Consider the following 144,179-nt stretch of genomic DNA (forward strand, 5'->3'; position numbering starts at 1 on the left):
CATGATTGGGTAGAAAGGATGAGTCACTGAAAAATATAATTATAAAGTTTGTAGGACTGCTACTCCCGTGGATTAAACAACGGATTCAATAAACAGTCTGTTTCCACTAATACCCCAGTTGTAGAACACGTTGCCACAAGCTTGCTTCTATGCGGTCTACAATATGACCAATTTTCAAATGTGATATGAAATTGTTGGAAAATTCTATCACTATCAAAAAATCTATAAGAAGCCTTAGCATCAACGAATGCAGTTCAATGTTGTATATTTATGGCATTGATTTTGGTTGTAATAGAACGGTTGGAGATATTTATGGAAATCGCTCGAGACAAGGCATGAAGCCACTTGATATAAGGAGCTAACAATAACAGAACCTGATTATTTTAAAGACGATCTTTTTCTAAAAAAAAAAAACAATGCTGAAAGTAGAAGGAAAACAGGGAGCCGGAAGAGAGTTTCACAACCTTGCAGTTCTTGGAAAGAAGCTACTGGAATAGGAACCTGTATCACAATGAGGTATAAAGCAGTGAATTAATGGAGACAGCTAGATCAACGAGTAAAACGAGCTGGAACAAAGGAAGCAGAGAATAGCTAAGACAATTTTAAGGAACACAAGCCATAATAGTATTTGTAGAAAAGACTGAGACTAGCAACATCACGTCTGTAAGAGAGGTTGCAGTGAAGAAGAATATGTGTTACCAATAAAATTACGGATACGTGTCTGCTACTAACCAAGAACCTTCAAATGAGACACAGATTCATTATCCCAAATATGACAACAGTACTTCATACATGGTTTAATAGTAGATTTGTAGAGATAGAGAATAGCCTCAGATGTGAGAAAGTGTTTAGAGCGATAGAAAGAACCGATTTTATGCAAAGCAGAAAAAGCAATTGATTTAATATATAGACTCCAAAAAAGATTTGATGAGAAAGAAGCAGCAAAAAAATGTTTTAGTCGATTTTTCATCAAGAGTAGGACTATCCATAAGAACCTAAAGAAGGAAAGGGACACGCCTGTGATTGAAGGACAATAGTTGAATCTTAACAGAATGAAACGAATATGTTGGATACATCATAAACAACAGATCAGTCAGTGTCAAAAAGGGAAGGGTATAAAAAGAACAAACTAGATGTGGAGTGCAGCAAAAACAACTGCAATAAGATAAGAAGAACTTCATGAGATTCAAGACTGAGGACATTTACAGTGGGGAGATCCTTACTAAGAAAAACAGCAAGACTATGCAAATGCGTGGAAGAGTCTAAACATTTCACTCTGATGATGATGATGATGATGATGATGATGATGATGATGATGATGATGATGATGATGATGATGATGATGATGATGATGATGATGATCGGGTCAATTTGGAGTCTATTAAATTTAATTTGGAAAATAATAATTTTTGTCATTTCTATGACTTTAAACACACGCAGATTGTTATAAAAATATGTCGTTATTGTATTTCTGTGCATATAATTTTTAATGAAAGATTGACAAATCAGATGGCCACGTGACGGGGGTTGGTGGGTGGTGTGTAGAAGACTCGTCTTTGTTGTCGTCCTTTCTTTTCGCTGTATGTCTCTTTTTATGTGGCCTAAGATGACGATTTCTGATCGGCCGACTTTCCAATTGGGATTGTTTCGCAAGAATATGATAACTCGCTTAGACGTCAACTCCCGAGCTCTCCTAGACTTGTGACTGACATTTTTGTTTGCCGTCCTTGACCACACAAAGATTCCGCACGTGACCCTTGGTCACGTTTTCTGGCCAAATTTACTGTTTAGCCTCCTACCAGGGGTCTCTTATGACACGGTAACACTCCACATGTAGGTTATTGTTATCGACAGAAGAATCTAAATTTGTCTCAAAAGGAGGAATAATGTGAAGGTATTTGTGTAAAATAAAGAACTGAACATAAAGGAAGTTTGACCTGTGACTTCCGGTGTTACCGTACGAAATAATAACGTGCTTGTGTGGACCTGTAGGAGGCATGATAAAATAGACAAATAAAAAAGAAATAAAGGTAGAATCACTAAGACAAATAAAGTCTGGAAGAGCCCTCACTACCAGCATTCAATCCCCTGCATTCCAAACAGGCTAACTAAAAAGGTAACCCCCTTCAAGAGACTAATAGAGAAGGAAGGGGTTACTAGGCCTTCCGAAAAAAAATCTACACCTAAACGATATGATCAACTATCATATTCATCTGTTATGTTTCATTATATTTGTGAAAAATAAATTCATGTTTAACACATTTGATATTAGAAGAAAGTTTGTGAAGTAAGCTTACACATTTAGAAAGGAAAAAAGAAAGAGAAATAGTTTTCTATGAATTTTATTCAAGAATAAATTGTAATCGTTTTCTGTTGATTTTTCCTCGTAATAAATCGACGATTTTAATCGCAATTCTTTCTGTGTCTGCAAAAGAAAATAAGCAAATTTACAGAATAAAAATGAATCGATAAGAAGAATGAAGTAATTTTACCAATTCTATAATAGTGTAGTGCGTGGTAGATTTTAAGGAAATGATCTTTAGGAACATTATATGAAATTAAAAAAAGCTTTGTTGGGACGAGATCATATAAAATGATCATTACTACATTAAAAGCTAAATATGAAATTGTGTTTAGATTTAAAACGAACAGAAGATTTGCTACAACCTTGAACATAACGGTTGAACTCTATAAAACACATCTAGCGATTATTAATTTACATTAACAAAACAATTGTTGCTTCGTTCGTATTTAATGTTATTCATGGAGGTACATGAAGCAACTCAACAGGAAGTGAACCATACTGCTACATTCAAAATATTCTTTCTCCCTTTGGTTAGATTATTTTCACACTTCCGTTTTTTCAGTTCGCATTTATGTCAATCATAACCCCTTGACCAATAACATACTAAAAAAATTCTATTTCAAACTTCACCGTCTAACGGACGGAGACTTTTGCAACGATTTAATGACGTATCCAATCAGTCCGGTTTCTGGTAACGAATACACCCTTTCCTTTTTAAACCCACTTTTAAACTGGAAACATTATGCTCAACATTTTGAAGTGACATAAATTAATTGACTTACTAAGCGTTCAAAAACAGTTTTAAAAATGTTTCTATTTCTTTGTTATAGACATTTACATATTCTATGGCAAGAGTAATCTCCCTTGAAAAGTAAAATTAAGCACTACTTACAATGCACAGAGGTTGGGACAAATGTATACTGGGTTGAAATGTTCATCACAAAACACATTACAATCCTTGGGAGTTCCACGCAATTCTTTACATAAAATGGCCAACGCTTCACGAACTAAAAGAAAAGTGTTTCAAATATAATTATTACTTTTATTCAATGCATTTTTGTGTATTGAAATTGTGACATTAAAAAATGTGATTGTTTCAGAATGCTAATCTGTCATTTAAAATTGTCAGTTAATGCGAATGTGTACTAAGGCATCTAGTGGATATAAATGTGATGTCCACTCATACCACACTTATCAGTGGACATCACATTTAAATCACAACCCCAAGGTAAGGAGGCATTGCTCAAAACGACAAGGTCCTACCAAAGGGCTGACTTGGAAGCCATCAGAGAACATATCAGTGATACCCCATGGACCAAAATCTTCTCTCTCTCTCTCTCTCTCTCTCTCTCTCTCTCTCTCTCTCTCTCTCTCTCTCTCTCTCTCTCTCTCTCTCTCTCTCTTGTGCAGACATGATGTGAAAATCACTCCTTCTCGTGTCTGCGATATCATAAAAAAAGCTTAGACACCTCCAAAGCGTGTGGGCCTGATCTCATTCCTATTAGACAAATAAAGAAGTGCGCAGCTGAGCTAGCTCCCGTACTTTCCAAGCTCTACAATAAATGCTTGGCTGAATCTTGCTTCCCTAATAGCTGGAATATGGCCTTTGTGTTACCAATGTACAAGAATGCTGGTGAAAGGAGTGACACTCTCAATTATCGCTCTATCAATCTCCTCCACTATTTCGTTAAAATCTTTGAAACCTTAATTAATTAATACAGCCACCACCTCGAAAAAGCTAATCTTTTCTCTGACAAACAGTATGGCTTTAGGCAATCTCGCTCTACTGCAGATATTTTAACAGTCATCACTGAACGCATATACCATGCACTGGATAACGTGGGCGAAGCCAGCACTGTAACCCTTGATATATCCAAGGCCTTTGACAAAGTCTGGCACGAAGGGCTGCTATTGAAAATTAAATAATACGGTATGGACGTATACTAAATATAATTAGTTCCTTCTTAGACAATAGAACAATCCTGGTTGTCATTGATGGACGTACATCCAAACAACATAACATTAATGCAGGAGTGCCTCAGGGGTCGATCGTTGGATCACTATTATTCCTGATATTTATTAACGACCTCCCTGATAATATTGTGTCTGAGATGGGTATATTTGTTGATGATACAACGCTCTAGAATATGTACGAGGGAAGAACAGATGTACATAAATCCAAGACAATGGCAGAATCGTTAGAAAATGACCTCCAGACTGTAGTGGAATGGGGCCGAAAATGGATGGTAACTTTTTATGCTAGTAAGATTAAATTGCTCTTCTTTAACGTTGTTGCGTCTTTGTGCCTGTTTTACAAATATCTTAATGGAATGTGCGTTGATCAACTCGTTGCATTTGTGCCCCCTCGACGTACATATGCCCGACAAGCCCGCTTAGCAACAAAACCACACCTTTTCCTTGTCTACAAATGCCAGAAAGCTTTCTACTCTAATAGTTTTTTCCTTCAAACGGCTAGACTTTGGAATTCCCTTCCTGCTGCCTGCTTCCATGACTGTACTGATATACAGAAGTTTAAATTTAACGTAAACCAACATCTTGTTTATCTTTCTTAGGCATGGTACTAAATAGTAGACCATTATGTCCAATTGGTAATATGCCTTGTTAGGCGTGAACAGAATTAAAAAAAAAAAGATGTTGAAGATCAGTTCCTTTCATTGCGGACAAATTTTGCCAACATGAATTTATATTTCTATATGATCATGCTTTAACCAGCAAGGCGAAATCTGAAAGAAATGGTCCCAGAAGAAGAGAACACTGGTTCTTGATTGGCCAGCCATAGACCAGATCAAAAAATTAAAAAAAAAAAACGTTGGATCATTAACAGAAAAGTAAGAATGTCCATCAATTTTTCATGAATAAAAACAAATCATTATTGAACGATCAGCTTTTGTGACGCAAGAGGATTTTCATTCATTAATTAGTTCGTTACTATATCTAATAAAAGAAATAGTAAGTAAAAAATGTACTACAATTATATATGATGGTTTCAATCAGTGGTTGAAATTATATTCATAAATAAATACTTTGTTTTGATAGCTAGATTTAATAATTATAAAATATCGAGGGAAACTTGTATTCAGTGAAGTACAGAAAAATATATATAATAAAATAAAGTTTAAAGAAATTTAACTTCGAAAAAATGATGAAAATTATAAAAATGGACTAAATTAAAATAATAATACCAAATTGTTACATATCCTTCAAGAACCTACATTTAATTCCTTACTATAAAATCCAAAATATTGTTTTCTCCCGTCGATCTCGACGTATGATGTCTAGCCACAACTAAGTTGCTTGGAAATCCACACAGATGTTTTGTTTATAGTGGTGAAGGCTTTGTGTAGAACCAACCACACTTTTAGGTATTATTGCTAACTTTTGTCAGTGCAGATGACTGCCACAGGACAGAGCATACAGTAGACCACAGGTTTTTGCATCAGAGTTTTCCTTCTCGTAGATGCATGTCTTAACGTCACAATCACGCTGACACACCGGTTCTCGCCAGATCACCTAAGTTAAGTAACGATGAACCTGACTAGTACCATATAGGTGACCATTTGTATGTAGAAATTTCCAAGTTAGTATCTAGGGACGCATTTAATTTAGAGGGGGGGGGAGAATATACACCCACGAATCAAGACGGGAAGCAACGGGAAACTGCCGTTTTTATTTGTTTTCCCAAGACTAACATGGCTCCACAATTTGGAGAGCCGTGGTCGCTGATGCTGTTAAAACAGTAGAATCATTGCATATATTCATTTTTTTTTACATGGAGTTCACCACTTATCAAGGCCCAATGGCCACTCGGGGATAAGGGTTATGGTGTGTACAGTACTCAATGGGATAGTGTAGCAATAGTATTGGAGAAATGATAAGGTGTCATTACTTAGGGGAGCGGTTCATCAGGAATTTGTTTGTGTTGGACATGCGTACTGACCGGTAGTATCGGGCACATTCATTTTAAAATTGCATCATATTTCAACCATATATGATGCTTCATAAAATGTGAATATATGGAGAGGATGCATTAACTATATATATATATATATATATATATATATATATATATATATATATATATATATATATATATATATATATAGGTACGGGCAAAAATGGACGAAAAAAGATAGGGGGACGTACTTTTGAAAGTTTATCATAATTTTTTGAAGGCTTCTGACTACTTTTTGATCAAATTTAAATTGGCGATATGCCTTATTAGGAGTGACGAGGAGTAAAGTCAATTTCCAAAAGGAAAAAAATATTTGTACACGTGAAAAAAAAAGAAGTTATAAAAAATGTATTCACGGCGAACTAATCAATTCAGCTAAATTTTGAAGTTAAATAAATTCATTGTAAAAATCCTTTAAAATATAAATATTAGTTTTCTGGGTCTATTGCAAAGATAATTAGTGAAGTAAAATCCAAAGACATTGAATTAAATACAAAAAATAGTTTAATTAGCCCAAAAAGCGAGCGATTTTGCGAAGAGCAAAATCGTTACAAACGGAATATACGGAAGCCCAAAATTTCAGCCAGTTGAACGACTTTGAAAATGACGTCATGTAATTAAAAGGGAGGAAGGGGTGCGAGTTTTCTTTTTTTCACGTGCACCCGCACATTCCTATCCTGGACGTTTGTATCATTTTTACCATTTTTTAACTTAATTATTTTTCTATGTTCTTGTTTTTAAATTAATTTTTTTTAAATTATTGTTCAAGATTATATAGAAATTATGTTATGCCGAAAGTTTCACATTCATGCAAGCAAGGAAAATATCAAAGTCTTGCATATAAAAATTATGCGAAACCTGTAATTTAAAAAAAAGCGTAGAACTATTTTTTGCTATTATAATTTTTTGTGTGAAAATATTAGATAAAAAGTGCTTAATTCAATGATAATATCAGTAGTTCGAGAAATTAATTTTTCTTCGAGTTATATCGAATCCATTAATACGGACTTTAGGGGCATTTTTCGTAATGTTCCTGTAAAAATTATTTTTTACGATGCTTCATTTCCATAAAAAATGCAAAAATAAATTCATTAACTTTTTTTTTTACTACAGAACACATTAAGGTAATTTTTTAAGCAAAATAATACATTTCTACGAAGATTTAAATAAAAATAATGATTTAAATATATTCCGAGATCATTAGTTGATAAATACTGAAAATTTCATTAAAATTGGTTAATTTCCTAATTTTTGGGGATTTTTTAAGTAAATGGAGGGGCTAAAATGTTTATACATTTTGAGCATCGGCATTCATTTTGCACGTACTCCCCCCCCCACACACACATATATACCTACATACCTACATACATACAGATATATATATATATATATATATATATATATATATATATATATATATATATATATATATATATATATATATATATATATATATATATTGGGCGTGTGTATTTATAAGCGTTTCTTTTTGTAATGTAATTTGAATGTATTTCACCCCCTGTTTATATTGACCATATATTATTATTATTATTATTATTATTATTATTATTATTATTATTATTATTATTATTATTTCTTCTCAAACACGTCATCGTTAGAGATTGCTCATTGACAGCTGGAGTCAGGGTGACAATAAATCTCTCCAGATTTCCATTACTCTTCACCTCCATCTCTGTCGGTAACTTTTGCAAATAAATTTGCATCATCGCAACAGCTGCTTACCATTATCTTCTGACAAGCAATGACCATTTGTCTTCGATGACATTTGGGTGGTAATAAGCCCTCGTAGTCTCTTCGCACTCATTCTGTAGAGGCCTGGTAAGTGTTCTTTCTTTCCTCTGTTTTTCCATCTTATTCGACTATTTGGTATGGTGTCAATCGATGCCAACACTACAATTTTGGCGAGAGGGGGGGGGGTGAAGTATATTTCAATTTTTTTAGTTTTAGTTTTCTTGGTTCTATGTATCCAAAATAATCTGTGAAATATTTTAATCAATGTCTACTGATTTTATTTATAAATTTGAAAGACAAAGTATAAAATATATGAAATATTTTCAACCTTTTATGGTGTTATACAAAACTTTTTATATTCCACGAGCTTTAGACTGACTTAAAGTTATCCTTTTGAGAGATGGTTTAACATTTTTATGAAGTCTAATCAAACACAGAAGCCGAAAATGTAGAGTTGTGAATAAAATTTGATTTTAAGGAGATTTTGTCAGTTATTCAGGTCTAATTAGTTAATACACACGTCTGGAAGTATTGTTTTTATTATATTCATTTGAGGATTCCGAAATCTACATTGCAAATAATTTTCTTATACCTGAAAAATCAGAAAAATCCACAAGATACGTATTCTTAAAAAAGTAAAACTGAAAATATTGAGCAGATGAATAAATTAGAAATTCAAGTGTAAATGATGAAATGTTACTTACGTGAAACAGGAACAGTGGCAGGGTGTGTGTCTGGTGAGGAATAAAGTGCAAAATCTGGTTCTGCTTTGTCGATATTGGCAGCCATTGCCATCGAGAGAAGAGCCGTGAAAACGAAAAGAGATTTCATTGCTGCAAAACCGCAATAAGACATTATCTCTCTCTCTCTCTCTCTATATATATATATATATATATATATATATATATATATATATATATATATATAGAGAGAGAGAGAGAGAGAGAGAGAGAGAAAGACAAAGAGAGAACAAAGAAACAGAAAGTATCACAAATAAAACTAAAGACAAAAGTAAGGTTAGCAAATCTTATACAATAATAATTTACATCTGTTAACTCATTAAACGATTATGGCCATCACTTGACAAGAATTCAGAAATACCTTGATTACCCCAGCAATGCTAGTGTTAATATTATAGTCGCATACGGCTTGCATAGCATTGCAAAGATTATACTCAGTTGAGTTAATATTTTGCCATGTTTCTAAATCTCTCGAAAGCAATAATAAAAAGTTGTCAGAAATTACAAGTTGCATTTTGTCAATTTAAAGAATTTTATCGAAAAAAGTTAACTTATAATTATGAGAGTTTCAATAAATATTATTTATAAAACAATAATCATATTTACTTGTTAATATTCTGCTTTAAATCACAGGAATTGAAATCAATTATTAACATTCTCCATTTTATAGTGAAATTATGCAGAACGATTGGTAAAATATTTTAACCAATGAGATCATCGATTTCAATCTTTAATCTAAAATGATCATTTTCTTCCGCATACAGATTAACAGATGGTTTTCTTCCAGAAACAAAATATTTCCTGGTATGAAAACCTCATTCTTTATCTGTTTTAAGAATTTGCGTTCATATCATTTCAATTATGATTGTTTTATACCCCCTCTCTTTCTCTCTCTCCCTCCCCCTCTCTCTCTCTCTCTCTCTCTCTCTCTCTTTATCTCTCTTTATTCTTTCTTTTCTTATTTTCTTTCTATTTTTTTCATAATTTTCTTCTATTTTTACTTCTTTTTCTTTCTTATGAACAAACAAAACACTGTTGCTCGCATTGTTTTATCTTGTGGTCATCGTTATTTTTTTATTATTTTTTTTTTCAGTAAAAAAACATTTCCTTGTATTCTTTCTTCTTTAAAGCGATATAAAGATAAAAATTAAAGATTCAGTTCGACGATCTGATTGGTTGTAACGTTCAGCCAATCAGTTTCTTAAAGTTTGTTCACGTCGATCTAATTGGCTAAAATTTGACTAATGATGTTGCACTAGATATTATATAATAGAGAGAAAATTGCATTGACATCACTTTGAAATATTATCACATAAATATATTTCAAAATTCACTGTTTGATCAAATATATCAATTGTTTTATTGCAGAAATGAAGTCGCTTTTCGTCTTCGTGGCTTTTCTCTCAATGGCAATGGCTGCCAATCTTGATTCAACAAACAAACATTATGCTGATTATACTTCACCTGACACGCATCCTGCCACCATACCTGTTAACCGTAAGCATATTTTTTTAATGTATAATTTATTAGTTATTTTAATTTTTATCTTTTTTATATATAGTTTATTAATCTAAAAGTTATTAAACAGAAAGAAGTATACTTTTTATGTACTTTATTGGTCTATAACTTGTTTAAAAGAAATCCATGCAAAAATAACTCATCACGTTATAACATCCCACACATTCGGTATCGGGTAGGGTATTAGTGCGGAGTGTGCTGACGTTTGTACTTTGACTTAATGCAAAAACTTATTTGACACTGTAACATTCATAAACACATATGCACACACACATATGTGTGTGTGTCTGTGTGTCTGTGTGTCTGTCTGTCTGTCTGAGCAAGTGTAATTATCAAACTCTTCTGTCAATTTTTGGTCTACACACTTTAAACTTAACATGAAGCAGATTCGGACTTATGGAACAAACTTGATTTGGTTTTTAACCGGTAAAAATAAATGCAAATAGGGTTAAAATTTAAAATTACTGGAACTTAGCAAGCGTAAGTCGACTTAAAGTCTTCTTGTAAGCATACGCTTATAGACATATATACCTTGTACAGTGTTATCTTCTTAGTTTTACTTAACTAATATATATATATACATATATATATATATATATATATATATATATATATATATATATATATATATATATATATATATATTAATAAAAGCATTGATCTTCAGTTTCTTGTAAGAAATTGGAAACATCAGAATGAAATTGTATGCACTTTTCCTTGTAGGATTACGTTTTGGTGAGAGTAAGTTTAGTCGGATTTTATGTAATAATTATTAAAGGCGCGAAGAATCTTTCAGAGAAACATGCTCCAGTAGTAACTATTAGTTGTTAGTAATAAAGTTTTTATAGGAAATGTTTATTAGTGTTTCTATAATATCGGTAGTGATACGGTGAAAATCAGAATCACTTTATTAATATAGTAGGTAGAATATTAAATAGTTAATGCATAAGAATACTAAATGTTTTATTCAATAGAATTTTTTGTCTTTACCTGTGACCTACATTAGTAACAGGAAAGATGCGTGTGAGGAGGCAGACAATCAGCAAAATAAAATACTGGCGATTTAAGTAATGGAGACAGACTTTGATGTCATATATTTAAAAAGATCCACCCTGACCTAAATTCAATGAACTGCTCCTAATTGATAAATGTAAATTAAGTATAAATTCCACCCATCTCTACCTTATTCAAATTGTCTGAAATATTGCTTTCTGGCCTTCTCATATACCCTACCCCACTCGAACTCTCGTCCCTTTTCATTTATATCCCTACTCTCTCTCTCTTTCTCTCTCTCTCTCTTTTCTTTCCTCTTCTCTCCCTAACTAGCTACACGAACCCTCCGCCCTCTCGCTTCTAAAACTTTCCTCTCTCACACTCCCTTTAATATCTATACATTATCTCCACCAACAAATTTTTGTAGAATTTTTTGCTTTTACCTGTGATCTTCATTAATAAAGAGAAAGACGTGTGTGAGGAGGCAGACAGTCAGCAAAATAAAATACTGCCGATTTAAGAGAGTAAAATGTACATGTGACCTGTATGGACTGCATGATTCACACTTTATTATGTAAATATCGAAAAACATTTTTGTGTATACATTTTACGTGAATTTCTAAAGATTCTAATATACTTAGGACTTTTCATTTATTAAATTTGCGTGATTGTTTTGCAGTTCCTCAAGCCTTAGCCATTCTGTGCAATGTCCATCCGTTTGACTGTAGCGGTTATTGTTATCAACACTTTAATCCAACAACTATTTGCTCTGGTCTATGCAATATGTAAGTATTAACCTATTTATAAATCTATGAAAAATGACAAGGTTCAAAAGAGAGTCGCCAACCTGATAGGCCCTGACCTGGCATCTAAGCTTTAGCCTCTGTCCCATCGACGAAACGTTGCATCCCTCTGCCTGTTCTACAAGTATTTTAATGGTGAATGCTCTAACGAACCGCAAGCACTTGTGCCACCACGACGTGAACACCCTCGACAGACCCGATAGGCTGCAAAATCCCACTCCCACACTGTAGAGATCCCTAGATGTAAAAGATCTTTCTACTCCAGTAGTTTCTTCCCCAGAACCGCTAGACTTTGGAATTCCATTCCAGGTCCCTGCTTCCCCAACTGTACTGACGTGCAGAAGTTCAAGTGCAACGTGAACAGACATCTTGCTGCCCAAATCCCTACATAGTGCCCCAGTAGTTGTTGCCCCTGATAGTAGCCCTCTACACCAAAGTGGCAATGTGCCTTGTTTGGGGTGAAAATGTAATTTAAAAAAAATCATCATAAGATTACTCTAATAATTGTGACAAAATTATGAAAGATAATCAACATAAAGTCAATCTAATAATTTCACAAAAGAACGTGTTTGCTTTGATATGATAAAGTATAAATACGATGCTAACGCTTAAATACTTTTTTTTTTACATGGGGGTCACCACTTATCAAGGACCGAAATCCACTCAGGGATAAGGGTTATTGCGTGTACAGTAATCAATGAGATAGTATTGTAGTAATCATTAGTATTGGGTGTTAAGATAGAGTGTCTTACTTAAGGGGGGTGTTTGTCAGGAGTTTGTTTATGTTGGACTTGAAGACGTCCAAGTTGTAGTCAGGTGGGAAACAGGCAAGCGGCAGAGAGTTCCACTGGCGTGAAATTCTAAGAAAGAAGCTTTGCTCATGGAATCTACGTTTGGAATACTTTTTTAAAAGACAATGAAAATCCCACGAAATGTTTCTGTTGAAGTAAACATATAGTTACACAATCTTTAAATTTTTCTGAAATCGTATACGTCGAGTGAGAAGGAGAAATAACATGCGTTTTCAAATATTAGAAAACCTGAATTCAAATACGTTTTCATTTTTAAATTCAAGATTTCTGATATTCCATCAACGGCCACCCATAGAGGAACCGAACAATCGAACATCGCTTTAATAAACTATGCTAGTAGCAGCGTACGAATATAGTTGAATATTCGTTTGTTTGTCGCACCGTTTTCATCTGACATCTGGATTCTTACGTATTAACTAGTATCGCTATCTTGACTTCTGCGTTACTGTTTTATCGCATCGCTTCAGATGAATATGAACAACGTTATATATTCTTTAATTTTTACTAAGGAGTCACCACCTTATCAAGGCCCGGAGGCCACTCGAGGATAAGGGTTAATGGGTATACATTAGTCAATGGGATTATAGCGTAGTAATCATAAGTAGTGGAAATTTTGTAAATTGGATTACTTAAGGAGACAGTTCATCAAGAACTTAAGTAAACACTTCATCAAATCTCCACACTAACGTAATGTACTTGCAATAACCCTTATCCCTGAGTGGCTTCCGGGCCTTGATAAGTGGTGATCACTGTGTAAAAAAAAAAAACTCAATTATTAAATCATTTCTTTCTGATAGATTCATAAGAGTAGTAGTTGAGGGGCAAAAATCAGAAGCTCACAATATTAATGCCGGTGTCCCTCAGGGATCCATCCTGGGCCCAACTCTTTTCCTGATCTACATTAATGATCTTCCAAATCATATCCTTACATCATTTGTAGACATTTATGCTGACGACACTACCATTTATGGTACCACATCTAAGACAGTAAACGAGCAAGTTCTCTCCAATTCTCTCTCCTCTGATCTTGAGCACGTAGTACAATGGGGAAAGGAGTGGCTGGTTACTTTTAATGCATCTAAAACCAAGCTTCTCTCTTTACATCATCAACATTCTAATCCACATTTGTCATCAATTGAAATGAATGGCTCTCGTCTTCAGGAGGCCTCAAGTTTTGACAAGCTTCTGGGCTTGACCATTACTCCTGATCTTAAATGGAACACGTATATCAAATCTGTTGCCAAGGCCGCTGGAAAAATGGTGGGATCTTTCTATCGATCCAGTAGATATCTCACTGCTGATGCTATTCTCTATCTATATAAGAGCCAGGTACGTCCAAGGATGGAATACTGTTGCCACATCTGGGCAGGAGCTGCTAGAAAGAACTTGTCCTGCCTTGATAGAGTTCAAAATAGACTTCGTAGCCTCGTAGGAGATGTCCTTTTCTCCTCCTTGCAACCTCTATCTCACAGAAGAGATGTTGCGAGTTTGTCTCTGATGTATCGTTATTTTCATGGAAAGTGTTCAACTGAGCTTCAATCTATGGTCCCCCCTTGCCAAACTTTCACAAGAAACACTCGTCTAGCTGTAAACACTATCAATAATTTCCCCCACTCTTTATCTGTGCCTAAACCTAAACGTAGATTCCATGAACAAAGCTTCTTTCTTAGAACTGCACGCCTGTGGAATTGTCTTCCGTTTTCCTGCTTTCCGGCTGACTACAATATGGTTTTGTTCAAGTCTAAAGTAAATAAGTTCTTGATGAGCCGTTCCATATAAGTTATTAAATTTACCAAATTTTCATTACTAATGATTACTATATTGACCAACTTCTACTGTACACTCTTTAACCCTTATCCTTGAGTGGCCTCTGGGCCTTGATAATGTGGTGATGCCTTTGTAAAAAAAAAAAAAAAAAAAAAAAAAAACGTTGGACTTGAAGGCAATCAAATTGTAATCAGCTGGAAAGCAGGCAAACGGAAGAGTGTTCCACAGGCATGCAGTTCTAAGAAAGAAGCTTTGTTCATGGAATCTGCATTTAGGTTTAGGTACAGATAAAGAGTGTGGGAAATTATTGATAGTGGTTTTGGCTAGACGGGTGTTTTTCGTGAAAGCTTGGCGGGGGAGGAACCATAGATTGAGGCTCAGACGAGCACTTACCATGAAAATAACGATAAAGCAGAGAGAGGCTCGCAACGTCTCTTCTATGGGAAACAGGTTGTAGGGAAGATAAAAAAGCATCCCCCACCAAGCTACGAAATCTATTTTGGACTCTGTCAAGGTAGGATAAGCTGCTTCTAGTAGCTAATCAATTCATTTAATTCTTAAAAAAAAAAAAAAAAAGACTATCATCTACGATCAGGTCGATTTTTTGCATCATATATTCCAACCAAATTTCAATAATTATTTGCTATCAGGTTGGCAAGAAAGTTCTTGCAGTTTTTAACTTTTAAATTCAGATGAACATATCCCGGATCAAACAAAAAATTTTTGATCTAAATAAGCACCATAAGGATCAAAACACTTTATGCCAATAACGTAAAAATCTTGCGTTCTGGTGGCGATGATGTCGCTGAAGGCGTTTCTGATATTGCTTAGGATTTTAAAGCATTTCTCGCATAGAAAGTTGTCAGGATGCTTGAAAGAGTGGTAGTCGGTAGATGAGAGGTTTGGAGAGTATGGCAGATAAAGCAGAGTTTCGTAGCCCAATTCGTTCAACTTCTGCAGGATTGGTTTAGCAGCGTGCGATCGGGAATCATCTTGGAGGAGTATTGGTCCTTTTCTATTGACTAATGCTGGGTGTTATTGTCGAAGTTTCTGGTGCATTTCATTCATTTGCTGACAGTACTTCTCCATCGCCTGCATTAAAAAAAAAAACTGTAATGCATGAGACCAGTCGCAGACCACCAAACAGTCAGCATGACCTTCTTTTGGTGCAACTCTGGCTTCTGAAGCTGTCGTGAAGCTTCGTCGGTGTATAAACACTGAGCTGAGTGTCGCTGGTTATCATAAAGAACCCACATTTCATCGCCAGTCACAATCCGGTCGAGAAACGGGTTAGGGTTAGAGTTAGGGTTGCGTAAAGGAAAGATAAAATTTCATAACGGCATTTCTTTTGGTTGTTGTTCAATTCTTGAGGCACCCATTAATTAACTTTTTTTTGTGTGTGTCTCTTTTCAATCTTTCTCAAGTGATTAGAAATCGTCGTATACATTACGTCTAATTCAGAAGCAAGTTCTCGAACAGTTGTGTGTAGATTGGCATCGAATAAGACTCTTAATTGATCGTTGTAAACATCCGATGGCCGACCACTACGCTCATCATCTTCAAAGGTTTCGTCGCCACCACGAAATTTCTTAAATCAGCTTCGTTTATATCGCGAGCTGTTTCAGCAACTTTTCAGCTTAGCTTGAATTGAAATAAAAAAATAATGTACGAATTTGCTTTTTTATGTTATATTCAACGTTATGAAATGAAGACATCATTGCTTTAAAACGATTGTAATTTAAACGATTTGATAAAGCGAAAAACACTTTTATAAATGACATGTAAAGTAAAGTTATTATAACGAAAACTTATTTAAAAATACATCATTTGAAATCAAAATTTAAAATTCATAAGAACTTTCTTGTCAAGCTAATATAATGTTATAACATTTTTTTTTTCAACTCGGAAATTGTAAAACTATTCTATTCCATTAAAAATTTAAAAGAAACAGAATAAAACCGATATAAAACCGATATAAAACCGAATAAAACCGATATCAAAATTTAGTTATTATAAACAATACTGAGTGACACTTTCATGTGAAGAAATTATTGTGAAAATGTATTTTAAAATGATGTATTTAAAAATATATAACAGATAAACGGAAAGATTTTTTTTATATTTAATCCATAAAACAATAAATTTTGGTTCGATTTTTACTAATGAGCTCGATATGAAAAAACAAATCAAATCGTTTTCTTAGAGGATGATTAATAAATTGATTGTGAGTTAAGTTACTATTTAACGGATAGCAAAGGATTGAAGGCTGCTTTATGCGGGTTCATGCCTTTCCTGATATTAGACAACATGTGTTTAAATCCACTTTTTAAAATGTAAGATTTATCGATCAAATGAGGTCGATATTAAAACACATAAATAAAAGGAGGAAACACGTGATCTTGATTAATCGACTAGTTTTTCCTATCTCTCAGACAACCTTCATTATCAAGAGTTTCGTTATGGAAATCGCTCCAAATAAGGCGTAAAGCCACAATGAAGGAACTAAAAAGAACGAAAGATGATTATCGCAAAGGCATGAGATGCTTGTTGGCCTTAATCTTTAAAATCAAGGTTAAAAGTAGGAAGGAACCGTCAGCAGGAGTTCCATAAGCTTGAGGTTCTTGGAAAGAAGCTACCGGAATAGGAAGCCCTATTACCATCCATCCAGCGCGGCCATGGCCGAGATTGAATTTACTACACAAGTTTGTAGTGTCATTAAAATCTTGTCGGTAGCTGAATACTTGATGCTTCGCCAAGACTATCAAGGGTATTTTTTATCGTGACATCTTCACTAAACGTGGTGCCTACGACGGCTTAAGAGAGTCCCATCTACCCTCGAGAGAAGGATAGACTGCGCCAGTTTCTCAACCTGGTATTTTACATCGCCTCGCCTTCCCAAATGGTCAACCATCTGGTATTGGCCAGACTCAACGTTTCTTAACTTCGGTAATCTGGCGAGAACCGGTGTGTCAACGTGATTGTGAAGCGCTATTACAATGAGGTATAAAAACATCGAATTGATGGAGACCGACAACTCTAATGAGTTTTTTAGCTTTTTACAAAATAAAAATAGAGTTACACATTTATCCAAGTTGCATCAACATTCTTACATAAGATGCAGCATCACAATCTTCGCAGATTGAATTTGAACTTAATTCTCTGGAACAAATCGAGATGATGAATTTGAAATTGTTCCTCAGTACAATCGGATATAATATTATATTAATCACACTTTAAAGTTAGAAGAAACTCTAATATACAAAGCGAGTCGGTAAACAAAAGAACGTATCATTATTAGAATCTATATATAAAAGTGAGAATGTTTGTGTGAAGAAAATTCTCAACCTACATACTCAACGAAGTTTTGATTGGTTGTTTGGTTTTGTTTTGCGGCATATCAACCGTTTTCATGTTATTTAATGCCGAATCCAGTGATTTAGAAGAAAAATATTTAATAGAATATATTTGTTTTTTTGTTTGTTTTTTTTTGTTTTTTTGTTTTTCGTTTTTGCTTTTTTCAAGTCGGTTTCTATTTAACCCATAGTTGGGACCCTAACAGGTATTACCACTCCGGGTCAGAATGGACCTGGGAGCTATAGCAATTAAGGGGTGGCTCTACACTTCCCAAAGCCCGCAAGCTTGGGCCTCACCATCGGATATAGTTTAAGGTCATATCCAGGACCACAAAGTTTTGAGCTAAAGATTTGATATTGGTATAGAGTATTCAGGCATTTGAAAAAATTTTAATCGGTTTTCATCCGAAAAAATGGCGGCTAAAGGGTTAAAATTGAAAAATTTGTACGTGAGGGTTATCGAATTTTTATCTTTTTTTTCAACTGTTTAACGAATGCGCATGTGTGAAGCGTTCACGTAAAAGATTCCTTATGTTAAGAATAAATAGATTTGAACACACTTTTAAAGGACGTGTCAGGCTGGCCTAATGGTTATCGTATTTGACTCACTGGTTTTAGTTTTTTATTTCGATCTCAGCTCGAGTACTTTTTTTACTTAGAAGAGGTGAAATCTTTAGAAAAAAAACATAATACTTGCATGCACATGTCTCAGTTTCTGTACGAATTAAAATATAATATGTGTGCGTATTTTACGACCGGGAAACGTCGGGTGGCATGCTAGTATTACATAAAACGAAAGAGACTGTAGAGATTTCGTTTTCTTTCCGTCTTTATCAATTTAACTGATATTCAAAATGGTATTTAATTGTGATTTCAATAAATGATTATGTTTCAATGTTTTTTTGTTTTTTGTTTTGTTAGATTTTTGGGGGGGGTCATCTTATAATCATAAGATTCAGCATCACGGTTTTCACAGATTTAAGATTCTTATCTTACCGTTTTGGAACAAATGGATATAATCTATTTTGGAAAAGTTGGTCAGCCCAAATTAAGTCTGATATTTTTTATAATTTAACTCTTATCAAACATGAAGAAAAAACATAATCTTCCAAACTGAGTCAATGTAAAAAGAAACATAAATAATTTTATATTTGATTAAATAAAATAAAAGAAATTGTTCTAGTTTGTGACTTATATTAACTCAAATCATATTCAAAATGGCTGAATGTTTATGTTTAAACGTTGAGTTTTTCATGTTATAACGTTTTTCTTTCTTTCTTTTGCAGATACAGAGAACATTGTGCATAAAATTTCGCACCAAATCCAAGAAGATGAGCGAAAGTTCTTGTAATTAAATTCGAAATAAAAATTTCCATAAATTTTATTAACGCACTTGTTATTTATTTATTTATTTACATTGTATATAAATTTAGTAAATTTGTAGCTTGGTCTTTGGCTTTGGTAGATGGCATCTTTGGACGACGCTAGCATTTTTGTGCTTTGCCAAGAACTACATGAACATTTAAAAGTGGTTATAAATGTTATGTTACAGCGAAGAAATGAAATGAAAGACATATATGGTTGTGCATGCATATTAAAAATAAAGCAAACATTAAGAGAATAGAAGGGTCACCAGATAGTAAGTGCTGGAAAATCTCATCAGTATGCCCTGTATTTAAGAATTCAGGTGATCGCTCATCCCCCTTTCAGTACAGGCCAATAAGTCTCCTGTGCGTCATGAGTAAGTTGCTGGAGTCTGTGTTAAATACAGAAGTAATCAACCATCTCAACAAAAATAACCTTCTTAGTGACACTCAATATAGTTTCCGTTCTGCTAGATCTACAGCAGATGTGCTTACAGTTATATCTCATAGGATTAGCAAATCTCTCGACGGAGGCAACCTTTCAGGGCAATTGCTCTTGATATATCTAAGGCCTTTGATAGGGTATGGCATAAAGGTTTAATTCACAAGATCTCTAGCTATGGTATATCTGGAAATGTCTTCTCGATTATTAAATCATTTCTTTCTGATAGGTTCATAAGAGTAGTAGTTGAGGGGCAAAAATCAGAAGCTCACAGTATTAATGCTGGAGTCACTCAAGGGTCCATCCTGGGCCCAGCTCTTTTACTGATCTACATTAATGATCTTCCAAATCACATCCTTACATCATTTGTAGACATTTATGCTGATGACACTACCATTTATGGTAGCACATCTAAAACAGTAAACGACCAACTTTTCTCCAATTCTCTCTCCTCTGATCTTGAGCACGTGGTACAATGGGAAAAGAGGTGGCTGGTTATTTTTAATGCATCTAAAAACCAAGCTTCTCTCTTTACACCATCAACATTCTGATCTACATCTGGCATCAATTAAAATGAATGGCTCTCGTCTTCAGAAGGCCTCAAGTTTTGACAAGCTTCTGGGCTTGACCTTTACTCCTGATCTTAAATGGAACACGTACATCAAATCTGTTGCCAAGGCCGCTGGAAAAATGGTGGGATCTTTCTATTGATCCAGTAGATATCTCACTGCTTATGCAATTCTCTATCTATATAAGAGCCAGGTACGTCCAAGGATAGAATACTCTTGCCACATCTGGGCAGGAGCTGCTAGAAAGGCCTTGTCCTGTCTTGATAGAGTTCAAAATAGACTTCGTAGCCTCGTAGGAGATGTCTTTTTTCTCTTCCCTGCAACCTCTATCTCACAGAAGAGATGTTGGGAGTTTATCTCTGATGTATCGTTATTTTCATGGAAAGTGTTCGACTGAGCTTCAGTCTATGGTCCCCCTTCGCCAAACTTTCACAAGAAACACTCGTCTAGCTGAAAGCATTATCAATAATTTCCCCCCACTCTTTATCTGTGCCTAAACCTAAACGTAGATTCCATGAACAAAGCTTCTTTCATAGAACTGCACGCCTGTGGAATTGTCTTCCGTTTTCCTGCTTTCCGGCTGACTACAATATGGTTGTCTTCAAGTCTAACGTTCTTGACGAGTCGTTCCATATAAGTTAACAAATTTACCGAATTTTCATTACTAATGATTACTAAATTGTCCCATTTCAACTGTACACTCTTTAACCCTTATCCTCGAGTGGCCTCTTGGCCTTGATAACGTGGTGATGCCTGTGTAAAAAAAAATGAAAAATGAATAAAAACGAGATTTTATAAGAAAACGTTTTATACAAGAGATTAGAATATAAACATTATTTATACAAATGCTTGTTTGGTTAAGAAATTTGGGTTAGAAGTCACAAGTCAAAAATCTTCATAGTGTGAATATATGGGTATCTAAATAAAATATGTATGTGAGTATTTGGCAGCGTGGCATTCTCTATGTGTGTACCATGTTCTTGTTAATATGTGTATAGCTGTGAGTAGTAATTCGTTTCTGTTCGCCTGACTGTTGCTAGTGTGTAATAATGTCTGAACGAAGTGAAGAAAAGCTTGTAATTGAGTCATTAAGTCCTTTCTGCCTCTCTAGGCTCAAAAATGTTTTTGAGTTCTTGTATGCAGGTGCGGTTGGTGATGTTTGGTGAAAACTGATTTTGTTGACCAGATCTTATAAGATTTTCTGATTTCGCATCGATTACCATTTTCACGTGTACTTCTTGCTTATGGGGTTTGAAATCAATTTTATTTAATGGAAAATGTTCTGAGTTCACACGTTCCTGTGAAAACTTACTTGGGATTGAGGAAGAAAGCGAATCCAAACGAAACCAAAAAAAGAAAGCAATTAGAAACATTTGCTTTTTAGATATGATATTTTGGAAAAGAATAAAATCCGTGTCGTGGGTTTCCGTGTACTTGGCCAAGTGAGACTATTGTGTGTGTGTGTGTGTGTGTGTGTGTGTGTGTGTGTGTGTGTGTGTGTGTGTGTGTGTGTGTGTGTGTGTGTGTGTGTGTGTGTGTGTGTGTGTGTGTGTGTGTGTGTGTGTGTGTGTGTTTGTTTTGAGTATCGCCCACACTGGGGATTGGACTCTCAACCTTAAGTAAAGTCTAATTTACAATTGAAGTTCCGAAGTATTTTACCCACTACGTTACTAGTTCTTGTGCAGTGGAAAAAGTACTTGGTAAAATTCAGTTGTAAGTTGCACTCTTCTGGGGGTTGACGTATTACAAATGCATATAACCCTTTAACAAATCAACATGTTATAACCATGTATGTACAACAAACGCAGTAAACATGTATGTATCATACACGCTGCGCAGTTGTCATGTGTGCATATAATTGTCTAACGTTATATAATAATTCGGAATGTTTGCGCGAGTGAGTGGACAGGTGTTTAACTTAAAGGACAGTTCACAGGAACATCAATAAACAGTTCAATAAAATACGGCCATCCGGCAGCAGACTATTAATCTCAATTTGCTGGCAGTTAGTACTTGACTTAAAACTCTGTAATAAAGATACTTCCAACTTCGATGCAATTACCACAAGAAAAATTCTTGTTAACTTTAAATCTCTTTTATTTTCGTTCCATGTCCCCGTGTGACTGGTGTCGCAATGCCAGATTCTTTTTATTATTTTTCTTTTTTACATCTTGGGCTGTAAACGTCCTCTTAGCTTCCAGGACGTATATTGACAATCTGTCACCAGCGAATTTCTCGGTAACTAAAAATAAACTCTTCTTCGATACGGTCGTCAAATATCATAAAATATTTCATTAATAAACAGTTCAATAAAAGATAGTCGTCCGGTAACAGACTACTAATCTCAATTTGTTGGCGGTTGGTACTCGACTTGGAACTCTGTAATAAAGATACTTCGAACCTAATATTATAATTTAAGATTAACTCTTGTTATTGCTATAATAAATGCTTACTTCATTCTTTTCATTTTTGTTTATTCTTTATTACATTTTTGTTTTTTGTTTTCAACACTGGTTTTCTAACATTTTTTCTGTCTAACTATACAACCTGCATATTTAAACTAGCTAATGTATCGGAGGTTACGTCGAATAATAATGAGAATAACACTCAAGATTAGGAAAATAGTTTGAATTATCCAAATAATACGAATTATCAAATCTTATATAAAACACTCCAGTTCCTCGTTATGATATTTTAATTCAAAATTTATACCATCTGTTACATATAAGAATGTGCTGTGATCATCAAGCTTCTCTTGGCCGTATAAACGAAAAGTTATTTCGTGTTAAGATGAATACGAGACACTTTTTATGTTTTCAATACAGATTTGTTTATTTACACATCAAAATAAAAGTGACAACTAACATCGGAGCGCGGTGGAGGTTAGTGGAGAAGGTGGGTTACAGAACTCTGTGTCGACCTGTATTTTTGCTTTGTCTCTCCCCCATCTTTTCTCTCTTCTTTTTATATTTATGACTCCTTGGCTTAATGATCTTTTTCTCGCCAGATTTGTTTATTGTACTTTTGCTGGTTTTGGTCTAACCCATTTTATATCAGTTAGCTTTTCTGGCCGATTGACGTAATATTGACGCATTCCAGATACCATGAATACAGATCACTTTATTTATGATATTTCAGTACTTTTTGAGTAATTTTATATCTCAATCTTTTCGTAGGTATCTGTTTATTTTGTAGGCTTATAAAATAAATTACACAGAATTTATTTTTTTAATCTGCCAAAAAGTAAATATTAAAAAGTTTAAAGCTTTGAATCGTTTAGATTTTTTAATGATTTTATTTTTGTCAGTAAAATCCAAGTAAAGGATATATTACTAACAGATATGAACATGGGATAACAAAGAAATGCCTTTTTCGTAACCACACTATTTCTTTCAATAACACTAGCCAACAGATCAGGGATCAGTGAATTTGTGAATTGTACTTACCTTGCTTGCTTCAAAGTAATGCTGGGTGATCAAGATAAGGCACGGTCACCCCATACTGCATGCAAGCACTGTGTTGAGCATCTTCGACAGAGGACAAAAAGAAATAGAAAGTCAATTCGCTTTACAATTCCAATGGTCTAGTGTAAAGAGAAAAACCATTTCTGTGCAGTCAAAACGAAGGGAATCAACAGGAACACGGATTCGTCGGTTTATCCAAACCTCAAGTCAGCAATTAGACCAATTCCACACTGCAATGAAATTCCTGTTCCAATGTTTAAAGGTTTGCCCTAATTGGAATTGTCTGGTTTTGAACAAAATTAAGCCTCTGTTTTGACCACTGACAATAGTTAAGCTACTGTTTCAGATGTCGGGTTTCCTTCTTTTTTTTTTTTTTTACACGGTGGTCACCACTTATCAAGGCCCGGAAGCCACTCAGGGACAAGGGTTATTGCAAGTACAGTACGTTAGTGTGGAGATTTAATGAAGTGTTTACTTAAGGGGGCGGTTCATTAGGAATTTGTTTACGTTGGACTTGAAGACATCCAAGTTGTAGTCAGGTGGGAAGCAGACAGAGGGAACAGAGTTCCACAGGCGTGCAGTTCTAAGAAAGAAGCCCTGTTCATGGAATCTACGTTTTGATTTAGGCACAGATAAAGAGTGGGGAAAAATTTTGACAGTGGATTCAGCTAGACGGGTGTTTTTCGTGAAAGATTGGCGAGGTGGGACCAGAGATTGGAGTTCAGACGAGCACCTGCCATGGAAATAACGATAAAACAAGGATAGGCTCGCAACGTCTCTTCTGTGGGAGAGGGGTTGCAGGGAATAGAAAAAGGCATCCCCCACTAAGCTACAAAGTCTATTTTGTACTCTGTCAAGGCAGGATAGGCTGTTTTTAGCAGCTCCTGCCCAGATATGGCAGCAGTATTCCATCCTTGGACGTACTTGGCTTTTTATATAGATAGAGAATTGCATTAGTAGTGAGATATCTTCTTCTCCGCTATCACAGCTTTTTTTCTCAAGAAGAACTTAATAATCTGATTAGAGAACTTAATAATCTGATAAGAGACCTGAACCTTTCCAAAGAATCTTCTGAACTTTTAGCTTAGCTGCACAGCCATCTTTGCCCGTTTTCCAGAAAATGTAGATGATGTGACAAGGTCGTTGGGATGCTACCATGCTTGCAGACTACTGTTGGTCTATCAAGCACGATGATGTCGGAGTACCTATACTAGGAAATCAGTAAAACGTCAATTTATGGATGATGATGTCTATACTTAGCATTTTTTTACAACTTCAAATTTTAATTGTGAATATTTTGGTGTGATTTTATGAATATGTGTCTTAAAGTTACATAAAAATATTGTTTCTTCGATTTGCCTGCTTTTACTCTAGCTATCGGCTTCCTATAGAGGGTGGGTATATCATATCAGAAAAACTAAGCCTGATAGAAAAAAGTGCCCTATTTCTGGAATCAGCGCCCTTAAATTAGGTAAAAATAGGTAAAAACATTTGTAGACATCATAGGCACAATTACAATTTTTTGTTGTTCGCTAGTGTAATTGAACTCTTTATAGGGTGAATTAATGAACTATGATTGTCCAATGATCATAAAATCGATTTTCTAATTAAATATATATTTATAAGTGAAATAGTCTAAGCATATTAACTTATGTTGAACACAAAAAATCTATTGACTGAAATAGAATTGTGAAAAATAAACGCGTCTCATATAATCTGTTATATCCTTAATGACATTCGTTTGGAATAAATGTATATTAAAATATGCCCCGTGAAAGGGATATATTTGTTTTAAGAATCAATATTATGTAGAAGCCTCCGTCCCCAGGGGCCTGACATTTGATGGGAGACAGTTGGGCGGCGCTACTTCGATGTGGCCTTTTGAACAAGCCGGAGCAGAGCAAACTGACCATAAGTCCGAGTGCTAGGACTAAAGTTAAACCCAAAATGATCAAAGATGTAATAGGAGCCATAGTATTGAATTAATCGATTCTTTCCCAGATTAAAAAAAACAAATGCGAAATATTGTTGCATTCATTTTATAATTTGTTTTGATGACTAAATAATTTAATCACAATCTCGAAAATTTCACATTTTAATGAAAACCTTGTGTCCGTGAAATATTGCCAGATGAAAATATGACATGACCAATATTCAAATATAATGTTAAAATGTTAGAAAATTCAATCATTATTAAAAGATATATAAGAAACATAAGCAGCAACGAATTTAATTCTTTAATCCATGGCAAGACATTCTTGAGCATGTTTGGATCTCTTGACATGAGTAATGCCCCCCCCCTGTGAATTTCATGCTCTCTTTTCGAACATTACTGTTATGTTTTTATATTTTTATCATTACAATAACCTATTTCCTACAGGTCATTTGTCATAGGAGAGATATTGGTAGTATTTCTATACTTTATCTCTTTTTCCATAGAATGTGCTCGACTGAGTTTCAGTTTCTGATTCATTCTTGTAAAATCTTTACAGCAACAACTTGATTTACTATCACCACTTTAAATATATGTCCTTCTTTCCCACATGTATCTAATATCAAAGGAAATTTCTATGAACAGAGTTTATTTCTATTCGTACAACACGTTGCTACAAGACTGTATCTCTGCGGGCTACATCACGGCCAATCATCAAATCTAATATGAAACTGTTTGAACATTCGATCATTATTTAAAAAATCTATAAAAGGCAATAGCAGCAGCGAGTATAGTTAAATGTTTGAATTGACTTTGGTTTTAATAGAATTGTTAGAGATATGATCAACTATCATATTCATCTGTTATGTTTAATGATATTTCTTACGAATCAATTCATGTTCAGCATATTTGATGTATGAGAAAAATTTGGTGACGTCAGCAAGTAAATAAATAAAAAGAAAGAAAGAAAGAAAAGAGAAATTGAGTTTTCTAGAAATTTTATTCAAGAATAAATATCAACCGTTTTCTGGTGGTTTTTCTCGTATCAATCGACGATTTTAATCACAATTCTTTCTGTGTCTGCAAAAGAAATATCAAATTTATATTATAAAAATCAATCATTGAAAAGGTCGAAGTAATTTGACAAACTACGAGATTGTAAGGAAATGAATTTTAGTAACATTAAAAATAATCAAATTCTACTCAATTTAACGATTACTAAACTACCACCTTAGATTCATTAACTCTTATCCTTGAATGGCTATCGGGCCTTGATATGTGGTGACGTCTAAGTAAAAAAAAGATATGAAATGTAAAAGAAATGGTTATTAAGCAATTTAACATTCGCCGTACGAAATAATCATTATTACATTAAATGTTAAATTTGTATTTATTTAAAAATGGACAAAACTTTTGTTACAAGCTAGTAAATAAAGATAAACAAATGTGCTACTATAAAAAAAGTCTTATGTATAAGATTGAAGCATAATGTCACGTGGGAACGTGATATTGTATAGTGGGTCTGTTCGGGGTTCCACTTCTAAAGGCAAGCTTTTATTTGGACAATGTTTGTCACATCTTATGCCACATAATCATTGTGGCCGGTTATTCGAAAATGAGTTTGTTCAGTCTACATAATGTCAACAGGAATTTTTGCCGCTGGTACAAATATATACACACACTGACAGGAAAGTAAAAATCACAACACAGTTGATCTACAAAAATATATTGTTTTTATTTCATACCGACAAATCTAATTTTAGGTAACAAATTATTATTCTGTGTTTTGACGTTTCTGAAAGGTGTGGGGTGCGTGGTTGTCGGATGTCAGATGTCGGATGGTGAACAAATGGCGACGCATGCCGCGACTCTCTCTCTCTCTCTCTCTCTCTCTCTCTCTCTCTCTCTCTCTTTCTCTCTCTCAAACCGGATGACTGATTTTTTTCTCTGTGAAGATTTTATTTATAAAATATTTTTTTCCTATTGGAATGTTTAATAATTCCTTTGTCTATTATTTCAACGTTTGACCGATATTTGCTCACATATTTCTGGGTCAAATTATGCATTCCGTTAGACACTAGTGGAAAGTCCTGAATTCTTCACATTTGAATCCACTTGCATACGCGCACCCATCGATTTTTTTTTCTTCACGGGACTGCCAATAAAAATGATTTGTCTTTCTTGGCCTTTTGGCTAAGATCAAAGGATAGTATCTGTTCTTCATGTGCTACATTTCAATTTCTTCTCTCTCAGTGGAAGAGAAATCCGTTACGACTAAGACAATTTTTTCTCCATGTTAAAAAACGACCCTGGTGTCTAAATCTGTCCGTGGGAGGAGGCATTGTGAATAGGTACTATGTTTAATGTAACAAAGTTTTAATATTAAAAAAGTAACTGGAAAAAGTTATTTCTGAGTTAATTACAAAATGCCCTGGAAATGTCACTTCTGATTAATTATAAAATGCCCTGAGAAATGTCCGTTCTGATTATATTTTTTTTGTTTACTTGCCTCCCCACAAGGGCGGAATTGGACATGAGGTCGGTTAAAAATTTAGGAGGAAACCAGCTCCCCAAAAGGGGCACTCTGGTCAATAACAAAAATAAAAATTGTATCAGTAATGAAGGATTTCTCCTCCATTAACCAATACTAAAAAGGGGGGATTTAAGTCACTGGAATCTGAAACTGATACTACACTCAGAAATTCATGTTGAAGCAATGGTTGCCTAATCTCTAACCGGTTTAATGTTTTTATTTATTACTTTCGAAAAGCTGCTGAAACAGTTTATGATTTAACCATTACTTTATTTCAAGTATATTTAAACAGTGGATATGAACAGTGGATATAACAGGATATGAAGTCAGTCCCGGAAATTACTCAAACCGTTTACGATTTAAACATTACTTTATTTCATGTATATTTTTAACAGTGGGGTGGGGGATATTAAATCGGTCCCGAAAATGGGTGAAACTATTTACACATTACACATTACTTTATTTAATGTATATTTTCAACATTGGGGTGGGAAATATGAAGTCGGTTCCGGAAATGGATGCAACCATTTACGTTTTGGACGTTACTTTATTTAATTTATATTTTTAACAGTAGGATGGGAGATAAGAAGTCGGTCCCGGAAATTGCTGAAAAAGTTTACGATTTATACATTACTTTATTTCATGTATATTTTCAACAGTGAGGTGGGGATTATAAGTCAGTTCCAGAAATGGCTGAAACAGTTTACTATTTAGACATTACATTATTTCATGTACATTTTTAGCAGTGGGTTGGGGATATAAAGTCAGTCCTGGAAATGGCTGAAACAGTTTTCGATTAAAACATTACTTTATTTAATGTATATTTTCAACAGTGGGGTGGCGGATATGAAGTCAGTCCTGGGATTGAATGAGATGTGCAAATATATACTATCAGAAAGCTTCGCCCAGTATTGAATGAGATAGGTGGAAAACATATAGTAGAAAAATACCCAGCGTCGCCCGGGATCGAATGAGATAGGTGAACGATATATATTAGCAGAATATACGGCGTCACCCGGGATTGAATAAGATAAGTGAAACATATATACTATGAAAATACCCAGAATTGATTGATTTGCTTGTAATGAAATAATCAGCCCAGGCAATATATCAAAGTTATTAGGTAAGTAAGGGGGAGCGACATAGTGGGTTAAAGTTATGAAAATTATTGTGGAAATTAGTAACATATCCAAGAATTATGAAAAATGATGAAATGTGAGTTACTTGATTGGTGTGTTTGTAATGATATAATAAGCCCAGACAATATATCAAATATATTATATAAGTAGGAGGGAGAGGCATAATGTGTGTTTTTAATTATAAAAAATATTGTCGAAATTAGTAACATATCCAGGATTATGAACAAAGATTAAATGTGAATTAATTGATTGTGTGTTTATAATAAAATAATCAACCCAGGAAATATATCAAAGTAATTATGTTAGTACGAGAGGGCGATAAGGATGGTTTAAATTATGAAAAATAATTGTCGAAATTAGTAACATATCCAAGAATTATGAAAAATGATAATGTTATTTAATGCATTAGTGTTTTTGCAATAAAATAATCAGACTAGACAATATATCAAAGTTATTATTTTAGTAAGTGGGGCGATGATGTGGGTTAAAATGATGAAAAATGATTGTCGACATTAGTAACATATCCAAGAATTATGAAAAATGACGAAATGTAAGTTAATTGATTGGTGTGTTTGAAATGAAATAATCATCCCAGAAAATGTATCAAAGTTATTATTACAATAGTGATGTGTTGATAATGTGGGTTAAAAATATTAAAAATAATTGTCGAAATGAGTAACATATCCAAGAATTAAGAAAAATGATGAATGTGAGTTAATTGATAGTTGTGTTTTTTATGAAATAATCAGCCCAGACAATATATCAAAGTAATCTTTTACTAAGAGAGGGCGACGATGATGATTTAAATTATAAAAAATTATTGTCGAAATTAGTAAGATATCCAATAATTACGAAAACTGACGAAATGTGATTTAATTGATTGGTGTGTTTATAATAAAATAATCAGCCTAGAAAATATATCAAAGTTATTATATAAGTAAAGGCGAAGGAGATAAGACGGGCTTAAATTATGAAAAATTAATGTCGACATTAGTAACATATCCAAGAATTACGAAAAAATGATGAAATATTAGTTAATTTATTGGTGTGTTTGTAAGGAAATAATCAGCCTAGACAATATATCAAAATTATAATTTATTAAAGAGGGAAGGGCGAAAATGCGGGTTAAAATTATGAAAAATGATTGTCGAAATAAGTAACATATCCAAGAATTATGAAAATGATTAAATGTGATTTCATTCATTGGTGTGTTTGTAATAAAATAATAATCCCAGACAATATATCAAAGTTATTATTTTATTAAGGAGAGAGCGATAATGTGGGTATAAATTATGAAAAATGATTGTCGAAATTAGTAACATACCCAAGAATTATGAAAAATGATGAAATGGAGGTTAATTGATTAGTGTGTTTGTAATGAAATAATCATGCCAGCAAATGTATCCAATCTATTATTTTGATAAGTTTGGGCGACAACGTTGGTTTTAATTATAAAACAATATTGTCGAAGTTAGTAACATATCCAAGAATTATGAAAAATGATGAAATGTGAGTTGATTGATGTGTGTGTTTGTAATGAAATAATTAGCATAGACAATATAGCAAAGTTATTATTTTAGTAAGGTGTGCGATATGTTGAGTTTAAATGATGACAAATTATTGTCAAAATTAGTACCATATCCAAGAATAATTAAAAATGATGAAATGTGAGTTAATTGATAGTTGTGTTTTTTATGAAATAGTCAGCCGATACAATATATCAAATTTAATATTTTAGTAAAGGGAGGGGCGTAATGTGGGTTGAAATTATAAAAAATTATTGTCGAACATAGTAACATATTCAATAATTATGAAAAATGATAAAATGTGAGTTAATTGACAGGTGTGTTTGTAATGAAATAATCAGCTCAGGAAATATATCAAAGTTATTATTTTAGTAAGGAAGCGATGCAGTTTTAATACAAAAAACTAGAATAATATGATTGTGTCTTCATTCAGGCTGAACAGAACGCTCACAGCATGCCCAGCATCAATATATTACATATGAAAAATGCTGCTGTGGAATTTCCACATGCCCCGCTAGTATAACACTAAAACTTGTTGGGTCTGAATGAGTGAAAGCCATGGAAGCTTCATCTTGCTAACCAAAATACTTCTCGTTGCTCAACTCCCTACATCTAATTTTTATGTTATTCGTCGCTGAACTAATCTACGCTGGTACATTCGAAATACATTTTCTCACCCTCAGTTCGTTTGTTTCCACACTTCTGCTTTCTCAGTTTCCATTTATGTCAATAAATATCTATTGATCTGTCGTGGTTGTGTGCTGGATAAACCCAGCTACCCTTAGAAACGGCGTTTTCCACCGCCGCAATAAAAATCATTGGTGTCACGTAAGCAAAAAATAAGGGAATTGAAACATGCGGACGCGGTTTGCCAATCAGTGGCCTGTATTAGTTTGATTGACGTGTATTTCGGCTATGACAGATGTTAATATGGGCTAGCCAGATGACATAGCTGAAATGAACACAGAACGACCATGTATGTAATCATGAAGAAGTCGGCACCTCAACGGGATGGCACAAGGCCATCAGTTACGAGTACGTAGAAGATGGAAGAAGGAGGAAGAAATATGAAACAATATTTTCAACCTGTAAATAATAAGACGAATGGATTCATTGCACCGTGAAGAAATAAACGTGACTTCCCACGAGGACCAGCGAACATTCGTTCTAGTCGGGTTCTTATTGTGTTGTGCGTCAAGATGGACTCTACCCAGACGAGCATAAGGCTTCATGTCTCCTATGAACCATCTTTATATATATATATGTGTGTGTGTGTGTGTGTGTGTGTGTGTGTGTGTGTGTGTGTGTGTGTGTGTGTGGATTAATATCTCCTAGGTGGCTTACCTAATGGACAGGTTGGCGCGTTATACTTCTCACTATATGCAGAGTGACCCTAAAAAACTCTAATTAGGCCCCGTTTCTTAGCGTTTTGTCCGAATGAAATGAATATGTTCTACAGCATATGTTCTACAGCATATGTTCTACAGCATATGTTCTAGATGGCCTCCATTTAGCTGTATATGCATCTCTCCTTTAAAAAAAAAATTTTTTTTTAATAGAAAATCCTGCATTATATTCAATGTCTGTTAATCGGATTTAAATGATTTTAAAATTAATGTGTTCATGTCATGTGCTTGATCCCCGTGTGTTGTATTCCTTCTTGCAACTATACTTTGCTCAGCAAGAAATCTTTTCGACTGGGGAGGTTATTGATTGTCCGTTTCCTTCATGTGAATTTAAGCCCCGATGGGCCTTCCTGATACTGAGAATTCTGACTGACGCTTTTCTACCATATTTTTATAAATGTATTTCTGTCGATATCATGTTTTGTTGCAGCATTGATGAGTTGTTCATTGTCAAAATAAAAAATAAAAACAAGAACCAAAAAAAATGATAAAACTTAATTCTCTGGTTTTGTTTCCTCCTTCCCATTTTTCTTGCTTTGTTGAATTTTTATGCTTTTTACTAACCTTCTAAACAACTGCCGTTCTTGCTTCATTTTTCACCGTATGCACAAAAGATGTGAGTACTTTAGCTCATACTCAACTCGGTATCATGAGGATCTCTGCCCCCGTGGGTTTGACATGTGATGGGATATAGTTGGGTGGAATATTTCTGATAGTGGAATCCCCTGCCCTTGATCAAGCAAGAGCAGAGTGAAACTCACTCTAAGTCCGATGCTGGGACTGAAGTTAATCTAAACGCTCGGAACAGGATAGGAGATGTAATAGACCCATAAAAACTACCCCCTATGGTTATGTTCCAGGAATAAGCCAAAGACATACTAACAAATGTTCTATTTGAAACTTGACCATCTTACAGACAGAGTTTCTTGGTAATATGCGATGACAGATCCAGTCAGTTTGGCTTCTGGCAACGAATACACCATTCCATCCCTGACTCGGCATTTAACTGGAAACGTCAGACTCATTTTTTTTTTTACCTCAGACACGTTAAAAAACTACTAATAAAGAAATGTTTTCGATAATAGATGTTTATTGTTTTGTTTTGAGCTTGTTTTTTTGTTTTTGTTTTTCTTTTGTTTTTGTTTTAGTTGCGTGTGCGTGTTTTTTTTGTTGTTGTTTTGTTTTGTTTTGTTTTTGTTTGTTTGTTTGTTTTTTGTCACCGAAAACCAGGGTATATAAAACATTCACATTTCCAATGTAAATAATAATCTCCCTTGGAAAGTAAAGTTAAACACTACTTACAATTCACAGAGATTGGGACAAATGTATACTGGGTTGAAATGTTCATCGCAAAACACATTACAATCCTTGGGAGTTCCACGTAATTCTTTACATAAAATGGCCAACGCTTCACGCACTGAAAAGAAATAGTTTAAAATATAATTATTACTTTTCGGGATGAGAATTGATAATTTCTTTTATTTGAATTACTCGAACTTCTGTTCTCATCTTGAAAGTTTATTTTTCAACGTTTTAGCCGATGTAACCTCCGACATTTTTGAGATGTATCAGATTTTTTCTTTCGAACACGGAAATATTTTTTCATACTAGAATTGTCCGCAATGACCTGTGACGTTACAGATAAAGTACTAGGTAAAATTCTACTTGGGGTTTACAGTTCAATACTCAGTGCAAGCAAAACTAAGAATATAATTGCAAATTACTTAAGATCTATTGGCCAATAAAAACTACTCCTAGGGAATAAAATAAAGACATATTAACAAAAATTCTACTTGAAACTTGACCGCCCGACAAACAGAGCCTCTTGCTAATATGCGATGACAGACCCAGTCAATCCGGTTTTTTGGCAACGAATGTGCCATTTCATTCTTAACTCGGCCTTTAAGTAGGAATGTTAGACTCATTGTTTAAGTATAAGGATCGGTCATGGCTGATTGAACAAGAGCATGTTACCCCCGTAGATTAAATAAGATGTTTTGTTCGAAATTCCATGCAGATTCCCCAAGACAGCAGAAAGATTCCCAAGTTCAACAAAATACAGCTGAAGAAGATCGGAGGTTATATCGGCCAAAGTGCTGTGAAAATAACACTGATGGTGAAACTCGAATAATCCAAATAATACATAATTATTACTTGTATTAGCATTTGTTCGAGCATTGAAATTTTGACAATAAAACGTGATTTATGGGATTGATTGTCGTTAGGATGTCCTCAATCATTTTTTTTACCACATTCATCAGGGACAAATGTATCAGATGGCCATGCGTTACTTTATAAAATGAAATTTGTAACAGAATAGTTCAGAAAGACAAGAACACTTGTTTGTGATTGTCCTGCAAATATCTAGATGCAAATACCCAGATTAAAATATCCAGATGCAAATATCCAGATGCAAATACCAGATGCAAATACCCAGATGAAAATATCAAGATGCAAATACCCAGATGAAAATATCTAAATGCCAATATCCAGATGCAAATGTCCAGATGAAAATACCCAGATGCAAATACCCAGATGAAAATATCCAGATGGAAATATCCAGATGCAAATACCCAGATGCAAATATCCAGAGGCAAATACCCAACTGCAAATATACAGATGCAAATATCCAGATGCAAATATCCAGGTGCAAATATCCAGATGCAAATACACAGATGAAAATATCCAGATGCAAATACCCAAATGCAAAAACCCAGACGCAAATATACAGATGCAAATATACAGATGCAAATATCCAGATGAAAATATCCAGATGAAACTACCCAGATGAAAATATCCAGATGAAAATATCCAGATGCAAATACCCAGATGCAAATATCGAGATGCAAATACCCAGATGCAAATACCCAGATGGAAATATCCAGATGCAAATATCCAGATGCAAATACCCAGGTGCAAAAACATAGATGCAAATATATTCATGCAAATACCCAGATGAAAATATCCAGATTCAAATATCCAGATGCAAATATCAAGATGGAAATACCCAGATGAAATATCCAGATGCAAATACCCAGATGCAAATATCCAGATGCAAATACCCAGACGCAAATATCCAGATGCAAATATCCAGATGCAAATATCCAGATGTAAATACCCAGATGCAAATACACAGATGCAAATATATAGATGCAAATACCCAGTTGACAATATCCAGATGAAAATATCTAGATGGAAATATCCAGATGGAAATAACCAGATGCATATACCCAAATGCAAATACCCAGATGCAAATATCCAGATGCAAATATACAGATGCAAATATACAGATGCCAATACCCGGATGCAAATATACATATGTAAATATCCAGATGCAAATATTACGATGCAAATACCCAGACGCAACAAATATCCAGATGCAAATATCCAGATGCAAATACCCAGATGCAAATATCAAGATGCAAATACCCAGATTAAAATACCCAGATGCAAATATCTAAATGAAAATACCCAGATGAAAATTTACAGATGCAAATATCGAGATGCAAATACTCAGATGCAAATATATAGATGCAAATACCCAGATGAAAATATCAAGATGCAAATATCCAGATGGAAATATCCAGATGCAAATACCCAGATGCAAATATCCAGCTGCTAATATTCAGACGCAAATATCCAGATGCAAATATCCAGATGCCAATACCCAGATGCAAATATACAGATGCAAATATCCAAAGGCAAATACCCAGATGAAAATACCCAGATGCAAATATATAGATGAAAATACCCAGATAAAATATCAAGATGCAAATGTCCAGATGTTAATATTAAGATGCAAATATGCAGATGCAAATATCCAGATGCAAATATTGAGATTCAAATATCCAGATGCAAATATACAGATGCAAATACCCAGATGCAAAAATCTAAATGCAAATATCCAGATGCAAATGTCCAGATGCAAATATCCAGATGCAAATATCCAGATGAAAATGCCCAGGTGCAAATATCCAGATCCAAATATCCAGATGCAAATATCCGGAATGCAAATACCCAGATGCAAATACCCAGATGCAAATACCCAGATGCAAATATCCAGATGCAAATACCCAGATGCATATACACAGATGCAAATACCCAGATTAAAATACCCTGATGAAAATATCCAGATGCAATGTCCAGATGCAAATACCCAGATGAAAATATCAAGATTCAAATGTCCAGATGCAAATATCCAGATGCAAATACCGAGATGCAAATACCCAGATGCAAATACCCAGATGCAAATACCCAGATGATTATATATAGATGCAAATATCCAGATGCAAATATCCAGATGCAAATACCCTGATGCAAATATCTAAATGCAAATACCCAGATGCAAATATCAAGATGCAAATACAGAGATGCAAATAGCCTGATGTATAATACCCAGATGCAAATATCCAGATGCAAATATCCAGATGCAAATACCCGGATGCAAATATCTAAATGCAAATACCCAGATGCAAATATCCTGACGCAAATATTCAGATGCACATATCCAGACGCACATATCCAGATGCAAATATCCAGATGAAAATGCCCAGATACAAATGTCCGAATGCAAATACCCAGATGCAAATATTCAGATGCAAATACCCAGCTTAAAATACACAGATACAAATATCCAGATGCAAATATTCAGATGCAAATATCCAGATACAAATACCCAGATGCAAATATAGAGATGCAAATATCCAGATACAAATACCGAGATGCAAATACCCATACGCAAATATACAGATGCCAATATCCAGATGCAAATATCCAGATGCAAATATTCAGATGCAAATATCCAGATGTAAATACCCAGATGAAAATATCCAGATGCAATATCAAGATGCAAATACCCAGATGTAAATATAAAGATGCCAATACCCAGATGCAAATATCCAGATGCAAATACCCAGATGAAAATATCAAGATGCAAATATCTAAATGCAAATATCCAGATGCAAATGTCCAGATGAAAATATCAAGATGCAAATATACAGGTGCAAATATATAGATGCAAATATCCAGATGCAAATATCCAAATGCAAATATCCAGATGGAAATATAGAAATATCAAGATGCAAACACCCAGATGCAAATATCCAGATGCAAATATATAGATGCAAATATCCAGATGCAAATATCCAAATGCAAATATCCAGATGGAAATATCCAGATGGAAATATCCAGATGCAAATACCCAGATGCCAATATCCAGATACAAGTACCCAGATGCAAATATCCAGATGCAAATATCCAGATGCAAATATCAGGATGCAAATACCCAGATGGAAATATCCAGATGGAAATACCCAGATGAAAATATCCAGATGCAAATATTCAGATGCAAATATCTAGATGCAAATATCCAGATGCAAATACCCAGATGTAAATATCCAGACGCAAATATTCAGATGAAAATGCCCAGATGCAAATACCTAGATGCAAATATCCAGATTAAAATGCACAGATGCAAATATCCAGATGCAAATATCCAGATGCCAATATCCAGATGCAAATATCCAGAATGCAAATACCCAGATGCAAGTACGCAGATGCAAATATCCAGGTTAAAATATCCAGATTCAAATACCCAGATGCAAATATCCAGATAAAAATATACAGATACAAACACCAGATGCAAATACCCAGACGCAAATATACAGATGCACATATCGAAATGCAAATATCCAGATGCAAATATCCAGATGCAAATACCCAGATGTAAATACCAAGATGAAAATATCCAGATGAAAATATCTAGATACAAATACCCAGATGCAAATATCAAGATGCCAATACCCAGATGCAAATATCAAGATGCAAATATCCAAATGCAAATACCCAGATGCAAATATCCAGGTGAAAATATCCAGATTCAAATACACGGATGCCAATACCCAGATTCAAATACACAGATGAAAATATCCAGATGCAAATATTCAGATGAAAATATCCAGATACAAATACCCAGATGAAAATATAGAGATGCAAATATCCAGATACAAATACCCAGAGTCCAATACCCGGACGCAAATATCAAGCTGCAAATATCCAGATGTAAATACCCAGATGAAAATTTCCAGATGCAATATCCAGATGCAAATACCCAGATGCAAATATCAAGATGCAAATACCCAGATGAAAATATCCAGATGCAAATATCCTGATGTAAATACCCAGACGCAAATATCCAGATGCAAATATACAGATGCAAATACCCAGATGCAAATATTCGAAGTCAAATACCCAGTTGCAAATATCCAGACGCAAATATTCAGATGCAAATATCCAGACGCACATATCCAGATGCAAATATCCAGATGCAAATACGCAGTTGCAAATATCCGGATGCAAATATCAAGATGCAAATATCCAGAGTGAAAATACCCAGATGTAAATAAGCATATGCAAATATCCAGGGGGAAATATTTAGATGCAAATATCCAGATGCAAATACCCAGATTCAAATACACAGATGCCAATATCCCAATGCCAATATCCAGAGGAAGATATCCAGATGCAATATCAAGATGCAAATACCCAGATGCAAATATCAAGATGCAAATAGCGAGATGCAAATATCCAGATACAAATATCCAGATGCAAATACCCAGATGCAAATACCCAGATGCAAATATACAGGTGCAAATGCCCAGATGCAAATATCTAGATTCAAATACCCAGATGCAAATATCAAGATGCAAATATATAAATGCAAATACCACGATGCAAATATCCAGATGCAAATATCAAGATGGAAATATCCAGACGCAAATATCCAGATACAAATATCCAGACGCAAATATCCAGATGCAAATATCCATATGCAAATACCCAGATGTCAATATCCAGGTGAAAATATCCAGATGCAAATACCCAGATGCAAATATCCAGATACAAATATCCAGATGCAAATATAGAGAGGCAAATATCGAGATACAAATATCCAGACGCAAATACCCAGATGCAAATATCCAGAATGCCAATACCTAGATGCAAATACCCAGATGCAAATATCCAGGTGAAAATATCCAGATGCAAATACCCAGATGCAAATATCCAGATACAAATATCCAGATGCAATTATCCAGATGCAAATATCCAGAATGCAAATACCCAGATGCAAATACGCAGTTGCAATTATCCAGGTTTAAATATCCAGATGCAAATACCCAGATGCAAATATCCAGATACAAATATCCAGATGCAAATATAGAGATGCAAATATCCAGATACAAATACCCAGATGCACATATCCAGGTGAAAATATCCAGATGCAAATACCCAGATGAAAATATCCAGATACAAATACCCAGATGCAAATATAGAGATGCAAATATCCAGATACAAATACCCAGATGCAAATACCCAGACGCAAATATACCGATGCCCATATCCAAATGCAAATATCCAGATGCAAATATCCAGATGCAAATATCCGGATGTAAATACCCAGATGAAAATATCCAGATGCAATATCCCGATGCAAATACTCAGATGGAAATATCCAGATGTAAATATCCAGATGCAAATATCCAGATTCAAATACCCAGATGCAAATATATAGATGCAAATACCCAGATGCAAATATCCAGATGCAAATATACAGATGCAAATATCCAGATGTAAATATCTAAATGCAAATATCCAGATGCAAATATCCAGATGCAAATATCCAGATGCAAATATCCAGATTCAAATACCCAGATGCAAATACCCAGATGCAAATATATAGATGCAAATACCCAGATGCAAATATCCAGATGCATATATCCAGATGGAAATATCCAGATGGAAATACCCAGATACGAATATCCTTATGTAAATACCCAGATGCAAATATCCAGATGCAAATATCCAGATTCAAATACCCAGATGCAAATACCCAGATGCCAATATCCAGATGCAAATATCCAGATGAAAATACCCAGATGCAAATATGTAAATGCAAATACCCAGATGCAAATATCCAGACGCAAATATTAAGATGCAAATATCCAGACGCAAATATCCAGATGCAAATATCCAGATTTTAATGCCCGGATGCAAATACCCAGATTCAAATACACAGATGCAAATATCCAGATGAAAATATCCAGATGCAAATATTCAGATGCCAATATCCAGATACAAATATCCAGACGCAAATATACGGTTGCCAATATCCAAATGCCAATATCCAGATGCAAATACCCAGATGCAAATATCCAGATGTAAATACCCAGATGATAATATCCAGATGCAATATCCAGACGCAAATACCCAGATGCAAATATCTAAATGCAAATATCCAGATGCAAATGTCCAGATGCAAATATCTAGAATGCAAATACCCAGGTGCAAATACGCAGATGCAAATATCCAGGTGGAAATATCCAGATTCAAATATCCAGATGCAAATATCCAGATTCAAATACACAGATGCAAATATCCAGATGCAAATATCCAGATTGAAATATCCAGATGCAAATACCCAGACGCAAATATCCAGATACAAATACCCAGATGTAAATATCCAGATGCAAATACCCAGATGCAAATATCCAGACGCAAATATTACGATGCAAATACCCAGACGCAAATATACAGATGCAAATATCCAGATGCAAATACCCAGATTCAAATATCCAGATGCAAATATCCAGATGCAAATATCCAGATGCAAATACCCAGATGCAAATATCCAGGTGGAAATATCCAGATGCAAATATCCAGATGCAAATACCCGGATGCAAATACCCAGATACAAATGTCCAGATGCAAATACCCAGATGCAAATGCCCAGATGCAAATATCCACATGCAAATATCCAGATGCAAATATTCAGATGCAATATCCATATTCAAATATCCAGATACAAATATACAGATGCAAGTATACAGATGCAAATACTCAGATGCAAATATGCAGACGCAAATACCCAGATGCAAATATCCTGATGCAAATATCCTGATGCAAATATCCAGATGCAAATGCCCAGATGCAAATACCCAGACGAAAATATCCAGATGCAAATACCCAGATGCAAGTATCCAGATGCAAATATCCAGATGCAAATCCAATTCTTAAAAAATGGCAAATCAGCAAGCGGAGATTAAGAAAAACTATTCATCAAATCTTTATAAATCTTTGACATTTTGCTCTCGCATTATTTTAGCTAGCAAAATAATCATTCCCGAAACACGCTAGGTTGTACATCGGTTTCCAATTCAAAAAATTATAAGAAAGATGTTTTATCAACGTATAGTTTTTTGTTTTGTTTTGTTTTTTGTTTTGTTTTTTTGTTTTTTGTACATGCGTATGTGTCTCTCTATCTTGCATTCGGCCAATTGCAATTACTTTGCTGCTTCGGTCTTTAAATTAGCAAATATTACTATTTTGATTACACGTGCTTCTCTCAACGGCTTGACACAATAACATTCAACTACTTTGAATATGATCTATATAATAAAGTAAGGTCTATTTTAACGTCTACATTATAACATAATCGCTTAGTAGATAAGACCTTTATATGATGATCTGTTCTACTATCCAATATTATACTTGAGACGTGTTCAATGAATATATAGGTGTGTGTGTGCTTTTATGGGGAAAATATGCTTATTCAATTATATTTCACTACTTATAACAATCTTTTAATTTATGAAGCTCGATATAACTACAGAGCATATACAAATGAATGACAAAAGGTCTATATTCCAAATTCCAAGATATTGTCCATATTACCGTTTAAGAATTGACATGCTTAAAGAAACAAACGGTAAGATGGCCATCGTTTTGGAACTCGAAATATAGACTTTTGGTCATTCATATATATATATATATATATATATATATATATATATATATATATATATATATATATATATATATATATAGTTACTTGGATTGATGTAGAATGTTTTTGGCTTTGTTTCGTTGTTATTTGTCTTAAGAAGGTTGATTTAAAAGTAAATGCTAAGGTAATTGTTATTTGAAAATTAAAGTTGGGATTGATTTCTAACATTGCATATAAATACCTGTTGTGGGGGGACAAATCACCCCTATTTCAGAACTAAGTGTAATCAACCAGTCCTATGAATACCACTGGTTTCAGAGACTAAATGGAGACATTCATATCGTTTAACCGCATGCTACAAACACGTTCCTCTCATATCACTTTAGTGGCTCCTGTATTCTTTATGATAAATACATATTAAATTTTATACAATTTACACTACTTGTGGTTTCTTTCATTTGTAACCCCTAGCACGAGTCTACAACAACTGGCTGATGAGGATGATTCGACAATTTCCCGGATCAAGCTACAACAATTGTTTACAACAACGGAATGACGAATATTAGGACAAGGACTCACTCTAAAAATAAAACAGCCATTTGAAAACAACATTTGATGACCAAAAGGATTCAAGAAAAAAGAACACACGCGAATATTCGAAATAATATTTTCCTACACTAAAGAACGGTGAAGAACGGGGAAAACTACTTGTCTACGTTAAAAAAAACAACATTCGAACGTAAAAATCCACAAACACGGGATAAAGAAGATTTCGAAGAAGGACAATAATTCTTGACGAAAAAAGGATTCAACAAAGACGTCGTCAAAAGCCTTACCTTGCTGTTAAAAAAGCTACTAAACTACGTTGAAACAGAACTCAAGAGAATTGCATTTAGAATTATTACTACTGAATTAACGATACCAAGTTTTCAGTAAGTACAAACAAAAATTTTTTTTCCATCTCTATAAATACAAGTAATGTTGAAAAAAAACTTTGTCGTTCAAAAAAGCATGTTTCTTGTTAATACGTCTTATGGTTAAAAGGTATTAGCGTTGGGAAAAGAAAAAAACTCCTGCAAAAATAAATGATATTTTATTTTTATTGGCTAAAGCGAGTATTCGCACAAATTAAAAAAAGTCGGATTTTTATCCGATTAAAATAAACTTTTCACGGGTCGACGGGACTGCACGTTGAAGAAGAAAAAACGACAAAAAAGCTAAGTGTTCGTTCTAAGGAACGCACCGAACTTATTCGGGACCGATTGGATTCAGGAATTTGAACTATGGGACTCGCGAATTAGTGATTCTTATTATAAAGTCGAAAACCTAACGGCCGAAGCCGACAAACTCAAAAAAGATCTTAAAAAATCTTTTCCAAGCTTTTCTCTGAAAAGTTGGGATGCTGTACAAAGATAAAGGCGAGATTCGAATTGCTGGATGAAGCAAAAACAATATTCAAAAAGCCACGGAGCGTACCGTTCGTTTCGAGGGAAAAAATTAAAGAAGAATTAAAAAGACTAGTTAACACTGGGATTTTTATCCCTATTAACTATAGTTAGTTGGCAGCCCCCACCGTATACGTGAAAAAAAATCTAAAGAGTATGTGCAGACTTCTCGATCGGATTGAATTGCGGCGCTCAAGAACCATCACTACCTGCTACCAAACCCAGACAAAATATTCGCTAACTTAAATGGCGGAATTTTTTTTTCCAAAATAGACTTAAGCGAGGCGTACCTAAAAATACCATAGAGGAAGATAGCTCGAAACTTTTGTGCATTTCAACGCACAAATGACTTTATAAATTCAATACCTGGTCATATAATAGATAAGGACGGGAGGAAACCCGATCAGGAGAGGTCCACAGCTATAAAAGACATGCCAGAACCTCATAATGTAACTACATTGCAGAGTTTTTCGGGTTCACAAACTATTATCAAACGTTCATTAAGAACATGCATGAATTGTGTGCACCATTGAATGTACTATTAAAAAAGGACAAAAAATGGGACTGGACGCCTGAGTGCCAGGCAGCGTTTAAGAAATTAAAAGATGTATTAACGTCAGATGTATCCCTGACTCATTTCAATCCGAAACAAGAAATTATTGTCGCAACTGACGCAAGTTTTTATGGGATCGAGGTGTGCATTCTACACAAGAGGGCTGATGGGTCCACTAAGCCGATCGCCCATGCGTCAAGAATTTTATTGCCTGTCGAGAATTACTCCCAAATCGAAAAGGAAGAACTGGGGATCATATTCGAGGTTACAAAATTCCACCGATTTGTACACGGTCGTAAATTTAAATTGCAAACTGACCATAAGCTGCTTATAACCATCTTTGGCTCTAAAAATGGTCTGCCAACTTACACAGCCAACAGACTGCAAAGATGGGGGACCATTCTTCTGAATTACGATTTCAGTGTGGAATTTCTTACATCTGCGAAGTTAAGTCACACAGACGGATTGTCGCGGTTGATCCCGAAATCAAGGGAACCGCTGGAAGACAGAGTAATAGCATCACTACAAAGTGAAAAGGACTATACACAAATACTATGTAATACGATCAAGGAACTACCAGTCACATTGGAAAATATAATAAGGGAGGCTAAAGAAGATAGTTTCATCAAAGAAATCAAACAAAAAATTCAATCGGATGAATCGGCGGCGGAAGCTTATTCTATGTGCAATAAGGTACTGTTGTACCGAGAAAAAAAAGTAATCCCAGCCACACTACAAAAGAAGATTCTAGAGGATTTCCATACGGGGCACCCTGGGGCTATGCGAATGAAGAGCCTCATGAGGTCCTACGTTTACTGGAAGAGATGGACACTAATATAGAAGGCACAGTAAAGTCGTGTAAGGGATGCGCATTGGCTGCAAAAGCGCCCCAATACAATTTAGTCCGTGGCCTAAAGCGGACCACCCATGGCAAAGAATACACGTAGATTACGCCGGTCCATTGGATGGAAACTATTATTTAATAGTGGCAGACAGTTTTTCAAAATGGCCTGAGGTATTTTGATGTAAAACTTCAACGACGGATTTTACAATCAGTGCTCTTCACGAATTGTACGCTAGGTTTGGTGTGGTTGATTGTCTAGTCAGACATTGTTTTTATACAAAACTAACCAAAAAGAGGTAAATTAATAAGTACTAATAAATACTCAGAAAGTAATATTGTGCTACATAGTTCAATACAAATAATAAACTCATATTGTAAGAAACGATTTTTAATTTACTCCTTCAGTCCAACACCTCTAGGCAGGCAATCTTTTTTGCCATGTTTCTTTCGAATGTTCCCTTTTTAATGCTTTGCTGACTTTTTTCTCGGTGAAGAAATATTCCAGGCCCAAATTCCTTTCTCACAAAATTACAACAATGTACCATATATCATTATAATAATATTCGAAAACGGAGCAACATCAAAGAGAGTTCACTCTCATATTATTGTGTAGGATTTACAATTGAACTTTTTAAAGCTAAATTTCGCGAATTCGGCCTTTTTAGAAAATTGTGTTTGGCCTTTTTTCAAAGCGTAACGTACTAACTAATTAAGGAAGGAACAAGCAGATTATTATATAGATAACCCTGTCAGTTACAGAAAAAAATTCTATTTATTGTTTTGCGTAGATAGACGGTGGGGTTAAAAGGAATAGTAAAATAGGAAATACGTTATATATATTATATAATTCCTGGAAACATTCATGAAGGTTTTGACTAATAGGATGGTAGAACAGATTAGCATATAAAAGGTTTTGGTTATTAAGCTATTATGTTTAAATGCTTACAGGAAAATCGACTTTACTTTATTATATGGATGATACTCAAAATAGGTGAATGCTTCCTGTTAAGTAAGGATGGATGTGCATAGAAAAAGCAGTATTAAAGGAGTTCTGCGGGTCAATTAAATTTTACTTTTAGGTAATTAAACGTGTAAGCAACTTGGAGAAATCGCCAGAAAGAAAATATTGAAAGTAAAAAGAAATAAATGAATATATATATATATATATATATATATATATATATATATATATATATACTATCATTTCAGCCCGGCGTTACCCGGGTATTTTGAGGTGTATGTTGAGCAAAAAAAAAAAAGCGGTCAATTTTTTAAACTTCGGTCCCTATTATCACCCCTTAAAAATTATTGTTTTGGGCTCAAATCAAGTTATTACGTTAGATCCATGTCCAAGGAACCTATATCTAAAATATCAAGTGTTTAGACCAAAAATTGTCGGAGGAGTTTGGTAGAGTTCTCAAAAATCAAATCGTTGAACTTTGACCCCTTAATCGCCAAATTTCTGGCTGAAATCCGGTCACATCGATTTTCCCAAATCCCAGTACCCTGTATATCAAATTCTGAGTCTGTAAACTTAAAATTGACAGAGTTATTGCGTAGAGAAATGTACACACACATACACACACACACAGACACTTTCACTTATATATATATATATATATATATATATATATATATATATATATATATAACAAAAACACAATAAAACTCCGCTTAGCTGGTGTTCTGTCCTTTCAAAGAATTACTATTTTCGAATTTATTTTCTTCCTTTTCAAACCATTGGTAATATGAAGAGATATCATTAAGGCACTATTTTTACCATTTAAAAGAGTTTTCTTAACTAATAAAAAAAAACGTCTTCTTCATTATTCATAAAAATAAGACATGCGTAATGATAGCGTTTTTGTTTTGTTTTTGCTTTTTCTTTTAAACTTATTTTACTGCGCAATGTTATATCGAAGGAATATACTTATTTCTAACAGTAATTCAAGAGCGTGAGCAAACATCTCAAGACGGTCTAAAGTAATGTTAGGTTTATACGCTCATAAGTTACTGTAACGGAGCGTGTATGGGCGCGTGTAAGAAAATCAGTAACAGCAACTGTTAAAGCACGTATGCAAATTAGCAAGTGTGCGCGAGCTTGCGTCACAAGAAAAAAAGAGAGAGAAATACCTTATGTGGTCGAAGAAGAAACAAAGTTTACCGGGGAAGGTGGACATGTAAACACGAGGGCGACAAAGCGTTGGCTGATGTTAACGTCAGATGGCGGGGAAACAGAGACTTTTAAAAATCACATGTGTATGCGAAAAGACTTTGAAAACATAATGAAATCCGTTGTTTTGGAAGAACCACGAATAAATGCATTTCATTTGCACTTTAAAAAAATGCCGAGTCAGATTTTAATTTATTTTCTTCCTTTGTTTGTTCTTGCGATGTTAGACCACCATAAACTGTATCATTCATAGACTAACGAGTCAAGGAAGCGGGTAACAGATCAGACAATTCTGAAGAACACATGTCATAATTGTATTAATAGATAAGTCTGCGATTAGCAACATCACGTCTGTGAGAGAGTGGCTGCAGTGAAGAATAAATGGCGGGCCAATTAAACTGCAGATACGTTTTTGTAATTTATTAAGACAGATTTACAAAAGAAAAAAGAAATTGTCAGTAATTATTGATTCTTAACTGATTTAATATAAAATGGCGAAAGTTCATTTGCTTTTCATTAATTTTAATTTTTCTTTTCGATAAATTATTGCTAACAACATTGTTTAATTTCGTTTTCAACATAGGGTGTGACGGTTGCTTCAAATGTTCGTGAAGATAGCTAAAAATTGCGTTCTGTATATGTGAATCATAGAGCATATGGTTGTAGGATAGCTGACTAGCGATAATATTAGCAGCAGCCGCCGTCTTAGCATACATGCAAATTAAACAAGTGTGCACGCGTTGATGTTACGGGAGGGAGGGGAAAATGCAGAAATAAAGACAGTAAATGGTCGAGCAAATGAAGCGATCGGACGATTTTTTTTAATCGTGTTCGGCAAGAGAGAAAATTCGCTGCGTGGTCGAAAAAAATGAAAATACTTTTGAAAGATAATGAAATGCGTTATTATTAGAAGACTCTATCTATATAAAAGCCAAGTCCGTCCAAGGATGGAGTATTGTTGCCACATCTGGGCAGAGGCTGCTAGAAGCAGCTTATCCTGCCTTGACAGAGTACAAAATAGGCTTCGTAGCCTAGCGGGGGATTCCCTTTTCTCTTCCCTGCAACCTCATTCCCACAGAAGGGATGTTGCGTGGCTGTTTTTGTTTTATCGTTATTTCCATGGCAGGTGCTCGTCTGAGCTCCAATCCCTGGTCCCCCCTCGCCAATCTTTCACGAAAAACACTCGTCTAGCCGAAACCACTCTTTATCTGTGCCTAAATAAGAACGTAAATTCCATGAACAAAGCTTCTTTCTTAGAAGTGCACGCCTTTGGAACTCTCTTCCGTTTGCCTGTTTCCCAGCTGATTACAATTTGGTTGTCTTCAAGTCCAACATAAACAAATTCTTGATGAACCGCCCCCTTAAGTAATCCAATCTACCAAATTTCCATTACTAACGATTACTACGATATTATCCCATTGATTACTGTACACTCAATAACCCCTATCCTCAAGTGGCCTCCAGGCCTTGATAAGTGGTGACTCCTATGTAAAAAAAAAGAAAGAAGAAAAAGAACCACAAATAAATGCGTTTCATTTGCACTTTTTAAAAAAATGCCGAGTCGGATTTTTATTTCTTTTCTATATCCCCCCCCCCTGTGTGAGTATCAAACAACGTGCGGGTCTGAGTGTTTGAATTGTAACGACACGGTTCAAGTGTAACGGCCACGTTACACATATATGTTAAAAAAAACTATGTTGTAACTATTTGTTTTATAGATTAAAAATCAGAAGAAGGCCATAAGATATGTATTCTTAAAAATAAAGACGAAAACAAAAATACGAAGTTGAATTTAAAAAAAAAAAAAAACGTCTACAAAATTAGAGCCGTACATTAATCAAGTATTGTGTCATATTTGGCAGATGAATAACTTAGATAATCAAATGTAAATGATGAAATGTAACATACGCGAAACAGGAACAGTGGCAGGGTGTGTGTTTGGTGAGGAATAAAGCGCAAACTCTGGTTCTGCTTTGTCGATACTGGCAGCCATTGCCATTGAGAGAAGAGCCGTGAACACGAAAAGAGATTTCATTGCTGCAAAACTAGAATGAAACAGATTTTCATGACAGTAGATAGATAGATAGATAGATAGATAGATAGATAGATAGATAGATAGATAGATAGATAGAGAAATGAAACAGAATGTATCACAAATAAAATGTTAGGGAAAAATGAGAGATAGCAAATCATATACTATGTATGACGTCTGTCAACCCGTTAAACGAGTTGACCAGCGCTGAAAAATGCAAAACAAAATCATTTAATATGGCGATAATTCCCGCGTTAATGTTCGCATACAGCTTGCATAACGCTACAATGAATTAACTCAGCCAGGTTAAATTTCATTTTAATCCATTGTATTGATATAAACAACTACTTATAGTGTTATGGTTTTTTCTGCAAATAAATAGTTATATTGCATACGTATTGAAAGTATATATAATTTAGAATTTAAGATTTAACGGTTAAATCTTAAATTCTTAATATCGAAAGCTTTTCAAACAGTGGCTTTCCTATTATTATTGACACATGCGTTCGACCAACGTTAACACTGTTACCGGATATTTAAATCTGATTCAGCCTCAATTTCTAACCTCTGAGTATGTGCCGGGTGTTACCTCTACCATGACACGTAATAATACTACTACTACTACTAATAAGAAGAAGAAGAAGAAGAAGAAGAAGAAGAAGAAACTATTCGTATTTCCTGAAGAAGAATATGTTATTATTCGAAAAACACTTTTTAAAAATCGAGTTTAACAAATAATTTATTAAAATCAATTTTGCACTCGTCTGGTCTTTCAACCGTTAAATCTTAAATTCTTAATATCAAGTGCTTTTCAAACAGAGGATTTCCTATTATTATATATAATTTAGTTTTAAAAAAATCTGTTTTATAGAAAATGGAAATTAGCAGCAACGTACGGGTGCAAATCCTTGTAAAATATGGGAAATGCTGATTGGATTTAAGATAGTTCCTCAGTCTTAAACATAAAGATCTTAAATGTGATTTACTAGCATCTTATTTAATTTCGTACCGTATCGCTTTCGAAGTGGGACCTTATTTCGCGACAAAGCAAGACTGGATTACTAGTAGAGCTGGCATGGTGTTAAAAGATGCAACAAAAGCAACGAAGCGAGCACATTACTGACGACACACTTTTAAGCAAATCTGCAAGTAATAATTCTATTGCACACGTTTCGGAATAATATATACAGAAATTTCAATAAGTGTTTTTTTGATAGAAAGTACGTTGTATCACAAGTTTCATTCTTTTTCAATTTAAGGAAGTTGGTCATATGCTGAGGTCATAAGCCAATAAGTAGGGATAATGTTAACTAGTATGAAATTCGGCGAGGGTTACAAAAGTACATGTCAGGATAACCTGACGACAAACAGAAATATACCATCTGCAGCTAGCGTGATTAAGACGAGGGTTCAAAGGTTAGTTCTCTAGAAAAAACGCGCTAAAAATACAGATGTTGAATATGACACAATGATTATGTCACGTGATCGAGGGACAGAACAGAGTTACTAGGCAGTTGGACTCGGGAAGCGAGAGGGACGACACGTGCTTTGAAAATGTAGACAGAAACTAAATGTCACCTCGATTATGCCGTCTGCGTATCTCAATCTCCAAATTAAAAAAAAAAGCTAAAAAGTAATAATAATTAAATGTTGGTCTCTCCTTTCAAGAACAACCATTCTCTAAATAAAACCTTTAAAAGCCAGCAAGTCTCCATTGTGTTTCCGTGCACGAGTAGATTCGTCTTGAGTTAAACAGAAGCCCAACAACAACGAGCGGATCGCGGCCCACATATGAAAAAGCGATGATAAAAGAAATGAAAGACCAGCGACCGCGCACGTATGTAAAAAGACTTTGTTTGCTGACTTCTCACTGTTTCTTGATTTCTTACTGGTAGAAACACCCGGGTGCACACGTACGCGTTTGTTGGAACCGACAAATAAGAACTGTTCGTTTGATGTTTGTTTATGAAGATGCTACATATTTTACCAAAGAAATTAAATTGTATTTACAAACGTTTCATAAATATGGTTTATAAAACAATAAGGTTTTTACTTACTTATCAATATTCTGCGTCAACTCACAGGAATTGTAATCGATTGGTAATATTCTCCATTATATAGTGAAATTATGCAAAACGATTGGTAAAATATTTTAACCAATAAGATCGCTGATTCGTCCTGTAATCTCAAATGTTTGTTTGCTTCCGCGTATAGATTAACAGATGGTTTTCTTTCAGAAATAAAGTATTTCCTTGTATGAAAACCTCATTCTTTATCTGTGTAAACTTTTTGTATTGATATCACTTCATCAATTATTCTTTCAAGCATATATATATGTATATATATATATATATATATATATATAGAGAGAGAGAGAGAGAGAGAGAAAGAGAGAGAGAGAAATAGATAGATAGATAGATAGATATTTTTTCGTTTTTATTTTCTTCTTCTTTGTCTATTATTATTATTATTATTATTATTATTTATTTATTTATTTATTCTTTTATTTTTTTTTTTTTTTACTCACTAGAAGCAGTCACATAGGACATCATCAAAGATTTCTCTTCGAGAAAAGCTTGTGGTCTTCTCAAGCTAATCAACGTTTGTTTCCTAAGATCTTTTTCCTATCTATTTTTATAACATAAAATGCATGCAAAAATATATTTTAGTTCTGGGATTCAGTTATGTTTGTAATAATTCTATTTTAATTATTCTACTTAACTCTAATTTATAATTAACTAAAGATGTCATCCCCCCTCTCTCTCTCTCTCTCTCTCTCTCTCTCTATATATATATATATATATATATATATATATATATATATATATATATAAATATATATATATATATATATATCGCTCTCTCTCTCTCTCTCTCTCTCTCTCTCTCTCTCTCTCTCTCATTTTCGTTTTTCCTTCTACTTCTTTTTCGTCTTTTTCCTTTTTTCATTTTCATACACTATTTCTCTCATCAATTTTCTCGGCGCATAGCTATAGGAATTTGCGTTGTCATCGTGGAAGGTGTGTGGTTTATTTCCAACCGTTTCCAAAACTTTCCGTTGCATTCGAGATATTCAACGTTTTTACAGATCGTCCATTGAAAATATTTACACACGCCATTGTGTTGCATGGTATAGTAACCATTCCCCGGCAGGATGTCAGGTGGCTCACACTTTATACTTCGGTGCACTTGTTGTCATCGCTGAAACCACTCATCTTCTTACTTTTTTCATTTTACGTCAGTCGAAGTTCTCAGAAATCAAAGGCTCTCCTTCCTGCCAACACTTGATCTATACTTGCGTCACATAGATATTCGAATATTCCATTAAAGTTTTCCTTGTGCTTCTCAAACACTGGATTAATAAAGAAGTTGAGAACATAATTTCCCTCTCCTCAACTGACCATTTTAATATGTTAGAGTATTCAAATAAAATAAAATACACATTAAGTGCGTTTGAAAGCCAAATCACAACGTAATATTAGGAAAATAAACAAATATTTTAATTGTTTGAAATTTATAATATAAATATATTTCGGAGCTAAACTCCATCCTCGGTATGTTGTTTTCTTTCTTTTTTTTTTCTCTTCTTTCTTTATGCGTATTTTATTTTATTCAAATTAAACCAACATTTCTATGATGGAACTCACACCCTTGACGTTAATCTCGTGTTGCCAACGCACAGTTTCAACATTTCAAAATACAACCGCTGAGATACAACGCGCGGCTCTTTAGAAACAGACTTTTGGTTCTCCAACTTTGCAACATGGCAAGAAAGAAGAAGAGAAGAAAAAAACAACATACTGAGGATGATGTTTAGCTACAAAATATATTTATGTTATAAATTTCAAACAAGTAAAATATTTGTTTATTTTCCTAATATTACGTTGTGATTTGGCTTTCAAGCACATTTGATGCATATTTTATTTTATTCAAATTAAATCAACGTTTCTATATGGAACTCACACCCTTGATGTTCGAGTATATCTTTTTTGTGGTCTTTTGGTTTTTCCTGATTCCAGGACAAGAATTCATCGAGTCTGGTGAAGCATCCAGCTTCACGCTATTACTTGAGTATCATCACTTGGAAAAGATGCACCATTCCTCGTAAAAACCAGTGTGGGTTAGCCATATCGAGGAGATTTAGGCTGCGAATACGAAATGTTATTTTCAATGTGTAGTCAGGATTTACTTGTAGGAAAAATATCCTCATGCCAGGTTGTCTTGACAAACTCCTGTACAGAGAGACCTTAAACACTTAAGAATAGTGTCTAATAAGCATCCAAGTTCTCTCCAGTAGGCGTTCAATGTGTCCGTATGTGACTTTTTAAGATAGAATTTGTAGAACATGCTGATCCACAAGGTCTTTCTTTTTGTTTTAATGTTCTTTGTTTTTTATGAGGACATGCCATATATGTTCATATACTATCTTAAAGGTTTGGATTCTGGAAGCTCATCATATATTGCCTGGTGTTCACAATAGTGGCTTGGTGCTGATGGTTAATCCTTGAGAGAGCCATACCACCTGCTCCTCTGGACAGATACAACCTTGGTAGACACTGGTTTCTGTACAGTACAATGTCAGCATTTTCTTGTTTTAGTGTCTAATATGTCAATGTCTTTTTGTGGCCAGACAATAATGCAAAAGCTATAAGTTACTACTGCCATCGCAAGGTGGTTAATGGCTGTTACTTTGTTTTTATTTATGAGCTGCTTTTTACAAAAATTCTCTAACTGGTAAACATATCTGCCCATTTTTCTCTCTCATTTTGCCATGTTGCTAAGGTATTTGTACTGGTCCTATTTTCTTTTTTTTGTTTTTTTTTACACGGTGGTCACCACTTATCAAGGCCCGGAAGCCACTCAGGGATAAGGGTTATTGCAAGTACAGTACGTTAGTGTGGAGATTTAATGAAGTGTTTACTTAAGAGGGCGGTTCATTAGGAATTTGTTAACGTTGGACTTGAAGACATCCAAGTTGTAGTCAGGTGGGAAGCAGGCAGACAGAACAGAGTTCCACAGACGTGCAGTTCTAAGAAAGAAGCCCTCTTCATGGAATCTACGCTTTGATTTAGGCACAGATAAAGAGTGGGGGAAATTTTTCACAGTGGATTCAGCCAGACAGGTATTTCTCGTGAAGGATTGGCGAAGGGGAACCAGAGATTGGAGTTCAGACGAGAACCTGCCATGGAAATAAGGATAAAACAAGGATATGCTCGCAACGTCTCTTCTGTGGGAGAGAGGTTGCAGGATAGAGAAGAGGGCACCCCCACTAAGCCACGAAGTCTATTTTGTACTATTACGTTGAAAAGAAAGTTCTTGCGCGGTTTTTAACTTTTAAATCCAAATAACCATATCTCGGTTCAAACAAAAATTTATTGATCGAAATAAGCACGATCAACACACTTTTTCCAACGTAAAAGAAGTGTATTTATGCCAGTAACATAAAAATTCTTTTGTTCTGGTGACGATGAAGCCACTGAAAGCGTTTTTGATATCGCTTAGGTTTTTAAAGCATTTCTCACGCTGAAAGTTGTCAAGATGCTTGACAAAGTAGTAGTCTGTAGGTGAGTGGTCTGGAGAGTATGGCGGATGAAGCAGAGTTTTGTAGCTCAATTTGTTTAATTTTTGCAGGGTAGGTTTAGCAACATGTAGTCGGGCATTGTTGTAGAGGAGAATTGGGCCTTTTTCTGTTGACTAATGTTGGGTGTTGTTGTCAAAGTTTCTAATGCATTTCATCCATTTGTTGACAGTACTTCACCGCCATAATGGTTTCGCCTGCATTAAAAAAAACTGTAATGGATGAGACATGTGGCAGACCACCAAACAGTCAGCATGACCTTCTTTTGGTGCAACTGGTTTTGGGAAATGCCATGGAACTTCATCGGCGTCTAACCACTGAGCTGATTATCGCCGATTGTTGTAAAGAACCCACTTTTCATCGCAAGTCACAACTCGATCAAGAAACGGTCATTCTTGTTACGTAAAAGAAGGGAAGATGACACTTCATAACGACGTTTCTTTTGGTTGTCGTTCATTTCTTGAGGCACCCATTTTCCAATCTCTTTCAAGTGGTTGGAAATCGTCGTATACGTTACATCTAGTTCAGAAAAGTTCTCGAGCAGTTGTGCGTGGATTAGCTCCAACTAAAGCTCTTAATTGATCGTTGCCAACATCCGATGACCAGTATGTTGATCATCTTCAAGACTCGTCACTGCTAAGAAATTTCTTAAACCGCCATTGTGATGATCATAAAGTAATAGTTCCTAGGCCAAATGCTTCATTGATATTGCGAGCTGTTTCAGCAGCTTTTCGGCCTAACTTGAATTGAAATAAGAAAATTGCGCGAATTTGTTTGTATTTTCAAATAAGTTTTCGTTGCAACACCTTTTCTTTATATAACCCTTTCTCCCTTGCAGGGGTCGCGCGCACGGTGGAAAACGACGCGCACTAACCCTAAGGACGGTTGGCTATATTTTCGCTCCTTCGAGCCTCGGACCCCGCACAAGCATCCATCTCTCTCCCTCTCTCTCTGCTGAGTCTCTCCGAATTGGACGTTGGTATCTGGCCGTCTAGTGTTGTAACGCCCAGTCGGGAATTCTTGGTAATTTCTGTCGTGATCGTCTTCTCGTCGGTGGCCATCTCTCTCTCTGTCTGCAACGGCTGGAAAGTCAAGTTTGGTTATGCTGAAATCGAAGGCAGTCTTCACAAGTATAAATGGAATCAATCAACAACGATGAGGATAGTTTAGGCTGTTCATTTAGTGTTTCGGTATACATTAAGGCTCGGCTTGCCCCTTATACGTTCGTCAGGCTTGGAATGCAACCCCCACAGTGTATTTAAACAAAAACTCTAAGTGGCGGTCTTGTTAGTTCTCTTCGTCTCAATTAGAAGAGGCTGGCGGCATGCGTGGCTTCCCAACTCCTCTGATCGACAGACTGTCCGATTCTCTTCGTTTGTCTATCTCCGCAGTAGTTTTATTAAACGTCATCCTCCCCTTCCTTCTGTAGTCGACCCAATCTCTCTATTCGACGGGTAATCATAATTCTTTCTCTCTCTCTCTCTCTCTCTCTCTTTCCTTCCCAACCGACCCCCTCTCGATTCAATTCCGAGAATTAGTTATCTCTCTAGGCAATTAACCAATTTGTTCCCTTAAAATTAGAATGACTACTCAATTGTTTTCGGTTTTGTTCTTTCTCTATTATCACCTCCCTTGTTGGTTTAAGTGAATCATGTTATCATTACACTCGGATCGTCGACTTTACTCGTCGACCCTTCCCAGACCTCCTTGCGTTTTCCTCGCCAACTTGACATCTGGCTTATCTTTAGTCTGGCCCTTTTGAACTCCAATAATTTACTTGTCAACCGATGACAATTCGTTGGTTTCTCACAAGATGGGACTGAGACCTCTCGCCCAGCTCCATCCCACTCACCCTCAACCTAGGAAGCAAGGTTATCCGGTGTCACCCGGCTTCGTTACATTTATATATCATTTTAAAGAGCGTTTTTCGCTCTATCTAATCGTTTAAATTACAATAATTTTAAAGCTATTATGTCTTCTTTTCAAAACATTGAATACAAGATGGAAAAACGTAAATTCACACAATTTTCTTATTTCAATGTTGTTCTAACTGGGGATGGGACATCCTATCAGATGCCCGACGTCCATCTGCTATCTTATACATTCCAACCAACAGATCTTTTCTAAGATTCTAGCCATCTCTTTAAGTGCCATTGTTTCAATCTCTCTTGCACTCGGTTCACCGGGTATATTTGCCAGGTAGTTTCTGAAATTCTTTTTCATTAGTCCAGTTGCTCCCATAATTACTGGAATGATTGGGATCTTCCTTAGATTCCAGTTTTTTTTCTTGTCATACATGAGACCTTGGTATTTCGTTTCATCATACCTTACTAAACGTTTTTTTTATTTTGCATATTTACTAAACACAAACACATATTCAATAGAATCATCTCAAGAAATATTCTATGAGTTCATTCACAATACACTTCCGAAAAATCTCGATTGGTATATTTTCTCTGTACCGGTATAAAGGGAAATAACCGAAAAAAAAGAGTTATCTTGGATCGGAAGGGGGGGAGACTTTTAAAGATGGTTGACGCAGAATTTAAATATAACAAAGCTTCTTTCTTAGAACTGCACTAGCAGTATCAGAATTTTCAGCCGAGTCGCCATAAGAAACATTTGTTTGAATAGACACCTATCCGTCTATCAGATTATAACAATATGAAAACGTAATTTAAACCCGTAAATTCTATTTCAATTAAACGAGCAAAGACCAAATTTTAATATCATAAAAGCTTTAATAGAGAAATAAACAATTTTATTTATTTTTCCTTGGATTTCTTCACTTAACATTTCACGGAATGTCGAATAAATAACACTAGTTGAATCTTACAATATTTATTTTAACTGGCAAAATATCACTTACCTGGTCCATGAGTAAGATATGCTTTCTTTTAATCTCCCTGAATGAGAATTTATTCATATTTATGTATTATAATCCATGTATTTTTAAAATGGAAGGATTTTTCCAACACATATCACAACAACTCGTGTCTTTAAAGAAAGTTTAAAGAAACCTGATGTTAAGAGTCTCACTTTATCTAGGGAAGCCTATAAGTGTAAAAAAACACTAATTCAGAAACGTTAGTAATCTCGATATGGGATTATATTCCTCCAAATTTTCCACTTTTAAAGGTTTTCGGGGGCGCTGAAAACGGAAATAACCATTTATATATACGGCAAACGAAACTAGTAGTTTCCAAGATAAGAAATTTTACAAATGGTCACAAAGTGGGGGGTAACTTTTCTATAATGATGTGACGTCAAATGGGCACCCACTTTATGGCCACATTGCGGGTTTGTTTTGCAACATTGTTGCATTAAATAAAGACACTAAAATATTATCCAGTTAGGTAGAAAAGTAACTTATCTTGCCTTTGATAACATTTATTTGCTGTATTTTTGTTTTTAGACCACTTTCTTTTTAATCTATGTGTACAGACAGAGACAGTAATAATACAAACGTAGTAACTTTTACTTTATCGCCGAAAATGTTTCGGCGATAAAGTGTAGAAATTACCTGAAAAATTAATGTTTTTTACTCAAATAAAGTTTAAAAAGTCAAAATAAAATTTAAATACAACTTTCTCATCAGTTACAGAAAGTAAAAAAATACGTGTAGTAAAAAAAAAATCACCATTATTCCAATAAAATTCTTTAAAGACAAGTAAATAAGTCTGATTAAAAGAATGCTTATGGTTTTTCTGTTCGACTTATAAATACCAAAGGGAGATAACTTATCGTCCTTTTTTTAATGTTGGCGCGTTTACGCTATCGTACATGAAAACTGGGATCTTTTATTTTTGGATTTACACGGATTATGGAATAACGAGCATATGAAATGTAATTTTTTTTTTTAATATCTTAAAGAAATACCTGAATTTTTTATTTATTATACTATAAATCTGCATTATGGGGTATCATCTTTTTTTTATATCGAAAAAAAGGAAACCAATTTGAGTATTTTATTTATTGATGTTTTATCTTCAATTTGTGATATATAAAACGTGTGAACCAAAATTAATTATTAAAATTCTCATAGACATTTCAAAATAGGGGGGGGTGAATTTATAAAACGTTTGTCTAAAATATTATATTCAGTTTATCGGAAAGAGCATAAAATTTTACATTCACCCTGAAAAAAACGTAAAAATTGAACGAATAGGAAAATTTTGATAGATTTTTAAAGTTTAAAAATTGAAAAATATTCATCTCATAAAAATCAATTGATTTCACTACGTAACAAAATGGCTGCCTGAGCGCACGCACGCACTTTGTAAACACTGTTTTTTTTAAAATGAAAAATAATATTTCTATTATTTTTTAAACAACTTAAATAGTTTATTTTGGAAGTATATTCTATAAAGAAAATAAATAACCCACTTTAGAAAGAGAAATTACGAGTTTTCTATATTTTATTCGCAGTTTTCTGTTAGGGGTGTCAAAAATTCCCCAAAAATTCTGATACACCTAGAACTGCACACCTGTGGGACTCTCTTTCTTTTGCCCGCTTTCCAGCTGACTACAATTCGGTCGTCTTCAAGTCCAACGTAAACAAATTTTTGATGACCTGTTCCCCTTTAAGTAATCCAATATACCTAATTTCCACTACTAACGATTACTACGATATTGTCCCATTGACTGCTGTAGTACACACATTAACTCTTATCTTCGAGTGGCCTCCGGGCCTTGATAAGTGGTGATTCATATGTAAAATACATATGTGTGTGTGTGTATTTTCCTCATATATATATATATATATATATATTAAAAATTAATATTAATTAAAAATTAAATGTATCCATTTTAAATGTGGAAATTGATGAATCGCACAGGTAAGAAATTCAATTTTATACTATGAAAAGGTTAGTAATTGCAATTAAGAATAGGAAATTGGATAAAAAAATTTTTGTAACATGTCTTCTTCCTAAGATTAAGGGTGGTGGTGTTTGATCAACACTGCTGGGGAGCCATGAAGTAATATACTGTTTTGTTTTTAAATCCCCGAAACAGTGTTTCATGGTAAACAACTGATGATCCCTTGAAAAATTAAAAGAAATTGGTATTATAGTAAATTCGAGAGAGTTGATGCAGTGATTGCAGGTGATTGAATGACTTACTGACTAAGTGTTTTTTTTTTGTTTTTTTTTTAACGAATGATAAAAAGTAATTTTTTGTGTAGTTTCAAATGTTAAAAAACTTCAAAGACTATATATATATATATATATATATATATATATATATATATATATATATATATATATAGAGAGAGAGAGAGAGAGAGAGATAGATAGATAGATAGATAGATAGATAGATAGATAGATAGATAGATAGATAGTGTTATAAAAATATATATGGCAATTAAGTTACACAGAATATTCCACGTTTCATTCTCGTGAGAATTCGTCAGGCTTATGCAAAGAGTTGTGGTTATCTCGTGTTTTTAAAAAACTTAAGCCCTGCAATTTTATAAAACCGCCTTAATTAAAACAAAAAATTAATATAGCCATTGGATTCCTCGATAAATGATTATTATTTTTTTTTTTTTTTTTTTTTTTTTTTTGTGAAATAATTAAATTTATTCTGGATTTATTTTTTTAAAAAGTCGCTGATGAAAACCGGCAAGTATCACGGGAACTAACTCTTTAACTTTTACCTCGAGTTACCTCCCATGGACTTGTAAAAAATATGAAATGTCCGAAGGTCATTAAAACTTATGTTATACAATATTGGTCGGCCTAAAAAAAAAATAAATAAGAAGAATACATAAAATCAAAATAAAATAAATAAGAATAAATAGTTTTTACATATTTGGCGTTTATCATGTTGTTTTCATCACCACTCTTACGATGTTAGAAATATTCACAGTCAACACGCCTTTTTCAAAGTATGGCGTAAACAACGTTGCCAAAAATAAACGTTAGATTTATGGCCTCGTTTTTTATAAAAGGATTAGGAGTAGGAAGGACGCCATGGAGGTCACAACAAAGAATACATGAAATGAACAACGTTGGAAGTATGTAGATTCTGACTCCATATAATTAAAGACAGACAAATATTGAAGGTTGAGAACCGATTTTATTTACTACTAACAACTTGTATTAGAAGAGGCAAAGTGTTCATAGGATGGAATGTGATTTAACGAAGAATGGATTGTCCGATGGAGATGTTTGACAGTTTGTATTACGTGTGAATGTTCGTAGAATGTTTGCTGGTATGTACGATTTAACAAGGAATGAATGTTCGTAAAACATTCGTAGGTATGTATGAATTGACAAGGAATGAAGGTTCATAAAATGTTTGTAGGTATGTATGAATTGATAAGGAATGAATATTCGTAAAATGTTTGTAGGTATGTACGAATTGACAAGGAATGAATGTTCGTAAAATGTTTGTAGGTATGTATGAATTGACAAGGAATGAATGTTCGTAAAATGTTTGTAGGTATGTATGAATTGACAAGGAATGAAGGTTCGTAAAATGTTTGTAGGTATGTATGAATTGACAAGGAATGAAGGTTCATAAAATGTTTGTAGGTATGTATGAATTGACAAGGAATGAATATTCGTAAAATGTTTGTAGGTATGTATGAATTGACAAGGAATGAAGGTTCGTAAAATGTTTGTAGGTATGTATGAATTGACAAGGAATGAAGGTTCATAAAATGTTTGTAGGTATGTATGAATTGACAAGGAATGAATATTCGTAAAATGTTTGTAGGTATGTACGAATTGACAAGGAATGAATGTTCGTAAAATGTTTGTAGGTATGTATGAATTGACAAGGAATGAATGTTCATAAAATGTTTGTAGGTATGTACGAATTGACAAGGAATGAATGTTCGTAAAATGTTTGTAGGTATGTATGAATTGACAAGGAATGAATGTTCGTAAAATGTTTGTAGGTATGTATGAATTGACAAGGAATGAAGGTTCGTAAAATGTTTGTAGGTATGTATGAATTGACAAGGAATGAAGGTTCATAAAATGTTTGTAGGTATGTATGAATTGACAAGGAATGAATATTCGTAAAATGTTTGTAGGTATGTATGAATTGACAAGGAATGAATGTTCGTAAAATGTTTGTAGGTATGTATGAATTGACAAGGAATGAATGTTCGTAAAATGTTTGTAGGTATGTATGAATTGACAAGGAATGAATATTCGTAAAATGTTTGTAGGTATGTACGAATTGACAAGGAATGAATGTTCGTAAAATGTTTGTAGGTATGTATGAATTGACAAGGAATGAATGTTCGTAAAATGTTTGTAGGTATGTATGAATTGACAAGGAATGAATATTCGTAAAATGTTTGTAGGTATGTACGAATTGACAAGGAATGAATGTTCGTAAAATGTTTGTAGGTATGTACGAATTGACAAGGAATGAATGTTCATAAAATGTTTGTAGGTATGTATGAATTGACGAGGAATGAATGTTCGTAAAATGTTTGTAGGTATGTACGAATTGACAAGGAATGAATGTTCGTAAAATGTTTGTAGGTATGTATGAATTGACAAGGAATGAATGTTCGTAAAATGTTTGTAGGTATGTATGAATTGACAAGGAATGAAGGTTCGTAAAATGTTTGTAGGTATGTATGAATTGACAAGGAATGAAGGTTCATAAAATGTTTGTAGGTATGTATGAATTGACAAGGAATGAATATTCGTAAAATGTTTGTAGGTATGTATGAATTGACAAGGAATGAATGTTCGTAAAATGTTTGTAGGTATGTATGAATTGACAAGGAATGAAGGTTCATAAAATGTTTGTAGGTATGTATGAATTGACAAGGAATGAATATTCGTAAAATGTTTGTAGGTATGTACGAATTGACAAGGAATGAATGTTCGTAAAATGTTTGTAGGTATGTATGAATTGACAAGGAATGAATGTTCATAAAATGTTTGTAGGTATGTACGAATTGACAAGGAATGAATGTTCGTAAAATGTTTGTAGGTATGTATGAATTGACAAGGAATGAATGTTCGTAAAATGTTTGTAGGTATGTATGAATTGACAAGGAATGAAGGTTCGTAAAATGTTTGTAGGTATGTATGAATTGACAAGGAATGAAGGTTCATAAAATGTTTGTAGGTATGTATGAATTGACAAGGAATGAATATTCGTAAAATGTTTGTAGGTATGTATGAATTGACAAGGAATGAATGTTCGTAAAATGTTTGTAGGTATGTATGAATTGACAAGGAATGAATGTTCGTAAAATGTTTGTAGGTATGTATGAATTGACAAGGAATGAATATTCGTAAAATGTTTGTAGGTATGTACGAATTGACAAGGAATGAATGTTCGTAAAATGTTTGTAGGTATGTATGAATTGACAAGGAATGAATGTTCGTAAAATGTTTGTAGGTATGTATGAATTGACAAGGAATGAATATTCGTAAAATGTTTGTAGGTATGTACGAATTGACAAGGAATGAATGTTCGTAAAATGTTTGTAGGTATGTACGAATTGACAAGGAATGAATGTTCATAAAATGTTTGTAGGTATGTATGAATTGACGAGGAATGAATGTTCGTAAAATGTTTGTAGGTATGTACGAATTGACAAGGAATGAATGTTCGTAAAATGTTTGTAGGTATGTATGAATTGACAAGGAATGAATGTTCATAAAATGTTTGTAGGTATGTACGAATTGACAAGGAATGAATGTTCGTAAAATGTTTGTAGGTATGTACGAATTGACAAGGAATGAAGGTTCATAAAATGTTTGTAGGTATGTATGAATTGACAAGGAATGAAGGTTCGTAAAATGTTTGTAGGTATGTATGAATTGACAAGGAATGAAGGTTCATAAAATGTTTGTAGGTATGTATGAATTGACAAGGAATGAATGTTCATAAAATGTTTGTAGGTATGTATGAATTGACAAGGAATGAAGGTTCATAAAATGTTTGTAGGTATGTACGAATTGACAAGGAATGAATGTTCGTAAAATGTTTGTAGGTATGTACGAATTGACAAGGAATGAAGGTTCATAAAATGTTTGTAGGTATGTATGAATTGACAAGGAATGAATGTTCATAAAATGTTTGTAGGTATGTATGAATTGACAAGGAATGAATGTTCATAAAATGTTTGTAGGTATGTATGAATTGACAAGGAATGAAGGTTCATAAAATGTTTGTAGGTATGTATGAATTGACAAGGAATGAATGTTCATAAAATGTTTGTAGGTATGTATGAATTGACAAGGAATGAATGTTCATAAAATGTTTGTAGGTATGTATGAATTGACAAGGAATGAATGTTCATAAAATGTTTGTAGGTATGTACGAATTGACAAGGAATGAATGTTCATAAAATGTTTGTAGGTATGTACGAATTGACAAGGAATGAATATTCGTAAAATGTTTGTAGGTATGTATGAATTGACAAGGAATGAATATTCGTAAAATGTTTGTAGGTATGTACGAATTGACAAGGAATGAATATTCGTAAAATGTTTGTAGGTATGTACGAATTGACAAGGAATGAATGTTCGTAAAATGTTTGTAGGTATGTATGAATTGACAAGGAATGAATATTCGTAAAATGTTTGTAGGTATGTACGAATTGACAAGGAATGAATGTTCGTAAAATGTTTGTAGGTATGTACGAATTGACAAGGAATGAATGTTCATAAAATGTTTGTAGGTATGTACGAATTGACAAGGAATGAATATTCGTAAAATGTTTGTAGGTATGTACGAATTGACGAGGAATGAATATTCGTAAAATGTTTGTAGGTATGTATGAATTGACGAGGAATGAATGTTCATAAAATGTTTGTAGGTATGTATGAATTGACGAGGAATGAATGTTCGTAAAATGTTTGTAGGTATGTACGAATTGACGAGGAATGAATATTCGTAAAATGTTTGTAGATATGTATGAATTGACGAGGAATGAATGTTCGTAAAATGTTTGTAGGTATGTACGAATTGACAAGGAATGAATGTTCGTAAAATTTTTGTAGGTATGTATGAATTGACAAGGAATGAATGTTCGTAAAATGTTTGTAGGTATGTATGAATTGACAAGGAATGAATGTTCATAAAATGTTTGTAGGTATGTATGAATTGACGAGGAATGAATGTTCGTAAAATGTTTGTAGGTATGTATGAATTGACAAGGAATGAATGTTCATAAAATGTTTGTAGGTATGTATGAATTGACGAGGAATGAATGTTCGTAAAATGTTTGTAGGTATGTACGAATTGACAAGGAATGAATGTTCGTAAAATGTTTGTAGGTATGTATGAATTGACAAGGAATGAAGGTTCATAAACGTAACTTATCTTTTGGACGATGGGTGTGGTAGGGATAGACCGGTCATCCTGCTGTCGTTGATATGTGTCCTGGCTTGTAACTGGAAAGCAGGTGACTTCTTTCATCAGCAGCTAACAGCCCGGCGTCTTCGTCTTCTTTTTCCTCCTCTCTCCTCTGGTTCCCTAAAATCCCTCGTTTTATAGTGGCAAACCGGCTCCCAGTGACTGTGATATTTGAGGTGTTTATTTTAGGCGCGGAGCTCTGCCATTGGTCGATAACTATTTTGTGGTTATCTTATTTTTTTCTTCCAAAGCGGAAGAGATGCGTGGAGCCATGTGCAAAAGACGATTTTTCATTTTGTCTCTCATGGTGGATACGTTAACATCCGGTTCGCTGCTAATTCTCATCATGTTCCCACAGATTCAGTCACAGTAAACTTCCTCTCTTGGAGCTGATTTTTCAAATCCCACTTTCTCTGACCACTATCTAATCTTCCCACTGTAAGATGAAGATAAATAAAACCTTCCCCGGCTTTACCTTCTCGCAATTTGAGACGGGGTTAGTTTTTGATAGTTTGTAGGAGTTTCCTTTGCTGCCGAAAAATGAAAGTGCTTAAAATCGTGTCTGCGCACACGGCTTCATGCAGTCATGCACGCATCCATCTGAATTAATTTTTTACAAATAATATTTGGACACATCAAGAGACTTTCTTCTGAATTTATTGGGTCCACCTCAATCTAATATAAAGATAGATTTTTTTTATGAACAACTGAGATACAAAAAATAAAAAAAATAATAATGACACGCTCTGTTTTCCACGCTCAATTACATGTTACGATTCTCAACTCACTTCAAGAAGTACACACAGTCATATGCATACACACACTTAGAAAAAGCAACACACACACATATACGCACACACTGCTTGAATCCTTTGACTGTCGTCTGCTGATTTGTGTTGATTGTAAACAAACGTATTTATTTTAACGCTTGCGCGAGCATTTTCTAGTCTCACACAAAAACACGCGTTCATATCTCAAGCCAAATTTCTTGTCATACACATACACGCACATAAACATACATACGCACATACACACACGTACATGTATTCATGTTCACGTACATATACTCACATTCATGTGCACACACGCACACATGCTAACGTACACACATGTATGCACACATACGCACACATGTACGCACACATGAGCAACGTCACTTCCCTTTAAAGGAAATCCACACATGCGTAAAATATCACCGGAAACAACTACAAAAGCAAGAGACCTGAGCTGTTTCCTTCTTTTCGATTCGGCTCCCGAACTGATCGGTCGACGGATCAACCGCTCTCTTTTGGGGCGCGTGTTCGCGTGCTTCACGTCCCTTGCTACTATGTGTGGGGCAAGAGCCAACAGACAGTACGTACACCTTACACGCTTTCTCTCTCCATGGCCTGTATTGACTTTCCCACTTTCTCTCTCTACAACAATAGACTTTCCCTCTCACCAGCTAACAGCGAGATACGCACGCCAAAGTAAACACGTGCTGTATCCTTTCTTTTATTTGTTTCTTCACGAAATAAATTCTAGTCCGTTTATTTCAATAAATGTGTTTTTCGTTTCTTTCTCAACTCAATTCATTTTTCCTATTTTGTACGACTGGGGAATATATATATAACATATCCACCAGTCCTCTACACACTCCTTGAATCCTTTGACTGTCGTCTGCTGATTTGTGTTGATTGCAAACAAATGTATAAACGTATTTATTTTAACGCTCATAACACAATAGAAATCATCAAACGAACATTATTTGTATTTCACTAATATCATGTATAGCCATGTTTTTTTGCAGACTATTACTCTCATCTTAAAAGTTGTTGTCTCCTCATGTTTCGGCCAACTCATCCTCTGGCCTTCTTCAGGTGATTAACTGCAACGGTATAGGAATGCTGAGTCTTGTAACTGTGTCCCCAGTAATTACTGCCTTCCATAGTTGTTGTCGTCTACCCATGTTTTTGCCGACTAAACCTCTGGCCTGCTTGGTGTAGGATTGAAACCACTATTTTCAGACAATACTCACTTGGAACTGTAGAGACTTAACACCTCTGTCCACTGCGCCATGTGCACTGAAGCGCAGTCAAGGCTGGATTTTATGGTCTTATAATCCAATTTTATGTTCTTATTTGGTCTTCCATTGTCGGGTCTGATAGGATTAGTTTGCCAAAATGTGAGACAACGACAATGAAAGGCAGTAATTACAGGGGATACACTTATAACCCTAACCAGCATTCCTATCTTGTCATGGTTAATCACCTGAAGAAGGCCAGAGGATGAGTTGGCCGAAACAGGATGAAACAACAACAACTATAAAGATGACAATAACAGTCCGCAAAAGAATGAATGTACAAATTATGAAGCCTCATCTGAAAGTATTCTAAAAACAATCTATATATATCTATAATATAAAGCTGAATGTCTGTGTGTGTGTCTGGTCACGAATAGGCTCCTATATGGATGACTATTATAAAAAACTGATCACATATAATGATAGAAGATGTAACGAGACACAGGAATGGGTATGTTTGATCTGGCAAAATGATGATTTATAAAAATTTTGGAAATTAAAAATTTAAAAATTAAAAAAAAAACGTTTACAAGTGTTTTTGATATAAATGTACATAATAATACTTTGATAATTATGTTTCAGTTTGAAGAAATATGGTATAATAAAATTATGGGGTGTTCGTTCGCGCCTGACCTCCATAGAATGGAAATATGTCACAAAGTTTAACAAAGTATTTTAATATAGATCCACAGAATATTGTGATAAGCGTTTCAGTGTGAACAGGTATGGTATAATAAATTATGGGGTTTATCTATTTTATTTTTACTTTCATCATATTTTGCTTTGGTTTTGATACCCCAAATTCGAGGTTATCTCTTTACAGCCCTTCCTTTTCATAACCTATCATACTTTCATAAATCAGAGTCCATTTTCTGTAGGCTGTTTTTGAACCCAGTCAACGACGGATACTTTTGCTAGTATATATATATATATATATATATATATATATATATATATATATATATATATATACTAGCTGGCAGCCTGGTCATACATAACGCTTAAATATGATATTTTAATTTATGCAGATTGCATATGTATTATTATAGAATCAATTATCTATTAATTATTATATTAAAAGGAATAATTTGCACGATGACTACTTTGCAAAAAAAAAATTTTAATAATAATGATATTCCATCTGTGTTTGTTTACAATATCACATCAGCTGATATTTGGGCTTGAAAAAAAAATACCAAATATTTCAACAGTAAAATAAAGTAGTAATTGTCTGTATTTTTGAGATGAGATGTTTTCATTTATTGAGATTGTCGGACTGACTTCATCATCTTGGTTGTTATAGTCACAACGTTTCGGCCGTTTTGCCCTCCGGCCTTCATCAGGAGTTTTGTATTAGGAGTCTCAAACACAACCCTTTATTATTATTACGGGGGGGGGGTACCGTGTTCGGACTCCAGCTAGGCTCTGGGACGTAGTTGCTGATTTTCTGTTTTAAATGTTACTTTTCACTTCCTTCGTTCAGGATTGAACTCAGCACCTTTAATACAACGTCTAGGACCACTAAAATAATTATTGTTAGTTCATGTAAATAAAATAATTATTGTTAGTTCATGTAAATAAAATAATTATTGTTAGTTCATGTAAATAAAATAATTATTGTTAGTTCATGTAAATAAAATAATTATTGTTAGTTCATGTAAATAAAATAATTATTGTTAGTTCATGGAAATAAAATAATTTTTGTTAGTTCATTCCATTTTTGGGGGTGTTATTATTTAGAGGTTGTGTTTATTTGGTAATTGTGGCCTGGTAGACCAACACAAAACCTACATTAAAAAACTTGTTTTTTCTAGGTTTCGGGTGTGCTACAAACGAATATCACATTAAAATTTTCCGCAAATAAAGATTTTTTCCGGGTACCAAGCAAGGTAATTCTTTATGTTAAAAGTGGTGGCTATAGTTGTACGGGCAAGCGAGTGCATATTTTTACTTAATATGCTGAAAAATACTTATTTGCGGAAATTTTTTTTCAGCACACCCAAAAACCTATAGAAAACAAGTTTTATAAGGTAGGTCTTGTGTAGCTCCACCAGGCCACAATAAACACCACCCCTAAAAAAATAACATCCTCCCAAAAAAGATGGCCATAAAGTGAGTGTTCATTTTACGTTAGATTAATAAAGAAAAGTGACCCCGACTTTTTAAAACTATAATTTTTTCATATCTTAGAAACTACTCCTTTCCTAGAATTTTTAACGTTATTTTCGTTTTCAGTACCCTTGAACACCTATAATTTTGGAAATTTTAAGGATTTTTTTGAGGGTGGAAAGATACTGCACTTTTACCGAAACATACTATGGCTGTAAAAAGTTCCAAAAATAGTTGCTGGATGATAGATGATCCCCTTAATGTGCGACCTTAAGAGCAAATGGCACATAGCTCACTACACAATTCTGATCATTAGCTTTCCAACGAGCCTTCATTTGATAAATTCTGATCATTAGTCGCTGAGATTTCAAACTTATAAAATTGCCAAAAAAGGTGGTGCATATATACACCGTTGCACAGACAAAGAAATTTGCTTAGCAAATCGGTCACTGATGTTACCTAGCCAAGGTAGACGTAGGTACACAGGACCCGCGTGTTGTGTTTTCAACTAGGCCTATGTTGCCGTCTATTCGCAAAGATGTTCTCCCCCCCCACACCATAATAATTCTATTATTTATTTATTTAAATGTAGTTGCAGTGCACACTATGTTGGGCGAACATCGCAAAGATTAGATTTTCGTTTGAAACAGCATGTGCCTTCAAAGATTCGTTATGCAAATTTTTCACCCTCGGATGTTCTGAGTAATACGTATAGTTCTGCGATTTGCGACCATCTTATAAATAACCATGTGTGTGCCACGAATTTCAGTGCTGACATGTTTACGATCCTTAGTAAGTCGCACTCTCCTTATCATTTGAAAATTCTAGAGACTCTTTTTATTAAGTCATTGAGACCTTCTCTTTGCAAGCAAAAAGAACATCTTCTTGGACTTAATTTAGTCTCTATGTAATTTTTCCCCCGTTTATTTCTGTTTTTTGTTTTTTTTTCCTACCCCCGCCATATTCATGACTTTTTTTGTTTGTTTTAAATCGTGTTTTCCTCAATTTAGCTTTGATAAGTGAGGAACGAAACCTGATTAGCTAACCTTTATTTTCATTTTTTATTTTTTAAATTCATTATGCTTTTTGGTCTGTATTTAGCCGTTATATATATATATATATATATATATATATATATATATATATATATATATATATATATTTCCCCCCCCCCAAACCCCCTGGCCTTGATGGAGGGGAGACAAAAACTTGTTGCTATGGTTTTTTTTTTTTTTTGGGGGGGGGGTTCTTACATGGGGGTCACCACTTATCAAGACCCGAAGGCCACTCAGGGATAAGGGTTATTGCGTGTACAGTAATCAATGAGATAGTATTGTAGTAATCATTAGTATTGGGGGTTTTGATAGAGTGTCTTACTTAAGAGGGCGGGTTGTCAGGAGTTTGTTTATATTGGACTTGAAGACGACCAAGTTGTAGTCAGGTGGGAAACAGGCAAGCGGCAGAGAGTTCCACTGGCGTGCAGTTCTAAGAAAGAAACTTTGCTCATGGAATCTACGTTTGGATTTAAGCACAGATAAAGAGTGGGGAAAATTATTGACAGTAGTTTCAGCCAGACGGGTGTTTCTCGTGAAAGATTGGCAAGGGGGAACGAGAGATTGGAGTTCAGACGAGCACCTGCCATGGAAATGATAAAACAAAGACAGGCTCGCAATGTCTCTTCTGTGGGAGAGAGGTTGCAGGGAAGAGAAGAGGGCATCCCCCACTAAACCACGAAGTCTATTTTGTACTGTGTCAAGGCAGGATAGGCTGTTTTTAGCAGCTCCTGCCCAGATGTGGCAGCAGTACTCCATCCTTGGACGTACTTGGCTTTTATACAGATAGAGAATTGCATTAGTAGTGAGATATCTTCTGAAGCGGTAGAAGGGTCCCACCATTTTCCAAGCGTCCCTGGCAACAGATTTGATGTACGTGTTTCATTTCAGATCAGGAATAAAGGTCAAACCGAGAAGCTTGTCAAAACATGGAGTCTCTCCAAGACGAGAGCCATCCATTTTAATTGATGCCAGATGGGGATCAGAGCGTTGATGATGTAAAGATAGAAGCTTAGTTTTAGATGCATTAAAAGTGACCAGCCACCTCTTCCCACATTGTACCACATGCTCAAGATCAGAGGAGAGAGAATTAGAGAGAACTTTGTCATTTACAACCTTTGATGTGTTGCCATAGATGGTCGTGTCATCAGCATAGATGTCAACGAATGATTTAAGTATGTGTTTCGGGAGATCATTGATGTAGATCAGGAAGAGGGTTGGGCCCAGGATGGACCCCTGGGGGACTCCAGCATTAATACTGTGGGCCTCTGATTTCTGCCCATCAACCACTACTCTTATAAACCTATCAAAGAGAAATGATTTAATGATTGAGAAAACATTTTCAGTTATACCGTAGCTGGAAACCTTGTGAAATAGGCCCTTATGCTATACCTTACTGAAGGCCTTCGATATGTCAAGAGCAATTGCCCTGGAAAGGAAACCTTTGTCAAGAGATTCACTAATCCCATGTGATATAACCGTTAGCACATCTGCTGTAGATCTTACAGAGCGGAAACCATATTGTGTGCCACTAATAAGGTTGTTTCTGTTGAGATGGTTGACTACTTCTTTATTTAATATGGATTCCAACAACTTACTCATAACACACAGGAGACTTATTGGTCTGTACTGAGAGGGAGATGACTTTTCACCTGAATTCTTAAATACAGAACATACTGATGAGGTTTTCCAGGGTGTTGGAAAGTACTTCTCCTTAATGCAACGCTTAAACAGTTTTGTAAGTATGGGGGCAAGTTCTGGTTGGAGCTTTTTCAGCACTATAACTGGAATGCCATCAGGGCAGTTGCTTTACTGGAATCAAGGTTCCTGATTAGCTTGGCGACCTCATGCACAGATATTTGTATGTTGCATAGCGTGTTGTCTGTTATAGGAGGAAATACAGGGAGTTGATGGTCATTGTCGCATAGGGTAGAATTAGCTGCAAAGTTCTTGGTAAATAGTCTGGACTTGTCTGATGCTGACGAGATGATCTCAGGTCCATTGATGATAGTTGGGATAGAACGCACGCTTCTGTTCAAAATCCTGTTTGCTATTTGCCAGAACTGGTGGGAATCAAGCCGCTGCTCAGCTACTTTGGATTTAACAGACTGAGCATATAGCTCTCTTGCATGTTTTATTACTCTTTTACAGTGGTTGCTGGCAGTCCTAAAAGCAGCTTTAGTCTCAGTACATCTATTACGTTGGTAGCTATGAAAAAAGTGATTTCTGTGCGCGATGGCAGCAGCACATTCAGGGGAGAACCATGGCTGGCTGTTAGGTTTTTGCTGGAATTTTTTGGATGGTATGAATCGATCTATGCCTACAATTAACTATTCGGTCAGGTCTGATACTACAGAGGACACATCCTTTTTAAACATGGAATGCAGAGGTAGGTCAGATATGAATGTACGGAAGCTATCCCAGTCAACCATAGAGTATCGATATACAGTACGGTGGAAAGGTACGTCTGAAGACTTATTACATTTCATTTTTATCTTAACTGCTACAACAGAGTGGTCAGAGGATCCCAGAGAAGATAGAACGGAACATGAACACAGCTCAGGGGAAGTTGTGAGGAAAAGGTCTAGAAGGCCGGGTGTATCGGGCAGACGGGTGGGTTCGTGAACAATCTGAGTGAGGTCATAAGCAATGGCAAAATCATGACAAAACCTCCCCTCGTCATCGGTTTTATTTGAGTGGGTCAGCCATTCCACATTATGGACATTGAAGTCACCGCAAATGTGAATGTTAGCCGAAGGATGAGCAGACAGGATGTGGCCAATTTTCTCAGATATGCTCTTAAAGATAGTAACCCCACTGTTGTGGGGGCGATAGAGGGCAAATATAAATGCAGTGGTGTAAGCTAGTGCAACCCAGAAGCACATATAAGGTAAATTAGGGTCTTCTCTGGAGATATCCCTACCACATGGAAAGCCATTTTTGATGTAGGCACATATTCCATGCCCATGACGATCTCGGGGGTCAGATTTAGATGTTAAGTTGGAGTATCCTTTAATTATGAATTCGTCTAGAGAAGTGGTTGGCCCTATGCCAATTTTACTTAGAAAGAATATGTCCAGTTTCGTCTCCTGTAATTGTGTTTCAACCTCTGGAAGGTTGGAACATAGATTTCTGATGTTGGAGAAGGAGACCTGGTAGTAGGGGTCTACGTTCGTGGATGGGGTTCTAGGTTTATTTGCTTTTCTTTTTTGGAGATTTGTCATGATTGAGGTTTTGGGGTTTGTGGAGCAGGTAGATTTGGTTGGAGCAGGACAGAGAGAGAAAATAAGAGAGAAAAAGACAAGAAATTTTTTTTTGTGTGTGGCACATGATAATGTAAAGCCGTAACAATTACCCACTAGTATGGCATCAAGAGGCCCTACCAGAAACTACTGTATGGTCCAGAATCCATTCACCAAATGGCAATAGAGCAGCCCTGGTACTTTGCACCTGCTGATAGGACAGCCTCCTTAGTTGTTAATCCAAGTTTCGGGTCCCTGATTATCAGGCGGGTAACATCAGCCCAGATGAAACATTTACCCCCAGCACCCTTACTAGTGACATGACAAGGATAGACATAGAAACAGAAATTTTCCGACATCTCAGGCTACTCTTTACAAAGTACTACTGACCTAGAAAGCAGCATTTTCTTCACCCTTTGTCAGAAAAATCACTCATTGGAAATGAGGACTGAAGGACAAAAAAGGAGAAGCGAGAGTTACTGGAGCTGTCGATAACACATCCACATGCATTATCTACTCTCCATTGAAAAAAATAAATAATTAAATAAATAAACTAAAATAAAAATTTTTTAAAAAATGTGAGAAGGACTTATTAATATCTACTTAGTATAAGTCCGTTGCCCCATTCCCGGCTTAGGATAGTACTTGAAGATAGTCTCCCCTCCCATGTTAATGCATGGATACTTTTCGTCTTTATCTAGGTCGAGCTGGGTTGAAAAAGTCTGGTTATTTTTAACTCGTTTAAAAAGCTGGTTAAGAAGTAATACCTTTAGGGTTATGCATTAACTTTAGCTAGAAGTAATGCATACTTTAGAAGAAAAAAAAATACAAAAAAAGCAGCGTGTTTTTGAGTTCAGATAATATGCAAATATAATTTGGGAAATGTTCAATTTCATGGGAGACTTTTTTTTTCGTTTTTAATATAAGAAAACGTATTGGTTAATAATAGTATTGACAAAAAAGATTTAGGAGAAAGATAAGAAAACAAGACAAATATTCAGGATTAAAGTAAAACAACCTGTAATAAGGAAAAAGAAAAAAGAAAAAAAAAATGTAATAATAAAAATTTTTTTTAAATATTAAGAAAAACCCTTAAATGTGGAAACTCACACACTTGTGAGCCAATAATAATAATAATAATAATAATAATAATAATAACAACCTTCAATTATAGCAAGTTTCATCATACACATGAAAGTGAAAACATAACAAAGTATCAAGGACTTATGTATGATATGAAACGAAATTGGAAACTAAAAGACGTTCCAATTATACCAGTCATTATAGGAGCAACTGGGCTTATGAAAAAGAACTTTAAAAAGTGCATAGCAAGCATACCCGGTGAACCAAGTGCAAGTGAAATACAAACGATTGCACTGAAAGGGACGGCTAGAATCCTGAAAAGATCTCTTGGTTGGACTCACTAAAATAGGGGTAAATGTCAGACATCTGGTTGGATGTCCCACCACTTAGAAGAAAAAAGTTTAAGAAAAAAAAAAAAAAAAAAACTGTGGTTGTCATCTTTGTAAATAAGTCGATAACGAAACTAGCTATAGAAGAACGATAACCCAAGTTTATAATGCTATTCCTTTCCTCGAAAAGCATAAACTTGGATTATATGCTCTTAGTTTCGTTCTTAAAACATCTATACCGATAGCGACTACATTTTGGAGCCAAGTTTTCATTTCGACCTGTAGGATATTGAGGTATGAGTCGGTGTTCACAAATTCATAATCAAGATCTATCGATTTTTAAGACAGACCAAGGTTGCATGTGCAGGAATATCTATGAGTCGAAAGTGGCAGAGTACCACTGGGACCGTTAAAGATAAATTTAACGCAATCTCCAATTTACAGAAAGGTTCTACAAGTCACATCCACATAATTTTTAAAAGCGTCAATAACTTTGGAAAAATAATGACACTCGACAAAAGACTCGAGATCACTGTACTGAGATAAAATAACATTTATTTACATGTTTAAAAAACAGTAATTCAAATCATTTTTACGTTAAGGGATTTTGCCACAAACGTTCATTAGACAATCTATGCTAATAAGTGTCCTGTAGAAAAGGCAAAACGTTTATGATTATAGATTTTAATGAATAAAGGGACACACGTGATTATATTCTGGAGGAAAAAGAAAATGGTCATTAAAACATGTAAGCCTTGTGTGTGTGTGTGTGTGTGTGTGTGTGTGTGTGTGTGTGTGTGTGTGTGTGTGTGTGTGTGTGTGTGTGCGTGTTTTTATTACATATGGAAACAGCAGTTCGAAATAACTTGTTGAAAAGAATTAATTCTCATTCGATATGGTAATTTTCCATGCTGAGAATCTAAGATGCATGATGTGCGTGAAGTCATGTTGGTGATTTAACGTTCCACGTTCCACAGAGTTGGCAAGCGATGATGTTTACTCGTAGAACTGCATTCTGAACTGGTTTGATATACGTGGTAAAAAGCTTATATACCTATGTTCTAGAACATTCCAAACTATTTGTTGTATTTAATGTATATGAGAATTAATTCTCATTTAATATGGTAATTTTCCATGCTGAGAATTTAAGGTGCATGATGTGTGCAAAGTCATGTTGGTGATTTAACGTCTCACATGACGGAGTTGGCCAGCGATGATGTTTACTCATAGAACCGCATTCTGGACTGGTTTAATTTACGTGGTTAAAAGCGTATATACGGAGACTGCACGCAAAATGTAACGTAGTTCCTCTATCGCATGTGTGCAGATGGGCAAATTACAACATTGTAAGCTTGTGCATACTTCATACGCATTCGTGTTGAAAACGGTGATTGCTATGAAACGTCTCTGCCAAAGATTTGTTCCGGCCGTATATAATGGTCGCTACAATCGTTACTCTTTACCATGAAACATTCTATAATACTTTTGATTTTTGATTTTATTTTATTTTATTATTTATTTTTACAAAACATGAATTGACTTCAAATAACTATACAAATAAAGCTGTTAGGGTATGACTGAACTCATTTGACTAAAAATAATTTACGTGACTGAAATAGGAAATAACCTTAAAATTGATTTAACTGCATTGTGTATTACAATAGAAAATATCAGAAAGAAAGAAAAGAAAATATAATTTTTCTCTCCTTCATTGTCTTTCATTAACGGTAAAAATTTAGTTTTTTATTTAGAACTCAACTAAATCAGAAAAAAAAAAAATGCAAAAATACGGAAAATACAGAAAAAAAATTTTTTTTATGGTTTACGTACCCGTCAAGTAATAATGATGCCATATTCTAACAAATCAACTAAAATGATCAATTCGTTTTATTTTTAACTAAGAAAATCAAATTTTATGAGTAAGCAATAAGGGACTGTTTTTCGTCACCATCTTGAAAAAAAAAACAAGGGCAGATAAGTCCACGATAATTCAAACTTGCGAGATCAGACTTGTAATGCTACCGATTTCACATTAATCGCCTTAAATCGTTTAAAATAATTTTTCTTAACTAAAAATAAAACTACTGATCAATTTAGTGATTTTTGGAATATGACATTTTCGTTCTGTACATCATAAAGCTTTTTCTGTTGTTTTTTTTTTTGTTTTTTGTTTGTTTGTTTTTTGTTTTGTTTTTTAACTAATTTGAATTCTGGATAAAAACCGATTTTTCTCTCCTTGACTGTCTTTCAGTAAGTGTATAATTTTTACAAGTTCTGTGAATTCTTTTTATTTTATTTTATTTTATTCTGTTGTTCAATTCCAGCAGCAGACAAAACTAATCGAGATGATACAGTAACGAGTCAGCTGTGTGCGCTTAGTATCTCCTTGTAGAAGAACATCTCTAGAAAAGACGTAGAATACAGCTTTCAGCGGCTTCCAAATGCTGCACTCGGATTCGGGATTATTATTTTACGAGCAACCAACCAAACAAAAACCTAAAAGGGGGAGAAAGAAAGAAAGGACACTACTCTTAATGCCTTAAAAAAAAAAAAAAAAAAAAAAAAAAGATTAATATTATTTTCGATTGTTTAGTTGTGCCACACATCTCACCCCCAGGGTGCCGGCTAAGAACAAGCCTCCCCACACACACTTTTAAATATTACCCCGTCACCAAAAATTAGTCATATTAATTTCAAGTGCTTCTCTTCTTTTTTTTTTCTCCTTCGCTTTGGGTAACAGTAGATATATCTATATATCTATATCTATACGAGCATAATGTCTCGGCCGTCGAGTCGACCCGGCAGTACCCCGTCTAGTCGACGGGCGAGTATCAGTCCTTGCAAGGTCACAGCTGCCAACATGAAGGACCGGTTTACATTATATTTCTACCCATCATCTTATTATTCACAAAAGGTAAACATTTTATGGACGTGTTTCTTTTTTTTTTTTTTTTTTTTTTGTTTGCTTATTAAAATATACATAGTGAATGTTTTTATTTTTTGAAATATATATATATATACAAGAGAAAGAAACCCACGAGATCTCTTTCATGAAACCGACATCCTTTCTCCTGATTCGTTCCAATTCCATGTTGTGATGCAAAAAAAAGAAAATCACGTTTTCGCATATTTTTTAAAAATTTTATATTTATTTTTTTATTTTGTGTTTTTATTAAACCTATTTCCAAAACAAAAACACAGAAATATTGGCAATCAAAAAAAAAACTTTGATTTAACGAAGATGTTATATCCCCCCCCCAAATCACCTAAATTGAAATAGTACAAGAAAATCAAATTTATGAGTAAGCAAAAAGGAATTTTTCGCATCGCTATAAAATAAATTTAAAAAAAAAACCCGGGGGGGGGTCAGATAAGTCCACAATAATTACAACTTGCGAGATCGCTAAAAAAATCGTAAATTTTAATTTCTTATTTATGAATAAAAAGGTGAATCTACTTGTGATCAATTTATATAATTTTTGGAGTATGACATCTTCGTTTCCTTTCATGTATCTTAAAGTTTTTTGGGTTTTTTGCACTTCTACACTATTAGGACGAAATTTTGTAATCGATAAATGGAATTTTCAGGTAAAAAAAACAATGGTTTCTACTGATTTTTTTTTTTTTTTTTTTTTTGTCAATTCCAATAAATTACAATGTTAACTTCCAAATAATGCCGTCAAAATTACTTGAATAGTACTGAATTATTAAAAAAAAAATTTTAATCGTGTTAGCGAGTGAAAAATTGCGGCCATCTTGTTTAAATCGAAACGGACAATTACCTCCTTTTTAACTCTCTTATGTCTTACAATCGTTTTCATCAAATTCTATTTTTTTTTATTTTCTTTAATAAGTATTTTTCTACCTTATCGATTTTCGTAAATTTTTTTTTATATAATCATCTTAAAAATACGAGGAATAGATACCATTGTTTTCATGTGAAATTCTGTATTGCGATTTCTGAAATTTCGTCCCAATAGTGTAGAAGCGTCGAATTTTTTTTTTTTTTTTTTTTTTTTTTTTTTTTTGCTTCTACACTATCAGAACGAAATTTCAGAAATCGTAATACAGAATTTCACATGAAAACAATGGTATATGTATTCCTCGTATTTTTATGATTATATCCAAAAATTACGAAAATCGATAAGGTAGAAAATTATTCATTAAAGAAAAGAGAAATTGAAGAAAACTGGTTTTAACTTGAAAATCCTATCTAAAAAAAAAAAACACAAAAACACGGTTCGTATTCTGCAGAAGTGCCGACTTAATTTTGTCGTTGCTTTGTTAATATTTAAAACATTTTCTTTAAAACTATAACCTCAATGCATTTTTATTTTCAGCCTGACATAAAAACAAATGGTACTTTTATAGTTTCACGCCGGAGAATAATTGGCGCGATAAAAATCTAACCAAAAGGCGATCATTTGTTTACAAAAGCAAAGGGGTTGTGATGTGAAACCGCTACTAAAATGCTGATGTGTAAGTTAATGTTTAGGTAAACTCGGGTTTGTTTTGATTGAACAAATATCACATTTAAAATTGTCCTTGACAAGTAGTTTGGTACTTTAGTTTAATCAAAAAATTATAAAAAAAAGGAAAATATTGAAAAAAAAATTATATTGCACGTACCCATTTTAAGTTCTCATAAAAAAAAATCATTTAATTTCCAATTTTTTTTTTCAGAGGAAAATCAAATTTTAATGAGATCGTAGCCCGCCATCTTGCCTATTTTGCAGACGGGGATGAGGTGCCAGGGGAGATAACTCTAATCTTATATATATATATATATATATATATATATATATATACACACACACATATATATATATTAAACTAAACAACTACCAGTAGCTTTTTGATATTAAGACCCTTATTATATAACTAGCTAGGGACACCTCCTGGCCTTGCCCGGTCTTAAAATACGCTTAAATATATTTTAATGCATGCAGATTTGGTATTTATTATTACAGAGCCAATTCTCTATTGAATATTATATTGTACGTAATCTATAGTACTGGTTTCAAACGTTTAAAAAAATGGGTGCTATCAACTAGAATCTAAGCCAAAACATTTAGCGCTCCAGCCGTGTTTCCTACCATTTCAGCTATCAACAGATAAGAAAGATTTAAACCACTTCAAACTATGAATTTACGCATGCGCGAAAGTAATAGAAATATGTCGGCAAGTTGAAATGAACATTTTTGTATTTCAACTTGTCGACATACGAGGTACCTTCAATAAGTTTGCAGGCTTTTTTCATATGGGCATTTTTATTGATAGTGCACGCATGAAACTCTAGTCCCCTTCAAAGTAATCTCCTCCGGCTGCAATGCACTTGTTGTACCGTTCCAACAATTTCTGGAAGCCCCATGGACATCCTCTTGTGTGAGCGTGTCAATAACCCTCATCACAGCCTCTTTCGTCTCCTCAATTGTCTCATAATGACAGCCTCTAAGGTTTTCCTTGAGCTTAGGGAATAACCAAAAGTCACAGGGAGCAAGGTCTGAATTATAGGAAGGATGAGGAATTGTCTTGATGCCCATCTTGGTTATGACAACGTCTTTCATTCTGATCTTCTCTCAGCATCCTTGAGACAAACTTTGTGCAAATCTTCCGCATCTTCAGTTCCTCGTGAATAATTGCGTGTACAGTTCCCACACTGACATCAAACTGTGTACCTATTGTCGACAGTCCTTATCTATGAAATTCTTTATTTGGCCAATGAACTCTGGTGTTCAAACTTCCTTATTCCTCCCACACCTGTCGTCATCCTTCAGACTCCCTGCCTTCCTTACGTTTCTTATTCCTCTTAAATAGATGCTCGATTTATGCAAGATGGTCCAAAAACAGTCTGAAGCATTCTTTACGATTCTGTGGTATTTTTTCCAAGTTTAAAACAGAATTTTATTGCACATCATTCTTCTCTTGCCCTTCGAGCCAAGATCACAGTGTAGTATCTGTTCTGATGCTACACTTCTCCTTTTCTGTCCTCAGTCAGTCTAGGAGAAACCCTTCATGACTGAGACGGTTTTTATTTTTGTTCCTATCCAGAGTGCCCCTTTTTGGGGGAGCTGAATTTCCCCCACATTAAAAACTGACCTTGTGTCTAACTCTGCCTTCATGGGGAAGCCAGTAAATAGGCATTTTTTTTTAAATGTTCTCACGTCAAGATTGCATTTTTGAAATTCACCAACTGTGAAAATCAGCTTTAGTAGGGTGTATTCCAATTCCTGCTGTTGCTGTTCTTTTGAATCTTAAATCATAAAAAGTGTTCAGTCTTCTCATAAGATGTAACATACAGAATTTTCAAGAGTCTACAACAATTTTAAATGCCTGCACAAAAAAGTCTGGAAACTTATTGAAATCACCTTGTATTTCATCCATTCAAAGAAAGATATTACTCATAAGTCATCCTTGGTGTATGACTATAATTCCTGTTAATTTCAGTATTATGTGGCCAGTAGTTTAAGAGTTTATCTGTTACATTTTTTACAGATGGATATACACATACATGCATCTACTGCTTTATTTATCTAGATGTATTCCTGAATGGTTTTCAATTAAGACACTTGACAAATGCTCATGTGCAAAACAAACATTTTTTTTTTTTTTTTTTTTTTTAATTCAATTTTCACCCCAAACAAGGCACAGTGCCACTTTGAAGCAGGGGGCTACTATCAGGGACTTAATTAGCGGGGTCATTATGAAGGGAGATGAGTAGAAAGATGTTTGTTGACATTACACTTGAACTTCTGCATATCGTTGCAGTTGGGAAAGCAGAATCCCGGAAGGGAGTTCCAAAGACCCGCAGTTCTGTGGAAGAAACTATTGGAGTAAAAGGCTTTCTTGCACCTAGGGATCTCCACTGTAAAGGGATGAGACTTAGTGGCTTGTCGGGTTTGTCGGGGGTAGTTACGTCGGGGAGGTACAAGTGTTTGCAGTTCGTCAGAGCATTCACCATTGAAGTATTTGTAGAACAGGCAGAGGGATGCAACATCTCGTCGATGGGACAGAGGCTGAAACCTAGATGACAGTTCAGGACCTATCAGGTTGGCGACTCTTTTTTGAACCCTGTCCAGGAGCGAAAGACAAGCAGCAGATGCACCAGCCCAGATGTGACAACAGTACTCCATACATGGGCGAATGGTTGCCTTATAGAGGTATAGGATACTGTCAGGCGTAAGTAGTTTTCTAGCACGGTAGAGGGAGCCAACCTTCCTTGCAGCAGCCTTGGCAATGCTCTCAATGTATCTATTCCAGTTCATATTCCCTGTAAACGTTAGGCCGAGGAGTTTAAAAGAAGTACTTTCAGGTAATGTGTTCTTGGCCATTGAAAATTATGTTTAATAAAACGAAAGTTAGTGTTAAACTCATGAAATTATATGTTGCTGATAAACTAAAAAAAATGTTTACACAAAATTATTAAATCCTGAAAGATGGGATCTGTATTGATCTCACAATTTGAAAAACATATCTGGACCTATATATTATTTTTATTGGAATCCTTTGAGATGAGTAATTTATATATTTATTTATTTGTGGACTGTTATTCTCATCTTCATAGTTTTTATTGTTTCATCACGTTTCGGCTAATTATTCCTCTGGCCTTCGTCAGGTGGTTAACCGCAACGGAATAGAAATGTTGAATCTCTTAATTATATTTTCAATAATTATTAGTTTCAATTCTACCCAAACCAGGTTGGAGGATTAGTTGACCAAAACGTGGTTAAACAACAACTATGGAAGGCAGTAATTACTAAGGATACAGTTAAGATTCAGCACTCCTATCCCGTCGCAGTTAACCACCTGAAGAAGGCCAGAAGAGTAGTTGGCCGAAACATGATGAAACAACATCTATGAAGATGAGGATAAGAATCCACAAATATATTTGGACCTTATTCTATTTTCAACTTCTTTCCTTCCTCAGATTTTGACATTATCTCTTTATTCAGGAACTTTACACAATGATGATATTTTTACCTGGCAAGAATTTAATTGAATTTTTCAATTTTCTGCGATAAGAGAAATCGCTAGGTTACAAAACCTACAACTTGCCTCAAACCAATCCCTCTTCAAAAGCAGGAGTTTATACCTAGAAGAAAGGCCTCCTCAAACCGAACACATACTACACTTTGATTTGTTATTGTATCGCATCTAATTTTAATCCTAAGCTGATACTTGAAGAATAAAATCGGGTCATGAGAAAATGATTCACCCCGATAGACTCAAAACTGTACTTGATGTAAGTTTAATGGTTGTGTATCTCCCATCTTAAGGTGATTGGAATTCCTTCTTGGTATATTTTGAACAGAAGTTGAACTTTGTGGTGAGTGACAGAGCACAAAACCAATGAATAACTTTTTTTTTTTTTTTTTAATAACAAAATAAAAAATAAAATGAAAAAGGGCAGGTGAAGTGTTCTTTAGCCTTGGTCATGTAGAGATAATGTCTCAATAATAAAAGCACTGATCCCCATTCCATCAAGTGTCAGGAAATGTAACTGGCCTATAAAAATAAGGAAATGACTTCCCATACAATCCCTTTGGCCATATTTACATCGCCATTCTAGCTGCGACTAGGACACAAAACTTCATTTGTCTCCTCCTAGTACTGTCTGCTCTGGATTGACACGAGTTATCTTCTCATTGATGTTGAAGGTGTACTTAACTGTTTCTTCTTCAGTATTGTTGCTAGTGTGTGGACAGACATTTTTGCCATACTGAAACTGAAAAGAATGCTGTTAAGTCCCCCCCCCACTCTCAACGAGGATCCTGAACTGAAATTTACTGAATTTTACTACAGTACATTCTTTACCCCTTATCCTCAAGTGGCCTCTGGGTCTTGATAAGTGGTAATGCCTATGTAAAAACAAAAAAAAAAAAAACTAACAGGTCTTTTGGAACGGCCTTACCTGACAGAATTTGAAGGGCTAATTACAACAATAGTCCTCTTCTAATTAGGTAAACTGTTCATGGTAGTCCTCTGCACCGTACACAACTGAACCTGGAGAGGCATTTTTATCAGTCCTCCTTAAACTCTGAGGGTTGTTTCCCTCACCCTCCCTGATATTTGAGTCAGTAGGATGTTGCTGGATGAAATCCATCCCTTTTGGATTGAGATGCTGACAAATATAACATCTCTTGCTCAGACTTTTTTTTTTTTTTTTTTGTCCATTCCAACCTCTTGTTCAGACTGCAAATTTGAGAAGAGACAACAATGGTCCCTGGTTTTCTCATTGGCCTTACTATCCAATCGGATTGCCATTTGTTAGTAGTGACTACATTGATTATTTTTACAGATTGAAATGTAAGAACAGATACTACACTTTAATCCCAAACAATCAGGAAAAATTTATGAGTATCTTTTATGTGAAATGTGACAGTCTTTTTATAAGAGTAAAACCAGCTCACCCAAGATGCACTCATAAAAATAATTGAGAAACTCAACATTCTCCAGCAAGGGCACCTCAGGCAACTGGCAATTAGCCAACCTTCCACCTCCCAAAGAATGCGGTATAGACTGAGGATAGTGGACATCTTTGTCCCATCTTGGCTAGAAAGGAGACTGGAGCCCCCGCAGGCCAGACCACTAAATGTCAAGGTGAATCCACCTAACACACGAATATAAACCAAAATGCCAAGTAAAGGCCAAATTGAAGTCTAGTCTAATCTTAATTGGTATGATATTGTCACTAATTATACATCAAGTCAGTCTACTAAGTAAGGAATTGATAAAACTGTTTGCACCAGGAAATTTGTCAACGAGCGTGAATAATTAGTGTGAATGAGACACAAATTTTTGGTGCCAGCTTTTAAAAAGGAAAACGAAATATTGAAGGACATATTTTTGTGAGTCACCGTGTGTAAATTTAAATAGAAACCGTTTCTTTCCTGCAATTAGACCAACAAGAACTCGTATTCATGATCCACAAACTTTTTGAACCATAGAATTAATGAGTTACACATGCTTGAATTTGAGCAAAGGCTTAACTTTTAGTTTTCTCTTTCATGTATATATACGCACACGCATACATGTTCTCAACGTATACCCATAAGGTCCAAGTTGTAAATTGATAACAACCACTTAAAGAATTTTTAAATACGTCTTCAAACATGCTCTGTGCAAAGTAGAAAATGCCTCATTCTTGAACAGAACAGACTTTGCACCAGTAACCGACTCCTCGGCTTGTGAACACCCGGATGTTGGTCATTTTCTGTACCTGTGTATCGAAGAGAGGATATGTTGGATATATATTAATATAAAATATGATAGGTGACTTGCACACAGATCTTTGTTTCATTCCATCAAAGGAAATCGTCAGGCTAAATGCAAGTTACCAATCTTTTTATAGGCAAATGCTTATCTATATACGCCTACTGTTGTATAAATTTATTAAGGAGTTTTTGTTTTTTACCTTGGTAAATAGTGATCCATTAGTTAAAACAAAAAAAAAAAGATGAAATATTTGTATCAAAAACAATTTCTGGATGGTGTAGATTGTAATATCAACCCATTCCTTAATCTGTACTACTATCACAGACGTTTGTCTGATAAGTCCCGGGGGGGGGGGGGGGCTCATAAGATGTACGAACATGAAATTTTATAATATTTAAAAATATACATATTTTTAGGGGAAAAAAATCCAGCATAGTTTCAAAACGAAAAGAATGAAAACAAATTTTAAGTAAATACATAACTGAGCAATGCTGGGTCGGTACAGTGCGTGTGTGTGTGTGTGTGTGTGTGTGTGTGTGTCACACAGTCACTTTTGAATAACACCGAACGTAGTGCCATTATTAATTGTTGAGGGTTTAGTTTTTGGGGATTCTTTTTTTTTTTTTCTGTAGTTTAAACATAAACCATTAAAAAAGAACTTTCAAAATGAAGACCATAATACACTTCTAAAGTATATTTCTCCTACGCGCTAATTGTATGCTTAACAAACATAAATTAGATAAAACGGATAAATAAATGTTTATTAAACATACAATTAGAGATTAGGAGAAATATACTTTAGAAGTGTATTTTAGTCTTCTTTTTAGTTTACAGACTCGAGATTTGACATCAGGGGCATTGAGATTTGGGAAAATCTTTTTAAGCGGTTTTCGGCTAGAAATTTGGCTGTTAAAGGGTCAAAGTTCAATGATTTGACCTTTGAAAACTCTACCAAACTCCTCTGCCAATTTTGGGTCTGAACACTTGAAATTTTAGATGTAGGTTACTTGGACATGGATGAAACTTTTTAATTTGATTTGAGCCCCCCAAAAAATGTTAATGGGTCAAAATTGAGGTCAAAGTTTTAAAAAATTTGACCTCTGCAATCTCTACCAAAATACTCAGCCAATTTTTGGTCTAAACATTTGAAATTTTACATAAAGTGTATTCAGACATAGGGCAGCTTTTTAATCATTTTTTGGCTGAAAATTTTGCTGTCAAGAGGTCAAAGTTCAAAAGATTTGACCTAAATATTTGAAATTTTACATAAAGGGTATTCAGACGTGCGGCAAGCTTTGTAATCAGTTTTTGGGTGTCAATTTGGCTGCCAAGAGGTCAAATTTGAAAGAGTTTACATTTGCAGACTCTACCAAACTCCTGAAATTGCTTCATTTATAAGAAAATGCTGAATATTAGTAAATGTAAATCTAGATTTAAAGAATGTAAACATATCATCATTAGCAGATGATAATTGATAGTTTTTACATTTGTGCAAAATGAATGGCCGATCCCTAAACCTCCCCCATCTCTTCACTCTAAAATTCACAAAACTTGAGACAACTAACCAATTTTAATGAAATTTTTAACATTTATTAATATAATGAACTCATTTTTTTTTTTTTAAATCTTAGTGAAAATGTATTATTTTGTATAAGCAAAAACGTCTTTACTAAAGTTATAGTTTTAAGTACTAAAAAAAAAATATGCATGAATTTTTTGTTCATGAAAATAATGCATCGTAGATGTTAACAATTAAAATTTTTTTTTATTTCAGGAACGTTGCAAAAACACGCTCTTAAAATCTGTGTTAATGAAATTCATATTTGAGGAAAAATCAATTTTCAAACTATCGATATTATCATGGAATTAATCATTGCTTATTCAATATTTTCATCAAAAACCATTTCATGTGATTTTAGTGATAATAATTCTTGCAAAAATTTAAAAATTTTCCCTGTCGGCACGAACATGTAAACATAAGCATTAGAAAATTTTTATAATCTTAAAAATAAGTGTAAAAAGTTGAGACCCAGGATCAGTAAGAAATGTAATTACAAAAAAGTAATTAAAACCAAAAAACAGGATTTGCATTTGACCTGCTGTATTCTATTTAATTATTAAGTAAATAATCGTTTTAGCTTATGTTTTTAATGCATAAATTGTAAGTGTATCCAGTTACTTTAATTGACTTTTTATTCGCATTTAAAATGCACTTTTACTTTTATTTAAAAAGGATTAATTTAATTTATCGTTGATAAATTAATTTAATTATCGTCATAACCAATTTTAAAAGGTCATCTTCCACACTGGTGGACCGTGAATACTAGATCTTTGATTCAATTGATTATAAGATCATGTTAAGATGCTGTTTTCCTCGGTTAACAATGATGGCTGAAAAAAAAGAACACAAAATTGAATTATTTTTATTTCCTATATAAAAATCAGAAACGGCTGAAAATCATAATTGATTTTAACAAGTAACAACAATTTGATTTTCGTGATGACCTTTCGGAAGACCTAAGAAACATTTTTATGACAATTTTATTTTAAAGAGTTAGGCAAGTCATTATCGTGCAATTGAATAAACCTATATACAAGGTTAAAAGTATTCAGGGGATAAAACCCATGAATTAAAACAAGGTTATTAAGAGTGCTCAATAAAAAAAAGCAAAATATAATATTTTTATTTATATAGACAAATATTACATAGTTTCTACACTGAACATGCTAATGCTTCGGAACGATTGGTTTATTAAAAAAAACAAAGGCTTTTCGTTAGGCAACAGAAATAAAGTTTATCTGCTATTCATAGCTGATTTTTAATTCATTTAAGGTCTTTATTCCTTTTTACCCAGCTCCATTTTTGTCATTTTTCCCATGTTTTCTTTGGCCTTCCCTTATCAACTGGACCTACCATCTCAACTGTTCTGCATCTGTCTACTAACCCAGGAACTCTCGTCCACTTTCAAAATCTACATTTTGCACTCTTCTCTCTATACTGCACAGATTTGATCTTCAGTTTGAGATGATGATTCTCGAATTCAGAACTATACACATTAAGAAGGTCAGAGGTTATATTAGCTAAAATGTTGTGAGCATAACACTCAAGATGAGAACAGTAGTCCAAATAATACAAATTATCAAATCTCATCTAAAAAAAATCAAAGAAACATCCGTTTTCTTGTTTGTTTTTTTTTTATTTTTGCTTTTTTATTTTATAATTATCAGAAGCGCAGTTTTATTTTTTTTTCCAAATCAAGATGGTATCTTTATTCTCTCTAGATTTCATTTTTTTAACCCCAAACGAAATCTATTGCTATTAACCGGGGTTTTGGAGGAATTGAATAGCAAGGTAGCAAGATATCTCTTCATATTACATTTAAACTTCTTTATGTCAATACAGTCAGGGAAGCAGGAAACGTGGAGGAAATTCCAATGTCTAGCAATATGAGAGAAGAAACTATTAAAGCGGAAGATTTTTCAACCTCTAGGGACCCCAACAGTGAAAAGGTGGGATTTTGCTGCGTGTTGGGTTAGTCGGGAGTATATACTTGTAAAACAGGTACAGGATATGAAATTGTGGCGATAAGACAGAGGTTGACCGATAGTGTGGGACTTATTAGATTGGAGATTCTGTTTTTGGACCCTGTCTAAGAGTGAGAGGCTAGTGGTAGAAGCACCAGCCTAGATGTGGCAACAATACTCCATGCATGGTATGCAAATGGTGACTTTATAGACGTATAAGATGGTCTCGGGTGTGAGTAATTTTTTAGCACGGTAGGGACAGCCCACTTCTCTACCTTGTTCTGGATGTACTTCAAAAATATCAAAAGTGCAATTTTTCTTTTTCCTTTCTCAAATCTAGACTGTGCCTTTATTCTTTCTCCGGATGTACTTTAAAAAGTATCTATTAGCCACTTAATGTCTACAGCAACCTACAATGTACCAACATTGATTCAGTCACAGGCCATCTAAGTTATTCAAATTTTAATTAAACAAATTAATACTGCCAATCAACCTTTCACACCATGCGGTTGTAACTTGAAAACCTAACAGGTCAACAGGTTCTCTAATGCATTTGATAAATTTGTTTTTCTTTTTCACCTGAAAATTAATTAATCTGACAGGATTAACTTTGCGGATATATAATTACAATTAATAGCTGATGTCAGTTGTTTTTGTAGACTTTGTGGCTTTTATCATCTCCTATTTGAATAACACATAATATAATATACAAACTGTAAATCACATTGACACACCAGTTCTCATTAGCTCACTGGAATAAAGCAACATTGAGCTTGGTTAGTACCAGATAGGTGACCATTTGGGAATATCATACACTGTATGTAAGAAGACGTAAACACTTCCCTACAAAAACCTAACGTTGTTATCTCCCCTGATGGGGATATACATGCAACAGGGGGACCGCCTGGGACTTTAATGTTCCCTTGACATTTCTTTGGAAGTTGGTTTAACTTGCATGGGATAAATGTCGCTGGCATTGACACTATTTGATAAGAGTGTTTGCATGGGATATTGTATTTTTCAGCAACATTAATCCACTGTAATTTTGGTTAGCATCATTTATGATTGGTGCTTGCATTGCTTTTTAGTGTTAGTTTGCTATATTTTACATATTTGTAAATTTGGTTATAGCTAGAAATTGTGATGTCTCCAGAATATGGAAAGGCAGTTTGGGAAAATTTTATACTTCATGGTATTTTCAAAGGAAAAAAAAACATTTCTTAATTCAAAATATATTAAATTAAAAAGATGAGGGATAAAAGTTACATAGAACTTTATTGTATTCTCCGGTCAATAAGGATGAAAATGAGAAAAAAAAAATAGGTAAAAAAGAAAAAACTCTAGGCCATGACATTACTAAGCTAAATGCTTCTCCTCAAAAGAGAAAAGCCGGCATTATACAAATGTAAGGATATACACAATAAAAACCAACTCTAAAATCTTTAGATTAGAAATGGAAAAACAAAAGTTTTTTTTACTCCTTATGTTTTTTTGTATCCCTTACTTACTCCTTCCCTACCACTATTTCTCAATGCTTTACCATTTTCTTTAATACTCCTCAGTATTTTATTACTTACTGATTTTTTTTTCTACTCGTTTATCTTTCTGTTGAACTCACAGTAATCGAACAGATCTTTTATTTTATCCACAGGAGGAATATGCTCTCTTTGCAGATTCAACAATTGACAAGATACACCTGAAGAAGGTCCGAGGATACATCCTCCAAAATGTGAAAATAATATTCGAGAACAGTAGTTCAAAGAATCAAAAATACAAATCAATCCTCATCGCAAAAATTTAAAAAACATAGTCCCAACACTAAAGTTTGTAACAGATTTTATGTCATAACTCATGTCATAGATTTTGAATACACCGACTAGGAGATTTTGCATCGTATACACCGACTAGGAGATTTTGCATCGTATACACCGACTAGGAGATTTTGCATCGTATACACCGACTAGGAGATTTTTCAATAATATTATGGAGTCTGCATATGTTGTTGATATCCATAAACATCAATTAGTTTATATTATAAAAAAAACATATCCTTTGCCAAATATCAGACCATATATTTTAAAACTACCATACATTCATATTCAGGATCGTGTTGAACAGTATTATTCTAAGATCATGAATTTTAGGTGGAATACCATCTGCTTGTTTAAGCTTTCAGAGCACGCCACAGTTGATAGTTAAATGCAGCTATGAAATCAATGGAACAAATAATTATTTTTTGTTGGAATGATGCTATCAATAACAAGACCAATGATGCTATCAATAACAAGACCAATGATGCTCAAAGATTGTCTTAGAGTGAAGATTTGATTGGGACAGCCAGGATGAACATTGTATTGGTTTGGCTTTATTCTTGAGTTGCATTCTGATTGGAATTGTCTCAAAACAATTGAAGCGAATATCTTAGCAGATTAGGCTGCTACATCTCTCCAGCAAATGTGACGTTCATTGAGATTGATGATTAACAGGCTATTTTGGTTCAAGTTTGGTTACCACTTCAGCATGTTTTTGTGCTTAATGGATGAGGCTTTAAAATTTACAACAATCACCAACAGCGGAGGCATGTTCTATGGCTTCTTACATTATCCTCCAGAATGCATTTCGATAATCACAAGCAAACTAGGTAGCTTCATAACATTGTCTGAAATCATGCATTTGTTGTATTGGGCTTCTTTTTTTTTTTTTTTCCCCCCACCCCCAGTAATTTCAGTGGTTTGGCCAAAGTTTCAGTCTTTGTTAACTTCCACATGTTTTTGTTTTGTTTTTTTTTAGGGAAGGGGGTACTTCTTGTTTTTGCTGACTATTCTGTTTCATGATGAATGCCCTGGAAAAGTCACTTTTGATTAATGTTTACCAGTTTTAAAATATTATTCTGTAAAACAATCAAGTTCATTTGCTTATTTTAAAACTGGTAAACATTAACCAGAAGCATTCATCATGAAGCAGAAACTGAAAGTCAAAATCATGCAGAATTTTGGATAACCGATTTTCCTTGTTTTATTATCTCATTTTCCTTGTTTTTGCCTAATGATTATGGTTTCTTTTTTTTTTTTTTTTTTTTTTTTTTTTGTGATTCTGTGTCTCTCTAACATCACAGATTGGAGGTTCTATTTGACCCATTGCCAAAGGGAGCAGCTTCAGATTAACGTACTTCAAGACCATCAAACCAATCATATAGTTTTATGCAGAATGCATTATCAGTTTGTTTCTTTTAATTTTGAAATGTTATACCTTAGAAGCTTAGCACATGACAACTTTGTGGTAAAGATGTTGTTTTGCTCATCCCAATACATGATTGAAACCGAATTCATTAACAGTTTCTGCACAATGAAAACCCTTGGCAATCAACATCATTAAAAAGAAACTGGATTCATTTGGTTTGGTTTCCAAACCGTAAAATCGATTATGTTGATTTAGACATTTTCAAGTTTTGTTTAGTTCGATGAAGTTAGGAGTATTGGGGGGGGGGCCGTTATATAAGTTGATTGTTAGCCCCAAGTTCTGCTTTTCCCCACCCTACCACCTGACAAAGGAGGGATTGGACCAAGTAATTCACTCCCGTTCATCTCTTTTTTTCAATAGCCACGCCTTGGATTTTTTTTTAATGTTGCACAAACATTAGTTATGGTGAAAGTAAATTTTTCACTTGTGGAGGGGGGGGGGCTTGCATGCTTGGCTTTTCCTTTTTTTTTTTTTTTTTTTTTTAATTCTGGTTTCTGCTGACTATTCTGTTTTATGATGAATGCCCTGGAAAAATCACTTCTGATTAATGTTTACCAGTTTTAAAATGTTATTCTAGATAACAGGCAAGTTGATTTGCTTATTTTAAAATTGGTAAATATTAATCAGAATTCAATTCAATTTATTTGGCATAGGTTAAATGTTTCATTGCCGTTAAAAGTGTGGGGAGGAAAAGAAAAAAAAAAGAGGAAAGCGAACAAGGAGGGAGGGAGGGGTGTTACAAATTTAGACAGTCGGAAATACAGTTGACCAGTACCTGTCCAACTTCATCCTGAACTGATCCATTGTTGGTGTGGTGACAACCTTAAGCGGTAGTCTATTCCAGGGGCCAATAAGGGCTTTTCCAGGGCATTAATCATGAAGCAGCAGAATGATCAGCAGAAATTGAAAGTCAAAAGAACATGCAGAATTTGGAGATATTTGATTTGGTTTATTAGGTTGGTGCAAAAATAATGTTGTTTTTTGATGTGTGTATATATATATATATATATATATATAATATTAGTGTTGGGACCCTTAATCACGAATCGGAATCGAAAAAATTGTTGCCTATTACCCAATGCCAAATCGATTCTTTTAATTGTCTTTTTATTTGATTTTGTTTAAAGCAAAATCTTCCATTGGGGGTAATAAACGATAGAATAATAAATATTTATTGATTTTAGAATACCAGTAATGCTAAAATCTATAGATTTTAGAATACCAGTAATGCTAAAATCTATAGATTTTAGAATACCAGTAATGCTAAAATCTATAGATCGTCCTTCACAAGTGGGTAATTCCATCTCAAATCATCCAGAAAAAACATCTTTGACACCCTTACCTTTCAGATTTTTTCCAAACTTTCACCGTATGTTGGTATCATAAAAACTAAGGAATCCTGAAAATTTGAGTTTTTAACTCTAAGCGGTTCCGGAAATATTGCAACTTTGGTATTTTAGATGTATCGCGTCGAGGCGCAAATTTGCGAAATTATGAAATTACGTTTTTGGGCATAAATCAATTTCTAGACTAGGTAGAACCTTCCAAATTTGCATGGACAAGGTTTTCCACACATGGAATCCAAAAATCACGTTTAAAACCTCTGAAAATGAACTGTTTCTGAGTTATTGAACTTTTAAGCCGAGATTTGGGTATTGGTCTAAGGTGACCCAAAAAAACATGTGGCACTATTGAAAATTGAATGTTTTTTTGTTCTTAGACATTCTTGATAGTCTGAAGTTAAATTCCTCCAAAAAAGGTGTTTGGTTCTTTCCTCGTTAGCTCACAATCGAACCTCAAAAATGGGCAGTTTTACAGGCCTCACTGCCAGACAGAGCAGTGTACAAGGAGTCACTTGACTTCACCATAAACAGGAAATCCTGAATTTTATTTTGACTTCCTGTTCATTTAAGTGGTATTGCTGCTTTCTGGTGTTTCTTTAAGTTGGCTGAAACTATTTTTTTTTTATGCAAGGATGCAAGTTGCAGGTAAAGCCAAGTAACCAAATAGCTCACAATCGAACCTAAAAAATTGGCCAATCACAGTGGACAATCCCAAATAATAAACTGCATGTATACAATGTGTTTGTAGCATTTATGAACTCCTTAAAATTCTTACGGCCCCGCTGTGATTAACCCATTTTTTTAGGTTTAATCACTCTTGAGATGGTGCAATATTTAGAAGCCAAACACTACACAGTTATGCCAGGGTTCATGCTTTGCTGACAATGTGACAAATCCTACCAATATCTCATCAATGAAAGTTCCTCTGACACAAGCTCCTCAGGTGATGTTGTAGTTCAGTTTCAAAATGATTTTAATGAAGACACTCCAGCTGATGAACCATTTGAAATGTACAAAACATCAAGAAAACAGCTCAACACTGGTCTAGAAATCGTTGGTGTCACTTCAGTGAACCTTCATAATGTGGCCCAACATAGTCATGTGAGCAGTGCCAAACAGAAACTCAAGAAAGTGATGAACACATACAAATCCGCCCTGGCAGAAGCCTATAATGTTGAAGGGGATATGCTCGATAATCTGATTCTGATTTTGAGAAAAATGATGTCCAGTGGAAGGCTGCAGAGTTGGATCGACTGCATGATTTGATGCAAGGAAAACTGAAAACGGCTATGTACCCTCAGAAGATCCAAATATTGACTCTGGTACCGGACAAGTGGTCACGTGAATTTACTGCTCAACAATTTGGAGTGAGTGAGTACCTGATTCAGATGGCCCCGGATCTGCAAAAGGTTGGTGGCATTATAGCAACACCAGATCCAAAGAAAGAAAAATCCTTTCTTCAGGAAACTCTTGACCTGGTACTGAGTTTTTATGAAGATGACAAATACAGTCGCCAGATCAGAAGGGTTATGTAAGTGTCAGACAGAATGTGCACAAACAAAAGCGTCTGGTTTTTTTGTAACCTGTCAGAAATGTTTGCTACATTCAAAGAAAAATATCCAAATGTGAAAATTGGCTTCTCCAAGTTCTGCTCTCTTAGGCCAAAGTAGTGTGTCCTTGCTGGTTCATCAGGGACCCATTCAGTTTGTGTGTGCAGCACCCATCAAAATGCAGTGTTGCTTGTTGATGCAATTGACTGGAAATGCACGTACAAAGACTTGATTGAGAAATTAGTTTGTGACACAGATAACAGGGTCTGTATGATGCATCGTTGCGAATCATGTCCTGCGAGTGCAGCTCTGGAACAGTTCCTGGACGATGAACTGTCACACCTGGATATGGAATCCGAATTCCACTACTGCCAATGGCAGACACCTGATCGAGCTGCCCTGTTGACACTTACAACTACATATGGGGATTACAAGAAGCTTCTTGTGGAGAAGATTAATGAAATGACTCGGCACTCATACTTCACCAAAGCCCAAGCATGTTATGTGAAGGCAAAAAGAGAAAATTTGGGAACAAATGAGGTCATGGTATTGGGGGATTTCGCTGAAAACTATCAGTTTCTCATGCAGGAGGAGATACAAAGTTTTCATTGGAGCAAAGAGTACCGCACACTTCACTCCCTTGTAATATACTACAAAGATGAAGTGGGAGTTCTACAGCATTACTCGCTATGTTTTATCTCTGACGACAATACACACGACACTTGCTTTGTTCACAAATTACAGAGCATGGTGACAAATTTCATTAAACAACTTTTTTTTTTTTTTTTTTTTTTTTTTTTTTTTACACAGTAATCACCACTTATCAAGGCCCGGAAGCCACTCAGGGATAAGGGTTATTGCAAGTACATTACGTTAGTGTGGAGATTTGATGAAGTGTTTACTTAAGGGGGTGGTTCATTAGGAATTTGTTAACGTTGGACTTGAAGACATCCAAGTTGTAGTCAGGTGGGAAGCAGGCAGACGGAACAGAGTTCCACAGGCGTGCAGTTCTAAGAAAGAAGCTTTGTTCATGGAATCCACGTTTTGATTTAGGCACAGATAAAGAGTGGGGGAAATTTTTCACAGTGGATTCAGCTAGACGGGTGTTTTTCGTGAAAGATTGGCGAGGGGGGACCAGAGATTGGAGTTCAGACGAGCACCTGCCATGGAAATAACGATAAAACAAGGATAGGCTCACAACGTCTCTTCTGTGGGAGAGAGGTTGCAGGGTAGAGAAAAGGGCATCCCCCACTAAGCCACAAAGTTTATTTTGTACTCTTTCAAGGCAGGATAGGCTGTTTTTAGCAGCTCCTGCCCAGATATGGCAACCGTATTCCATCCTTGGACATACTTGGCTTTTATATAGATAGAGAATTGCATCAGTAGTGAGATATCTTCTGGAGCGGTAGAAGGATCCCACAATCTTTCCAGCGACCTTGGCAACAGACTTGATGTACGTGTTCCATTTCAGATCAGGAGTAAAGGTCAAACCCAGAAGCTTGTCAAAACACTGGGCCTCACCCAGACGAGAGCCATCCATCCCCATCTCACTGGTATCAACAAAATCTATGTTTCAGATGGTTGTAGTGGCCAATATAAGAACTTTAAAAACTTTCTTAATCTGTGCTTCCACAAAATGATTACAGTATCGACGCTGAGTGGATATTTTTTGCAACCAGTCATGGGAAATCCCCTTGTGATGGGATTGGTGGTGCCGTTAAATGGCATGCAGCGAAGCTTGCAGAGACCATTGAACAACCAGATTCTAACTTACAAAGCAGTGCTGGAAGTGTGCCAAGCTGAAATGAAGTCCATTGTGTTCTTTGGAATCGACAAGGAAGACATGGTTGAAGTGAAGGACAGAATGGAGAAGCGGTTTATTGATGGGAAAACAGTACCTCGGACGAGAAGTAGTCATCATTTTGTTCCACAATTAGAATGCAAGATCGGACACAAACTCTGTAGTGTGGACAATTCATTTGTTGATATTCACGCCTTTAAAATCCCCACCCATGTTGACATTGGGGATGTTGCTCCTTCGACGTACATAACGTGTGTGTGCAACTCGTTCTGGTGAGTCGGATTGGTGCAGAAAGTAAACATCAATGAAGGTGATGTTGATGTCCAGTTCATGCACCCCCATTTGTCCATGTAAAATTTTCAACTGGCCTCGCAGTGCTGACCTGTGTCCTGTTCCTTTCAAAAACATCATTTGTAGCATCCACGTACCTAAAACAAACTCAAGTGGAAGGAGCTTTACTATTTCTGACGAGGATTACGATAAAACCGTAACAGCATATGTTGCTTTACACTCATAAGATGTTGTGTTGTGTTGTGTTGATAGTTTTTGACTTTAATGTACTATCGTGCCACAAAATCCAAATATCCATGTACCCACCCAGCATAGGTACCGTTTCTTAGCATCCGTACCCATCGCATTGATTACCAGAAAAATGGGCTTTTGTTCTTTCTTCATTAGTTCACAATTAAACCTAAAAAATGGGTTAATCACAGGTAGCCGTGAGAATTTTTAGGGGTTCATAAATGCTACAAACACATTGTATCCTCATCACATGCAGTTTATTATTTGGGATTGTCCACTGTGATTGGCCAATTTTTTAGGTTCGATTGTGAGCTATTTGGTTACTTGGCTTTACCTGCTACTTTCATTCTTGCATCAAACAAAAAAGCAAACAAAATAGTTTCAGCAAACTTAAAGAAACACCAGAAAGCAACAATACACCTTCTTAAATGAACAGGAAGTCAAAATAAAATTCAGGATTTCCTGTTTATGGTGAAGTCAAGTGACTCCTTGTACACTGCTCTGTCTGGAAGTGAGTCACGTAAAACTGCCCATTTTTGAGGTTCAATTGTGAGCTAACGAGGAAAGAACCAAACACCTTTTTTGGAGGAATTTAACTTCAGACTATCAAGAATGTCTAAGAACAAAAAAATTCAATTTTCAATAGTGGCACATGTTTTTTTGGGTCGCCTTAGACCAATACCTAAATCTCGGCTTAAAAGTTCAATAACTCGGAAACAGTTCATTTTCAGAGGTTTTAAACGTGATTTTTGGATTCCTCATGTGGAAAACCTTATCCATGCAAATTTTCAAGGTTCTACCTAGTCTAGAAATTGATTTATGCCCAAAAACGTAATTTCATAATTTTGCAAATTTGCACCTCAATGCAATATACGTAAAATACCAAAATTGCGATATTTCTGGAACCGCTTAGAGTTAAAAGCTCAAATTTTCAGGATTCCCTAGTTTTTATGATACTAACATATGGTGAAAGTTTAGAAAAAATCTGAGAGGTAAGGGTGTCATGGTCTGGATGATTTGAGATGGAATTACCCAAGTGTAATTTTACAAAAATGTCCGCATATTTAATATGTGCTTTTTACAGAAATAGGGGGGAAAAACAACTTTATAATTCTTTATTCGAGATTTATAAAAAATCGGAATCTGGTAAGGAATCGGTAATTGTATCGGAATCGGGAGGAAAAATATTGGAATCGTCCCATCTATATATATATCTGATAAAAAACGACATTATTTTTGCATCAACTTAATATTATTTCATTTTGCCTTGTGATTGTTTTCTGAATATTTCAAACATTGTTCTTATATTTGATGTCATATTAATGTTCCTTTTCAATCATCTCTTTACCTTTTGACCTTTATGACAAACCCCCCCTTTTTTTTTTTTTTTCAGGTTGTTCTCGCCCTTTATGAGAAAGATATTCCATTTAAGAAATGTTTGGTGAGTTTATTCTCTGGACAGCAGAATGAACCCTGGTATTTGGAAATCAATCCTAAAGGCAAGGTGCCCGCCTTGAAAGATGGTGAAAAAGTTCTTGTTGAATCGGACAATATCATCGACTATTTAGAATCTACAGTTCAATCGGGTAAGTTGTTATCTAGAAAAGGCACTATGAAGAATTAATCTGTCAATATTATTGTGAGGATCCTAGTTGAGACGCTTGTTAAAAATTTCCAAATTATCCAGGAGAGGAGGGGGTGTCATGGGAGGATATTTCCCTCATAAAAGTATGAAGATATCACAATTTCTTATAATAATATTAAAAATGTATAATTATTACTATGAAAAACATTACATTAAAATTAGAATATAAAAATGTTCTTTTTCGAGAGTTTCTGGAATGTTCTAAGTTGTGGTGTTCCATTTTGGAGCATTTCCGGAATTTTCCATTCATCAAAACTATAAAAGAACACTGATAGTATCAACTCTTCAGTTAGTCAGTAAAAAAGTCAGATTGAGTTGTTACGTTGCTCCAGGTTGTCAGATGGTGACTGAATTAACTCCAGCCAATATTTCCTGGGATTCAAATCCGATCAAAAAGAATCTTATATAAAAAAAAAAAAAATCAATTACAAACCCCCTCAAAGAAAAACTGGACATTTTGTAATTATAAAGATTTTCTGACCTTCTCTCTAAAAATATAATTAATTCTCAATAATTCGGTTTTTCTTCTAAACACAAAAAAAGACTGAATTAAGATCTTGTTTATCTCCCTTAGCTCATTTGTAAATATTTTGTGTTTCTTTGCTTTTATGTACAATACTTTTATTTTACTTTAATTTCTGAGCTTTAGGGGTTTTTTTGGGTTTTTTTTTTTTAAATATATGTTGCATGTTTAATACCTCTAAACTCGAATGCATAACAAGGAGATATAGGCGACTGGGGATTGCCTGTGAATTTAATATCCCCTTGACACTTCCTCCTTCAGAGGAAGCTGGTTTAACCCACCTAGGGTGAATGCTGTACAACAAACAACAATAGGGGAGAAGGAGTATTGTGGTTATCAGAAATATGTACATCCTTGCTACACCATGGTTCTTGCAAAGGCCAAAAGAGTAGTGAACTTTCATAGATACTTGTTATATTTAAGTTGTAACAAAAGCAAAATTCATTGTCCGAGAAAATTGAAAAACCCAGGAAACTTCAATTCCCACATATAATTATTTTTGCTGGAATTTTTTCATTTTAATTATTTGTAATTATTATTAATTGTAATGTTCTACAAATATTTAATTTATAAATATTCACATTCATATTTCATAACTGTAATATAGTTATGTAAAGATGAGGAATTTGAGAAGGGGAGGATAATTGTGGTTATAAGTAAACATTGGAAGGAAGGTAATATTTGATATGGATAACAGTATTTGCTATTGAAACAATTTTTCTAAATGTTATTTTTAAGATCATTTCTTTTTGTGCAAAAAATACAGCTTTTGATTTGAATAATCTATATACCCATAAAGTTGAGGTTTTTTGGGTTTTTTTTCTCTCTCTGACATTTATATTAAACCACAACTTTTTCTATTTAAAAATTATTAAAACAAACATTTTAATATACACAGTCATGGATATGCAAGCGACTACATGAAGGTTAACTAATTTGTATATAACTTATAACTTTGAAAAACAAGTGTTAATTAATTATTCATTTCTTATAGTTTCTTATTAGATGAATAGTTTTATTTCACTAAATTCTGTTTAATGCATAATTTTTGCATTCTGCATAATTGTGTAGAATTTAAGATGAAAATGTTTCAGGCCATGGAAATATATATATATATATATATATATATATATATATATAAAGTGACCTTGTCGGTGTGCGTGCGAAAAGTCTCTACCAAACTCCTCTCTGAATATTTGGTCTACAAAGTTGAAATTTGATATATAGTGTATTTGGACCTATAGCATGCTTTCGATTTGGTTTTTAAGGAGGCAAAAGGAAAAAAATAAATAAATTAGCCTTTTTTTTTTTTTTTTCAGTACATACATTAAGTTATAGATTAAAGCATTATTTTTTACAGTTTTTGTATGTGTGTGTGTGTGATATATATATATATATATATATAGCTCCTGCCCAGATATGGCAACAGTATTCCATCCTTGGACGTACTTGGCTTTTATATATATATAGATATATATATATATATATATATATATATATATATATATATAAAAGCCAAGTACGTCCAAGGATGGAATACTGTTGCCATATCTGGGCAGGAGCTGCTAAAAACAGCCTATCCTGCCTTGACAGAGTACAAAATGGACTTCGTGGCTTAGTGGGGAATGCCCTTTTCTCTACCCTACAACCTCTCTCCCGCAGAAGAGACGTTGCGAGCCTATCCTTGTTTTATCATTATTTCCATGGCAGGTGCTCGTCTGAATTTCAATCTCTGGTCCCCCCCTCGCCAATCTTTCATGAAAAACACCCGTCTAGCTGAATCCACTGTGAAAAATTTCCCCCACTCTATATCTGTGCCTAAATCAAAACGCGGATTCCATGAACAAAGCTTCTTTCTTAGAACTGCACGTCTGTGGAACTCTGTTCCGTCTGCCTGCTTCCCACCTGACTACAACTTGGATGTCTTCAAGTCCAACGTTAACAAATTCCTGATGAACCGCCCCCTTAAGTAAACACTTCATCAAATCTCCACACTAATGTAATGTACTTGCAATAACCCTTATCCCTGAGTGGCTTCCGGGCCTTGATAAGTGGTGATCACTGTGTAAAAAAAAAAAAAAAATATATATATTTAAACTATATGCTTATGGATAAGGTTGGAGATCTATGTTTTGTTTTCGATTCTAGCTGATGGCACAGAAGGCATTTTTTTTTACTTTTGAAATCAGTACTATATATTAGGTACAATATAATAATCAATAGAGAATTGGCTCTATAAATATGAAATCTACATGAATTAAAACATGATATTTAAGTGTATTTTAATATGATTAAATATATTTTGTATTTAAAGTAATTTAAGTCTAAGACAGGGGTACGTGTGTTTCTGTAATAACTGACCTACTTTCTCTTGCTGTGATAATTGGTGGTAACTTTTTTTCCTTTTTGCTAGTGTAGACCAGTGCATGATAACTGCTAGAATATAAATAAAGTAACTGCTGCTACAGTCAGTATGCATCCTTTCTCTTTAATTAAATAACCTAAGCACTTGTGCTTAACAATCAATAATGAAAAATAGTGTGTATTGTTTTATTAAGGTTGAGCTCAAAACAAAGAATTGTAGAGGACGTTTTGTTATGTATATTATAATAAAATGTCATGGGGAAAAAGATTTGCATATTTTTAATCTAGAAATGTAATTTTGGAAAGTATTTTTTATAGTTGAAAGCATAATGATTAATAGAAATTGACTAGACCACCTATTTACTTTGAAAAACTAAGTAAATTTCTACTGTTTTTATTTTATGGTATTTTGAGCCAGAAAATGAGGACTTATACTCCTACTTTTGAACTGAAATCACTAAGAAAGAAAACAGTTGGGAAGCTGCTTTCCACCTGACTACAACCTGGATGTCTTCAAGTCCAACGTAAGCAAATTCCTAATGAACCGCCACCTCAAGTAAACACTTCAATAAATCTCCACACTAACATACTGTACTTGCAATAACCCTTATTCCTGAGTGGCTTCCGGGCCTTGATAAGTGGTGACCACCATGTAAAATAAAAAAAAATAAAAAAAAGGCAATATACAAAAAGTGATGAATATGAGAAAATAAACATTTCTGGAAAGCGCAATTAGCAATCAGCTACTAAAAAGCATACAAAGCAGAATTCATAGAATTCTATATATAGCTTTCACTTACAGAGCTAACCTTTGCTTGAGAAAGGTATTTCGGTAAAAAAAAAATAGGGAAAATTCTAACTTTATTTTATATGTTAGATTATGCTGTGCAGGGGTGGGGGTCCATTCTATCTTTCACTCTGAATGTCTGACTGTTTCAAATCTCTCTCTTTCTCTTGCTACCAGACCAGGCTGTCTGAAGATACTGACTTCCTGATTTAAAATCCACCAAATATGGATGCTATTGTTTTATTTTTTTATTTTTGCAAAACTCAATCATGTTCTGCAAAGTCCAAACTAAAAACAAGTTTGTTTTTTAATTTCTTCTAAAAAAAAAAAAAACAAATACTATGAATAAATATTTGAAGAACTAAAAAAAAAATGGATTTAGCATTAAATAACCCAAAAAGTGTTGATATAATATAAAGCAAAGAAATAAGGATAAGCATTATTAAGTACATGCCGTAGTGATTGATCATAGTGGAAATTTGGTACCTGTGGAATTGAGGGATCTGCCAAGTTCTCCTTGATAGTCATTGTCTAGATTGTGTGTAGAAGTGAGAGGGAAGGGAATGTTTTTTTTTTTTTAAAGTATCAGTTTTTGTCCAAAATTCCTTCTATATTAAAAATAAAGATTAAAAAAAAAATCTGTATGACATATGTACCCATGAAAAAATGAAAATCTCATATTCTAAAAATCACCTAAATTGTATTTTTTATTTTTAAATAAGAAAATCAAATTTTATGAATAACTGGATAGGGAGTCTTGCTCGCTATTTTGAAAAAAATTTTGAGAAACAAGACAGATAATTCAACAATAATTTAAACTTGCAAGATTTATGTTGTAATGCCTACAATTTCGCATATATCACTTAAAACTGATTTTCTTTATAAAAATAAAACTACTTGATCAATTTACATGATTTTTGGAATATAGTGTCATTTTGTGACGGATACATACATCATACAGATTTTCTTTATCGTTGTTTCTTAATATAGTTGAGAATTCTGTACTAAACATTTCTATGATTACTGGTGAGGAAGTGGGTGATCATTCTACATGAAATGTATATTCATCTCTCATGTGATTTCTCAGCTGAAAGAAAAACCTTAAAAAAAAAATCTTTAACTATTTTCTTGTACATTATTTGGCCCAAAAGTTTGCAATTATTGATGTTTGCTAGTCACAAAGTGATTGTTCTACATTAGTGATCCCCCTTTCATAAATCTAATTTTTTTTTTTAATTTTTTGCACATTTTTTTTTTTTTTTTCCAAGTAATCACCTAAAACATGTAGAATTTTTATTTTTTGCGAAAAACTTTCGATTAAAGATTCAAAATAAAAAAAACTTTTAGAAATGTTTTCTTTCTAAATATTGACTCTTCTCTTTACCCATTACAGCTGTGACGCTTGTCCCTGATGAATCTTTTGAGGTTGGACAAGAAGTTCGACGAGTCCGAAAACTGCTGGACAGTATCAAGGCTGAAGTAATCACTTTTGGGATCATCATGCATCCAGACCTTTCAATCAGTGGATGTAAAATTCCATGTCGAATGCAAACGCAAATACGAGGTAAGCAATTAGCAAGATTTATCAATAATCTTGTGTGTGTGCATATGTGTGTGTGTCTATATATATATATATATAGAGAGAGAGAGAGAGAGAGCTCATTCCATGTCAAATTAAAACACTTTTTTTTTTCTTTTTTTTTAGATAAGTCAGGTAAAAGATCATGGTCATGGTCAACTTTTTTATTTGACCTCTAAAAAAAATACCCAAATAAAATTGTACATCTATCCAAGTATTTAGAATGATATATGAACGAACATTGTAGGTCAATAAATAACCGAGATATTGTCTTTCAAAGTTGGTCACTATTCACATTTTTTTACCTTTTTCATAAAAAGGTCTCAGGAACCCCTTGACCTTAAGAAGTTTAATAGATTCCATTCAATTCATTTCATGCAGATCTATAAGTCTAGCAAATTTGAAAAATATCCGTGTCAGACATGTTATCCCCCCCCCAAAAAAAAAATTGTTGATTTGACATGGAATGAGCCATATATATATATATATATATATATATATATATATATATATATATATATATATATATATTTCCCCAAAACCTCTGGCCTTGATGGAGGAAGGACTAAAACTTGCTATAATTTCAAATGATCTGAAATAACAGCAAAGGGAGACTCGATTCCAAATATTTCTCATATGTTATATCTCCCCTCTTTTGGAAATAGGGTATGATTATGAATATCTCCAGTATCAAATAATCCTTATACACTGTGAAATTTACTCTATGTATGAAAACTAAAGTCTGTGGTAACGTCACCAGCTTTGAATGCTACAGTTTTGCTTTCGGTGTCTATTCTAGCGAATGGCACTCAAATATATTTTTTTTCACTTTTGAAATCACGACTATAATAATATATACGAAATCTAGACAAATAAAAATATCATATTTAAGCGTATTTTAAAACCAGGCAAAGCTGCCACCCTCCCTAATATATATATATATATATATAATCAGATATATGTGGAGAAAAAAAAGTTTTCTTCAGACACCAACAATTACAGATCTACATTTTTTTTTTAATGAATATGAAAAACGTTTGGGGCTTTGGAAACGTCATCATTGAAGAGGATTATGGTTAGATTTTTGTAGTGTAACTGCACAACAAAATAAAAAAATTAAAATTAAAAAAAATAGAATGAACAAAAGAAACACAGAATGACTTACCTGAGGATTTGAAACTGACCGGAAGTCAACGCGAGAAGCAGGAGCATGCTCAGACAGTGCAATTTATAGCTATATTTATATTTATAGCTATATATATATATATATATATATATATATATATATATATATATATATATATATATATAGCTGAGTCAAGTGTATATTGAGTGGTCTTAGTAGTTGGGTAGTTTTTTTGCTTCATTTCTTTGTAGTCAGGTAGTGCTTTTATTTCTTCTACTCATTTCCATCTCTTGTTTTTACTTTTATATTTTTGGGACTTATTCAATCTCTAACAACTTTGCATTGGCATCTTCTGAGGGGCTAGGTAAACAGTCGGAAGATTTCAAAGCGAAGCCTGCCAAAAGATTGATTCCAAACTTAATGTCCCCCCCTACCTCATATTAAGAATGGCTTTCTAAACATTAAAACTATTGTTAACACAGGAAAAGGGGGATTTCACATTGACATTGTGTCGTGAAAGTCATTTTTGGTTTTAAAATTGTTTGATTTGAATTTCATGTTTTAATGAAAACTTTTCTTCTGACAACTGATTGGATAATTGCTTCAGCATCTTTCAACTATTTACGTAACCTGGCGATGTGAAGTTGTCAAAGGATTGGGTCATAAACAAAATAAGTACAATCTTTTCAAAGGGTATCTCTTCACCTTAAGATAAATATTGATGGAAATTCACAAGTAGGTGTGAAAATGTTCCGAGAGATTAAACTTTTCTCATTTCAGACACGTATTTATTGATAATGTAGAGTAACATGCACAACAGCACCCACACTATAAACAGAGTATATATATATATATATATATATATATATATATATATATATTAGCAAAAGTGCCTGTCGTTGACTGGGTTCAAAAACAGCCTACAGAAAATGGACTCTGATTTATGAAAGTATGATAAGTTATGAAAAGAAAGGGTTGTAAAAAGATAGCTTCGAATTTGGGGGTATCAAAACCAAAGCAAAATATGATGAAAGTAAAAATAAAATAGATAAACCCCATAATTTATTATACCATACCTGTTCACACTGAAACACTTATCACAATATTCTGTGGATCTATATTAAAAAACCTTGTTAAACTTTGTGACATATTTCCATTCTATGAACAAAACAAATGAACGAACACCCCATAATTTTATCATACCATATTTCTTCAAGCTGAAACATAATTATCAAAGTATACCTACGCAGATAGATATGAATAGTCTTTATTAAAGTTTGTGCCTATTTCCATTCTATGGAGGCCAGGCACGAACGCAGACCCCACAATTTTATTATACCATACCTATTTAAGTTAAAACATACTTATCAAAGTATTATTATGTACATCTATATCAAAAACACTTGTAAACGTTTTTTTTTTTTTAATTTTTTTTTTCCATACTTTGTGGACCAGGTGCGAACGCAGACCCCACAATTTTAATGAATCATCATTATGCCAGATCAAACATACCCATTCCTGTGTCTCGATACATCTTCTATGATTGTATGTGATCAGTTTTCTATAATAGTCAACCATATAGGAGCCTATTCATGACCAGACACACACACAGACGTTCAGCTTTATAATATATATATATATATCACATTCACACATGGCATAATTACATTGCCGAACCGGTTTTCACCAGATCACCAAAGCAACAATGAACCTGGCCAGTACCAGACGGGTGAAATGATAGGTGCTGTATGTATCACACCAGAAAATAGAAATTTTCAGGTTAGTATCTGGAGGCGTTTATAATCCATTTGGAGAGATACACCTTCAGACTTCACTAAGACACGTAGAAGGAGAAACTGATGTAAAACCTGGGAATATTGTCTGCTTCGTCTTTATTGAACAAACTAACATTAGTAGTTGTATCAAAAGGTGTGAATGGTTCTACACAAAACCTTCATCACCATAAATCATCTTTACGGATTTCCAAGCAACTTAGTTGTTGTGGTGGAATTAACAAGATTTATCTATTCAATGAGAGAAAGATATTATAGAGGAATAGTAATACATAGTGTAATTTAGGATCTGTATTTGTATTGTAATAATTTGATGGTTTTTACATACAGATGTGTGTATGCATATTTTTTACATACAGATATGTGTATTCATATTTTTTACATACAGATGTGTGTATGCATGTTTTTTACATACAGATGTGTGTATGCATATTTTTTACATACAGATGTGTGTATGCATATTTTTTACATACAGATGTGTGTATACATATTTTTTACATACAGATGTGTGTATGCATATTTTTTACATACAGATGTGTGTATGCATATTTTTTACATACAGATGTGTGTATACATATTTTTTACATACAGATGTGTGTATGCATATTTTTTACATACAGATGTGTGTATGCATATTTTTTACATACAGATGTGTGTATACATATTTTTTACATACAGATGTGTGTATACATATTTTTTACATACAGATGTGTGTATGCATATTTTTTACATACAGATGTGTGTATGCATATTTTTTACATACAGATGTGTGTATGCATATTTTTTACATACAGATGTGTGTATACATATTTTTTACATACAGATGTGTGTATGCATATTTTTTACATACAGATGTGTGTATACATATTTTTTACATACAGATGTGTGTATACATATTTTTTACATACAGATGTGTGTATGCATATTTTTTACATACAGATGTGTGTATGCATATTTTTTACATACAGATGTGTGTATACATATTTTTTACATACAGATGTGTGTATACATATTTTTTACATACAGATGTGTGTATTCATATTTTTTACATACAGATGTGTGTACGCATATGTTTTACATACAGATGTGTGTACGCATATGTTTTACATACAGATATGTGTACACATATTTTTTACATACAGATATGTGTACACATATTTTTTACATACAGATATGTGTATACATATTTTTTACATACAGATGTGTGTATGCATGTATTTACATACAGATGTGTGTATGCATATTTTTTACATACAAATATGTGAATCTGGAGTTAATTTTGATATCTTATAATTTTATAAATTAAAGAAATCTAATTTAGAGGAAGAACGGTTTTCTAAATGTATCATTTTATTTTTAATTTCTTTTTATGCCAGCATCACAAAAATAATTCACTTTGCTGATGTAATATATTACTGCATTCGTATTCAGTAATTTTTTTTTTAGTTTCATGAATAAAAATGACAAAAACAATTGATCGCAAATAAAAAAAAAAATAATTAAAATTTTTTTTTTTTTTAATGATATATATATATAATAAATCAACGTTTTCTTAAATGATGTTGACTGCTGCAGTTTTGTTTTGGCACATTTCAACATTTTAAATAAACTTCCCAGAAAATTTCAGCAAAACACAGAATTATTCTGCATAACTATTGTTTTGTTGATTTTGTTTGTAGTTCAAGAAAAAAGAAAATATCAGAAAGACCATTAATGAAATAAAAAAAAAATATACCCAAGAAGAAACGCTGGGTGCAAATAGTTTTTAATGAGAATAAATTTACAGAAATGTTTTTGAATTTTTGAGGCAACGATACTTTGGATTACTCGTATCGCTATTCTCATCGTGGTTATTATTTTCATGTTTCTTCGGCTGCAATTTTTGAACTTGGAAATCTTTGTCAAATTTAGGGAACCAATGCAGAACTTTGAACTAAACCATCAAAACAAAAAAAAAAATATCACGTAAATTGATCAAGTAGTCTTATTTTTTAAATAAGAAAATCAAATGCTATGTGTAATTGAGAAATGACTGTTTGCCTACCATTTTGAAAACAATTTCAAGAAACAAGAGAAATGATTCAACAAGAATTCAAACTTGTGTGATTTATGTTGTAATGCTTATGAATTCCCATTAACTGCTTAGAAATTATTTTCTTTATAAAAATAAAACTACTTGATCAATTTACATGGTTTTTGGAATATGATATTTTTGTTTTGTGACGAGTATGTACATCATACAGATTTTTTTGTTTTTTTAATTCTGAGCAAGAATCAAATAATCTATAAATATTTGACGATATTAAGAACTTGAAGCATAAAATCTTTTACCAATGTGAATTCAGTAAAAAATAATTACAAGAAAAATAAAATTTATCAAATTATGCAGTTTTAGCAGATTAATATATTCTGTATGACAAACTTGACTTCCTTGTTTGGTTAATTTTCACTATTTCAAATTAGAAAATAGCGTATCAATAAAAACAATGTTTTGTTTTTGTAAAAAAAAAATGTAGTTTGAGCAGATCTTCTGCTCAATCATTTTTGTAATTTTTACTGATTTGGACATGACATATGAGCATATACTAGTGTTTTTACTTAAAATGCAATATTTTGATTTAGTTGTACTTGATGACTTGTTTCCAAAAGTTATTGTTTAAATAATCTCCAAAGGAGTTGATATGCCATAATAAGGACAAATCAGTTTGATGCCACGTTCATAGAATTTGGCATTTGGGTAACACCAAGTAGTTTTGCTTATATTATGTTTTTGTTGTATAAATTTCAAATTTTTTTATTTACCGTTTTTTTTTTCTAGAAAACTATGGCAGTCAACTTGGAATGTTGTTAAAATTAGCGGAAAAGAATCCAAAATTCCGTGATATTTATCTTGCGAAAAGTCAGCTGATGGCGCAACGGTTTGAAGCCGTTATGGACGTTGAACAAGTGATGCAAGAATTGGATGAACTAGAAAATGTGTTGGATGAAATGGAAACTCTTATTATGTCTTCTTTTTCTTCTCAAGAAAGTAAGTCATATCTTTTTTTTGTTACTTTTTTAGATGGATTTTCATATTTATGTGTTTCTGAGAGCCTTTTTTTTTTTTTTTTTTTTTTTTTTAGCAATCAGCTATGCTTGTTGTTTTTTTAACTAGTGATGGGACAGTTCCAAAATTTTTTACAGATTCCAATGCTTTTAAAATCTCTAAATATTTAGCTATGAAAATGTTTTAAATCATTTTTTTAATTTTCAAATTACCATAAAAAAAAAAATATGCTAACATACTTCCTAACTTCCAGCATGATTGCTACCAGGAGCAGTGACAAGACAAATCAGTTCTTCAATATTTCTATTGTGAAGCAATTTATTGAAATAAAATATAAGAAAAGGACAATATCGAAAAGTATACAATAAAAATGAACAAAATTATAAAAAGATAAAAATAACACAATTAGTCTGTTTGCACTTTTAATAACAAAATTAAAAAATAAAAGGTTTTATTTTATTTGAAATTTTATAAAAAAAAAATGTTTATGAAATTATAAAAAGGTTCTTTTTTTTTTTAATTTTAAGAATAAGTTTTTTTTATTTGAATTTATATGTTTATGAAAGTATAAAAAATAGAATTATCAAAATAATAAAATTTCAAGCATTGAAAAAAAAACGTATCCAATACATAATATTTCCAAAATAGTTTTTACAAATTTTTAAGTGTTTTCAATAATTCTTTTAAAAAAAGAAGTGCCAAGTGTTTTTAATACTTCTCAAAACAATAATAAAACTAATTTGAATATTTTTAATTAAAATAAGACCAAAACAACTTTTCAATGATTATTAAATTAAAAAAAAATAAAAAAAAGAATGCTTGGAAAAACAAAATAAAAAAAGTACATGTACAGCTGCAAACATTTAAATGCTGAAAATAAACTTTGTCACAGCATTTTGATTAATTTCAATTTATATTTTCATTGTTTTTCTTTTGTAATATTATATAAGTCTGTTTTATAGTTGTTACTAGCAATTCAGCCCGGCTTTGCTCGGGCCGTATGTACTGTTCATAATTTATGTGCATATATATATATATATATATATATATATATATGTTTGACTAATGTCCAGGTAACCTACATCTAAAACTTCAAATGTTTAGACCCAAAATTGGAGTTTGGTAGAGTCTGCAGAGGCCAACTCTTTCAACTTTGACCCCTTGGCAGTCTAATTTCCACTCAAAAACTGATTAAAAAAAGCTTGCTGCATGTCTTTATGTAAAATTTCAAATGTTTATACCCAAAATTTGCTGAATAGTTTTCTAGACATTGCAAAGGTCAAATCTTTTGAACTTTGACCCCTTGGTAGCCAAATTTTGGGGCATGAAAGAAAAAAACCTGAAGGAACTGATTTGCCTTGTCACCACTTCCGGTAGCAGCCACGCTGAAAGTTAGGAAGTATGTTAGCTGACTATAACCAAAGCATGTAATATGTGCATATATTTTTATCAAATGTAAAAAATACATCCATGGCTGAGATTTTGATTTAAATAAAATTTTCAATTTAAAACTTTTATTGAAAAACTGGGTTTTTTTTTTTTTTCTGCATTAAAAATACTAAAGCTCCCCCCTCTGCATGACTAATTTTATTGTTCTTCATTTTTTTTTTTTATTTATAAGTCTGTTTTATAGTTGCTATTTTTTTTTCTTAGTTCCTCCCACTTCCTCTCTCATGCCACTTGCAGTAATGAATTTGATTTAAATAAAAATTTCAATTTAAAACTTTTTTTTTTCTTGAAAATTACTAATTTCACTTCCTCCTCCATTATGCACCCCCCCCCCTGTTGATCCTCAACATATGAATATTGAAGTTTTTGTTTTATATATATATTGCCCAGTCATTAAAAAAAAAAAAAAAAAAAAAAAAAAAAGGGACTTTGGTGCCATCAGCCAATAGCAAATTTTTGTAAGCAAAAAAAAAAATCAATGTGTGCCGAGTGCAAACTCGCATAACTCCTGTTAGCAAGCTAATGCGTTATTGATGGGCCCAGATATTATAATGTTACAAATTTATCTTCTTAAAGTGGAAGAATGTAACGTGCAAGAGTTTTATCTGAACCCCTCTTCAAACAAAATGACATTTCTATTCAAAATAATTCACAATTTTTTCTAATTTTTCGTCCGAGAGATTGCTCTTTCTAACAATGCCGCATTCATGCCTGTACGATGTGGATGGCAATAGTTTTTAGCAGACATACAAACACACACACACGCACACACAGCTTTGAGATTTATTTAATAGAAGATAACTTGATTAGGCTCATACTGAATCTGATGATGTAAGGTTTGTAAGTATATCCTTTGTTTTGGGGGTTTTTTTTGTCTTTTAGCCAGACTCATAGACAGAAAATCCAACTTTATTTTGTGAATAGATAAATTAATATATTTTCTTTTCCTTTCAGGTGCTATTGACAGTACCCAAGAACTGTGGCTGTTTGGTGCCCGTTTCACTGCTGCGGACATCAGTCTGATTGTTCTGCTGAATCGTTTGGTTATGTTAGGCCTTGACAGCCGATACTTCTCTACTGATCGCCGACCCTACCTGATGAAGTACCACGAGCAACAGCTGAAGCGGCCATCGGTCGAACAACTCACAAAGGAAATACAGAGCATCATTAGAGGAATGTATTGGCAGTCAGTCCTATCAAGTTCCACAATCGGGCGTTGGGCAACGATAGGCTTGGGTATTGGCCTCGGCTATTTACTCTACAGAAGAATTAACTGAACTTCTTATTAGGGTTATTTAATTATGGCTTTACAAGACAGACAAGAAATAACATTTACTTTTGTATTTATCATTGAAGAGTGTTGATCTGAACGGAACTTTTATTGAAAGTATATTTTAGCATGGCGTCTTGACTCCTACAAAACCTTGGCTGCTATGTAAAAACTTACAGGTGTATAGATTACTGTGTAATTACCTGAACTCTTCTATGTGCTACTACCTGCTATTTGGCATTGATATTTTCAAATTGCAATTTTTGTGTGGTAGAATAGAAATTCTAAAAATATCATTCTTAACCCATAAGTCATTGTTTAGATAACCGCTTGTTCCCATGTGAGAATGTTATCAGGTTATAAGAAAAACTACTGAACAATAAATGAAGTAATTTATTTACATGAAGGAGGAGGGGGGGGGCTGATATTAGATGAATGTGGATTGGATACTTAGTAAATTGAGGATATTTCAAAATATAATTTATCCCTAATTAGGGTGTGACATATCAGATGGCATAAAAATTGCTTGCGTCACATCAATATTTAATTGCTTGTGTCACATCAATATTTACTGATTTTCACATTTGAGTCTTTTGTTTTTCCTTGACAAGGTTAGACTTCTTCGTCGCCTGACGGGGTTAGACTTCTTCGTCGCCTGACGGGGTTAGACTTCTTCGTCGCCTGACGGGGTTAGACTTCTTCGTCGCCTGACGGGGTTAGACTTCTTCGTCGCCTGACGGGGTTAGACTTCTTCGTCGCCTGACGGGGTTAGACTTCTTCGCCTCTTGCCTTCATAATTTTCCATTACATCTTAATTTGTCTATCCCATGTTTTCAGCTGTTTCAAAGTCGTTAGTGGTCTACCCATTATTTTATTTATTTATTTTGTGCACCAAAAACTACTTTCCTTGGATGTTCTTAAGATAAACACATGACCAAAATCAATTTAATCTTCTACACTTTGGATAACTTCCTCTACATTGATTACACCCCACCCACCATAACACTTTAATTAACGAATTTGTTCTTGTAGTAATAGATCTGTCAGTTCATTTCCCACAGGCAATGGAATTGAAATCCCTGAACAATGTATTGAATGTATACAGAAAAACAGATCAATACACGCAATGTCCTCTGATATTGTCTTTTTTTTTTGTTCTTCTTACACAAAACCTCGGCCATCATGTTGAGAGTCGCCCATAATGCTTTAATCCCACAGATCACAACCCCATAACTATCTTGAACATTTCCATGACATTTAAATTATTTATCATACAAATTGGTGATTTGTAAGATTGATTTCTACAGATTTTTTAATATTTAGTCTCCAGACGGGAACATTGCCAGGTAAAAAGGTTAATTCCTTTGTTGTCTACAGACCTGCATGAAATTACTCGACGTGGATGTGTGACTTTATAAACAGCGCAAATATTAACATCTGCAGTTATCATTTTCAAACTGATACGCAGGGTGACAAAAAGAACTGCCATGCATAGAATTGTGAAAAAACAAATTAGAAACCTTTCTGCAATCCAACCATATTTAGCTTATTTCTGATTTGTCCAAGTTTCAATCCTTAATGTCCAACTGTCTCATCATTCAAAGATAAACACACATGGATAAGTTGTCTATGACTCTGACCGACCTGGCATCGTTCTGATTTTAGCTGTGACATCCCTCTTCATGAACCTGCAGGGGCTTGTTTTGATAGATATTATCTTTGAGATGACTCTACAGATAAAACTTGAGAATCACAATTTCTAGTAATGAGATGATTACTAAAGTGTCCCCCCAACATATCATTGGACTGAAACTTGATGAGCAAGTCACTCATAGATCAAAGTTTATTTGTAAGAAATATTGTTGTATTGCAGAAAGGATTATGAATGTTATTAACGCTTCCTTGGAATTAATGATTCCATTCTTCATGGGAAGAGGGGAGGGTGCATCCCATTCTTTCTTGATTTTTTCAACCCAGAAGTGACATCAATATCATGGTATCCCAATGATTTGTCTGCTATTTTAGTAAGAAATGATTAAATAGGATTTCTGCTTTTGATTGACTCTTCAGTCACTGGTCACAGTATTTGTGTACTTCTAAAATCTGGCAAGTTATTTTTGTGGTTCCTGGGCATCATTGGTCCCTTAACATGTAAATGCAATAAAAATTGTCTTTGTTTATTTAAATACTGGATGAAAGTTCTTGGATTAGTACATGTAGACCAGTTGAAGTAGCAAGTTCAGCACACAAGGCCAAAGGGAGAAAGTGATAATGGATTTGAGAGGGTTAAATGAAGACCTGGTCAGAGATAGTTTTGAAGTTGGTTTCTAAAAGCCATCCAACACATGCCAGCATGTAAAATGGAACGTTAAACTGAATTGATGACTAGTGACCAAGTACATGTATTTGGTGACTTTACTGTCCACCACAGTAATTGGCTTGCTTTCTCTGGTAACAGACGCAGCTGGTAGCATCACACATAGCTTTTCCATATCCCATTTCTTGTCACAGACAGCCACATTCCTGACCCGTCTCCCAGATTGTCAGGATCAGCAGGACTCACTTTTAAATCTTTTTCTGACCACAGTTCTCAGGGATTATGTAACAAATGCTCATAGCTCACTCAGGAATGCTGATCACGTTGTAGAAATCAACCTAAACTCTCGGGCCCCAAGTTGAAGGGCCGTTACTCAAAACAACAAGATACAATAAGAAAGCGGACTAGGAAGTCATAAGGGATCACATCCGAGATGCCCCATGTTGTTATATCTTTTCTCTTTCTACAGAACAGTGTGAAAATTAGGCTACTGAATGGTTTAAAGTAGCAATTGAAACACATATTCCCACACGGAAGTTCTTTAGCAGACCACACTCTCCACAATGGTTCACTTCTAATTTTGTAACTGCCATCGCTCAAAGGCAGCATGCATTCCGCAGACATGAGTCCGATACAAATAGGCAAAAGTTTGTAGGAGCTAAAAATAATTGTGAGAGAAAAATAGCCACAGCCAAAAAAAGGCATTCTGAAGTTATCAGAAAATGTGTCAAGTCGCAGAAATAGGGACAAATCTGGTCCCAAATAGTCGCCCCTTATGACTTGGTGGCATTGTGCCTTGTTTAAGGTGAAAAAAAAACAGATTAAAAAAAATATGATGAACAACTACTATGGGGAAAATTGTTAAAAAAAGAACATTCTTCATATTCTCTCGGATAACTTTTTATTAGAAAAAAAAAAATGATTTTAACTAATTTATAACAATCTACAATCTGACTAAATTGAAGTAACATTGATATGAAGATTATTTCATTTGTTGTTAAAGTAATGCATTTGTAAGTATTTATCAATTTAATTTCTAATATTAAAAATTATGGTTGTGAACCCTTTAAGAAAAAGAATAATTATTATCCTTTAAAAAAGTTTACATATGTAGGGAACCATTCCTATCAAATTTCAAGTTCTTAGGTCTTATAGTCTAAAAGTAATTTCCAAAAAGTCATCTAATTACACGTGTGTGAGTGTGTATACCATAATCATGTTGACATACATAAGTTCTCGTCAGATCACCAAAGTTAAGCAACGTTGAGCCTGGCTAGTACCTGATGAGTGACCATTTGGGAATTCTAGGCAGTGTATGTGCTCCCCGCTTATCTTAGCATTGTTTCCAGTCGTCCTGAACCTCCACCTGCCACTGGTATTTAACAATGTCGACTCAAAAGAGCTGTGGTTAGAGATTGCACAACTCTTGCCACAAAAATTTCACACACAAGCACCTTATAGTGTATCTATAGTCTGTCAAGACTGAAGGAAGCTACCATATATATATATATTATTGTAGGTCTGATCCAAGTCTAGGGAAAGGTGCTAGTCTAGCTGCACTGGTGAGTTGTGATACGACAAAACAGTACTGTATGTGGATGACGTGTGTGTGTGTGTCCTCCACACTGTTTTGCTGTATCACAGCTTTTCAGTGTGGCTAGACTAGCAACTATCTCAAGCAAAGATTGAAATTTGACTGCCTAGGCAAGTCGGCACTTTTAACTCATGCTATTTAGCTGATCATAATATAAGTTTTGCCAAAGATGATTAACTTCATATGAAAATTTTTTAGAAACTTAGTTTTATTTATTACATAATAATAAACGATGAATGTTTATATTGAAGCTATAAATTTTTGAAAGTTCTAAGACAAATTCAGTACATTTAGTCAGATTCCAAACGATCTTGGTTCACTCTTCTGTTATGACATTCTATGTTGTGTCCAAATTCTGATTGGATTAAAAGTGTTTGCACATTATTAACCTTAGGAAAGTTATGAACCAACAATTTCTCCTTGTTATCAAATTGTAGATAACAATCGTTTCTGCGTTAAATAAACTTCTAAATAATTCATATGTTGTAAAATAGACTTGTTAAATTAATAAAAGTTTTAGGGTTTGTTTTTTAAATATTTTCATATGTAAGACAGTAATTATCTGTTATGAAATGTATGACAACCCCTTACATACACACACATATATATAGATAGAGGAAGTAAGGAAGCATGGCTGTGGAAATCTTTTTACCCGAATACGATGTCTAGCATGTTAAAAATATACCATTTGTTGTAAAAATCTAATGGATAAACATCTGAAGAATTTGGTGGGGACAGTATATTTTTACGGAAACATAAATCGTAAAATTGCCACTCATTAATGAAACAGCTGTAATGGAAAAATCCAGTAAATAAACGAAGGTTATAAAAAAAAAACGTGAGTCTTTGAATTTTCAACAAAACTTTGCACTATATATATATATATATATATATATATATATATATGTGCGTGTGTATCATCTATAGGTAACTGTTTTGTTGTCCAATGGCTCGCCAGTGATGTTTGACATAGCAGAAAAAAATGGAAAATATTCAATACTATAATATAAATGATTTTTTTTTTAAAATCTTAAATAAGTTTTCTTCAATTCATAAAATTTTGATACAATTAATATCATCAGATATGTAAAATATCTTTTTTTTAATTTTTATTTGGAAAAGCATGACAAAATGTTTTTTTTTTTTTTTTTTCAAATTAAAGTTTTTTTTGTTTTTTTTTCAGTGTGTGTACATATTATTTATTGAATTAAAATACCAAATAATAATTATGAAGGGCTTATAATGAAATGTGCAATATTGAAGTAAATACTGTGGCAAAAAATGTTTGTCTCCATGAATCATAATCATTAAAACATAAAAAACTGAAACAATACCAAAAAAATAACATTTAAAAAAATAAATGACTTCAGCAAATCTTGATTTGTAACATAAAAAAATGCTGCCCCACGTTTGAGTCAATCTTTCTTCCATGCAATCTTATTTATTTGATGTATAAATTTTTTGTTTCACTATTTCTAGTCAAGAATCAGCTTGTTTTTTATGCTAAAATGTTGTTTTGATCAATTTTAGCCATTTCTTTGATTGTTTTTTTATTGTTGTTGTTGTTTTTTGTGACTGGACTTGCTGACACATAATTTTATGATCTTTTTAAACCAAAAAATGTAAATATGGATTTGATAATGTATAAAGCATAATTTTCAGTTGCTTTTATATTATATTTATATTAATATAAACAAATTTACATGGTCGTGACACTGGACATGCTAATGTTTAGGACAAATGGTTGATTAAAATCAGAAGTCCTCATCAGATGAATTAATAAATGATTGCTTCCCACAGAAAAAAAAAACATGTAAATTTGTTATATTAATAAAAATGTATCTTACTCTTTTATAAAGCACTCTTAATAACCTTGTTAAATTCATTAGTTTCCACTCTTGAATATCTTAAACCTGATATATATATATATATATATATATATATATATATATATGCATGTTGGTACACAATTCTTAAAATGCAGTGAACAATATTGGGCATATTCTTTTCTGTTGAGGATCAAATTAAAAATTTCTCAGTTTATAAATATTTTTTTAAAGTTACCATTATGTAAAAATTATACATGTAGGTAAAAATTAAAATGAAACCCAGTAAAGTCAATATGGCGAAAATGTGTGGAGGGTGTAGTGTTTTGCCTGAAAAAAATTTATAAGGCTTTCAAGATACCTGCTGCAGTAGGATGGGAGGGGGGGGTGCTTTTTGGACTTTTTCTCTTATCACCCATATCTAACTGTATAAATATTTTCCATGAAGCTTGAAAAGCCTTATAAATTTTCTCTTAGATAAAATATCAGTCTCTTCATACATGCCTCCATGTGTAAAGCCATGTGCCCTCTCGACAACCGCTAACCCAATGACCTAATCATGTTTGCCATGATTTTCTATTCATTTTCATGTCTTTTGGTTCTTGTTCTGGTCGTGTCATTGTCTCTCACATTAGTGATTGCCAAAGGTGCGAGCACTGGTTTACAAGTATAAAAAATAGAACAATGTAAACTCAGAAAATATAACTCCATACATCATGTATGAATCGGTTTTACCCTGTGTGTGTGTGTGTGTGTGTGTGTGTGTGTGTGTGTGTGATAAAGGGACTTCTCAAACTTTATTTGTTGAGGCATATTTGTCAGTCTGTTAATCAATTTGTCTTCTCATCTCATCAAAACTCTACCGATCTGGTCCAAGCTGCAAACTGCTGCCAACTTCCTGTAAACTGTCCTTAAACTTACTCTGACTCCTAAATTTATTGACTCAAAATTGGAAATCCTAAAAGTCTCATCTTTGTCTTAGAGTGATCAATAAGCAGAAATGACTGGCCCTCTCGGATACTCCTAGCTGACTACTCGAAAACTGACCAACTGTGAGGCATCTTTCTGTCTCAAGAGTTCAAAAGACCTTAGCAGCTCCTTCATTATCATTTTACTTAATTTACTTTTGCTCTACCAATGAATCATTTCCTTTCATTCTTATTTCCTTTTTTTTTTTTTTTTTTACTTCTGACATGTTATTACTTTTTTATTAATAACTTTCTAACGTACAGAGATGTGTGTATGAGGGGAAGTCATAATATCACACCTGTTGACTTCACTGGCTTCCATGTAGATGTCTTCGTTTTAGCCTTGTGTTTCATTTTTATTTGTACCTATAAATTTTGTCAGATTTTCACCCGCTAAATATATCTTACAAGAATCAAATTTTTTTTTACTTTTTTTCTTTTTTCTTTCAACATATGCAGTGTGTGCTATTAAATGAAATGGTTTCATAATTATTTACAGAGCTTTAAAAATAAAAAGTCACAAAGTAAAAAATGAGAATTAAACAGGATTCGAATTTGCACACACATGTACACACGCACACACACATATACATGTGTGTGTGTACATGTGGGTACCTGATTCTAAAAATGCAGTGAACAACAACCATTGGAAATATTCTTCCCTGCTGAGAATCAATTATATAAATTTTTGGTGCTTGTTAAGATAATCAACAGATGATTTTTCTTTTTTTTTTAACAATAGTACTTACTTGTCATGTCGAAATCGTAATATATCCGAGCATGAAAATTCGAGTAACAAATTATAGTGAAAAATAATTTTTACAGAAAATTTGGAGAAATTGCATTTTTCCTAGATTGTGAATACAGGGAATATACTTGTCTTCCTTTTTGCCACTTTAATGGCTGACGTTCTGTTTTAGATCATAGCAATGTTTTTTTTTTTGTTTTTTTGTTTTTTTCTTTTTAGTAAAAAAAAAAAAAAAAGACAATAGCAGTTGTTCTACTTGAATTTTCGTAATTGTTGGATATATTACTATTTTCGACATGACAAGTAAGTACTGTTGTTTTTGCTTAAAACCACATATTTAAAAAATCGATCAGTCTGTTTTATCTTAACAAGCACCAAATTTCTTTTCAAGTTACCATTGTTTAAAATTTATGTGAAGGTAAAAAATAAAATGGAAGGTTAAAACAATCTCTATAAAAAAAAAACAGTAAAGTCAACACAGCGACATGTTAAAAGGGGCCATTTTAATTCAAAGTTGATTAACCATTTAACTATGAGAGCTATGATTATTCAAAGACAAAACTAATGTTCAGATACCTCAAATTTCTTGCCTTGTGTATATGTTTTTCGTTCGTTAAATTATTTTGCTATTGATACAAAATTCCATAAGATCTGGTAAAAATAATGTGTAAAAAAAAAAATGTAATATTCACAGATCAAAAAGTTTGAATTCTTTGAATATTTTTCAGTTTTCGAATAATCATAGACTTAGCAATTGAGAGTTGACTTTTGCTTAAAGTGTCCCTAATCATAGAATTCAGTTCAAATACTGTTCCAATCTCATTTTCTCTTTGTGGACTTCCTATGTTCCCATTCATTTGATACAATATATGCCTACACCAACTAAAAGAAACGTTATATATATATTAATGTCTGTGTTACATATCATAATCCTACATTTATATTCTCAAAATGTCATGCTAAAATTAACAAATTGAAAAAAATTATTCCAAACCTGCCAAAACTATGAAATATGAAAAAATTCCATCATGGAATCTAATGAATTCAGAAATAATGGCAAAACAAAGAAATTTAAAGATCTTTTTCTTTTTTTTTTTTTTTCTTTTTTTTTTTCTTTTTTTTTTTTAAATATTGGTTGAAATATTCCATCAAATTTTGATTTGTATTAATAGTGTAAATTTTCTGCACAATGTGTTTTTGTTTTGATTTGTGTGTGTGTGTGTTTGTTTTGTTTTTTTTGGGGGGGGGGGATAAAGACGCCTGACAAAAGAAATGATATTGACGTAAACATTAGGTAAATATATAATTTTCAGCCAAGAGAAAACTTTATCCTTGTCCAGATTTCTCCTCCCTGCCCCCATGGAAAAAAAAAAGAAAAATCTGTATGATGTACATGACTGAAAGAAAATATCGAACACCAAAAATCATGTGAATTGATCAAATAGTTTTATTTTTATAAAGAAAATAATTTGAGGTTTTTTAATGTCTTCCTTCTCCCCCATATTAAGAATGGCTTTTTTAAAATCTTGCATATTTTAATTAGTTATCTCCCTTGCTTCAGATTGTTTTCAATATCGCATCGCTCATAGTTTAGCCATGAAATTTGATTTTCTTATTTAAAAATAAAATTACTTGATCAATTTACATGATTTTTGGTGTACAGTGTTCTTTCCATCATGGTTTATACATCATACAGCTTTTTTTTGTTTTTTAATATGGAGGGAATTTTGGAGAAGCACTGAAAACTCATAATGTAAAAAGGACTTTTTTGTTTACATTTAGAACCGTTTAAGTATTGTAGGAAAAATTGAAAACAAAAATGTTAGACCCCATGTTTTCATTGAATCCTGTGATTTAAATTTATTTCAAATAATATTAAGAAATTTTCATTGTTCTCCTAATATATATATATGTGTGTGTGTGTTTAAAAAGAAAATTTCATGTCATGGTTCACATATTAACTTATAAAATTTATTTTGTAAATATTACTTTAAAATATGTTATTTTAGGAAAGAAATTACCCAAAAACAATTAATATGCCATTAAATAAACTCAATAAGTCCATTTTAATGTTATATTTTCTCATCCTGCTTCAAATAAAACTCCCATCATTTGTTGTCAAAATAAAATATTTAAATTTATTTACCGGGGATAAATTTGACTCAAAATAAGAAAAAAAAATTTTAATTCTAATTGTAATAAGTTTTGAGTTTGGTGCAATTATGAAAAAGTCTGTAGAAATTCTTGCCATAAAAGAAACTTCAAGTTTGTATTTATTATTTTAACTGTCCAATCAAGGATGTTGTCGGCGCCATCTTCTTTTCCTTTGAATTATTTCTTACACGGCTGGTCTTTGTAAGTCCTTTATGTGCCCATAGCATTTCAGTTACCATAGTGATGCACTTGTTAAGTGACCTTTCTGCGAACTTTATCGTTAGTCACATGGTCTTTGTGTGAGATACCAAGGAGTTTCTGAAGCATCCCATTTCTACTCCTTTGTAGCATCAAAGATTTTTCCTGTTCAATCAAGGATGTGGGCAGCCTACTTCTGTCTGTCCTGTGTTCTTTTCACTTGAACTGTTCCTTGTGGGATTGTTTTTGCAAGTTTTTCGGAGCATTTTATGTGCCTATACCATCTGAGTGTCCTCTTTTTCACTGTAGACAGTAGGTCTTCATAGTGACACACTTGTTGAGTGACCTTTCTGCAGACTTCATTGTTGGTGACATGGTCCTTGTATGAGATGCCAAGGAGTTTCTGAAGCATCTCATTTCTACTGCTTGGATCTTCCCACAACCACACTCATTGGAGCCAGCTGGTCCATTATTCATGCAGTGCTCCTATGCCCCTGGCAGGCTACGGGACCAGTAACAGTATTATGATTGTTTACTTACTGACAATCTCTAGAGACAAACGTGATGGTACAAATGGCATATTGATGATTAAGATGGACGATCAGCAAATGGAGTTCAAATCATGTCATTATTCATAATATCAATTAATACTATTGGGGGAGATATGGATCCCTATATACTACCAGCTATTGCTTAGCCTTGATTTACTTGCAGAGTTAAGCACAAAGTTAATTTTCAATGTAGGAAAATCCAGCTTCCCAAAAAGAAAACTCTAGATTGGGATAAAAATTAAAATTGCCTGAGTCCAAAAGGATTTATCCTTCACTGACTGAGGACAGAAGTATTATGAACAGAGAGTACACTATGCCTAGTCAAAAGGCTAAGAAATAATCTTATTAATTATTTACAATAGGTCTTCCATATTTTTGGCATTAAATAGCCCACCTGCAATCGATAACTCTGTCTACGACAGATTATACACGTGTAATGATGGCGCAAGTGCCAAAAAAAGTCCTTTTTGTTTTTCTATTGGATTTGTTTTATTTATTTCTGTTGAGACTTGATCATTTGTAAAAATTCTCTCACCTAAAATTTAGTTGATTCCATCTTTTTCTCTTATCTAAAATCATTTCCTCAAAACAGAATTTTGGAAACCTGTTTGTTTTAGAAATGATCAAAGAATTTCCAAACTTTTGATTCTTCAGATCAACAGGAATCGATTTAGGTCTTCCATTTTGAAAGATCAAGAAATTTGGGATTAATCAAGAACAGTCATTTGATTTTGCCAACACAAAACTATGGCTGTACTGGTGCTACCATATTGGGCTATCTGAAGATGCCTGCTTCCTGGCCTAAAATGTACCAAACAACAATGCTATTGTTTTTGTCCTTTCCCAAAACCCCATCACGTTCTCCAAAAACAATTTTCCTCTAGAAAACAACCAAACCAAGCTAAATACTTTGAATAAATATTTGAAGATATAAACAACTTGAAACCAAAACTTTTACAAAAAAAAAACGGATTTGGTATGAAGTAACTTGAAAAAGGGTTGATATGCTGTAAAACAACCAAATGAATTATATAACTGTAGAGTCAAGTCGTGTTTGACGCCATCGATACAAAGTAGAACAGTTGAGAGGACTGATACAAGATGCAGACTTAGTGTGGGCGTTAAGCCTCTTCAGATGTTTGTAATTATTGCTCTCCTACAGAAGCAAGAAGGAATGATACTCTGCACAAAGAAATAATGAGTTCAGACTAAATAATGAAAAATAGCAAACAAGACTTACATCTCGCCCATTTGTAGGCAAACAAGATTCACGTGTGTGATGCTATTTCTTAAGACAAAGCAGTGTATTTGCTTCCAGTTGATGCATTGATTGTCACTACATCCATCTGTCATGTCTCTCTCTCTTTTTTCCTTAACTTCTTGCATCCTACCCCATCCCCACACCTGTTGAAAAAGCAGCATCATCTATTGGCACATTGGATGGCAGTGTCTTCCAGCTAGATTCAATACAAACCACACTTTTTCAAATGAATCTTTGTTGTATTGTCTCACTTCTCTCCATGCATTGTTGACCTCATTTTTATCCCGTCGTTTTTATTCAGGCTCCGAAGCCAACAGAGTACGGACCATTTTTTAAATGGCCTGTTTCCTGTTGACTGAGGTTAAGGCTAAAATGTCCTGTGTAGTCCTAGGAGGTTCATCCTCCCAGGTTTTTGGGGGAAGTAAGTTTATTGCTTACTGCCTAAAGCACCCCTACTGGGAAATGTTGATGGAACTACCCAGGAAATTTTTAAATGGCCAGAGTACTCCTTCTTTAAGGGTGCTTGCTTCATTTACCCCACTTTCCTGATCTTGTGTCACATCTTCCTGCCGTGGGAAGGTAGTAAATACCAACACTGCATGGTGTAGAAACCATTATTGTAAATACAACACAAGAATTTGCAGTTCAGATCTGTTAAAACTCTAACCAGTCATAAATTTTCTTTCTTTTTTCTTTTATTTGTACCTAACTTTCCCCCAACATGAAGAGAGTGGAGGGATGCTGTATACAAACCCTCAGTGCACATCTAAACAAGGCAGTCAACTGAAAAAATAGGGTCATCATTGTCACTCCTCTCTCTCATTATGCAATCTCTTCAGCTAGTATTTTTGCCATTTTTTCTTTATAGACTTTATACTCGCAACAGGCCCGTATATAACTTGTCATACAGCAGTTTGCATGTTAAGCACTCCTTCAGTATATGAAAGCAGGACTGAGCCAGAAAGTTGATGATACTAGCTTCCATACTGATGTGCACATACTTCTTATTTGGATACTTAAAAGGAGTATTCAAACAAGGAGTAAAGTGTCAACTTGTACAAAAAAATGTTCATTTTTTTTTTGTCTCTTTCAAGATCAATTTATATACGCCTATGGCAACTATATTTTGATTAAAGTGGGTTATGTAGAACAATGTCTACTCTCTCCAAACGAGATGATGATGTCTAAAATATGTTTGGTCACGTGTATTCTTTCTTCAGAGCTTTAGTTTCCCAAATTTCACAACCTTCATGGCTCACTTGTTTCATGTCAGTTTTCCTTTCAAATTTTTATTTCTTTAAATTCTTACAGCAGGCAAAGTGAACTCGATAACCTTTTGATAGAACTTGAACATTACACGTTCATTTCAAAGTGCATTTTAATAATTATTGCAGCATGCATGAACAATTATCCACGTTTGAACAGCATAGACATAAAATCAGGAATACATGATAAATGTCGGTTTCTCACCTTATACATTCATCAGTACTTATACAGTATAAGGACTGTCAGTATCGTCTGGGTGGGTTCATGATTTTTTTGTGAAAATGCTGACCAATTTTTTCTAATGGAAAATATTTTGTCAGTATAAAGCTAATTCGGTGAAAAATTAATTAAAAAATGAAAACAATTTGCTTGAATAATTATTGGAAAATTTTTTACAAAACTTTTAAGAAAATTGAAATTCAAATAAAAAAAAATAAAAAAAAAAGCTTGTAAGTTTCTTGAATAAATATTTATTTTTTTCAGTAGCAAATAATTTTTAAAATTTTTCTTCCTTTTTATGATTTTCTTTGATATTTTTTTATGATTTCTATTTTTTTTAAATGAAAATAAATATTTAGATTTTTTAAAAATTTTATAATAAACCAATGAAAGCGATTTTTTTTTTTTTAACATGTTGTATTGGTTAAGATGATTGGCATTTTCCGTAATTTTCTATGAACTACCCAGATGATAGTATGGTCCTTATACTGCATTAGTACCTATTCATCAGATTATAACTACAAGAAACATGTTGATTCTGTCTATGCTTATCTAAAACAGATCTACAAACACTTTATCACTGACGTTGAGCACTCTTCCCTGATGAATATAGCAACTGACCCCTTGATATTAAAATATATATTTGTATGAAAAACAAATAATATTTGTATGAAAAACAAATAATATTTGTATAAAAAACAAAAAATGCTGAAAATAAAATCTGAGAAAAACTTTTGGAAAGTTTTCATGTTTTGTCTTTTTTTCCACCATGAATCTGAAACTCATTTTGATGTTTTTCTCCTTCAATATTCAAGTAATACTCACGAAGCAGCACATTTTAATAAGAATAAAACACACTTGTATAACACCCCCCCTCTCGAACCTAACCAAAAAGAGGGAAGCAACAACTTCAAAGAAAAAAAAAAAAACACTTCTGTACCAATTTGTTTTAAAAATTAACCTTTTTTATGATTGACTTCAGTTCTTGTTTAGAATTTCCTCTATATTAAAGAAAATTTGTCTGATGTACATACATGTGCAAAACAAAAATATCATTAATTTTATTTATTGCGGACCATTATCCTCATCTTTTTCTTAGTTGTTTCATGACATTTCGGCCAACTATTCTTCTGGCCTTCGTCAGGTGGTAACCGCGACAGATAGGATTACTGCCATCCGTAGTCGTTGACTCACCACGTTTTGGCCAAGTAAGCCTCTGGCCGGCTTTGGGTAGGATTGAAACTGTTATCTTAGACAATTCTCACCTGGAACCGTAGAGATTCAATGTCTCTATCAACTGCGCCACGGACCCCGAAGGACAATCAAGGTTGAATTTTTTGGTCTTATAAATTCATGTTTGTTTATTATCTTCCGTGGTCGAGTCCGTACCGAAATGGTATATATTATTTGATTGGAATTCATTATTGAGATGAGTATTGTTTTATTAATTTTATTTATTATGGACCATTATCCTCATCTTTTTCTTAGTCGTTTCACAACGTTTTGGCCAACTATTGTCTGGCCTTCCTATCCGTCACGGTTACCACTTGACAAAGATAACCGCGACGGATAGGATACCTGACAGGTGGTAACCGTGACAGATAGGAAAGCCAGAGGAATAGTTGGGCGAAACGTAGTGAAACAACTAAGAAAAGATGAGGATGATAGTCTGCAATAAATAAAAATAAATAAATAATACTCATCTCAATAATGAATTCCAATTCAATAAAAATTATCATGTTCAAAAAAATCACAAATGTATGAAGTACTTTAATTTTTAAATAAAAAATTTTTAATTTTATGAATACCCGAAGAGCGGCTGTCTTGTCCGCCATTTTAAAAACATCTAAAAAACAAATAAAAGGATAACTCAATAATTCAAATTTGCAAGATTTATGTTGTTATGCCTACAAATTCTCATTAATCACTTTAAAAGTGATTTTCTTCATAAAAATAAAAACTACTTGATAAAATTTACATGAATTTTTGGAATATATTTTCGTTTTGTCTCAGCTATGTACATCATACAGATTTTTTTTTTTTTTTTTTGGACAAGAATCTTAACTTCATTAATTTATTGATTAAATTTATTGAACTTTATGTCAATCTGAAAATGGTGTCAAATTTTGCTTTGAACATTTTTTTTAACACTTCTAACACAAAAAAAGATTAGTGCTTTTACAAAGAAAGGCGACAGATCAAACAAGGGAGGTAAATCGTAAAACAAAGATTTTTTTCCTAATTGTTAGGTGAAAGTACAGAATAGTTATAAAACGCCCTATCCATGTTAAGAATGGTTTTCTAAATAACGCTATTATTTCAGTGCGGTACAATATGTGCACAAGTACCAATTCAGTTAAACAAACAGTAAAAACAGTACTTTAATTAAAATTTGAATAATTTCCAGCTGTTTTCGTAAATATGTATCAAAATATATTTTTAAATGAAAAAAGTAATTTAAGTAACAAACAAGAAGCAAAAATGAAAAATGTTTTAAAATAAGCAATCTGACTTATGTCCCCTGTTTCTACAATATTTTTTTTTTTTAATTGATCCGTCGCCTTGCTTTGTTACAAGCATTATGATTTTATACACCAAAAATTTTTTTTTAAAATACTTAACATTAACTCTAAATTGTGTGTAAACTATCATTCATTTCAAATTTGTCTAAAATGCTATAATTCCCATTTCTACAATACTTGTAATATTATTTTATAGTTTGCAAGTGTGAATTATTTACATTGAAATGTGTTTTGGTATTACTCCTAAACAACTTATTTGGAATCAGGTTTAGTAAAATAAATAACACTAAATAATTTGGATTATTTAGACCAGTGTTATAATTTTTTTTTTTTTCGGTACAAGGACATATACTTGAGACTTCGGAGTATGCAACCAAGATAAGCCCTTGTACCCCACTCGACGTAAGTACCCCCCCCCCCGACAAACTCGACAAGCAGCCAAGTCCCAACCCTATACAGTAGAGATCTCTAGATGTAAGAAAGCCTACTCTAATAGTTTCTTCCTCATAACTGCTAGACTCTGGAATTCCTTTCCGGGTTCATATTTTCCCAACTGTACTGACATACAGAAGTTAAAGTGTAATGTGAACAGACATCTTGCTGCTCAATTCCCTACATAGTATCCTTGCAATTACTGTCCCCAATAGTAGCCCTTTACATCAAAGTGGCACTGTGCCTTGTTTTGAAATTTAAAAAATTTTTTTTATTAATTCAGTTGATGTAACTGTTGACCTTTTAAGTGTGCCTTGTCAAATTAGATGGGTGTTTCTTGTGAAAGTTTGGCGAGGGGAGACCATAGATTGGAGCTCAGTCGAGCACCTGCCATGAAAATAACGATAAAGCAGACACAAACTCGCAACATCTGTTCTGAATTCATTAATAAAATCATACTTTTTAATAAAATTCAACATTTGGCTACATGGAATGTTTATTAATACACGGAAATTTGAGTGATATGCCATAATGGTGTTTCTTAAACTGAGGATGGGGGTAGGGGTCTCAAAGCTCCAACAAAAAAAAAAAAAAGTAAATAAATTATTTTATTTTTATTCATTTATTTTTAAAAAAAAAAAACTTTTGACCCCAAACAAGGCATCAACTTGGATATTGGGACCATATCTATGGGGAGTTAGGCAGTAAGATATCTGTTCGCATTACATTTAAATTTCTGCAGCCTAGTACAGTCAGAGAAGCAAGAAACAGGGAGGGGATTCCAAAATCTAGTAGTTTAAGGGAAGAAAGTATTAAAGTAGTGCGTTTTTCAGCATCTAGAGACCTCAACAATGAAGGAGTGGGATTTTACTGCTTGTTGGTTTAATCAGAAGTATATACATCAAAGAGCACAATGTAATGTTGTGGAGGAGGAGGTTTTCTGTCTGGTGATGATGATTATTATTTATTCATATCTATATTTGTACGCGAGTCTCTTATTTAATGTCTATCATGTATGCACCATGATCATCTGTCTATGTATGTATGTTTATGGATGTGGTCGTGTTACCTATAGTGTGTGTATATGTATTTCAAAAAAAGTCACCATACCTTTTTTTTCTGTTTCTTGATCTTCTCTGGGGATGCTTTCTTGCTGTCACTGGTTGATGCTGGAAGGACATCTTATGAAAGAAACACAACACCAATTTCTGGCATGACTTCTTTATTGAACAGGAATGGAAGCATTGCATTGTCAACCACTCAAACTTCCTTAGGTTTCTTTCTTTTCCAACCCATTTTGAGTCCCTAAGTCGGAAGGTAACCTCTCATATCCGTCTCGCACAAAATAAGAACGCAGACTTTTTCATGCAGACAAAAAAGATCTTTCCTTTCTTTCTTCTTTATACATCATTTTTCTTTCACACAAACTCAAATACCTCAGTCATCATCGCTGACCCTAGCTATCGTGTTTGACATATGTCAACTTAACCCCTTAAACTGTTTTTTGCACTAACCAACCTGCCTGCAACTCCAATTTTCAACATGCCGATGCAACCTGGGATATATTATAAAACAACAAGGGCTATGAGTTTATCAAAGTGCATTCCGTTAAAGTACTTGTAAAACCGGCATACAACATACAGAGCTGTAACTACCCAGCAATGTTTATATATATATATATTTGTATATTTTGGCAGCAAGTCATTATTCAAGCACATCTGATTGAACACGACAGAGCTATTCTTTTTCCGATTTTGTAAGATAACTTTTCAATTCGCCGAGCAGTCTTTTTCATTTTGGCTGGCATGTTGTATATTATGACGCTCAGTAGTTGTTGTTCATCCATATTTTTCTCAAGCGCTTTCTATCGGTGCATCCAATCGTCATCAGGAGCAATTGTTGTTGTCATTTTCTATATTGGGGCTCTGCATATTTATAGTTAGTTTTATTTTCTTTTTATATAGGTATTTATAACTATAAATACACCAAGCCTCAATAAAGAAAATGACAACAACCATCACTCCTGACGATGATCAAATGTATCGATTGAAAACGCTTGAGAAGAATATGGTTGAACAACAACTACTAGGCGCCATAATATACATGTCAGCCAAAATGAAAAAGACTGCTCGGCGAATTGAAAAGTTATCCTACAAAATCGGAAAAAAGAATTCAGTTGTGTTCAATCAGACGTGCTTGAATATATAATACACATACACACTTATAAAGATATCTGCATAAAGTGCGGGACTTTGCTGTATGCTCAGGTACCCGCTTAGCAGGTACCCTTGCAGGAAGTGGATATAAGAACAAACAAGTCACGCGTGCGTGGTTCCTCTCTTGTGCTGCATGTGAAATAACGCTACAAAAAAGTGAAGAAATGATGAATGTGAGAAGTGTGAAGGGCCAACGTTGCCTTCACATTTTCGCCAAGTTTCAGAAAAATCTAATGGATGGAGCAAAAGTTATGGGGTAAAAAGTGTCATTTTTCTTTGCAATTTTCAGGCAATTTGTGACCCCTTTTGAGTTCCAGGGAACGTCGAATCCTAGTGAAAACAGACAAACGATGCAGTTTCACACCTTAAGACATATATATTTGAATTCAGCACCATGGAAAATTACTATATAGGTATACATATCAAGTTCTTGAGTAATACAAAAAAAGAGCTCCAAAAAGGCATGTTTTTTAGCCCTAAAAGTCCCAGAGTTATGTGAACCAGAATTTTGCAAGGGTCACCCATACTGGATTTATATTAAGAACAATGGGGTCCACATTTTGGCCAAGGTTCAAACAAAATCTAATGGATGGATCAAAATGTGTCATTTTGGGGCATTTTGGAGCATTTTTGACCTCTTCAGCCCCTGGGGCACAACGGGAATTTTTGTCAAAAAAAATCTTTTTACTGTGCACATCTATCTAATGAAATACAATTTGTGGCAAAATTTCAGGAAAATTAATGGACGGTTATCTGGAAATAGTCAGGACTAACGAACATACATGCACGGACGCCACTGAAAACATAGGTCCCTCTCTGATAAATCGGGGGACCAATATTGCTTAAGGTGCTTAAAATCCTTTAACTACCTCCTGAAGTGACTTCAAACCAAGTATGAACTTTAAAGCAAATAGATTATATCAAAAGTTGACACTTATATTGTTACACGTAAAAATTGAAACAATTATAAAGAATCACAATGGTTAACATTTTTTTCGTATCACAAACACATTTATAGTAAAGATACCCCAACTTGACGTACACCTTTGACCTTGAAAAAATGGTGTGCACCATTCCTAGGTCTAAGACCATCATGCTAGGTTAAGTCATGATCAATCCAGTGGTGTGGACTGTAAGAGATTTGTACACACACACGCTATTACTTACATGTATTTTTTTTCAATCACGCTGTGTGTTTTTATTTTTCAAATAATACCTTTGTTATATACAATCTGTAAATTTAAATTTGCTTATCATGGTATGGTTTAGTTATTAAATGATTAATTGGAGGAAATTATAATTATAAACCAAATTTGTAAAATTACTGTTTCAATCTTTATTTACAAAATTATTGGTTGTTTAACAGCTTTTAAAACTTTCAATCATTTAGTCCATGAAACTTTGTTAAGAATTTTAAAACTGGAAATTACTTTCTATATGACAGTTAAAATGCTCCCAAATTCCTTTCAAATTTGGAAGGGTCATGAAGTAATTCATTCTTTGTTTTTTTTCAACTATTAACAAAAGTTTTAAATGATTGTTTGTGAACAAACAAATGCATTATGATGAATTGAATTTTGTAATTATTTTTGTACTAGCATTTCAGCCCAGCGTTGCCCGGGTGTTTGGATGTATATTATGATGAGCAAAAAAAAAAAAAAAAAAAAATAGAAAAGAAAAAGTGGTAGTAGGAAGGCAGGCTCGAACCCATACTGCGAAGGAGGAAAAGAATGTGAAAAAAACTTGACGTCTATGCTGTTACGACCACCGTCAAACTGGAAGTGACATTTTTTAAAATTAAGGCTAGACAATCGAAAGGAGAGGATGACTTTCAAAAATATCGGCGAAAAAAGCGCCCCCCCCCCCCAACTGCAGAAAAGTTCCCAGTTAAAGGTGAAGATATTAATGTTTTTAGCCAAATTTTCGATATTTGTCGTCTGAAAAGTCGGACTTTAAAACGATACTGATCTTGGTAAAATCCATCGCCTCTGTCAAAAGTTTTAGGCAGACATGCAAACATACATACATACATATTTTTATATATTGGTAACTAAGAATTTTTTATCCAAACCGATTAAAAAGCTTGCCCTATCTCTGAATACCCTTTATGTAAAATTTCAAATGTTTAGACCAGAAATTGTCTGAGAAATTTGGTAGAGACCGCAGAGGTCATTTTTTTAAAAACTTTGACCCCTATTATGAGCCCTTAACATTTATCGTTTTGGGCTAAAATCAAGTTAGTAAGTTAGATCCATGTCCAAGGAACCTATAAAAGTGTAAAAGTGTTTAGACCCAAAATTGTCGGAGGAGTTTAGTAGAGTTCTCAAAAGTCAAATCGTTGAACTTTGACCCCTTAACAGCCAAAATTCTAGCTGAAAACCGATCCCAAAGATTTTCCCAAATCTCAGTACCCTGTATATCAAATTTTGAGTCTGTAGACTTAAAATTGAGAGTTAGTATGTAGGGAAATGTACACACACAGATACACAGACAAACACTTTCACTTTTATAGATTAAGATTTATAATTTTTAGTTCTTTGTACTTTTGTATTTTTTTACTTTAATGAATTAATGGATTAAGAATAAAAATAATGATGTGCAAGTCACGTAGAGGTGAGAAACACATACACACAAAAAGTGATCATACACTTTTATCGATAGATAAAATGCACCTGGTTGAAAAAAATATATATATGGTTAAAATGTCAATCATGTTTTGCGAGATTAACCAAGTTATCTCCCTTGCACCGTTAACTTAATTCCATAAATTGCGGTTTCATTTGTTACATATCACCTCTTGCACCTACTTAAAAAAAAAAAATGAGATCGATCACCAAAGATAAAAATAATTTCTGATTATCTGATGTTGCAAAGTATTAAATATAAAGACCATAACTATTTTAAATTGAATTTTGTCAAATAAAATGCCAAAACGGAATTCTGTTGTGATAAAAAAATAATTTTTTTTCAAACCTGAGGTTATTCTCTATCTCTACAAATCTACAAAGCATGTATGGAATACGGTTTTCATATTTGAGCTCGTGAATCTCTGTCCCATTTGAGGGTTCTTGATAAGGTGAAGAAACGGATCTCTAATTTGATTGATCCCCTCCCCCACCTTTTCTTCTTTGCATTGCCCAGTTGTAAAATATGTTTAAATATATTTTAATTTATGCGGATTTGATATTGGTTATTATATTGTACCCAATATAGAGTAATGGTTTCAAAAGTTTTAAAAAATATATACAGTGGCACCAAAAAGAAAGTCCGCACTTCTCTTGGCAAATTTAAACATGAGCATCACAAGTTGCTGGAATCTGTGTTAAATAGAGAAGTAGTTAACCACATCAGTGACATGCAATATGGCTTCCATTTTGCTAGATCTACAGCAGATGTGCTAACAGTTATATCTCATAGGATTAGTGAATCTCTCGACAGAGGCTTCCTTTCTAGGGCAATTCTCCTTGACATATCAAAGGCATGTGATAGGGTATGGCATAAAGATCTACTTCACAAAATCTCCAGCTACGGCATTATTAAATCATTTCTCTCTGATAGGTTCATAAGAGTAGTGGTTGATGGGCAGAAAGAAGCTCACAGTATTAATGCTAGAGTTCCTCAGGGGTCCATTCTGAGCCCAACTCTCTTCCTGATCTACATCAATGATCACCCAAATCACACCCTAAGATCATTTGTAGACATTTATGCTGACGACACTTTCATCTATGGCAACACTTCAAAGGCTGTAAATGAACGTTCTCTCTGACTCTCTCCTCTGATCTTGATCACATGGTGCAATGGGGAAAGAAGTGGTTGGTTAATTTTAATGCATCTAAGACCAAGCTCCTATCTTTACATGATCAACACCCTGATCCTCGTCTGGCATCAATCAATATGAATGGCTCTCATCTTGGGGAGGCTTCGGGTTTTGACAAACTTCTAGGTTTTGACTGATTTTTTTTTAATAAAGTGTGTTTTATTTTTTTAACTTTTTTTAACAAACGAGGGATAATTATTATGCATTTTAATAGTTATATTATTTTTGATAGGTAGAATATTTAATTTTTTCATGTAGAGGAAAATATTTAATTTTTTCATGTAGAGGAAACAAGATTTTCCCTACAGTAAAAACTGTTATTAGAATTGAGAATTTAGGACTCTGATCTTTCCTGTCTTCGGTCAGTGAAGAAATCGTTCTATACCGAGGCAATTTTCGTGTACCATAAAATCGTATCTTAAATACATAGTTCTATTTACAACGGAGAAACAAGATATTTTCTGTATTAAAAACCAATCTCAGAAATTGATAAAATACATTAAAAAAAAAAAATTTAAAAAAAAAATTTATTTTGACTTCTCTGGGGCAGATTGTACAAAAAGTCACTTTTTAATTTAAGGAAAATCTAGCTCCCCAAAAAGAGGCACTCCAGACTGGTATGAAAATTAAAATGACCTCAGTCTAGAAGAATCACTAAGGAGAGACAAGATGAAGTGTAGTATCACAACATCCATTTATTTAAATGTATTTTGCTTTTGCTTTGTTCCCTACATTAAAATCTTAGCTTAGATTTAACTTTGCCCTTTTGCAGAGGCAAGTACATAGCAGAGTCCTAAATTCTCAATTCTAACGTTGGTTTCTAATATAGGGACATTTCTGTTCACCCCAAAATGTTTTGTATCCAACAATAAAAATTAAATATTTATTCGCCTACGAAAAAAAATGTAAATTGAAATGTAAAATAATTATCTCTTGTTGTGTATTAAAAGTTTTCTTTAAATACAGGGTGTCCAAAAAGTCACCGAAGGTTTTTGAACTAAAATAGATTATTTTTGATTATATTTTTCTGAAATGTTAACACAATCTGACTAAGACATTGGGAAACTAAAAAAAAATGCAAAATTCAAACAATCTTTATTTATGAAAAATAATGTCTTTTAAATGTTGCCCATTTTCAGCTTTGCATATTTATGCTCTTTACAAATCATGATTCATGACAGATTGCAGAATCTTTGAATTGCGATTTAACTCCCTTATTTCGTTCTATCTATGAGTTGGCAGACTTTGAAATGTCAAACCCCAAACTCTGCAAGAATTGAAGGAAAACCGGGAAATTTTTTAATTTCCCAATGTTTTAGTCAGATTTTGTTTAAATTACAGAAAGATAGCATCAAAGTTAAAGAATCTAAAACTCTTCAGTGAGTTTTTGGATACCCTGTAGTGTTATTAAAAAGTTTTGTAAATAAAAAAAAAAAAACATTAAAACACATGAAACAATAAATCTTGCTGATGAAAAAAAAAATGGGCAGCTCGTTTTTTTGTTTGTTCAGTGAATACCATGTGCAAACGCGATGGTCAACCAGTGTAGATCAAAAGCTGTCCTTCATGTTTCCCCTTTTGCTGGTGTTCTTAAACCCTAATTGATTTATTATTGGGTTCTTTTTACAAATAGGTATCCGAAAATTTGCAGGTGTGATATTAATAGTTCCAACTATATATAAAGTTTCAAGGCCTCTACACAATACGAACTTAGTTTTAGGTTAGGTTGGGTAAAAATTTAAAACAACAGTTTGGTTCTATTGTTTGGTGAAGTTCGTTAACATTTGGTGAGATTTGGATTAATAACATTAAGTCGTGAAATTTTCTTGGATATCAGTACTTATCCACTTGAAGATTGATTTTTTAGCAACATTGTATCAGCATCTCCCAGCAGCTTATGTAAATATTCAGAAGATGCTGAAGTGATTATCCAATCAGCTGTTAGAACAATTCAATAGAAACAATCAATTCATTAAATTAAAATTGTTTTGTACCAAAAATGATTTTGGTAATTGTTTTTAATTTTATTTCCACCACAACACTAATCTTTAAAATGACAACTTTTATAGGGTTCTGTGTCTACTGAAAACAAACATCACGTTTAAATCTGAGACAGAAAGTAGCTTTTTGAATATTAAGAGGTTTTTTTTCCCAATGTATTAATGAATTTCAATAGCCGTTGCCATTTTATTTTTGGTTGAGATTGCTTTATGTGTTTCAAGAGTTACTATAAATGATGGACCCTAGCAGAATAATTTTTTGGTACTTGTGCAATGTGCATCTATATTACTGCGCTGAAATAATATTATTTAGAAACCTATTATTAACATGGGGAGGGTGTTTTGTAACTAATTTGTACTTTCACCTAACAATGCAATAGTCAAAAATATTGTAAATGACAACGTATCAATTTTTAACACAAACAATGTCTTCAAATCCGGACAACTACTTGTCTGACCCAGATTGAAATGTGATATTTATTTTCAGCAGATCCAAAAATTTTTAAAAGTCATAATTTTAAAGATGAGTGTTGAGGCGGAAAGAAAGTAAAAAAAAAAAAAAAAAAATTAAAATAAATTTAAAAAAATATCATGACTTTCAACTTGCTATGTCAACGTGTACTCCTTTTCTCCATGTTAATAATGGCTTTCTACATGAAATGTATTTAATTGTCTGGCTTTTAGCTGCTTATCTAACCTGCTGAAAGATGCTGATGTGAAATTGCTGGAGATTGGGTCATAAACTGGATAAATACTGGATAAAACTGTTGATTGTTACTTTTCATATTATTTCAAATTATTCACCCTTATACAAGATTGGAGGTACCTGAATAAATAAATAATTCATTGCAATTTCAGATGAAAATTATGAAATATTACCTGAAAATGAAATTAGATAAAACAAAAATGAAAAATAATTGTATGTTTATATTTATACAGTTTTTAAATTTTACAAATTTCCTCCCTAAAATTCAATTTACTTGGACTTCTTTAATTTCTTTTTCTTACTTGGTCCATTCTTTTCAGTGGTTTTATTAAATTTTCCAATTTTATGTTCTTTTTTCCTCAGTTTTTTCACCATTTTTTTTGTTTTTGTCTCAACAACATTATCATCATCATCATCATCTTCTTTGGGTTTATTCTTCTTGGACTTTTTGCTTTTTGTCTTGGCATCTTCAGCTTTTAGTTTCTTGACGTTTATATTAAAAATATCAGCAAATGAATTCTCATCGTCACTTTCAAACAATTTCGAAAATTCTTCCCTGTCTTCCTCGCTGGCTTTCGGTAAAATATCCTTTTTGGCTTTGATACTTTGGAAATTGTCGTGTCCAATAATTGTGTCCTTGGCAGCAATTTGGTGCAAGATCTCCCGTTCTCTCAGTTTTTTCCAGGTTTTATAGAATTTGGAAATTGGTGGATTATTCTCGCTGCATTGTCGTTCCCAGGTTTGGATTGCTTGCGAATCAGCCAGTTTTACAGTCAAGCCATTGCGGCGTTCTGTGATAAACTTTACATTGTCTTCGATTTTATCCAGGATTTGTTTTAACTGTTTGGTGTAGTTCGCAACCTTGCATTTTTTGATGATGTCCTTAAGTCTGACTTGGGCAGGGAAGACAAGTTCAGGAAAACTGACTGAATTGGCATAAATGCTGAGATGGGTCAACAGGTGCTCATAGACCTGGTCAATCAGTGCATCTTTGAAGGCCTTTTCTTGGGCCTGAGCATTTGAAAGTTTTAGCATACAGGTGAAACTTAGAGGTTTCAGACTGATCTTACCATGTTTCTTGTTCAAATCTACCTCTTCTAGAGTTTCTATTATAAATGGTAAAATCGGAGTGAACTTCCCGGTAGAGGCGGAAATCGAATTCAACATAGCAATGCAATGGAAACGTAAAGGAAAGTAACTCACGCTTGGAATCAGCTTCATCGTACCCGTAATGATCTGCACGAGAGGGTAAACCAAGTGTTCAAGGGCAGTACTGCCCGGACTCGAACTGACTAACAGACTCCATAATTCAAGACAGCGGATAAACTGCCAGTTATAAACAGCTTGGCAAAGATCTTTCTTCTTGACGGTGAGGGCATTTCGTAGATGGATGGCCTGTTGTCTCACGTAGATGAACGCATGCTGGTACGTGATGTTTTCGTCGATTTTCAAAATCTCCACGAACGACTGCTGCATGAATTTTATCATCGGCAAAAGCGTGGGAGATGTAAACTTGCAATTCTTCACGTATTCCGCGTACATCTTTTTCATGCAGGGTTCCAACATGGAGCTTGGGAACATGGTAACGAGCCTGTTAATACAAAGAAAGGCCAGGACACGGCTGGTGTCCTCAGCGGAACCCCACACCACAATCATTTTTTTCATTAGCGACTTCGACAATTTGTTAAACATGGCGTAATATTGTATCATTTTGTGGATGTGTTTTAAAACAATATCTAACATGGACGACTCAGCAATGCAATTAACCATTTCTAGAAGACTGTGAAGGTAGATTTGAATATCAGTACGAACCTGGCTCCATTTCGGACTCGATTTAGGTTTGGGCATTTTTCGGATATCCTGGATCTTCGGAAGGCCCAAAAACTTCTGAAGGGCTGGGGCGATTTTCGTCAGACAAAGTCTCATTAAGTCGTTAAAAATCGCACTGTTTTTCACGGCAGTTTCGCTGGTCCCCGATTTGTCGTTCGTCTGATCTACTGCTATGGCAAATCCGTTGATTACATCATGGATGATCGCTTGATTGGGACTAGCCATTTTCGTTTCCCATTCTTTCAGTTGTTTTTCAGTGATCACCGTTCGGGAGACTTGCATATCCCCGTCGACATCTTCTTCATTATCCGACTCTTTTTCCGATTCGTCACTCGATTCAACATTTTCAAATCTGTCGTTAACGTCGAGATAAGGCCGTTTCTTGGCTTTTAAACTCACCATCTTAATTGATACGTGAAATCACCAACAAGTGAAAATAAGGCGCACGTGGCGAAGGGAAATAAACGTCGACACTAAAGAGTTCCACCGGAAGTGAACAATTTTACTTGTTACTATGTTATTTTTTTTTTTTTTTTTGCTTCTATGGAAGGTCAACAGGACAATAATAATTTTCTTTCTTTCTATACAGATTATTTCACATTATTATTTTCTTTTATTTATATATATATATATATATATATATATATATATATATATATATATATATATATATATATATATATATATATATATATATATATATATATATATATATATATAATGTGCTAGTGCATTCTGTGCTGAAATAATAGCGTTATTATTTAAAAAGCCATTCTTAACATGGGGAGGGTTTTTTTTTTACCTATTCTATACTTTAACCTTACAATTGAATAAAAAAAAACATAAAACTAAAAAAAACTAAAACTTTAATTAAATTTGAAAAGAAAAAAAACCTAAAACTTTAATTAAACTTGGGAAAAAAAACCCATAAAACTTTAATTTAACTTGGAAAATAAAAAAAAACATAAAACTTTAATTAAACTTGGAAATACGATTCAAAAAATAGCGCGGATCAGTAAGTGCACTGCACTGCACTAGCACAAGGTCCACAAGGATTGTTTTGTTTAACGAGGTACTTGTTTTAAGTGAAATTATTTTCATAAAGTATTTTTTTAAATTAATATTTTGATATTATTTGCAGATTAACGCCCTCAGCGATATCACTCCCCCCCCACACACACACTCACACACAAATGAAGATTCTACTTTTTTAGGCAATTCCATGTGAGCACTTTAAAAAATTTGACGGAATCAAAATAAAAATAATTATTTTCGAATTTAGAGTAGGGGATCTATGTTGCATAAAAATTTAACATAAAATTATCCTTTATTTCCGGGTTATTCTGGTGTTTTAGGACAGATAACTAACTTCTTTTTTTTTTAATTTAATTTATTTAAGAAGGAGAAAAATTATGTGCCTTTGGGTGAAGAGCTATTCTTCTTAGACGATTATGTGTAATTTTCCCAGATTGATTGTTGGAATTGGTGTTAATGGTACAAAAATTAACAGCTCTAAAAAGTTATTATGGCCCGGAAGTAGAGTATCATTTTGTTGTAATTATGCCCTTTGTATAACTCAGAAGTAGAGAAGAATCATTGCCTTTAGTTTTTCTAGATTTTCCTGTAATGGCGTTTGATAAATAAAGCAGGCGATGCTTATCTGTTCATTATCGCAACCATCTTATCCAACCCTCCCCCATAACATAATACATTTAAAATTAAATTTCCATTCAAAACTGATTCTAAATTTTAAAAAATTGTTTGTATTTTCTTCTTCTTTTTTTTTCTTTTGACACATTTTTTAGTGTGTTCACATGTAATCACCTCAGAAAGTAAAATGTGTGCCAGTTGACACGGTTAAGATTCGGATTAAAAATTGTTATAAAAATAAATACAATTTAGGTGAGCAGTATGATTATGATTATGTTGGCGCGTGAAAAATAAAAAATAACTCCCACCCAAATGCCGGCGTAGCCTTATATATTAAATCGACTCAAAACGAGCGGACGTGGTACAGAGCACCTCACGTGATGTTTCCATCCAATGGGATTTCTCCAAGGACATTTTTCTAAACTTTTCTTTTTAAGCTCGCTGGGAGCCGGTCAAAATAGTATTTAAGCACACACAAACATCAAATCTCTCTCTCAACTGCATTCTCATTCGGACGTTCCACGCGTGTTACTATCACTCTTCCATTTTCACCGCTCCGCGCGCTTCATACAATTTCACAGGCGAACATTACCTATTGCCTCTCTTACCATGTTTTAACATATGAACAGTTCAACAAAAAAAGACATTCTCCTTTTTTTATACGGACACTTAAAAAGGACTTCTGAACTCATAAAGAGAATTATATTTTATTTGTTAATGGTTGGTTTCTGTGAATAAACCTCTGTTTGTTTTGCATGTAAGTCTTTTTCTTTTTATTTTTATTTATTTGTGGAGGAAGTTAGTTCCAAAAAAAGGCCTGACGACCCCCACAAGTTGGTGACCCGACTTAGAACATTACATGCACAACGGAATCTCCTTACAAGCTACACGCGGTTTCCTAACCTACTTGCTATATCATGCGTGCGGTAACACTCAAAGGAAGTAAAAAGACGACGCGAATCTCAAGGGATGATACAAGCCGTCAAACGAAGCGTGGATCTCAGTACAATATAGCAACAAATTAGCGAGTTATGCCGATAGTCGCTATAAAATCGAAAATTAAACAAATCATGACTCAGCATCAAAACAGCACTTTTGCTCATCAGGCCCCCCCCCCAACAACGAGTTGGTGATAAATAACGTGTAATGAACACACACAGCTACAATTCAGCCAATCCAAACATGAACACGAGCGTGTAAAACCCCTCGGAAAATGATCTACCACAATCTCGAACTTCACTCGGGAGTTTAACAGACCTCAGAAACACAGACCCTAGCAAAAGCAACATTTTTTTTTCTTCGATCACGATTTCAAGCTTCGCGTACTCAAAACAAGTCAACCGACAGTTTAAAGGCTTTAAAATCACTTTCAAACGAAAAACAGAAAAATGGAACCTCCCCATGCTGAAACAACTCTGGCTACATTAACGCTAAATATACCAGCTTTTAATCCCACCAATATAAAGACGTGGTTTATCCAGATCCAGGCCCTTTTTGACGCAAAACGGATTACGTCTCAGCGAACCAAGTATTGTTATTTGGTTGAAAAACTCCCGGCAGACGTCGTCGAAGAGGTGACTGATTTATTGGAGAACGTACCAGAAAATAATCCATACGATAAACTTAAGGAGGCCATTTTGAGACGGACTGGCTTATCAAACAAGACAATGTTACGCAATCTCTTCACCCAAGTAGAATTGGGAGATCGCACACCGTCGCAACTTTTACAATACATGCGATCATTGCTAGGGGACAACAAAATGTCCGAAAATATAATGAGAAGTTTGTGGCTGGATAAACTCCCAGACACACCAGTACAAATTCTAGCACCCACAACGGAAGAGACAAGCACGGAAAAGCTCGCCGACATGGCAGACCGAATTCATGACAATCTGAGGAACCGCAAAGTAAACTCAGCACAAGCAGAGACAACGAAGTAGCCGGACTAAAAACTACAGTCGAAAATCTCACTCGTCAATTGCAGGAATTAATACAAATAAACCGTCGTTACTCATTTAATAAACGACCTAACTACCAAAAACGAAGTTTTAGTAGAGGTCGAAGCAACACACAAGAACGAGCAAACGAAATCTGTTTTTACCACAAAAAATTCGGCACAGAAGCAAGGCGTTGCACTTATCCTTGTTCTTTTACAAACAAGAACCAGAGAAACGATCATTCTAGCCAGTAGTGACGACAACTGTCGCTGGTTTTTCAACTAAAGGTCGTTTATTTTTTATTCGTGACAGTAATCACGGATATAACTTCTTAATAGACACTGGAGCCGAAATAAGCATGATACCACCGCTACATAAACAGAAAGCTACTCCACAGCCTTACCACCTCCAGGCAGCTAATGGCACACAAATACCAACATACGGTGAAAAGTACTTAAGCGTCAATCTCGGCTTGCGTCGCACATTTTCGTGAATTTTTACCATAGCCAACGTGATGACACCAATATTAGGAGCAGATTTCCTAGCACGATTTAATCTATCAGTAGACATGACTAATCGCACACTGACTGATAACCAAACAAAAGTCGTAATTAAAGGTATCACCACAAGATACCAGTCTACTGGGATTAGTTCTGCCTTACCTGAAGAGACATACATTCGTCGGCTGTTTCAAAAATACCCACAATTTACTCAGCCATTCAAAGTCACGGATAATATTAAACATAATGCAAGGCATTATATTAAAACGAATAGACAACCCATCTACGCCACCCCCAGACATCTGAAGCCGGATAAGTACAAGATCGCAAAAGACGAATTTCAACGCATGTTACAACAAAGAATTATCCGACCTTCCAAAAGTACGTGGTCATCTCCTCTACATATGGTACAGAAATCAGACGCGACAATATGGCGTCCTTGCGGCAATTTCAGGAGATTAAATGCACGAACCATACCGGATAGATACCCTATCCCACACATTCACGATTTCGCAATCGGACTGCAAAATGCCACGGTATTCTCCAAACTGGATTTAGTAAAAGCATGTTACCAAATACCGGTGGCGGAAGAAGATATCCATAAAACAGCACTGACCACGCCATTTGGACTTTACGAATTCGTCAGAATGCCATTCGGGCTTAGAAACGC

The 144,179-nt window shown here is 34.0% G+C and overlaps 2 protein-coding genes and 1 long non-coding RNA gene across 3 annotated transcripts; 1 reads left to right on the top strand and 2 right to left on the bottom strand.

Annotated features, from left to right (window-relative positions):
* Positions 1 to 2,326: 2,326 nt before the first annotated feature.
* Positions 2,327 to 9,391, bottom strand: LOC145284982 (uncharacterized). Its single transcript, XR_013868918.1, has 4 exons — positions 9,377 to 9,391; positions 8,735 to 8,863; positions 3,198 to 3,312; positions 2,327 to 2,425 (listed from the first exon to the last, which is right to left on the bottom strand). It is a non-coding gene; the product is annotated as an uncharacterized LOC145284982 (long non-coding RNA).
* Positions 9,392 to 77,407: 68,016 nt separating this feature from the next.
* Positions 77,408 to 113,408, top strand: LOC145284435 (ganglioside-induced differentiation-associated protein 1-like). The gene is made up of 5 exons (XM_080133244.1): positions 77,408 to 77,933; positions 98,609 to 98,801; positions 103,928 to 104,098; positions 109,851 to 110,060; positions 112,482 to 113,408. The coding sequence occupies exons 1-5, from the start codon at positions 77,796 to 77,798 to the stop codon at positions 112,802 to 112,804; spliced, it is 1,035 nt and encodes a 344-aa protein (XP_079989370.1). The 5' UTR covers positions 77,408 to 77,795; the 3' UTR covers positions 112,805 to 113,408.
* A 24,385-nt stretch (positions 113,409 to 137,793) lies between these two features.
* LOC145284436 (nucleolar complex protein 2 homolog) lies at positions 137,794 to 139,913 on the bottom strand. The gene has a single exon (XM_080133245.1). It carries the CDS (start codon positions 139,822 to 139,824, stop codon positions 137,863 to 137,865), a length of 1,962 nt encoding a protein of 653 aa, XP_079989371.1. The 5' UTR covers positions 139,825 to 139,913; the 3' UTR covers positions 137,794 to 137,862.
* Positions 139,914 to 144,179: the final 4,266 nt, after the last annotated feature.

Source organism: Euprymna scolopes, chromosome 9, assembly GCF_053919585.1.
Source record: "Euprymna scolopes isolate OS-2025 chromosome 9, ASM5391958v1, whole genome shotgun sequence".
In the NCBI taxonomy this organism is placed as follows: Eukaryota; Metazoa; Mollusca; class Cephalopoda; order Sepiida; family Sepiolidae; genus Euprymna; species Euprymna scolopes.

What these genes read in the sequence shown, in the direction of transcription:
- LOC145284436 (XM_080133245.1), bottom strand. Translation starts at nt 139,824, where the DNA reads ATGGTGAGTTTAAAAGCCAAGAAACGGCCTTATCTCGACGTTAACGAC.
- LOC145284435 (XM_080133244.1), top strand. Translation starts at nt 77,796, where the DNA reads ATGTCTCGGCCGTCGAGTCGACCCGGCAGTACCCCGTCTAGTCGACGG. An exon ending in AGAATCTACAGTTCAATCGG is followed by an intron (nt 98,802 to 103,927) that starts GTAAGTTGTTAT and finishes TACCCATTACAG; the next exon opens with CTGTGACGCTTGTCCCTGAT. An exon ending in TTCTTTTTCTTCTCAAGAAA is followed by an intron (nt 110,061 to 112,481) that starts GTAAGTCATATC and finishes TTTTCCTTTCAG; the next exon opens with GTGCTATTGACAGTACCCAA.